General features: G+C 42.1%; 1 protein-coding gene and 1 long non-coding RNA gene across 4 annotated transcripts; both read left to right on the top strand.

Annotated features, from left to right (window-relative positions):
• Nucleotides 1-22,609: 22,609 nt before the first annotated feature.
• Nucleotides 22,610-116,452, top strand: abca5 (ATP-binding cassette, sub-family A (ABC1), member 5). 3 transcript variants are annotated; one of them, XM_029698994.1, is made up of 37 exons: nucleotides 22,610-22,781; nucleotides 28,159-28,340; nucleotides 41,907-42,096; nucleotides 42,432-42,605; nucleotides 42,920-43,017; nucleotides 47,610-47,839; nucleotides 49,747-49,888; nucleotides 61,572-61,760; nucleotides 62,218-62,365; nucleotides 62,527-62,704; nucleotides 67,617-67,675; nucleotides 67,937-68,223; nucleotides 69,957-70,076; nucleotides 74,371-74,509; nucleotides 74,731-74,821; nucleotides 75,027-75,166; nucleotides 75,377-75,496; nucleotides 92,484-92,685; nucleotides 93,007-93,173; nucleotides 93,634-93,761; nucleotides 94,285-94,422; nucleotides 94,670-94,783; nucleotides 95,433-95,603; nucleotides 97,742-97,855; nucleotides 98,075-98,281; nucleotides 98,485-98,576; nucleotides 103,565-103,712; nucleotides 103,863-103,980; nucleotides 104,851-104,942; nucleotides 107,986-108,161; nucleotides 111,581-111,656; nucleotides 112,574-112,668; nucleotides 114,178-114,297; nucleotides 115,143-115,295; nucleotides 115,376-115,455; nucleotides 115,576-115,631; nucleotides 115,769-116,452. In XM_029698994.1, the coding sequence occupies exons 1-37, from the start codon at nucleotides 22,769-22,771 to the stop codon at nucleotides 115,907-115,909; spliced, it is 5,088 nt and encodes a 1,695-aa protein (XP_029554854.1). In that variant the 5' UTR covers nucleotides 22,610-22,768; the 3' UTR covers nucleotides 115,910-116,452. The 3 variants fall into 3 exon arrangements, with proteins under 3 accessions (XP_029554854.1, XP_029554855.1, XP_029554856.1); XM_029698995.1 differs by having other exon boundaries at nucleotides 103,565-103,688; nucleotides 115,769-115,909; XM_029698996.1 differs by lacking the exons at nucleotides 115,143-115,295; nucleotides 115,376-115,455; nucleotides 115,576-115,631; nucleotides 115,769-116,452 and adding an exon at nucleotides 114,898-115,111.
• LOC115153501 (uncharacterized) lies at nucleotides 93,273-93,604 on the top strand. The gene is made up of 2 exons (XR_003867701.1): nucleotides 93,273-93,350; nucleotides 93,410-93,604. It is a non-coding gene; the product is annotated as an uncharacterized LOC115153501 (long non-coding RNA).
• Nucleotides 116,453-129,784: the final 13,332 nt, after the last annotated feature.

Below are 129,784 nucleotides of genomic sequence, written 5' to 3'. Positions count from 1 at the left end.
CTCCTCCGGTGCCCCTTGGCACGGCCCCCCCTACCTCCATAGGGGTAGGAGCGGGGGTGCACGGGGGTGGAACGGGCAGGACCCGAACGCCCGCGGGCAGCCAGCAAATTGTCGAGACTTATGGACATGTCTATAAGCTCGTCCAGGGACAGAGCTGTCGTTCCACCCCGCCCCAGCAGCCAAGGTCCTGAACTCCAGTGCGAAGTCCTGAGCACTCCTCGTTTCCTGCCTGAGGTGGAACAGCCGTTCACCCGCCGCTCTTCCTTCTGGAGGGTGGTCGAACACGGCCCGAAAGCGCCGGGTGAACTCTGGGTAGTGGTCCCTCGCCGAGTCTGGGCTGTTCCAGACCGCATTGGCCCATTCCAGAGCCCGGCCCGTCAGGCAGGAAACGAGGGCACTCACGCTCTCCTCTCCTGTGGGAGCAGGTCTGACGGTGGCCAGGTACACCTCCAGCTGGAGCAAAAACCCCTGGCACCCAGCCGCCGCCCCATCGTACTCCCTCGGGAGCGCCAAACGAAGCGCGCCAGAGCCAGACGTAGTAGGAGGCGAAGGTGGCTGTATCGGAGGAGGTGGAGGTGGAGAGAGGATTCCACTTCTCTCCCATCGGTCCATCCTCTCCATCATCTGGTCCATCGCCGATCCGGTGCGGTGTAGGACCGTAGTGTGGTGAAGCACACGTTCCTCCATCGAGGGAAGAGGAGTGCCCGCTGCTCCCGCTGATTCCATGCCTTTTTCAGTGGTGCGGGATTCTGTAATGGCTTCGGTAGTCGTGTAGGAGGAATGAGGCGCAGGAAGCAGCGAACACAGGGAGTGGTGTTTTTAAACAAAAGTTCCCAAACATAGGGAATAAATACAAATAGGCGACCAGGTAAAGCAGACGAACAACACGTCGTCAATGAACAAAATTAATCCCGCACAAACAACGGACGGGCCAGCTAAACTAAATACCCCCTCTAATAGCTAATTGGCCACAGGTGCCCAAAACCAAAAAAAGGGAAAACCAAAAAGGGGATCGGTAGTAGCTAATAGGCCGGTGACGACGACGGCCGAGCGCCACCTGAGCAGGAGGGGGCGCCACCGTTGGTGGGAATCGTGACAGGCATGCATTGTGAGAGGCTATATTTGCTGCTCCCATGAGTGAGAATCCTGTACCCCCACACAAATACTTATTTCCCTCATTAAAATGCAAATAATTTTATAACATTTTTGACATGCGTTTTCCTGGATTTTTTTGTTGTTATTCTGTCTCTCACTGTTCAAATAAACCTACCATTAAAATTATAGACTGATCATTTCTTTGTCAGTGGGCAAACGTACAAAATCAGCAGGGGATCAAATACTTTTTTCCCTCACTGTAGGGCACAGGTCAGAGTGGAAGTGGGTCTTAAACTTTTTACTGCTTAACCCGTTACCCATGTCCATTTGATCTGTTATGCTCTGTGATTACAACCAGTTAGGAAGCTTTTGTTTATGCCTTGTAACGTCCGTTGTCGGAATGAGAGCAAGGCGCAGCGTGGGTTGGGTTCATCATATTTTAATATAAACGGTGAACCAGCAAAAACCAAAACAAGAAGCAACACAATGAACGAACGGACGGACGGACAGTTTCGCAGGCTTCTCACAGCAATGCAAAAACAACTTCCCACACAGACAGGTGGAAAAAGGGCTACCTAAGTATGGCTCCCAATCAGCGACAACGATGTACAGCTGTCCCTGATTGAGAGCCATACCAGGCCAAAACACAGAAATACAAAACCTAGATAGGGAACATAGAATGCCCACCCCAACTCACGCCCTGACCAAACCAAACTAGAGACATAAAAAGGAACTCTAAGGTCAGGGCGTGACAGCCCTCTAGAAGTGCAAGCAATATACAACACCAAGTATGAATTAATATGCTGTAATGTGTAAATGACTGCAGCCAACCTGCTAGCTGTAATACCTTGTAATTACAGTAAAATACTGTAGAAATAATTTAGTTCGAACTTTAAAGTCAATTTTACTGTTCTGTGTGTTATTGCTCTGGCTTCAAATTACCATTAATATCTCAGTATATGATTGGATTGGATCTAGTCAGAGATACATCATAAGATATCTTGCTATAATTACAATTACATTGAAGACCAATGTATCCTTAACTATAACATTTTCAGTAACAGTTACAAAAACGTTTTACTTGTTATGACTGTGATATGTGTTATCTTTATCAACCTTGGTTGAATGCACTGACTGTAAGTTGATAAGTACAAGAGTGCTCGCTAAAGGGCCAAGATGTAAATCGAAAAATGAAAACTTGCAAAGAAGACTGGGTAATATGTCGCTGGGTCGGTAATTCCAGTAATATACTGTAAATTAAATAACAGCAATGGTTCCCAAACTTTTTATAGTCCTGTACCCCTTCAAACATTCAACCTCCAGTTGTGTACCCCATCTAGCACGAGGGTCAGCACATTCTCAAATGTTGTTTTTGCCATCATTGTTAACCTGCTACACACACACTATACGATACATTTACATAAAACTTTGTGTGAGTTTTTGTCACAAACTGGCTCATGGGAAGTGACAAAGAGCTCTTATAGGACCAGGGCATAAATAATAATATAATAATAATCATCATTTTGCTCTTTATTTAGCCATCTTACATATAAAACCTTATTTGTTCATCAAAAATTGTGAATAACTCACCACAGGTTAATGAGAAGGGTGTGCTTGAAAGGATGCACATAACTCTGCAATGTTGGGTTGTATTGGAGAGAGTTTCAGTCTTAAATCATTTCCACAGACAGTCTGTGCCTGTGTTTCGTTTTAATGCTAGTGAGGGCCGAGAATCCACTCTCACATAGGTACGTGGTTGCAAAGGGCATCAGTGTCTTAACAGCGTGATTTGCCAAGGCAGGATACTCTGAGCGCAGCCCTATCCAGAAATCTGGCAGTGACTTCTGATTAAATTCAATTTGCACAGAACCGCTTGTTGCAGTTTTGATGAGTCTCTCTTGTTCAGATATCGGTAAGTGGACTGGAGGCAGGGCATGAAAGGGATAACAAATCCAGTTGTTTGTGTTGTCCGTTTCGGGAAAGTACCTGTGTAATTGCGCACCCAGCTCACTCAGGTGCTTCACTATATCACATTTGACATTGTCCGTAAGCTTGAGTTCATTTGCACACAAAAAATCATACAATGATGGAAAGACCTGTCTGTTGTCCTTGTTAATGCAGAGAGAAAAGAGCTCCAACTTCTTAATCATAGCCTCAATTTTGTCCCACACAATGAATATAGTTGCGGAGAGTTCCTGTAATCCTAGATTCAGATCATTCAGGCGAGAAAAAAACATCACCCAGATAGGCCAGTAGTGTGAGAAACTCGTCATCACGCAAGCGGTCAAACAAGTGAAAATGATGATCAGTAAAGAAAACTTTAAGCTCGTCTCTCAATTTAAAAAAAAAACTTGTCAATACTTTGCCCCTTGATATCCAGCGCACTTCTGTATGTTGTAAAAGCGTTACATGGTCGCTGCCCACATCATTGCATAATGCAGAAATTACACAAGAGTTCAGGGGCCTTGCTTTACCAAAGTTAACCATTTTCACTGTAGTGTCCAAAACGTCTTTCAAGCTGTCAGGCATTCCCTTGGTAGCAAGAGCCTCTCAGTTGATGCTGCAGTGTACCCAAGTTGCATTGGGAGTAACTGCTTGCAGAGGTTGGAGTCATTAAACCTCGTTTTTCAACCCCTCCACAAATGTTTTGTTAACAAACTATGGTGTTGGCAAGTCAGTTAGGACATCTACTTTAAATAATTTTATTATTCCAACAATTGTTTACAGACAGATTATTTCACTTATAATTCACTGTATCACAATTCCAGTGGGTCAGAAGTTCACATACACTGTCACGACTTCTGCCGAAGTCGATGCCCCTCCTTGTTCGGGTTGTGCTCGGCGATCGACATCACCGGTCTTCTAGCCATCACTGATCCATTTTTAATTTTCCATTGGTTTTGTCTTGTTTACCTACCCACCTTTTTCCAATCCCATTCATTACATGTTGTGTATTTAACCCTCTGTTTTCCCTCATGACCTTGTCCGAGATTGTTTTGTTTGTTATTGATTTTTGTGTATTTTTTGTATTGGTGAGCTAGGGTATTTTTACCCATGTCATTTTATGTACGTTGGTTTTTGGAGTTCGTGTTAGTTTATTATTTATTAAACTACTCCAGTTATACCAAGTTGGTTTCTCCTGCGCCTGACTTCCTTGCCACCTACACACACGACGATGACATACACTAAGTTGACTGTGCCTTTAAACAACTTGGAAAATTCCAGAAAATGAGTCATGGCTTTAGATGCTTCTGATAGGCTAATTGACATAATTTGATTCAATTGGAGGTGTACTTGTGGATGTATTTCAAGGCCTACCTTCAAACTCAGTGCCTCTTTGCTTGACATCATGGGAAAATCAAAAGAAATCAGCCAAGACCTCAGAAAAAGAATTGTAGACCTCCGCAAGTCTGATTCATCCTTGGGAGGAATTTCCAAATGCCTGAAGGTACCACGTTCATCTATACAAACAATAGTACGCAAATATAAACACCATGGGACCATGCAGCCGTCATACCGCTCAGGAAGGAGACGCGTTCTGTCTCCTAGAGATAAATGTTCTTTGGTGCGAAAAGTGCAAATCAATCCCAGAACAACAGCAAAGGACCTTGTGAAGATGCTGGAGGAAACAGGTACAAAAGTATCTATATCCACAGTAAAACGAGTCCTATATCGACATAACCTAAAAGGCCGCTCAGCAAGGAAGAAGCCACTGCTCCAAAACCCCCCATAAAAACGCCAGACTACGGTTTGCAACTGCACATGGGGACAAAGATTGTACATTTTGGAGAAATGTCCTCTGGTCTGATGAAACAAAAATAAAACTGTTTGGCCATAATGACCATCGTTATGTTTGGAGGAAAAAGGGGGAGGCTTGCAAGCCAAAGAACACCATCCCAACCGTGAAGCGCGGGGGTGGCAGCATCATGTTGTGGGGGTGCTTTGCTGCAGGAGGGACTGGTGCACTTCACAAAATAGATGGCATCGTGAGGAAGGAAAAGTATGTGGATATATTGAAGCAACATATCAAGGCATCAGTCAGGAAGCTTGGTCGCAAATGGGTCTTCTAAATGGGCAATGACCCCAAACATACTTCCAAAGTTGTGGCAAAATGGCTTAAGGACAACAAAGTCAAGGTATTGGAGTGGCCATCACAAAGCCCTGACCTCAATCCCATAGAACATTTGTGGGCAGAATTGAAAAAGTGTGTGTGAGCAAGGAGGCCTACAAACCTGACTCAGTTACATCAGCTCTGTCAGGAGGAATGGGCCAAAATTCACCCAATTTATTGTGGGAACCTAGTGGAAGGCTACAAGAAATGTTTGACCCAAGTTGAACAATTTATAGGCAATGCTACCAAATACTAATTGAGTTTATGTAAACTTCTGACCCACTGGGAATGTGATGAAAGAAATAAAATAAATTGGTGGTCCTATCTGACCTAAGACAGGGAATTTTTACTAGGATTATATTGTGAAAAACTGAGTTTAATTTTAAATCTGGCAAGTCCATTGCATTCAAGAGATGTAAATCTATAATTCTTTGAATGACAATATAATATTTTACCAATGTTTTCTAATATTAATTAATTATTTTGTTGTCATGACTTGACTGCCGGTATTGGAGGGAAACGATTTCCTGAACATCAACGCCATAGTAAAACGCTGTTTTTAGATATAAATATGAACTTGATAGAACTAAAAATGCATGCATTGTCTAACATAATGTCCTAGGAGTGTCATCTGATGGAGATTGTAAAAGGTTAGTGCATAATTTTAGCTGATTTTATGGTTTTGGTGACGCCTGTCTTTGAATCGACAATACACTACACACAGCTATTGTCAATGTACTCTCCTAACATAACCTAACTTTATGCTTTCCCCGTAAAACCTTTTTGAAATCGGAAAACGTGGTTAGATTAAGGAGATGTTTATCTTTCAAAGGCTGTAAGTTAGTTGTATGTTTGAGAAATTTGAATTTTGACATTTATTTGGTTTCAAATTTGCCGCTCTTGAAATGCACCTGCTGTTGATAGGGTGCGCCACGGGTGGCACGCTAACGTCCCACATAGCCCCAAGAAGTTAAATGTATTTGGTTAAGGTGTATGTAAACTTCTGACTTGAACTGTATGTACATGTAGGTACAATTAAAGTGACTATGCATAGATGATTAACAGAGAGTAGCAGCAGCGTAAAAGAGTGGGTTGGTGGGTGCGGGGTGGCGGGACACAATGCAAATAGTCTGTGTAGCCATTGTGTGGAGGCACCGGTTCGTCGGGCTAATTGAGGTAATATGTATGTGAATGTATAGTTAAAGTGACTATGTATAGATGATAAACAGAGAGTAGCAGCAGCATAAAAGAGGGGTTGGCGGGGTGCTGGGACACAATGCAAATAGTCCGGGTAGCCATTTGATTACGTGTTCAGGGGTCTTATGGCTTGGGGGTAAAAGCTGTTGTGAAGCTCCAGTACCGCTTGCCATGTCATAGACACTAGACAATTTTTAGGGCCTTCCTCTGACTCCACCTGGTATAGAGGTCCTGGGTGGCAGGCAGCTTAGCCCCAGTGATGTACTACTACCCTCTGTAGCAGTACCAGGCAGTGATGCAACCTGTCAGGATCCTCTCGATGTTGCAGCTGTAGAACCTTTTGAGGACCATGACAAATCTTTTCAGTCTCCTGAGGGGGGAATAGGTTTTTTCATTCCCTCTTCACAACTGTCTTGGACCATGTTAGTTTGTTGGTGATGTGGACACCAAGGAAGCTTGAGAATGGGGGCATGCTCAGTCCTCCTTTAGTCCATGATCATCTCCTTTGTCTTGATAACATTGAGGGATAGGTTGTTATTCTGAGTTTATGGCTAGGTCTCTGACCTCCTCCCTATAGGCTGTCTCGTCATTGTCAGTGATATTGCCTCCCACTGTTGTGTCATCTGCAAACTTTATGATGGTGTTGGAGTTGTGCCTGGCCATGCAGTCATGGGTGAACAGGGAGTACTGAGCACACACCCCTGAGGGTCTCCAGTGTTGAGGATCAGCATGGCAGATGTGTTGCTACCTACCCTTACCACCTGGGGGCAGCCAGTCAGGAAGGCCAGGATCCAGAGGGAGGTGGTTAGTCACAGGATCCTTAGGTTAGTGATGAGCTTTGAGGGCACAATTTACATTTTAGTCATTTAGCAGACACTCTTATCCAGAGCAGCTTACAGTAGTGAATACATACATTTCACACATATTTATTTTTATTTTTTTTGTACTGTAACACCATGCTCTACCAACTGAGCCACAGGGAAGACACAATGGTGTTGAATGCTGAGCTGTAGTCAAGGAATAGCGTTCTTATGTAGGTGTTCCTTTTGTCCAGGTGGGAAAGGGCAGTGCAATAGAGATTGCATCATCTGTTTGAGCGGTATGCAAATTGGATAGTGCATTTCATGTACAAAAAAAATCTGTAAAATTGAAATCGAAAACCATGCTCATTTTTTTTAGAATCTTACTGAAACCGAACTGATTTCAAAAAGCACTAATTGCTCAGCATTAGGTACTGTAAAATGGATTACTGTCAAATGGATTACAGTAGCTGTGCTCTAAAATAAATTAAAGTAACTTACTGGCCAATTGCTGCCAGTAAGTTGCAAGAAATCTGACAGGTTTCTGACAATGTTTTTACAGTGTGAGGCCACAAAAGGTTTGATTGAGCACTGTGATGATAATAATAGTGCGATGTGAGAAGGATTTCAACAGGACTGATATTTAAATTTTCGACTTGGAAAGAAGCCAAAATAGTCAAGACGTTGTCAGTGAACAATACCGCCCATGCTGCTACATGTATACTAATTATACTGTAGGTAGAGGGGTGTTAAATTATGCTTACATATCAAACTAAAACCATGCCTTTCTGCTTACGTGCAAATGAAGTTGGAGTTGTCACACTCAAAACAACACCATGTGCAGTCTCCTGTTGGATGGAAATCCTAACTTCACTCACTTACCTTAAACCTAGACACACACACACACACACACACACACACACACACACACACACACACACACACACACACACACACACACACACACACACACACACACACACACACACATATATCTGTAACTAGCTCCTTAACGTGATGAAGGCCTGAATTCCTAAATGGAGGGAGCTGTAAAGCCTCAGTGATTTCTGTCAATCAACTCACTCCATTCTAAAGATTGAAGAGATGAACGATCGACAGATTGCTGCCCCATAGTGCTCTGGTCAAAAGTAGTGCACTATATATGCAATAGGGTGCCATTTGGGACACACCCAGAGACTAAAGCAGGGGTAGGCAACTAGATTCAACAGTGGGACGATTTTTGTTGGAGCAGATGGTCGGCGGCCAGAACATAACAAATAGACCACAAGAAATTGTATTTTCAAATACAATCATTTCATACCTTGATTGCACTACATTATTTTGTTTTGTCATTTAAAACAGGACTTTGTTATGAGAGGCATATCTAGACAGCCGCTGTTGTCACCAACTCTGTTTTGTGGTAGGCTAGTTGGCAAACATGGCTTTGATACTGGTGTTGAGTGGCAAAAACATTCCCTGAATCCCCAAGGCCCTACTAACTCTCTGACACACACACCTACCACCTATATTGGTCTATTTTCTGTAGATAAAGTTTGGATTAGCAGGTTCCCATACCTCTTTCACACTGAGGGCTTTTCTTTATGTCACAATGTTATTATCAGTTGGTTATAAAGTAAAGTAAAGAACCACAGGAAACGGAAGAGCCATGGCTAGAGCCTGGGAGACTAAATAGGGGTTAGCCATACAGAAATATGTATAGTGTGTGTGTGTGTGTGTGTGTGTGTGTGTGTGTGTGTGTGTGTGTGTGTGTGTGTGTGTGTGTGTGTGTGTGTGTGTGTGTGTGTGTGCGTGTGTGTGTAAGTGCACTACTGACAAACTGAAACTCGCCAAACTTGGTTCTGACATCATTTTTCTGACATTCACCCTACCTACTCAGATGATGAAGGAGTGAACTGCAGTGCTTACATACAGTAACAAACATGATCAAGATTAAATCAATTATATAAATAAAAGTTTATGCCATCATCTCACATCACGCCTATAGGAATGTCAGTCAAGACACAATCAAGTGAGACGACAAAAATACATAAAATCAAATCAAACGTTATTTGCCACATGTGCCGTGCACAAGAAGGTAGAGTGAATGAAGTGACACTGGGGAATAAAAAAATATTATTCAGCAGTACTAACAAATCACCAGTAGATTGCGGTCTTGTCCTATGTACAATTTATTTACATACTATCAACAGAACAGAGCCATGGAACAGGTAGGCCAACGAAACAAGGTGTGAGGCTGTGTGTGTGTCACAGGAGGTTGGGGGCACATTAATTGGGGAGGACAGCTCATGGTAATGGCTGGAGCGTTAGAGGTGGAATGGTATCAAATATATTAAAGACGTGGTTTCCATGAGTTTGATGCCATTCCATTTGCTCCATTACAGCCATTATTATGAGCCGTCCTCACCTCAGCAGCCTCCACTGCTGTGTGTGTGTGTGTGTGTGTGTGTGTGTGTGTGTGTGTGTGTGTGTGTGTGCGTGCGTGCGTGCGTGCGTGCGTGCATGTGTGTGTCAAATGGGGGCAATACAGGGCCAATGAAAAGAAGATCCACTTCAGACTTGAAATGCATTTTTTTGGTGCTACCCATCAAGCATTTGATGTCAGGCAATGTCTTCTTTTTTTATTTTGGGGGGTTGTGGTCTGAACCGGTCTTGATATGAACGTCTGCAGATGTAGATTTTCCAACCAATCATAGACATCCACAGATCTGAACCAGTCATAGACATCTATGTTGCACAAGTTTGGGCAGAACAGTACAGCACAATACAGTATAGTAGAGTACAGTACACAGTACAGTAAAGAAAAGTAGAGTACAGTAAAGTAAAGAAAAGTAAAGTATAGTGTAAAGTACTTTACTCTAATGTACTCTACTAAACTGTACTCTATTGAACTGAACTCTACTCTACTGAACTAAACTGTACTCTGCTCTACTCTACTGAATTAAACTCTATTGTACTTTTACTCTACTAAATTAAACTCTACTGTACTGTAGCGTACTGTACTCTACTTTATTGTACTTTACTGTACTCTACTCTAATGAATTAAACTCTACTGTACTGTTCTGTAATATACTGTACTCTACTGAATTAAACTCTACTGTCCTGTACCGTACCATATTGTACAGTACTCTTCTGTGTTCTACTGTACTAAACTGCCTTTCTGTACTGTGATGTTCAAACTTGTGAAACATAGCCTAAATGTCTATGATTCGTTCAGATTTGTATCTGGTCCACACCAACCAAATGTGTACTTATTTGTGTAAATGCATTTGATGTCAATGTCTGGAAAAGACGTCTAAAAAGTATATTTGTTACCATGACTAGCTAACTAGTAAGTGCTAAACAAAAGTCTAGCGTAGGTGATGGCTAAAAGCTAGGTAGATAGCTAGCAGTAACGTGCCCCAAACACTCCATCTAGTTCTTCAGTTATATCATCTGCATTAACTTCCAGCGCCACCCCAGAGATAACCCCCGTGATAGGTGCCCTGCTTTGAAGACCCACAAACTACATATTCCATTCAGATAACTGTTTAAAGGGCACAAAGCACAATTCTTCTGCTCCGCAGACACACAAAAAAGAGAAAAAACTTCTTGTTATTCTAACTGATGCCGCATTACTCAACGCATCCATGATTTTTATCGAGATTTCCTCCAACCCCCATGTTATCCACCTTGATGAGTAGGCCTTCCTTCCACATCATATCATAAGCCTACATCAAAGAAACCACCACCTCCTTATTTGCCCGTGCCTTCCGTTTGACTGACTCAAGGCACAGTACAGGATCCATTGTTCCCCTGCCTTTCCTGAACCCACTTTGATCTGGTGACATTAGTCCTCTACTCTCCAGAAAGTACGTCAGCCTTTCCGTTATCATTCTTTCCCTAAGTTTATATACATGAGATGTCAACGCTATCGGCCTACAGCTTGAAGGACGAGTAGGGTCTTTCCCTGGTTTCCATATTGGCACCACTACCGCCTGCCTCCAACTTCCAGGCAGTTTCCCTTCCTGCCCCACTTTATCGTAAAGGCCCAATACTTTCCCCATTGCAGTGTCACTGAGATGAGCCATCATGATGTAACACATCTCATCCATCCCAGGAGATGTTACCCCAGCTTTAGCTAATGCTCTCTTCATCTCTGCCAACGTAAAAGGGCCATTCAATGTATCCCCCACTTTCGCTCTCTGATCCAGGACCCTCGGATGTTTTCCTCTGACCCTCTCTCTCCCACTCTTCTGTCAGATCATTTGAGCTGTGCACCTCCACAAATGCCTGGGCTAACATCTCTGCCTTCTCCATATCTCTCACTGCAACAATCTCCCCACTTTTCAGCACAGGGAGATCCCAATCTATTCTGACCCCACTCATCCTCTTAATCATCCCCTATACAGTACCTTTCCACCAGAAGTGGTCCTGCCTATGTTTCCACAGAACCGGCACCAATACTCTCTCTTAACTGTCCTAATGATTGTTCTTACTACTGCTTGTTTATACTGAATCAGGTGCTGGAAATTATGGGACCTTTTCAACATTCTGAAAGCCCTGTTCCTACACTTCACTATTTCTCTACACTCTTCAATCCACATTTTATGATTTTTTTATCCCAGCCTTCAGCTACCTTTAACCCCTCCTATATATCTCTAAAAAACATCCAGTCTTGACTTCTACTTGCCATATATTTTTCACCGTGCTGTGATGTTTCACAAAAGTTCTGAACCTTTCTATTCTTATAGTTTCCACAGATTCTAAATTAAAGATGAACACCTTTATTAAAAGTACTATTATATTATTGTTCGACGGACCATGGCTTTTCAAGTCACCCGGCAGTGCTATTTGCAAAGATAGCTTTAAGTAAATGTTGCGATTTTACAGCCATTCCTGAACCTGCGACCAAAAACAAACTACATATGGGCAATACCAAATCAAGTGATCTAATGATTATTTATCTTTGCAGCAAAATATGCAGATCTGGGATGTTTGTATCCCCCATATACATAACATTGTATTGGAAAACAAACTGGATGATCTCCGTTGGATCAAGATTGTCCTACCAACGGGACATTAAAAACTGTAATATCTCATGTTAACAGAGTCGTGGCTGAACGACAACATGGATAATATAGAGCTGGCAGGGTTTTCCGTGCATCGGCAGGACAGAACAGCTACGTCTGGTAAGACTAGGGGTGGTGGGGGTGTGTGTCTATTTGTCAATAACAGGTGGTGCGCGATGTCTAATATTAAAGAAGTCTCGAGGTATTGCTTGCCTGAGGTAGAGTACATTATGATAAGCTGTAGACCACACAATCTACCAAGAGAGTTCTCATCTATATTATTTGTAGCCGTCTATTTACCACCAAAGAACGAAGCTGGCACTAAGACGGCACTCAACAAGCTGTATAAGACCATAAGCAAACAAGAAAATGCTCATCCAGAAGTGGCACTCCTAGTGGCCTGGGGACTTTAATGCAGGCAAACTGAAATCTGAGTTACCTCATTTCTACCAGCATGTCACACGTGTAACCAGAGGAAAAAAAACTCTGGACCACATTTACTCAACACACAGAGACGCATACAAAGCTCTCCCTCGCCCTTCATTTGGAAAATCTGACCATAAGTCTATCCTACTGATTCCTGCTTACAAGCAAAAACTAAAGCAGGAAATACCAGTTGACTCGCTCAATACGGAAGTGGTCAGATGATGTGGATGCTACGCCTCCTGTACTCCCTGTTCACTCATGAGTGCATGGCCAGGTACGACTCCAACACCATCATCAAGTTTGCCAATGACACAACAGTGGTAGGCCTGATCACCGACGATGATGAGACAGCCTACAGGGAGGAGGTCACAGACCTGGAGGTGTGGTGCCAGGACAACAACCTCTCCCTCAATGTGAGAAAGACAAAGGAGCTGATCGTGGACAACAGGAAAAGGAGGGCCAAACAGGCCATATTAACATTGACGGGGCTGTAGTGGAGCGAGTCGAGAGTTTCACGTTTTTTGGTGTCCACATCACCAACAAACAAGAATGGTCCAAACACACCAAGACAGTCATGAAGAGGGCACAACAACACCTTTTCCGCCTCAGGAGACTGAAAAGATTTGGCATGGGTCCCCAGATTCTAAAAAAGTTCTACAGGTGCTACCACCGAAGCCCACTCCTGGGCTACAATATCCGGATCCCTTCTACTGCCGGTACGGGGCACGGAACCCCGCCGATCCCCTACGACTGGAATACCGACATAATCTGCCCGAGGATTCTAACAGGCCCCTCATGCGCAACGACCGCTGAAGGCCCATTCTGCTAAACGGCCTGCTAGCTTTCTAGAGCTACTTGGAACCCAACTAATTCCACGACTGGTCTATCGACGTCACCGCATGAAGAGGCAAAAACAGAATTACCCCCATCGCGACGTCCTGCAAAGGCTAACTTGCTAGCCCCGGTCTGCTAACTGCTAGCTTGCCAGCCCCGGCATACTAACTGTTAGCTTGTTAGCATCGGACTGCTAACTGTCTGAATCGCCGTGTCCCCAGTCACTGGACCCATATGGACCCATATGTTCACCTGGCTACGCATGCCTCTCTCTAATATCAATATGCCTCGTCCATTACTGTCCTGGTTAGTGATTACTGTCTTATTTCACTGTAGAGCCTCTAGCCCTGCTCAATATGCCTTAACCAACCATGTTGTTCCACCTCCTACATATGCGATGACATCACCTGGTTTAAACGTCTCTAGAGACTATATCTCTCTCATCATTACTCAATGCCTAGGGTTACCTCCAATGTACTCACACCCTACCTTACCTTTGTCTGTACACTATGCCTTGAATCTATGCTATCGTGCCCAGAAACCTGCTCCTTTTACTCTCTGTTCCAAACGTGCTAGACGGCCAGTTTGTATAGCCTTTAGCCGTACCCTTAACCTACTCTGTTCCTCTGGTGATGTGGAGGTTAATCCAGGTCCTGCAGTGCCTAGCTCCACTCCCACTCCCCAGGTGCTGTCATTTGTTGACTTCTGTAACCGTAAAAGCCTTGGTTTCATGCATGTTAACATTAGAAGACTACTCCCTAAGTTTGTTTTACTCACTACTTTAGCACACTCTGCCAACCGGGATGTCTTAGCCGTGTCTGAATCCTGGCTCAGGAGAACTACCAAAAACCCTGAAATCTCCATCGTTAACTATAACATTTTCCGCCAAGATAGAACTGCCAAAGGGGACGGTGTTGCAATCTACTGTAAAGATAGTAATACAGAACTCTGCAGGCTATCCAAGCCTGTACCAAAACAATTCGAGCTTCTACTTCTAAAAATGCACCTTTCCAGAAACATGTCTCTCACTGTTGCCGCTTGCTATAGACCTCCCTCTGCCCCCAGCTGTGCCCTCAATACCATATGTGAATTGATTGCCCCCCATCTATCTTCTGAGCTCGTGCTACTAGGTGACCTAAACTGGGACATGCTTAACACCCTGGCTATCCTACAATCTAAGCTTGATGCCCTCAATCTCAGACAAATTATCAATGAACCTACCAGGTACAACCCCAAAACCATAAACACGGGCACCCTCATAGATGTCATCTTAACTAACTCGCCCTCCAAATACACCTCTGCTGTTTTCAATCAAGATCTCAGCAATCACTACCTCATTGCCTGCATCCGTAATGGGCCTGCGACCAAACGACCACCCCTCATCACTGTCAAACGCTCCCTAAAACACTTCTGTGAGCAGGCCTTTCTAATCGACTTGGCCGCGGTATCCTGGAATGACATTGAACTCACCCCATCAGTAGATGATGCCTGGCTATTCTTTAAAAGTGCCTTCCTCACCACCTTAAATAAGCATGCCCCACTCAAAATATTTAGAACTAGGAATAGATGTAGCCCTTGGTTCACTCCAGACCTGTCTGCCCTTGATCAGCACAAAAACATCCTGTGGCGTTCTGCATTAGCATCGAATAGCCCCCGTGATATGCAACTTTTCAGGGAAGTTACGAACAAATATACACAGGCAGTTAGAAATGCTAAGGCTAGTTTTTTCAAACAGAAATTTGCATCCTGTAGTACTAACTCAAAAAAGTTCTGGGACACTGTAAAGTCCATGGAGAATAAGAGCACCTCCTCCCAGCTGCCCACTGCTCTGAGGCTAGGAAACACTGTTACCACTGATAAATCCACTATAGTTGAGAATTTCAATAAGCATTTCTCTACGGTTGGCCATGCTTTCCACCTGGCTACCCCTACACCGGTCAACTGCCCTGCACCCTCCACAGTAACCTGCCAAAGCCCCCACCATTTCTCCTTCACCCAAATCCAGATAGCTGATGTTCTGAAAGAGCTGCAAAATCTGGACCCTCTCTTTCTAAAATTATCTGCTGAAATTGTTGCAACCCCTATTACTAGCCTGTTCAACCTCTCTTTCGTATCGTCTGAGATTCCCAAAGACTGGAACGCTGCCGCGGTCATCCCCCTCTTCAAAGGGGGTGACACTCTAGACCCAAACTGCTACAGACCTATATCTATCCTACCCTGTCTTTCTAAGGTCTTCGAAAGCCAAGTTAACAAACAGATTACCGACCATTTCGAATCCCACCGTACCTTCTCCGCTATGCAATCTGGTTTCAGAGCTGGTCATGGGTGCACCTCAGCCACGCTCAAGGTCCTAAACGACATCATTACCGCCATCGATAAGAGACATTACTGTGCAGTCGTATTCATCGACCTGGCCAAAACTTTCGACTCTGTCAATCACCACATTCTTATTGGCAGGCTCGAAAGCCTTGGTTTCTCAAATGATTGCCTCGCCTGGTTTACCAACTACTTCTCTGATAGAGTTCAGTGTGTCAAATCGGAGGGCCTGTTGTCCGGACCTCTGGCAGTCTCTATGGGTGTGCCACAGGGCTCAATTCTCGGGCCGACTCTCTTCTCTGTATACATCAATGATGGTACTCTTGCTGCTGGTGATTCTCTGATCCACCTCTACGCAGACGACACCATTCTGTATACTTCTGGCCCCTCTTTGGACACTGTGTTAACTAACCTCCAGACGAGCTTCTATGCCATACAACTCTCCTTCCGTGGCCTCCAACTGCTCTTAAACGCAGGTAAAACGAAATGCATGCTATTCAATCGATCACTGCCTGCACCTGCTCGCCCGTCCAGCATCACTACTCTGGACGGCTCTGACTTAGAATACGTGGACAACTACAAATACCTGGGTGTCTGGTTAGACTGTAAACTCTCCTTCCAGACTCACATTAAGCATCTCCAATCCAAAATTAAATCTAGAATCGGCTTCCTATATCGCAACAAAGCATCCTTCACTCATGCTGCTAAACACACCCTGGTAAAACTGACCATCCTACCGATCCTTGACTTCGGTGATGTCATCTATAAAATAGCCTCCAACACTCTACTCAACAAACTGGATGCAGTCTATCACAGTGCCATCTGTTTTTTCACCAAAGCCCCATACACTACCCACCATTGCGACCTGTACGCTCTCGTTGGTTGGCCCTCGCTTCATACACGTCGCCAAACCCACTGGCTACAGGTTATCTACAAGTCTCTGCTAGGTAAAGCCCCGCCTTATCTCAGCTCACTGGTCACCATAGCAGCTCCCACTCGTAGCACGCGCTCCAGCAGGTATATCTCACTGGTCACCCCCAAAGCCAATTCCTCCTTTGGTCGTCTTTCTTTCCAGTTCTCTGCTGCCAATGACTGGAACGAACTCCAAAAATCTCTGAAGCTGGAGACTCATATCTAGCTCATTAGCTTTAAGCACCAGCTGTCAGAGCAGCTCACAGATCACTGCACCTGTACATAGCCCACCTGTAAACAGCCCATCTATCTACCTCCCTCATCCCCATACTGTATTTATTTATTTATCTTGCTCCTTTGCACCCCAGTATCTCTACTTGCACATTCATCTTCTGCACATCTACCATTCCAGTGTTTAATTGCTATATTGTAGTTACTTCGCCACCATGGCCTATTTATTGCTTTAACTTACCTCATTTGCACTCACTGTATATAGATTTTTTTGTTTTATTTTGTTCTACTGTATGGTTGTTTATTCCATGTGAAACTCTGTGTTGTTGTATGTGTCAAATTGCTACGCTTTATCTTGGCCAGGTCGCAGTTGCAAATGAGAACTTGTTCTCAACTAGCCTACCTGGTTAAATAAAGGTGAAATAAAAAATAAAATAAAAATAAAAACGGTGCACCACCGAGAGCATCCTGACCGATTGCATCACCGCCTGGTATGGCAACTGCTCGGTATCCGACCGTAATGCGCTACAGAGGGTAGTGCGTACGTGCCAGTATATCACTGTGGCCAAGCTTTCTGTCATCAATTACATCTGCTGATAATTTCAAAATGCTGTACAGAAACCCAGCCTAAAACCCCAAACAGCAAGCAATGCGGGTGTAGAAGCACGGTGGCTAGGAAAAACTCCCTAGAAAGGCCAAAACCTAGGAAGAAACCTAGAGAGGGACCAAGCTATGAGGGGTGGCCAGTCCTCTTCTGGCTGTGCCGGGTGGAGATTATAACAGAACATGGCCAAGTTCAAATGTTCATAAATGACCAGCATGGTCAAATAATAATAATCACAGTGGTTGTCGAGGGTGCAACAGGTCAGCACCTCAGGAGTAAATGTCATTTGGCTTTTCATAGCCGATCATTGAGAGTATCTCTACCGCTTCTGCTGTCTCTAGAGAGTTGAAAACAGCAGGTCTGGGACAGGTAGCACGTCCGGTGAACAGGTCAGGGTTCCATAGCCGCAGGCAGAACAGTTGAAACTGGAGCAGCAGCATGGCCAGATGGACTGGGGACAACAAGGAGTCATCATGCCAGGTAGTCCTGATGCATGGTCCTAGGGCTCAGGTCCTCCGGGAGAGAGAGAGAAAGAAAGAAAGAAATAGAGAAAGAAAGAATTAGAGAGAGCATACTTGAATTAACACATGACACCTGATAAGACAGGAGAAATACTCCAGATATAACAGACTGACCCTAGCCCCCCGTCACATAAACTACTGCAGCATAAATATTGGAGGCTGAAACAGAAGGGGTCGGGAGACACTGTGGCCCCATCCGAAGATACCCCCGGACAGGGCCAAACAGGCAGGATATAACCCCACACCACTAGAGGGATAACTTCAACCACTAACTTACCATCCTGAGACAAGGCTGAGTATAGCCCACAAAGATCTCCGCCACGGCACAACCCAAGGGGGGGGGGCGTCAACCCAGACAGGAAGACCACATCAGTGACTCAACCAACTCAAGTGACGCACCCCTCCTAGGGACGACATGGAAGAGCACCAGTAAGCCAGTGACTCAGCCCCTGTAATAGGGTTAGAGGCAGAGAATCCCAGTGGAGAGAGGGGAACCGGCCAGGCAGAGACAGCAGGGGCGGTTCATTGCCCCAGTGCCTTTCCGTTCACCTTCACACTCCTGGGCCAGACTACACTCAATCATAGGACCTACTGAAGAGATGAGTCTTCAATAAAGACTTAAAGGTTGAGACCGAGTCTGCGTGTCTCACATGGGTAGGCAGATCATTCCATAAAAATTGAGCTCTATAGGAGAAAGCCCTGCCTCCAGCTGTTTGCTTAGAAATTCTAGGGACAATTAGGAGGCCTGCGTCTTGTGACCATAGCGTAAGTGTTGGTATGTACGGCAGGACCAAATCGGAAAGATAGGTAGGAGCAAGCCCATGAAATGCTTTGTAGGTTAGCAGTAAGCCAGTGTAGGGAGGTTAGCACTGGAGTAATATGATAAAATTTGGGGGTTCTAGTCAGGATTCAAGCAGCCGTATTTAGCACTAACTGAAGTTTATTTAGTGCTTTATCCAGGTAGCCGGAAAGTAGAGCATTGCAGTAGTCTAACCTAGAAGTGACAAAAGCATGGATTAATTTTTCTGCATCATTTTAGGACAGAAAATGTCAGATTTTTGCCATGTTACGTGGAAAAAAGCTGTCCTTGAAACAGTCTTGATATGTTCGTCAAAAGAGAGATCAGGGTCCAGAGTAACGCTGAGGTCCTTCAGTTTTATTTGAGACGACTGTACAACCATAAAGATTAATTGTCAGAGTCAACAGAAGATCTCTTTGTTTCTTGGGACCTAGAACTAGCATCTCTGTTTTGTCCGAGTTTAAAAGTAGAACATTTGCAGCCATCCAATTCCTTATGTCTGAAACACAGGCTTCCAGCGAGGGCAATTTTGGGGCTTCACCATGTTTCATCGAAATGTACAGCCTTGTGTCTTCCGCATAGCAGTGAAAGTTAACATTGTGTTTTCGAATGACTTCCTCAAGAGGTAAAATATATATAGAAAAAAATAGTGGTCCTAAAACGGAACCTTAAGGAACACCGAAATTTACAGTTGATTTATCAGAGGACAAACCATCCACAGAGACAAACTGATATCTTTCCGACAGATAAGATCTAAACCAGGCCAGAACTTGTCCTTGTTGATCAAATAGGGTTTCCAATCTCTCCAAAAGAATGTGGTGATCGATGGTATCAAAAGCAGCACTAAGGTCTAGGAGCACGAGGACAGATGCAGAGCCTCGGTCTGACGCCATTAAAAGGTCATTTACCACCTTCACAAGTGCAGTATCAGTGCTATGATGGGTCTAAAACCAGACTGAAGCGTTTCGTATACATTGTCTTCAGGAAGGCAGTGAGTTGCTGCGCAACAGCTTTTTCTAAAGTTTTTGAGAGGAATGGGAGATTCGATATAGGCCGATAGTTTTTTATATTTTCTGGGTCAAGGTTTGGCTTTTTCAAGAGAGGCTTTATTACTGCCACTTTTAGTGAGTTTGGTACACATCCGGTGGATAGAGAGCCATTTATGTTCAACATAGAAGGGCCAAGCACAGGAAGCAGCTCTTTCAGTAGTTTAGTTGGAATAGTGTCCAGTATGCAGCTTGAAGGTTTAGAGGTCATTACTATTTTCATCATTGTGTCAAGAGATATAATACTAAAACACTTGAGTGTCTCCCTTGATCCTAGCAGAGTTGTGCAGACTCAGGACAACTGAGCTTTGGAGGAATACGAAGATTTAAAGAGTCCGTAATTTGCTTTCTGATGATCATGATCTTTTCCTCAAAGAAGTTCATGAATTTATCACTGCTGAAGTGAAATCCATCCTCTCTTGGGGGAATGTTGCTTTTTAGTTAGCTTTGCGACAGTATCAATGTAAATTGTCCGGTGCGATTTTCATGAATTGTTCAGCAGTCCAATGGCATGGGGGTAGAAGCTGTTGAGGAGCCTTTTGGTCCTAGACTTTGCACTCTGGTACTGCTTGCCGTGCGGTAGCAGAGAAAACAGTCTATAATTTGGTTGACTGGAGTCTCTGACAATTTTATGGGCTTTCCTCTGACACCGCCTATTATATAGGTCCTGGATGGCAGGAAGCTTAGCCCCAGTGATGCACTGGGCCGTACGCATTACCCTCTGTAGCGCCTTACGGTCAGATGCCGAGCAGTTGCCATACCAGGTGGTGATGCAACCGGTCAGGATGCTCTCGATGCAGATATCAATATTGCGGAATTATTGTTGGATCTGATTTTACTAGCTAACATTTCCATGGCCATAATAAATAGATATGCTGATAGTGGACACACTTGTTTTACTCCTCTTTACAGTTTAATACTTTCTGAGATGTAGACATGATTTACTATTTTACATCTGGGGTTACTATACATACTGTAACTTTAACCCATTGTATAAGAGATTCTCCTAAATTAAAATAGTCCATTCATTTATATATAAATTCTAGTTGGACTTTATCAAAGGCCTATGAATAGCAGGCCTGGTTCTATTGTTTTCAGTTATAGTCTTATATTATCTCCAATGTATCTCCCATGTAAAAAATCTGATTAGGATGAATAATATTCGACAACACCTTTTTAATTCGAAGTGCTATACATTTTTCTAGAATTTTGGAATTACAACACTGAAGTGTAAGGGTTGTCCATTTTTATAGAAGTGGTTAAAACATGTTAATAATGGACCTTTGAGTACATCTAAAAATATTTGATATACCTCAACTGGTATGCCATCCAGCCTTGGAGTTTTGCTGGACTTAAAGGCTTTAATTACATCTAGAAATTCATCCTCTGTAATCGAGTTGAACAGTTAAACACAAGTCTTTCTGTACAGCTGTTCATTTTACACTACTAATAGAAAAAAAATCTTCACAATTAACTTGAGTTAGTAGAGATGGACTAGACTGAAATGAAAACATAAGCTTAAAGTACTTTGCTTCCTCTCAAAATATTGTTTCCTCTCAAAATAATCATGGATGACACTGTCATTTGTAACAAGTTTCTGTATATTAATTTTGGTAGCATTTCTATGTTGAAGATTAAAAAAGAATTTGGTGCATTTTTCCCAATATTTCATCCAGTTCGCTTTATTTTGTTAATATATTACACTTGATCTTTCTTGAATAAGCAACTCCATTTCTTTATGTTTTTCTTCTAACTTATTCTGTTCATGAAAACAAAAATGTGGTTTTGGTCTTAATTTAAGGTTAGGGTTATGCTTAGCAGTGTGTTTAAGGTTATTGTTAGGTTTAAAATGACATTTTAAGAAGATAAATTGTAGAAATAGGCGGGGTTTATAACGTTGTGTTTGTGGTAACTAGTGACGACCCTGAACTGGAACTGTTGACTTCTGTTGTCTTGCGCATGCGTAGATGCTGTTTTGGCGAAAGTTAGACGAAGAAAATGTTATTTTTGGTTAGCAGCTTTTTGACTTGTAATTTCAAACGTTGTCATTCCAGATATCAGCGGAATGAAATTCCACCAAAAACACATAAAGCTACATTAAGATGGTGAAGAATAACTTACTGGACCATATTATTGTCCACGGACTCAACATGCAATATTTTGTATTGTAGGTTTACCCAATGTGCGTTCAGAATTTTTGTCTACATAAAGAAACTTATTGAGGAGTAACTATAGAGCCATAGTGTTGCTGAAATTGCTACCCTATCCCTGCTGTCGGTCTTGGTTGGCACCGAGTTTTTATCTCAGACTATTTTCTTCTATAAAAGTTACAGTTGTGCCATACATTTACGAACGGACAATCTGACTACGTTCTGAATTTACCAACAGCCCAGAGCACACTACAGCTTCAATGACTCTTAATTGGTCAAAGGTCACACTCTGTGGTCCCGCATTCGATGGCAGAGACCGAAGTACGACAGAAAACACGATTTCTAGTAGTTACCATAGCCACAAAGTCAATTTGGACAATATCGGGAAAATTTCTGGGGAAAAAAAGAGCTTTTTGGTCTTAATTTAGGGTTATGCATAAGGTTAGCAGTGTGGTTACGGTTAGGCTTAAGGTTAGTGTTAGGTTTAAAATAACATTTTAAGAAGATAGATTGTAGAAATAGGCGGGGTGTATGACTTTGTGACTGTTGTAACTAGTGACGACTAGGAACGGCGATTTGGGTTTGTTTACATAAACGGACCTAAACCTAGAGCACAAGGGCCACAAAGGAACAAATTAGACAAAAAGACATGTCTTAATGTATTTCATACGTGAGTAGCTAAACCTTTTATATTTTATTTAATTGCAGAGCTATTTTTTGTGTTAGCATTCTTTCCTTTCTAAAATCGCTCCTTGTGCACTCAGTTAGCTAGTTAACGCGTATCGTAGTGAGCTAACGTTAGCTACATAAAAACCGACCAGAATATATATATTTTTAAATTGGGATATTTTTGTCTATCCACTACATAATATTTTGTCTTCTATCTAACATTCCCACTTAGCTAACATTAGCTAGCAATATTAGACATCTAACATGAACTGTAGTTAGTCGGTAACGTTAGTTAGCTAGGTAGCTAGCATCCTAGCAACTGTAGCTAGCTAGCTAACGTGTACAACAGGGTTATTTATTGATCCATGGCCACAGCTCGGTTGGCGATTTTCCTCATGTTGCATGCTATATAAATCATTGAACACATTGAACCCTGTGTTATACGAACGTTGTAGAATAATATGGCGATTCCACACCAGCGGGAGCGGAAAATATTTTTGGTATGCCATTGTTCTGGCAATTCTCATAAACTTCATTGTTCATGCTTTTTACATTTGTATCACAAACCATTTTTTAGAAAATCATGATTAAAGTGGTCCTTTTTAGACCTATATGCCTCCTGTAAGACTCTATAATCGGTGAACAATAACGCTCAGTGGCGGTCAGTGCCGTTTAAGATGAGGGAGGACGATGTTTTTTCATTAGCATGGCCTTATTTTTATTACAGCATATTGGATGACTGTCATTCATATTCCATTCACCCAGTTCAATGTGACAGCGATAGGTTTAGACTACTACATGATACTAAAATGTTCCCTATACCTATCATGAGGTTGCTACAACCTAGCCTATGAATGAAAGTTTACAACGTAGGTGCACACAGGTCTGGAGACAAATTTGAAGTGACAGACCATGACATTCAGTACCACCTTGCACACTCTTGCCTACATCTAGCTGATATAGGGTGTAATCATTAGTCCAACAGTTACAAACAAGAGTTGCTATTGGACAAATTCAGGTCTTTTTTTTATCCCTGTTTTGTTGCGTTTGCATCCGTTTAAGACACATTTTTCAATAGAATCATTCAGAATGAATATCAATTAAAATTTTATTAGACACATGTGCCGAATACAACAGTGAAATATTTACTTACGAGCCCCTAACCAACAATGCAGTTTAAAAGTATCAAGTAATTAAAGAGCAGCAGTAATCACAAGCAGTGATCACGTGTAAACACTGTTCACTTTCATAGCAGCCACATTGTATTCCTTCTTTTATCAATGCGCGCTCCTCCTCTCACCTCTTCGCTTGTGGATGCACAACATATCAGCTGTATGTGACCAGGCGAAAAAACCTTTCCAAGCCAAACCGCTACACACAGCCTACATTATTCTCACCATATTTGCTAAAGTAACGTCATAGTCAGCATAGCTAACAGAACTAACGAGTTAGTAAACCCGCTGCAATCATGCAGTTACATTAGTGTACAGTCAGTAAGTAGTTACACCGGCGGGCCCCAGTGGCAATAAATTAGTCAAACCAAAAGCTTACCTTGACTTGAAAGAGTTTCTGTGTTGTGTTGGATAGTCATAGCCAGCTAGCTAACATAGCATCCCTCTGTTTGAGCAGGCTAAACTAGCTAGCTGCATTTTCTAGCTAAGTGAAACTGAAAAGAATTACTCTCTTACTTCTCCTTCATTTTGGAAGAAATTAGTTTAACTGTTCAACTATTGTGTCTCTCTCTCTTTGAGTCAACTACTCACCTCATTTTATACACTGCAGTGCTAGCTAGCTAGCTGTAGCTTATGTTCAGTACTAAATTGATTATCTGATCCTTTGATTGGGTGGACAACATGTCAGTTCATGCTGCAAGAGCTCTGATAGGTTGGAGGACGTCCTCCGGAAGCTGTCATAATTACTGTGTAAGTCTATGGAAGGGAGTGAGAACCATGAGCCTCCTAGGTTTTGTATTGAAGTCAGTGTACCCAGAGGAAGACAGAAGATGGCTGTCCTCCAGCTATACCATGGTCCTACCCTACAGATGCTGTGGAGGCTACTGTAGACCTTTGCATTGTACGGATGGTCCTCCCCTTCCTCTGAGGTGCCTCCACTGATAACGTTACATGATAGACAGCGTTTTGGTGTCATTACATTATTGCTACTCCTTATAGTGTGCTCTAAAATGTGACGATCGACTCGATTCGGTCTTATGTAGCAACATTTGAAATTGTGTTTTTTACGTAGGATAAAAGTAGATTGAGGAACAATGGGAAAAGTAATTCTGCTTTGAAAGTTGATAAATTTGTAACACCACTTTTGAGAAAATGGCCCTTGATTGTTTTGGTACACCTACTGAAGAACTCTTCCTTGTCTACACCCATTCAGCATCATTCACACCCTCTTAAGCCTTAGCCCCACTCATCTCTTTAAGTATTCATATGTGAGGCCATGTGCTAAACAGAGTGAGTAGTTAAGTAAACATTAAAGATTTCAAGATTAAAAGTGGTAAAAAATAGTTGCCTACTATAAGGAAAAACTCCAGGTAAAAATACACTATCTAGTCCTTGGTGTATATCCTAATCTGACTTTGGTGCAGGTCATGTTGTTCTTCACATTACCGTCTCTGGTAAACGCACACTATATCAAATATAATCTAAGTTTGTCATATGCAGAGAATACAGAAGGTGTAAATGGTAAAGTGAAATGGTTACTTGCATAGTAACAATATCAAAAGGAGAACGTGTCCAGATTTAAAATGTTTAGTTATTTGATGGCGCTTTCCCAACACACTTGTTTAAATTTGATGGGTCATGTGAAGGAAATGCTAAAACCAACCCAAGCCACATCTAGCTAAGTGGATGGGTAACTATTGTCTAGACATGTACACATGTTCATGAAATACGATATATGGCCTTAATCACCCCTAGTCACACCTTGCTAACTTGATGGGTCATGTAATCATCTGGTGAAGTGCAGCCTTTTGTTTAGACATGTCCTTCTGACATTGCTCATACTAATATTGAGATATTTCTTAATTCCATTCTTTAACTTTTAGATTTGTGTGTATTGTTGTGAATTGTTAGATACTACGGCGCTGTTGGAGCTAGGAACACAAGCATTTCACTACACCCGCAATAACATCTGCTGTGACCAATGTGTGACCAATAAAATTTGATTTACATTGAGCTTGTCATAGCTGTAGTATGACTCTGCAGGTAGCTAAAGCTAACAACTAGGTTCAATGTTAGCTAGCTAACATTAGGCTATAACTAGCAATGTAAATGGAATTCTGGTTTGAATAATATTACTACACAGATAATACATAATGTTAGCCAGCAAGCTAATGTTCGCTAGCTAGCCAACAGTATGCTTTAAATTGCAATGAAAATTACTTTCTGACAAAATTAGAAACTTATATCTGAAAATGTAGCTAGACTCTTACCCGTATACATGGATGAATGCTTCACGGCAGACTGGAACCATTTAACTCCGTTTTGTTTGTAGCTACATCTTGTTTGGCCAGCGTTGTTAAGTCACTCCGGTTCACACTGACCGTAGCATGTGCAGAAAGTAGCCCATCACTTGTTCCAACTGGTCTGTCGATAGCGCCTGCTAAATTCAGGGTTTCAATGTTGTTGAGAAAAGTATCAACTTTTGTAGTTTTCGATGGCTAACATATCTTTAAAAAATGGTGCGGTAGAAAGGACTATCAACACATACTGAGCAGCTCACGTTTATAGACAGAAGATACTACAGCCCATCCATTATCTCTGCAAATCATGGCTAGCGGGAAGGTTCATGTCTTTTTCCGTGGCTTAACCAACTGGGCTTATTCATGTTTATGGATGGAATACAAGTTTGTTATTAAGGCACATGAAAGTTCACGTTTCAGAAGGCATTTCTGCCAAAAAACACATTTTTATTAAAAAAACAAATGTTTTTGTTCAAATGCCTCTCCTGTGAAATAGTGACAAATGTCAAAATAAAAAAATGCCTTCCAAAACAAACAAAAAAAGATTTTATATGAATGATGTAAGTACAGAAATTGTTTGCTCTGCAGGAAATGAATAACCAACTAGTCAGTGACAACTGTTTGTGACAAACTGCAGTATGAGTTTATTACAGTATTATAGACAGTATGTCCTGGTATTTTCAATTATCTTCTATGAAGAAGAACCCCTTCCAACTCTTATGACTCTTGTGTAGCTTGTGAGCGTCATAGAGCAAAACATGTTACACATGCGTGTTCATGAGTCTCAGATTTCCATCAAGCTTTTCATAGTTTGTATCTCTAATCATTCTGACTACAGACATTTTTATAAAAAAAAAGATCTGCACATTTTTATTAAACAGATCAGCACTTGTCTCACAAAGACTGCTCTAGCTCAGCCCCAATTAATTACACAGATGAATGGTTGGTACCAACACATGCAGAAGAAATAGACAAATCCTATGGTACAATAAGTCTATAGCACAAACACACTGTTTAAAATGGGTTAGAAGTCCTAAATCACACTGGCGAGACAGTTGGACTCATTGGGTTAAATAAAGCTTAAATATGTTTTCAAGAGTGGGCTGTCTGCTAATTCTGAAATGAGGATACCTTTTATGAGCACCACCAACACCGTGAATGGAAAAATGGATTCAGTGGGAACTCCCTCTGGTGACTTGCTGAATGTGCAATCCTAAAGAAGGGCTGTGATTGGTTGATGACCTATAATGTCCATTTCTATTTATAAAATGGGTCATATCATTAAAAGTACCAGAGGGAGAACTCTGGAAATTCAACGTGTTAGAAGAGTATAACTATTGCTGCAAACAATGTCTAACAATAATCAATCAAAAAGGGGTATATTAATATTTTTAAGGTTAATGAAATTAACATGAACATTTGTATTTCAGAATGTAGACATACTCCATATTTAAGAGAACACTATAAGGAGTATAATGACACCAAGATGGTTTCTGTATCATGTAAGGTTCACTGATCATAGGGTCTTACTGGAGGCATGTATAGGTCTTTATATGGCCTAAAATGGCTAATTTCATCATGATTTTCTACAAAATGATTTGTGATACAAATGTAAAAAACATGTTAAACATCCTTCCTCCCAATGAAGTTTCTATGTGAGAATTTCAAGAACAATCTGAGATGCCAAAAATATTTTCAGCTGCCGTGGAATCGTCCAATTAGCCTAGCTAGCTTAAATTATTGACCCATGCATTAATGTAGCTAGCCAGCCAGCTAGCTAGCTACTTCCCTTGAGATCCCTTCCATCATCAAATGAATGCCAACAATTTATCAATCTAGTAGTTAGTGAGACATCTAAAAAAAAGTTGCTCAAAACAAGGAGGATGCTTTATCTCTTGTTTTGCAGCTATTGCGCCCAGCTGTGGAGAACGTCCTCATTCATGCCCCAGACAGTTGAAGCATGCTGGTAGTAACGTTAGTATGCAGCCCAACATAATCAGAAGAGATGCCGGAGTATGGCATCAAACGAAAAGCCTGCTTTACAAGAATCTACTCATCAAATGGAGGACTAAACAACAGAGTCTGCAGGTGGGTTACTTGCTGCACCTTGTCTGCCTGATTTGAATCACTTTGGGACAGTTTCCCAGACACAGGTAAAGCCTAGTCCAGGACTAAAAAGCAATTTTAATTATGTTTTGCATCTGAGAAAAGTAGCTAGCTGTATAGCTAACTATATAACTCATCTGTATCTAACCCATGCTACCATCATAATTTCCTTCTGCCAGGAAAATGCTAGTACAAAAGTCTCATTCAATTCTATGATAATATTCACACCAAACTTTAAGCTGCCCCCATTTAGGACTATAAGGGTTAGTTAGGTAATAGTACTGCAGCCTGCTGAAGGCTGATTTGTATGTGGTGTCTATAGCCTACCTACACCATTCAATCAGGTTCATACTACCGTAAATTCCGGACTATAAGCCGCAACTTTTTTCCCAGCTTTGAACCTCGCGGCTTAAACAATGACACGGCTAATATATGAATTTTTCCCGCTTTCAATTAAAAAAAAAAAAAACACATTCTGTGACGTGCTCAGTTTTTTGCCGGCATGAAGCTTTCATTAGACCAATGAAATTGCCGAACGGGTTAAGGTCAAACAACTTTTTTGTTTACTGTTTAGATTAAATCGAGCGCTCTCAAACTTCCCATCATTCTGATTACGGTAGTCATTTTGTCACCCTCATCATGGCAAAGACACGGAGAAATGCATATGATGCAGCTTTCAAGTTGAAGGCGATTGATCTGGCTGTTGGAAAAGGAAATAGAGCTGCTGCACGGGAGCTTGGTCTTAATGAGTCGATGATAAGACGTTGGAAACAGCAGCGTGAGGAATTGACTCAGTGCAAAAAGACAACTAAAGCTTACTGCTAATTTTTTAATTTTTTGTTACAAGCCGTGTTTCGTTAAAGCCTGTGTAAAGTTAATTTGTTTCAATGTACCGGTAGGCACCTGCAGCTTATAGACATGTGCGGCTTATTTATGTTCAAAATAATGTATATTTTTTAATTCAGTGGGTCTGGCTTATATTCAGGTGCGCTTAATAGTCCTGAAATTACGGTACTCCTTTAGGGCTAGGAGTGCACTGCCATGGTCAGTCACATGTACCTTCCTTTCTCTTGTTTTACCTCCCAACCGCCCGCAAGCTTCTTTAAAGTTGTTGTGACTAGTGATGCACCGATATGACATTTTTGGCTGATACCGATATCTAATATTTCTTGTCCCCAAAAAAACGATACAGATAACCAATATTTAATATTTCAGTGGCCTTTTAAGCATTCTAGTACAGTTATAGTTAACACACACACACACACATGGACGCAGCTGTCTAAGGCACTGCATCTCAATGCAAGAGGTGTCACTACAGTCCCTGGTTCGAATCCAGGCTGTATCACATCCGGCTGTGATTGGGAGCCCCATAGGGCGGTGTACAATTGGCCCAGCGTCGTCTGGGTTTGGCCGGGGTAGGCCGTCATTGTAAATAATAATTTGTTCTTAACTGACATGCCTAGTTAAATAAAGGTTACACCCACCACACTGACCAAAAAGTTATTTTGTTGGCATTTACGTATGTCCCCATTACCAGTAAAACATAATCAAAACCTATTTCTTTCACTTACTTGCTGTGCTGTTTCGTTGTTCAGTCGTTTCATTCTAAACCAGGATTTCTATGGAACGCCGTTTGGGTCTTTGTGTGTCAAAAAAATATACTATTTAACGTGTTGACTAATCAGGACCTGAATATGACTGCTCGTCACATAATAATTTAACGCATTTACAAATGTTTGATGTAGTTATTACACATTGATTACACTCAATCATATTTCATATGTCACAACGATTCATCGATACGTATGCTATGATGCTGGTAAAGTTGTCTCGTGCACCTAAAGTGCTGGTCATAAAAAAAATGCTGGCTTGCTCATGGATGCAAACAATGTTCTTCCCCAAAAACATAGCAAAACGACATCTGTTTCAGTAGCTGTAGTTAGCAAGCTAACTATATAGCTAGGTGTCATCGTCTAAAATAACCAGTTCTTATTTGATTAATGGTTGTCGGACCCATGTTTGAAGCTAGCCACAATAGTAGGCTTTGCGGTTAGCCTTCAAAATAAAAGTATGGCATAATTCTACTATTTGTATTCAATTGCGTCACTGTCAATTACATGATTTTATTTTGAAGGCAAACCTACTATTGTGGCTAATCCTTATTGTGGCTAGCTTCACAACACATAACCCAGTCCGGTCGAGCGTCACTAGCCAGATGAAGCTAGTTGGTTGCTTATAACGTTAGCTTTGGCCAACAGGGTTAAGTAGCTGGCTAGCTATTTATTTTCATGAACTGAAGTTCAATTTCAATAGGTGAACAACAAGTGGCAACCTAGCTAATACTTGCAAGGATTCCTAAATCATTACTAAGAACAATGAAAATGACAGAAGTTTTTTACTGGTCATTGTTTTCAGGCTTCCCCAGAAGTTGTGGTCGAACAAATGATGCTTTATTACCAGTGCGGTATTGTAAACACATCATTCGTGGCCGGTGTTTGCTTGTTTGCTGACTTTTTTTTGTAAAGCTTTGACAGTGCTACTGTATATTTTTTGACACGCAAAGACCCAAACTGCGTTCCATAGTATGTATGTCGTGAAGCTAATAGCAGTGACGCTATTACTGTGTAACTCCGGTAGGGCAACATCGGAAAAATAGCGCACTTGGTAGTGTTACCCAGTGCTCGACCAGTCGGCGAATGCCAACATCACCCACGACAGCGAACGGTTGATTGTCAAGGGCAATGAATTCCATTATCTTGGATTTCGCCTTTGAGTTGTCTCGCTGAAACTTTGTTACTCTTTCAAATGACTGCTTGACTTGTTGTCTGCTCGATCCGCACAGCAGAGATGTGGGCTAATTTAGGAATGCTGTGTTGCACGTATAGCGCAACATTTTACGTGGCGCCATGTACCTTCGTTATATAGGTATGCACGTCAGCTTTGACATCGGTTTTGCACATCGGCCGTTAAACTCGACATCGGCCGTTACCGATGTTGGCATTTTTAGCTAATATCAGCAGATTCCGATATGTTCACCGATATATCTGCCTCACCTGGTTCACTAACTACTTCTCAGATAGAGTTCAGTGTGTCAAATCGGAGGGCTTGTTGTCCGGACCTCTTGCAGTCTTTGGGGGTGCCACAGGGTTCAGTTCTCGGGCCGACTCTTTTCTCTGTATATATCAATGATGTCGCTTTTGTTGCAGGGGATTCTTTGATCCACCTCTACGCAGACGATACCATTCTGTATACATCTAACCCTTCTTTGGACACTGTGTTAACAAATTTCCAAACGAGCTTCAATGCCATACAACTCTCCTTCCATGGCCTCCAACTGCTCTTAAATGCTAGTAAAACAAAATGCATGCTCTTCAAACGATCGCTGCCCGCACCCGCCCGCCCGAGTAGCATCACTACTCTGGACGGTTCTGACTTAGAGTATGTGGACAACTATAAATACCTAGGTATGTGTTTAGACTGTAAACTCTCCTTCCAGACTCACATTAAGCATCTCCAATCCAAAATTAAATCTAGAATCGGCTTCCTATTTCGCAACAAAGCCTCCTTCACTCATGCTGCCAAACATACCTTTGTAAAACTGACTATCCTACCGATCCTCGACTTCAGCGATGTCATTTACAAAATAGCCTCCAACACTCTACTCAGCAAATTGTCTGCAGTCTATCACATTTGCCATCCGTTTTGTCACCAAAGCCCCATACACTACCCACCACTGCGACCTGTATGCTCTCGTTGGCTGGTCTTCGCTACATATTCGTCGCCAAACCCCCTGGCTCCAGGTCATCTATAAGTCTTTGCTCGGTAAAGCTCCGCCTTATCTCAGCTTACTGGTCACCATAGCAACACCCACCTGTAGCATGCGCTCCAGCAGGTATATTTCACTGGTCAACCCCAAAGGCAACACCTCCTTCGGCCGTCTTTCCTTCCAGTTTTCTGCTGCAATGACTGGAACGAATTGCAAAAATCACTGAAGCTGGAGACTCATATCTCCCTCACTGACTTTAAGCATCAGCTGTTAGAGCAGTTTACCAAACACTGCAGCTGTACACAGCCCATCTATAAATAGTCCATCCAACCAACTACCTACCTCATCCCCATATTTGTTTTTCTGCTCTTTTGCACACCAGTATTTCTACTTGCACATCCTCATCTGCACACTCCAGTGTTAATTGCTAAATTGTAATTACTTCAACTATGGCCTATTTATTGCCTTACCTCCTTACTTCATTTGCACACACTGTATACAGATTTGTCTATTGTGTTATTGACTGTACGTTTGTTTATCCCATGTGTAACTCTGTGTTGTTTTTGTCGCACTGCTTTGCTTTATCTTGGCCAGGTCGCAGTTGTAAATGATAACTTGTTCTCAACTGGCCTACCTGGTTAAATAAAAACAAAATATCGTACATCCCTAGTTATGACCAGTGAAAATATGACTGCCTTCTGCTTCGCAACTCAGCTGGTCTCCACAACTTTGATTTGGAATTGAACAAAATAAGAAACTTTTTCCTCTTTTTTTTGGTGCATATTCCTTCTTTTGTATTATTTTATATATTTTAGTTTTTTTTTTAGGGGGTGGATCAGCTTTAATATTGTGGATTGTTGCTTCCATCAATGTAATTGTCTGCATCATTTCCAATCCCCCATATATTTTGGTGTGTGTGTGTACATAAACGTACATGCCTACACATACATGCATATACGCACTTTAAAAAATATATATCTTTATTATTTCCCTGCAAACCCTACCACCCCTCCCCCAATTGGAGTAAACTAATAAACAATAACACTGTGTATAAACTGAAGGTAGAAACCTATCTGTTTTAAAATAGTTATATTTTGTTTGTTTTTAGTCCTTCCTCTATTTTCCTTTGTAGGGCCATGTGTTTTTCATTTAGAGTTGCTAAATTGCTGTAATGCATTTCCCTGTTTCATATTTTCCGCCCGGGGTAGCCAGTGTTTGAGAGGGGCTTCCTGGAAATTAAGTCGCTGTATAAGGGAAGTCAGAAAGTGTTGAATAACTAGGGTTGCGTTCCAAATGGTACTATTGTCCCTTTGCACTATATCGGGACTCAGGCTGACACTTAGCATACAGTTCCTACTGCACCTGTGCTGTCAAAATGAAGTGGTCGACTCTGCATTTTAATCCTGCTAGCCACATCAACCGCTCGCTGAATGTCATAATCCGTCTTGGGCTGGCTGCAATCCTTTAAAAGGTTATTAAAATGCAACCAAATAAATTAAGCGTGTTATGTAACACTCCATGCCTCCGTGCCAAGCTTGTCTGGGAGGAAAGCACCAATGCCAGTTTAGCGCTAATGATTATCCTTTGACGAAGCTGTGTTTATCAAACGTGTTTTTTTTGTAATAGCCGTTCATTACAGATTTATAAACTAACGATAAGCAAGTAATTAATAGTTTATAAACAACTGAACTTGAACGTCATGGTAAAATGTAGATTTCTGCCTAAATAGACATACCCAAAAGTAAAAAAATGTTATGCGATGGCCATAAACAATTTGCCTGACGACTAGGGTTACAAAGGGTTGGAAACTTTCCGAGAAATTTCCGGAAATTTTCCATGGGAAGTTAAGCCCTGGAATTTGGGGGATTTTGCTTAAATTCATCAAAAAAGTTTACTTATAACAGTGAACCATTTTTTTGTGGGATTCACATAAGGCAATTCTAGGTCTTGGGGGATAGTTTAACCAAAATATGCCATTCAATGGAATTGCAACCCTCTGCATGCACAGTGCATTCTTCCATCACATGCACAGTGCACTCTTCCAACACATGTACAGCTGATTCTCAAGATCTTGCGCATTAATGAGATGCTATTGAGCCCACACTACTACACTGTCTGGGCCAAGGACTACATGCTTTCTGGTAAGTTTTGATTACAATACTTGGTGGGGTGAATATATTTTGTATGACATACATGATGTTTTGTTAACTGGTAAATAGTAGTCTACAGCAAAGTGTTTTTAAATCATTTCTAACTTGTTAACAATTTCTGCTAGTTAGTTTTCGCTACCATGTGATTTTTTAGCTTGCTTGAGCCTGCTAACTGAGTGGTAATTCACCTGTTTCCATACATGTTTCATTTGAAAACATTTATCTTACATAGGAGTTGTTTAATCTAACTGCTTAACTATTTATCTGTACATGGAATTGTATTATTTTTTTTTTTACAATTTTGTTTTCTTATCTTTACAGGAAAATGCCACGGGCACTATCTGATGTGTGGAGACATTTCACTGCAGCTAATGTAGAAGGAAAACTGTACATTTGCAAATACTGTGCCAAATCATATGTGAAGAATGCAACAAAGATGCAGAATAATCTGGCCAAGTACATAAAGTTCCCTCAGCGCTCATAACAAGCAACCTCTGACAAAAGTCCCTCTACTTCTATTCGAGGTGAAAATGATGAATCAGACACCTTATCGATAGCAACAGCTCATGGTCCTCCTGGAATCAGAAGTTTTGTTTTACTCAATGGAGGAACATAGTCAGAGAAATGCTGATGAATGTCTTGCTCGAGCTGTGTATGCAACTGGTTCACCTCTGATGCTCACAGGCAATGTGTATTGGAAGAGATTTCTGAATGTTCTTCGCCCAGCATACACCCCTCCAACCAGACATGCTTTATCTACTCATTTTATGGATGCAGAGTTCAAGTGAAGGTCAAGCAAATCATAGAGAAAGCGGACTGTATTGCAATCATCTCTGATGGGTGGTCGAATGTTCGTCGGCAGGGAATAATTAACTACATCTCCACCCCTCAACCAGTATTCTACAAGAGCACAGACACAATGGACAACAGACACACCGGTCTCTACATTGCAGATGAGCTGAATGCAGTCATCAATGACCTTGGACCACAGAATGATTTTGCATTGGTGACACACAATGCTGCGAACATGAAGACTGCTTGGTCTAAAGTGGAGTCCAACCCACACATCACACCCATTGGCTGTGCTGCTCATGCATTGAATCTGCTCCTCAAGGACATCATGGCACTGAAAACAATGGATGCACTCTACAAGAGAGCCAAGGAAATGGTTAGGTATGTGAAGGGTCATCAAGTTATAGCAGCAATCTACCTCACCAAGCAAAGTGAGAAGAATAAGAGCACCACATTGAAGCTTCCCAGCAACACCCGTTGGGGTGGTTGTCATCATGTTTGACAATCTCCTGGAGGGGAAGGAGTCTTTCCAAGAAATGGCCATATCACAGTCTGCCGATATGGACAGCCCCATCAAGAGGATCCTCCTGGAATATGTATTTGTGGAGAGAGTGGTAATCACCCTGAAACTCCTGAAACCTATAGTAAAAGCCATTGCATGGATTGAGGGGGACAATGCCATCCTGTCTGATGTTCAGACTCTGCTTACAGATGTAAGAGAAGAAACCCGCACTGCCCTGCCCACTTCACTGTTGCTCCAAGCAGAGGAAACTGCAGTACTGAAATACATCAAAAAGTGTAAAGACTTCTGCCTGAAATCCATGCACGCCGCAGCGTACATGTTGGACCCCAAGTATGCTGGCAAGAGCATCCTGTCTGGTGCAGAGATCAACAAGGCCTATGGTGTTATCACTACCATGTCTCGCCACCTTGGCCTGGATGAGGGCAAGGTTCTTGGCAGTTTGGCGAAGTACACTTCCAAGCAAGGGCTTTGGGATAGAGATGCAATATGGCAGTCGTGCCAACATATCTCATCAGCCACCTGGTGGAAGGGACTTTGTGCATCTGAGGCTCTTTCCCCTGTTGGCTCCATCATCCTCCAAATCCCACCAACATCAGCCGCCTCAGAGCACAACTGGTCCTTGTTTGGGAACACACACACACACACACACCAAAGAATGCAACAGGCTGACCAATACAAGGGTTGAAAAATTGGTGGCCATCCGGGCAAATGTGAGGCATTTTGAGCCTGACAACAGGCCACCCTCAGCAAGGTTGGAAAGTGACAGTGAAGATGAGGCCTCAGAGTCTGATGTTCAAGAGGTGGACATTGAGGAGTTCCAGGGAGAGGACATGAAAGCCTGAGAGGAAGACAACCAAAGCTTTAGTTTCTCCACTATCATTTTACAGATGTATGTTGAAAACGTTTTTGGGCGATGCGATGGATCATTCAATATTCTCTTTCTTTTTGTTAAGTGAAATTATCCCATGTGAAGAGTCAACTCATTTAATTAAAGTTCAATTCATAACTAAAATTTTTTTTTTATTTCTATTGGAAGAATTTAATCATTTGCAATTGTCTGCTTATGGTAAGGTAAAAGGTTTGTTTCTGTCACCATATCATATGGTAAATACAGTTGAAGTCGAAAGTTTACATACACTTAGGTTGGAGTCATTAAAACTTGTTTTTCAACCACTCCACAAATTTCTTAACAAACTATAGTTTTGGCAAGTCGGTTAGGACATCTGCTTTGTGCATGACACAAGTCATTTTTCCAACAATTGTTTACAGACAGATGATTTCACTTATAATTCACTGTATTACAATTCCAGTGGGTCAGAAGTTTACATACACTATGATGACTGTGCCTTTAAACAGCTTGGACAATTCCAGAAAATGAGTCATGGCTTTAGAAGCTTCTGATAGGCTAATTTACATCATTTGAGTCAATTGGAGGTGTACCTGTGGATGTATTTGAAGGCCTACCTTCAAACTCAGTGCCTCTGCTTGACATAATGGGGAAATCAAAATAAATCAGCCAAGACCTCAGAAAAAAACTGTAGACCTCCACAAGTATAGTTCATCCTTGGGAGCAATTTCCAAACGCCTGAAGGTACCACGTTCATCTGTACAAACAATAGTACGCAAGTATAAACACCGTGGGACCACGCAACCATCATACCGTTCAGGAAGGAGACGCGTTCTGTCTCCTAGAGATGAATGTACTTTGGTGCGAGAAGTGCAAATCAATCCCAGAACAACAGCAAAGGACCTTGTGAAGATGCTGGAGGAAACGGGTACAAAAGTATCTGTATCCACAGTTAAACGAGTCCTATATTGACATAACCTGAAAGGCCGCTCAGCAAGGAAGAAGCCACTGCTCCAAAACCGCCATAAAAAAGCCAGACTACGGTTTGCAAATGCACATGGGGACAAAAGATTGTACATTTTGGAGAAATGTCCTCGGGTCTGATGAAACAAAAATAGAACTGTTTGGCCATAATGACCATTATGATTGGAGGAAAAAGGGGGAGGCTTGCAAGCCGAAGAACACCATCCCAACCGTGAAGCACGGGGGTGCCAGCATCATGTGGTGTGCTTTGCTGCAGGAGGGACTGGTGCATTTCACAAAATAGATGGCATCATGAGGTAGGAAAATTACGTGGATATATTGAAGCAACATCTCAAGACATCAGTCAGGAAGTTACAGCTTGGTCGCAAATGGGTCTTCCAAATGACAATGACTCCAAGCATACTTCCAAAGTTGTGGCAAAATGGCTTAAGGACAGCAAAGTCAAGGTATTGGAGTGGCCATCACAAAGCCCTGACCTCAATCCTATAGAAAATTTGTGGGCAGAACTGAAAAAGCGTGTGCGAGCAAGGAGGCCTACAAACCTGACTCAGTTACACCAGCTATGTCAGGAGGAATGGGCCAAAATTCACCCAACTTATTGTGGAAAGCTTGTGGAAGGCTACCCAAAACATTTGACCCAAGTTAAATAATTTAAAGGCATTGCTACCAAATACTAATTGATTGTCTGTAAACTTCTGACCCACTGGGAATGTGATGAATGAAATAAGAGCTGAAATAAATCATTCTCTCTACTAATATTCTGACATTTCACATTCTTAAAATAAAGTGGTGATCCTAACTGACCTAAGACAGGGAAATTGTACTAGGATTAAATGTCAGCAATTGTGAAAAACTGAGTTTACATACACCTTGGCAAATACCTTCAACTGTATATCCAATGCATTAAACATCTACATTCAAATGGTGTCAATATTAGTTTGCATGTATATCTGTTAATTCCCACTGAAAGTTTCCACCTCTGAATCTTCCCCAAAATGTGCAACCCTAGTACCACCCCAACCTTGTCACAACACAACTGATTGGCTCAAACACATTAAGAAGGAAAGAAATTCCAGAAATTAACTTTTACCAAGGCACACCTGTTAATTGATATGCATTCCAGGTGACTGCCTGAGTTGGGAGAATGCCAAGAGTGTGCAAAGCTGTCATCAAGGCAAAGGGTGGCTACTTTGAAGTATCTCAAATATAAAATATATTTTGATTTGTTTCACACTTACTACATGATTCCATGTGTTATTTTATTGCTTTTATGTATTCACTATTATTATAGTAAAAATACAGAATAACCTTGGAATGAGTTGGTGTGTCAACTTTTGACTGGTACTATGTGTGTATAATGTGAAGAGTCAACTCATTTTATTCAAGTTCAATTCGTAACTATATATTTTTTCTATTGGAAGGATTTATTCATTTGTAATTGTCTACCTATGATAAGGTAAAATGTTTTTTTGTTCTGTCTCCATATGGTAATTCCCACAAAGTTCCCACCTCTGAATATTCCCTAAAATGTGCAACCCAACTGACGACTCAAACTGAGTTCTTCCGCTGCTCTATTGTTCGCTACATACAATACTTCAGTCTGAAACTGCCATCATTTAAGTAGTTTGTGGTGGAAATTAGGTCTGTTGTACAGAACGAAGTCATCAGTGATCATCTCTAACCAATCGGAGTATCAAAGACAATGGCGAATCGGTTTCTAGGACCAATCGGAACTGTTAGAATGTTTTTCCGTTTTAGAAATCGGCAGGGAGGTACTCCGATCCAGACTCATTGGTAGAACAAATGTCCGTGGGCGTAGCATTTGGCCGAAGCAAGGAGTTTGGATAGCCAGGTAAATTAAAAAATAACTGGTAAAGCTGCATACCTTTTTTGGTGTACTCACTTTTGAGGAAACAAGCTCAAGTACATTGTACAAATATTATAGAAATATTAATAATCGTCTACACTGAACAAAAATATAAACGCAAAAGGTAAGGTGTTGGTCCTATGTTTCATGAGCTGAAATAAATTATCCCAGAAATGTTCCGTATGAACAAAAGCTTATTTCTCTCAAACTGTGCAGAAATGTTTTTACATCCCTGTTAGGGAGCATTTCTCCTTTGCCAAGATAATCCATCCACCTGACAGGCCACTCTGAATGTGCAGTTTTGTCACACAACACAATGCCACAGATGTCTCAAGTTTTGAGGAAGTGTGCAGTTGGGAATGTCCACCAGAGCCGTTGCCAGATAATTTAATTTCTATACCATAAGCCGCCTTCAACTTAGTTTTAGAGAATTTGGCAGTACGTTCAACCGGCCTCACCACCGCAGACCATGTGTAACCACGACAGCCCAGGACCTGCCAGGACCTCCACAACTGATGAAAATGAGGAGTATGTCTGTCTGTAATAAAGCCCTTTTGTCGGGGATAAACTCATTCTGATTGGCTCCGCAAGTGGGTGGGCCTGGCTGCGCCAGTGGGTGATTTCCTTATATGAACTGTAACTCTGTAAAATTGTTGAAATGTTGCGTTCATATTTTTGTTCAGTATAATTATTTTTTTCTATTCAACAGAAGTGGGACAATAGGGCTTGAAATGACTGAAATACTTTCTAAATTAAGGAGGTGACAAATGGACAATTTTGCTTAATGTTTAAACTGCAATTGTTATTGACTTTCCGTTGAACGATAAGAAAAAAACGTAAAATTACACAGCAATTCACAATGCTGAATAATGGTCCTATTACGTATCTATGACTGCTAGAGCCGGGCAATGAAGTTCTAGCCTATCTACTGCAGTCATATATCCTTGAAAGTGCCTTGGCTAGGCCTATCTATCTGTAATCAAAAGCTGTATCTCGCAATGGAATGCTGAATTTCGCAATTTCTTGGCTTGCAATGCCTTGCAACTTCAGTAAAGCAGGGCCTATCATCAATGAATAGGCTAGGATATTCTACGTGCAACAGACCGAAGAGTGAACACCCACTTGCATCATTAGCAAAGAGAAAGCAGGCAAGCCAGTTGCACTGTGAGAAACATTTTGTGGGGGAAAAAGACAGAATTTCCCAGAGGGATTTTTCTTAATGTTAAAGATCCCAATTTTGTTTAAACATTTTAGCTTTTAAATGTTCACACCCCTATTTTAAATATAGTAACAATGAAATTATAAAATACTATAAGATTTCACCTTCTTATAACTGTAAAGTAAATATGATCATTGTAGTGACAGTACAATATTTGCACAATTTCATAAAACTGAGACTTTTCTGCCAGACGTCTTCTGAGGGAGATACCATTCAAATGTGTGCAGACTCGTTACAGCTTTAAGCACAAAGCAATTTAGTCAGTCTGTGACGAAGAGAAAGTGGTCTTGTTTCAATTCTACAAAATGATTTTGTATTTTTTCCTGTTGAGAGCTATAAATCCAGCTGAGAACTTCGCAGCGAGATGAAACTGCTATTGTTGCATCCGATAGACTCCCGTTTCATATGCAAGCTCAGCTATGAGGTTCACAGGCACAGGAAGTCCTTTGTTCGGGTAGGCCAGAAATTATGACGCGTTGCTCCCTATGCAAATGAACAATTTCCTGTGTTTGTGAACCTCACAGCTGCGCTTGCAATATGAATCGGGACAACCAGCGCTTTTAGAGAGTGTAGAGCAATTGATGTGCTGTTCACAGGGTACGCTGTACACAGAAATATTGGTTAGAACCGATCCAGAACCGCTCTAAGTTTGGTAAATAAGGGACTAAACGTTTAAGCGGTTTTAATACCCCCTTCATAATGTGTTTTTTGCTCCAGAAAACCAACCCACAGTTTGTTTAGTTGGACTTAATCAGCATAGGAGTAGCTAACACATCTTTTTATCCATGGCTGTTTGAAGATACACCAGCCTCCAGCTCAGGGCATGACACTCCAATTAAGTGTTTCAATTAATCTCACTGCTCCCCAATAGCACTGTTTGTCGCCAACCTTGATGGTAGTGAGAGTTTGAGACCTTGGAAAAGCTGCAGACAGTGGGCTTGTTCTACATTGTAGCCGACAGTGTAAGCAACTGCCGACTGACTGACAAATCACTTTCCATCATTAATAACTACTCAGTCATTATTATTTGTAGATCAGTCAGTCAATCACAATGCGTCACAGATTTGATCTGCTCAAACACGGCCATAGAGTGGTTATGGGGGAGGAGTAGTGTTTACGGTAGTAGGATGTTTACGGTAGTGTCACTGTGCTGTTTATTAGAATGACATGCTGATATGTTAATTTAACCTCAGTCTTGTGTCCTTCCATCTAGGCCGGGTTACTGTCAAGCACTTTGATAAATGCTGATATAAAAGGGGTTTATCAATACATTTGTTTTATTGAATTATTGATTAATTGATGCCCTTTATAAATCAATTTGATTTATAGAGGTAGTGAGTGGTTTATTTAATGCCCTTTCCCTCCAGGAGATGATTTGATTGGTGCCTTTTCTCCTCTAGGAGTTGATCCTGCCACTGCTGCTGCTGTGCCTGCTGATTCTGATCAGCACCCTGAACCCACATGTCTACTACGGAGGCATCAGTACCATGGAGCTGGAGAGGGAGGACTACCACTTACTCAAAGGCCTGGGATACACCCCCATTAACAATGCCACCAATCACATCATGGAAGAGGTGGCCCAGGAAATGCGTAAGTAGGAGGATGGACATGAAGTGCGCAAAATGCTAATATAGGGGATATTGACTTGCTTTGGATTTGTCGCACAAATGCTAAAACGTTAGCATTTGGCGACTGACCAGGTTAACAAAAGAAACCAAGGTATGGATTAAGCCCTCCCTGTCCCGGCATGGATTTAGCCTGAAAGCATTGCCTTGGTGTAGGCTAAGCATTGATTGTAGCCTGGAGGGAATTTATATGGGCCCTTGTCAAAAGTTGTGCACTATAACAGGAATACTGTGCTATTGGGGACGAGACACTGTATTTATGTCTGCCTTATTTCTTGTGATTTCCTGATTGCACTGTAGACTTGCAGGATCGCCTGGAGATGTTCTCTAGTGAAGAGGATCTGGAGAATGCCAGTCTTTATGAGCCCTCAGGCTACGTTGGGGTGGTCTTCATGGGCAGCACACCCACCTCTTACAAGTTGCGCTTCCCTTACAACCATCTGCCCCTTCCCAGCGACTACACTGAGTCTATTGGTGAGAGATGATTTTAATTTTGCTATAGATAAATAAAGTATTTATTTTTTAATTGTGAGCGAGAGTTGAGCCTATTCCTTCCTAATGTCCATTAGTGAGAGAGACAGAGTTTGACCCTACCCTCTTTGTACAAGCAGAACATCCCCAGTACAATAGAAAGCCTTCCGCTTGGAGATGTATTGTTTGCATACTGCTAGATGATTATAAACTCCAAGATAATTCAAAGGATTGGTCACTAGTCCATGTACAGATGTGAGTTATGAAGGCAATAATGGAGTGTGTCTCTCTGTGTCTATTTGTTTGTCCTCCCTCAGCCAACTGTTTTGCCAGCTCAGTGAACTGCAGAGCAGCTAATTACTGGTACTCTGGCTTCATCCGCCTGCAGACTCTCATCGACGCCGCCATCATACAGGTGAGATCAAATGTTATTTGTCACATGCGCCGAATACAACAGGTGTAGACCTTACAGTGAAATGCTTACTTACAAGCCCTTAACCAACAATGCAGTTTTAAGAAAATACCTTTAAAAAAAGTATGAGATAAGAATAACAAATAATTAAAGTGCAGCAGTAAATAACAATAGCGGGGCTATATACGCGGGGGTACCTGTACAGGGTCAATGTGCGGGGGGCACCGGTGTCGAGGTAATTATGTACATGTAGTTAGAGCTATTAAAGTGGCTATGCATAGATATTAACAGAGTAGCAGCGGGGGGGGGGGGGGGGGGGGGGGGGGGGCAATGCAAATAGTGTGGGTAGCCATTTGATTAGCTGTTCAGGGTAGAGGTCGACCGATTATGATTTTTCAACGTCGATACCGATTGTTGGAGATCCAAAAAAAGCCGATGCCAATTTTTATATATACATTTGTAATAATGACAATTACAACAATACTGAATGAACACTTTTAACACCTGCGGCTTATAGACGTGCGGCTTATTTATGTTCAAAATAATATATTTTTTTAAATTCAGTGGGTGCGGCTTATATTCAGGTGCGCTTAATAGTCCGGAAATTACGGTAATACATAAATAAAATAAATGTAGTCTCAAATAAATAATGGCACATGTTCTATTTGGTTTAAAGAATGCAAAAACAAAGTATTGGAGAAGAAAGTAAAAGTGCAATATGTGCCATGTAAAAAAGCTCAAATTTAAGTTCCTTGCTCAGAGCATAAGAACATATGAAAGCTGGTGGTTCCTTTTAACATGAGTCTTCAATATTCCCAGTTAAGAAGTTGTAGTTATTATAGGAATTATAGGACTATTTCTGTCTATACCATTTGTATTTCATATACCTTTGACTATTGGATGTTCTTATAGGAACTATAGTATTGCCAGCCTAATCTCGGGAGTTGATAGGCTTAAAGTCATAAACAGCGCTGTGCTTCAAGCATTGCGAAGAGCTGCTGGCAAACGCAGGAAAGTGCTGTTTGAATGAATGCTTACGAGCCTGCTGCTGCCTACCACCGCTCAGTCAGACTGCTCTATCAAATATCAAATCATAGACTTAATTTTAAGATAATAACACAGAAATACGAGCCTTAGGTCATTAATATGGTCAAATCATTTAGAAAACAAAACGTTTATTCTTTCAGTGAAATACGGAACTGTTCTGTATTTTACAGAACAGGTGGCATCCAGGAATCGGGAGGATAGAGTTATGGTCAGATTTTCCAAATTGAGGGCGAGGGAGAGCTTTGCACACGTCTCTGTTTGTGGAGTAAAGGTGCTTATAGAAATGAGGTAAAACTGATTTAAGTTTTCCTGCATTAATTAAGGTCCCCGGCCACTAGGAGCGCCACCTCTGGATGAGCGTTTTCCAGTTTGCTTATGGCGGAATACAGCTCATTGAGTGCGGTTTTTGTGCCAGTCTGTCTGTGGTGGTATGGAGACAGCTACGAAAAATACAGATTAACTCTCTAGGTAGATAGTGTGGTCTACAGCTTATCATGAGATACTCTACCTCAGGCGAGCAAAACCTTGAGACTTCCTTAGATATCGTGCACCAGCTATTGTTTATAAATATGCATTGGCCCTCGCCCTGTTTCTTACCAGAGGCTGCTGTTCTGTCCAGCCGATGGAGTGTATAACCCACCAGCTGTTTGTTCTTAATGTCGTCGTTCAGCCACGACTCTGTGAAACACAAGATATTACAGTTTTTAATGTCCCGTTGGTAGGATATACGTGCTTTCAGTTCGTCCCATTTATTTTCCAACGACTGAACGTTAGCTAGCAGAACGGAAGGCAAGGGCAGATTAGCCACTCGTCGCCTGATCCTCACAAGGCATCCTGATCTCTTTTCGCGAAACCTACGTTTCCTATTCCAGCGAATCACGGGGATCTGGGCCTGGTCGGGTGTCTGTAGTATATCCCTCGCGTCCGACTCATTGAAGAACTCCTTGTCCAATTTGAGGTGAGTAATGCCAGTTCTCATGTCCAGAAGCTCTATTCGGTCATAAGAGACTGTAGTAGCAACATTATGTACAAAACAAGTTACGGACAACGCGAAAAAACAAACAAAATAGCGTGGTTGGTGAAGAGCCGATAAGACGGCAGCCCTCCCCCGGCCCCATGTTTAACAGGTCAAAGGTTGTTGTAGAGATCTCTTCAGGATGTTCAACGTCAATCTTACTTGACCTCCTGCTTGGATGATTGATCTTTGAACCTGTGAAGGGGTCCCAAATGACCCCTTATTCCCTATGTAGTGCACTACTTTTGAGGGCCCATAGGGCCCTATGGAACCGTTTCGTATTTTATCGAACGAGCGGCAACCCTAAGTCTAAATATTGCTGTTACATTGCACAACCTTCAATGTTTGGTCATAATTATGTAAAATTCTGGCAAATTAGTTCGCAACGAGCCAAGCGGCCCAAACTGTTGTATATACCCTCACTCTGCGTGCAATGAACGCAAGAAGTGACACAATTTCCCTAGTTAATATTGCCTGCTAACATGAATTTATTTTAACTAAATATGCAGGTTTTAAAAAATATACTTCTGTGTATTGATTTTAAGAAAGGCATTGATGTTTATGGTTAGGTACATTCGCGCAACGATTGTGCTTATTTCGCGAATGCGTTTTTGTTAAATCATCCCCTATTTGGCGATGTAGGCTGTGATTCAATGATAAATTAACAGGCACCGCATTGATTATATGCAACACAGGACAAGCTAGTTAACCTAGTAATATCATCAACCATGTGTAGTTAACTAGTGATTATGTTAAGATTGGTTGTTTTTTATAAGATGAGTTTAATCCTAGCTAGCAACTTGGTGAACCACCACCGTCGGCGTTGTAGCCATGTTGTGAACAACAATAAAAACGACCGTGAGGAACAAACGTGCTCTTGTCTGTATCATGTTTAGATGTTTGTTCATACCAGATCCCTCACCCCCTAACAGTAACAAGTTGGTCATTCCATACTTTGAATCAGGTAGCATTTATGTTAAAAAAAGGTGACCCATTTTTCCCGTGTCCAAGGGCATTGAAATATTTGATATTGATTTATACACTTTGTTCTGTTGGAATTTTGCTGCACTCGCGTAACAGGTGGTCAGCCTGCCTCGCAGTTCCCTCGTGGAATGCAATGTAATCGGCCATAATCGGCGCCCCAAAATGCAGATTACCGTTTGTTATGAAAACTTGAAATCGGCCCTAATTAATCGGCCGACCTCGAATATATTTGATCAGGCTGTTCATTGTGGCCTGTGGAATTTTGTCCCACTGTACTTCAATGGCTGTGGGAAGTTTCTGGATATTGGCAGGGACTGGAACATGCTGTCGTACATGTGGATCCAGAGCATCCCAAACATGCTCAATGGGTGACATGTCTGGTGAGTATGCAGGCCATGGAAGAACTGGTACATTTTCAACTTCCAGGAACTGTGTACAGATCCTTGCGACATGGGGCCGGGCATAATCATGCTGAAACATGAGGCGATTGCTGTGGATGAATGACACGACAATGGGTCTCAGTATCTCGTCACGGTATCTCTGTGCATTCAAATTGCCATTGTTAAAATGCAATTGTATTCATTGTCCGTAGCTTATTCCTGCCCATACCATAAAAAAATAATAATAACCCCACCGACACAATGGAGCACTTTGTTCACAACACTGACATCAGCATACCACTCAACCACACCATACACGCTGTCAGCCACCTGCCCGGTACAGTTGAAACTGGGATTTATTCGTGAAGAGCACACTTCTCCAGTGTGCCAGTGGCATTCGGAGGTGAGCATTTGCTTGCTAAAGTTGGTTACAACGCCGAACTGCAGTCAGGTCAAGATCCTAGTGAGGATGATGAGCACACAGATGAGCTTCCCTGAGATGGTTTGACAGTTTTTGCCGAAATTCTTCGGTTGTGCAAACCCATAGATTCATCAACTGTCCGGGTGAGAGGCCCAGCCAATCAGTGAGTTTTTCCCCACAAAAAGGCTTTATTACAGACAGCAATACTCCTCAGTTTCATCAGCTATCCGGGTGGCTGGTCTCAGACGATCTCACCGGTGAAGAAGGTGGATGTACTGCCAAATTCTCTAAAATGACGTTGGAGGCGGCTTATGGTAGAGAAATTAACATTCAATTCTCTGGCAACAGCTCTGGTGGACATTCCTGCAGTCAGCATGCCAATTGTATGCTCCCTCAACTTGAGACATCTGTGGAATTGTGTTGTGTGACAAAACTGCACATGTTAGTGTCTTTTTATTGTCCCCAGCACAAGGTGCACCTGTGTAATGGTCATGCTGTTTAATCAGCTTCTTGATATGCCACACCTGTCAGGTGGATGGATTATGTTGGCAAATGAGAAATGCTCACCAACAGGGATGTAAACAAATTTGTACCCACAATTTTAGAGAAATAAGCATTTTGTGTGTGTGGAATTTCTGGGATCTTTTATTTCAGCTCATGAAACATGGGACCAACACTTTACATGTTGCATTTATATTTTTGTTCAGTGTATATTAATGCTTGATCCCTGCCTGTGTCCTGTGTTCAGATGCAGACCAAGCGGTCAGTGTGGAGTGAGATGGACCACCTGCGTGTGGTGATGATGGGCCAGCCAGGGTCAGTGGAGGTCCAAAAATTCCCCCACGCTCTCATCTCCATCTACCTGGTGCTGGCTTTCACACCCTTCATCACCTTCCTCATCGTCAACGTGGCAGCAGAGAAGGAACACAGGCTCAAAGACACAATGACCATGATGGGCCTCTACGACTCTGCCTTCTGGTCAGTAGGATGATTTGTGTTTGTTAAAGTAACTGCTGTATACATTAATACTATATTGCCATAAAGAACCTCCAACAGTTAACCTCTCTTGGGGAGGTGGGACGCTAGCGGTTCCCACCCACGGTTCACACTATTCAACAGCCAGTGAAAAATCAGAGTGCCAAATTCAAAACCACAAAATGTCATAATTCAAAGTTCTCAAACATACGACTATTTTACACCATTTTAAAAAAGGTACACTTCTCCTTAATGTAACCACATTGTCCGATTTCAAAAAGGCTTTACGGCGAAAGCATAAAGTTAGATTATGTTAGGACAGGTACAACACAAGAAAAACCACACAGCCATTTTCCAAGCAGGAGAGGGGTCACAAATACCAGAAATTCAGATAAAATTAAGCACTAACCTTTGACGATCTTCATCAGATGACACTCCTAGGACTCAATGTTAGACAATACATGTATGTTCTGTTCGATAAAGTTCATATTTATATCCAAAAACAGCATTTTACATTGGCGCGTGATGTTCAGAAAATATTTTGCCTCCAATACTCCCGGTGAATCAGCACAACAATTTACAAAAATACTCATCATAAACATTGATAAAATATTAAACTGTTATTCAAAGACTTATAGATGAACATCCCCTCTATGCAACCGCTGTGACAGATTTCAAAAAAGCTTCACGGGGAAAGCACACTTTGCAATAACCTGAGTACTGCGCTCAGAAAAAGACGTCAAGCAATACAGATACCTGCCATTTTGGAGTCATCTAAAATCATAAATAGCATTAGAAATATTCACTTACCTTTGATCTTCATCAGAAGGCACTTCCAGGAATCCCAGGTCCACAATAAATGTTGTTTTGTTCGATAAAGTCCATAATTTATGTCAAAATAGCTCCTTGTTGTTTGCGCATTCAGTAAGCTACTCCAAGTGTAGGAAGCGCGGCCAAAATTTCACGACAAAAAGTTATATTTACGTTCGTTCAAACATGTCAAACGTTGTATAGCATCAATCTTTAGGGCCTTTTTAACTTAGAACTTCAATAATATTCCAACCGGACGATTCCAATGTCTTGAAAAACGTTTTGGAACACAGCTACCCCTCACGTGAATGCGCGCCAATGAACTCATGTGCTTTCCTGAGTCAACAACTTCCAACTTCCTCTGTTCGCTTTCTGTTCACCATCGACACCTCAAACAACTTTCTAAAGACTGTTGACATCTAGTGGAAGTCTTAGGAAGTGCAAAATGAACCCTAAGTCACTGTGTGTTCGATAGGCAATGACTTGAAAGGACTACAAGCACCAGATTTCCCACTTCCTGGTTAGATTTTTCTCAGGTTTTTGAGTTCTGTTATACTCTCAGACATCATTCAAACAGTTTTAGAAACTTCAGAGTGTTTTCTGTCCAAATCTAAAAATATGCATATTCTAGTTCCTCGGTCCGAGTAGTAGGCCGTTTAATTTGGGTACGTTTTTCGTCCGGCCGTGAAAATACTGCCCCCTACCCAAGAGAGGTTAACTGACTCAATGATGGAGGCTGGCGTACCATGTGCCAAGCTATGTTGTTAAATAAATAACATTATTAAGGCTTTTTACATCACCCCACATAAGGGTGGCAGGTAGCCTAGTGGTTAGAGCATTGGATTAGTAACCGAAAGGTTGCAAGATCGAATCCCCGAGCTGACAAGGTAAAAATCTGTCGTTCTGCCCCTGAACAAGGCAGTTATCCCACTGTTCCTAGGCCGTCATTGAAAATAAGAATTTGTTCTTAACTGACTTGCCTAGTTAAATAAAGGTAAACATTTTTTTAAAAGAGTCTGAGGGGAGGATTTTTACATAATTTATGTTATGATATCTGCTTTTTTTTCTCTACAAAGGTGTGTGTGTTGATGTTTCAACAGGCTATCGTGGGGCCTGCTGTATGCAGCTCTGGTCACCACCATGTCCATCCTCATGTCCATCATCGCTACCTATACAGCCCTCTTCCCCAACAGTGACTTCATCGTCATCTTCCTTCTCATCTTCCTCTACGGCATCTCCTCTGTGAGTACCTCTAATGAGCCCTGGTTGGTTCATGACATGCCATTTACTGTGTGTTCAATTAAATCCCTGAAACAGAAGAACAGAGTTGAAGTTGACTGTTCTAAAAGATAGTATACAGTACCAGGCAAAAGTTTGGACACACCTACTCATTTCAGGGTTTATCTTTATTTTTACTATTTTCTACATTACAGAATTATAGTGAAGACATCAAAACTATGAAATAACACACATGGAATCATGTAGTAACCAAAAAAGTGTTAAACAAATCAAAATATATTTATTGCTTCAATGCCAGGTATGGCAACTGCTCGGCCTCCGACCGCAAGGCACTACAGAGGGTAGTGCGTACGACCCAGTACATCACTGGGGCCAAGCTTCCTGCCTTCCAGGACCTCTATACACGAGCAATGGACCGTAGACCGGTGGAAATGTTTTCTTTGGTCCGAGTCCAAATTTGGGATTTTTGGTTCCAACCGCTGTGTCTTTGTGAGACGCAGAGTAGGTGAATGGATGGTCTCCGCATATGTGGTTCCCACCGTGAAGCATGGAGGAGGAGGTGTGGGGGTGTTCCGGTACTCCTTTTGGGTGTCGGTACTGTTTATATTTAGGTGCAGGAGCTACACTATACTTTTGAGCTAATATTCTATAAGAGGAACAGGAGCTCAAGCAGTAGAACATTTTAAGTTCCAGTATTCCGTTCCGGAGAGCTCCTGCCCAAGTCAAGCACTGCTGCTATAGAAGTGAAAAGTATTTGCGTGTGATCAGGGGTGTATTCATGCCGCCGATTCTGTTGAGAAAAATATCTTAACCTGAAGCAAACGGAACACAACAGGAATAAACTTACCTGAATTTGTGCAATAGAAACTCACATTTGCAACTGTTGAACTAATGATTACACCCTAGATCAGGTAGATGCATGCAATAGTGTGCAAGGCGTTTATGAATGTGTCACTGTCTGTTGCCTTGATTTCTCAAAATTCTTTCAACCTGTGAACATACGTTGTGAACTTTAATTCATAGTCTAGGTTGTAGCAACCTCATGATGGGTTCAGGGAAAATTTGAGTATCATGTAGTAGCCTAAAGCTATCGACATTACATACGTTTAGGCTACTACATGATCACTAGCTGGCTACCACCTGGTTACTCAACCCTGCACCTTAGAGGCTGCTGCCCTATATACATAGACATGGAATCACTGGCCACTTTAATAATGGAACACTAGTCACTTTAATAATGTTTATATATTGCTTTACTCATTTCATATGTATATACACTGTATTTTTGTCAATTCCACTATGGCATTGCTCGTCCTAATATTTATATTTCCTAATTCCATTATTTTATTTTTAGATTTGTGTGTGTTGTTGTGAATTGTTAGATATTACTGCACTGTTGGAGCTAGGAACACAAGCATTTCTCTACACTCGCAATAACATCTGCTAAATATGTGTATGTAACCAATTTGATTTAATTTACATTTAACTGGGTGAATGGAATATGAATGACAGTCATCCAATATGCTGTAATAGAAATAAGGCCATGTTCATGAAAAAATAGAGTTGAAGTCGAAAGTTGACATTCACTTAGGTTGGAGTCATTTAAATTCGTTTTTCAACCACTCCACCAATTTCTTGTTAACAAACTATAGTTTTGGCAGGTCGGTTAGGACATCTACTTTGTTCATGACACAAGTAATTTTTCCAACAATAGTGTACAGACAGATTATTTTATTATATTATTTAACTTATAATTCACTGTATCACAATTCCAGTGGGTCAGAAGTTTACAAACACTAAGTTGACTGTGCTTTTAAACAACTTGGAAAATTCCAGAAAATGATGTCATGGCTTTAGAAGCTTCTGATAGGTTAATTGACATAATTTGATTCAATTGGAGGTGTACCTGTGGATGTATTTCAAGGCATACCTTCAAACTCAGTGCCTCTTTGCTTGACATCATGGGAAAATCAAAAGAAATCAGCCAAGACCTCAGAAAAAAAATTGTAGACCTCCACAAGTCTGATTCATCCTTGGGAGCAATTTCCAAATGCCTGAAGGTACCACGTTCATCTATACAAACAATAGTACGCAAGTATAAACACCATGGGACCACGCAGCCGTCATACCGCTCAGGAAGGAGACGCGTTCTGTCTCCTAGAGATGAACGTACTTTGGTGCGAAAAGTGCAAATCAATCCCAGAACAACAGCAAAGGACCTTGTGAAGATGCTGGAGGAAACAGGTACAAAAGTATCTATATCCAAAGTAAAACGAATCCTATATCGACATAACCTGAAAGGCCGCTCAGCAAGGAAGAAGATACTGCTCCAAAACCCGCCATAAAAACGCCAGACTACGGTTTGCAACTGCACATGGGGACAAAGATGGTACTTTTTGGAGAAATGTCCTCAGGTCTGATGAAACAAAAATATAACTTTTTGGCCATAATGACCATCGTTATGTTTGGAGGAAAAAGGGGGAGGCTTGCAAGCCAAAGAACAACATCCCAACCGTGAAGCGTGGGGGTGGCAGCATCATGTTGTGGGGGTGCTTTGCTGCAGGAGGGACTGGTACACTTCACAAAATAGATGGCATCGTGAGGAAGGAAAAGTATGTGGATATATTGAAGCAACATCTCAAGACATCAGTCAGGAAGTTAAAGCTTGGTCGCAAATGGGTCTTCCAAATGGACAATGACCTCAAGCATACTTCCAAAGTTGTGGCAAAATGGCTTAAGGACAACAAAGTCAAGGTATTGGAGTGGCCATCACAAAGCCCTGACCTCAATCCCATAGAACATTTCTGGGCAGAATTGAAAAAGTGTGTGTGAGCAAGGAGGCCTACCAACCTGACTCAGTTACACCAGCTCTGTCAGGAGGAATGGGCCGAAATTCACCCAATTTATAGTGGAAAGTTTGTGGAAGGTTACAAGAAATGTTTGACCCAAGTTGAACAATTTAAAAGGCAATGCTACCAAATACTAATTGAGTTTATGTAAACTTCTGACCCACTGGGAATGTGATGCAAGAAATACAAGCTGAAATAAATAATTCTCTCTACTATTATTGTGACGTTTCACATTCTTAAAATAAAGTGGTGATCCTAACTGACCTAAGACATGGCATTTTTTACTAGGATTAAATGTCAGGAATTGTGAAAACTGATGCAAATGTATTTGGTTAAGGTGTATGTAAACTTCCGACTTCAACTGTATAATCTTTCCTCATCTTAAACGGGACAGACCGCCACTGGTGTGGGTGTGTGTATGTGTGACACCGACTGGCTCAATTCTGTCCTTTGTAGCAAAATTTGAAATTGTGATTTTTACATTGGATAAAAGTAGAGACTCATAGCTGGATAATGGTATATCATACACTGCAGTTATGCTTTGAAAGTTGATAAACTTGTAACTCCACTTATGAGAAAATGGCCCTTGAATGTTTGGGTACACCTACTGGAGAGCTCTTCTTTGTCTATACCCATTCATCATTGTTTACACCCTTTTAAGCCTTAGCCCCACCCATCTTTTTAAGGATTCACATGTGAGGCCATGTACTAAACATAGTGAGTAGTTTTGTAAACAACCAAAGATTGAAATACTAAAAGTGGTAAGTAGTAGCAAAAATACACTTTATCTAGTCCATGGCCTATATCCTAATCTGACTTTTGGGCAGGTCATGTTCTTCACCTTACCATCTCTGGTAAACACACACCATATCAAACAAAATCTAAGTTTATTTGTCACATGCACAGGATGCAAAAGGTGTAAATGATACAGTGAAATGGTTACTTGCATATTTGAATAGTAGCAATATCAAAAATATAAAGTGTCCATGTAAATATTTTATATTTATTAGATGATTCCTACCCAGACACAATTGTCTAAATTGATGGGTCATGTGAAAGAAGTGCTGTAACCACCCCCCAGCCACATCTAGTTAAGTGTATGGGTCACTATTGTCTAAGCATGTTCATGAAGTACAATAGATGACCATAATCACACCTGGATAACTTGGTGGATCATGTAATCATCTGGCGAAGTAGAGTCTTTTGTTTCGACATGTAGCTAGATAAACAATGAACCTAAGGTTGCTTTCAAGACAACTGGGAACTTGGAAAAATACGAGGTCAAATCATGACATCAGTGCTCTTCAGGTCGGAAAGTGGGGACTCTATAAAGAGGCCCGAGGTTCCGAGTTGAATGGCTGCAACAACAAAAAAAATCTCAGTCGGAGCTATTTTTTTTCTTCCTGAGTTCCCAGTTGTTTTGAATGCGGCAATAATCCCAACCATAACTACTGGCAATACAAACGGATTGTCATAGCTAGCTACTATGCATGAATCTGCAGGTAGCTAAAGCTAACTAACTAGGTTCAATGTTAGCTAGCTGGCTAACATTAGGCTATGACTAGCAATGCAAATGGCTTTCTGAGATAAAAATAATATTACTACACAGATCATACAAGTAACGCTAGCTAGCGAGCCAGCCAGCTAACATTAGCTAGCAAATGTTATCTAACAGTACTCTTTAACTTGCAATGAAAACAACTTTCTGACAAAATTAGAAATTTATAATATTTGAAAATGTAGCTAGCTAGACTATATTACCCGTATACATGGATGAACGCTTCTCCCTCTGTCATGGATGCCATGGTTGCCCCTAAATTGAAGCTGTAATCCGGAGACAGGTGTTTTATACAACAGCCTTCTGTGTGTTCTCTTTTCGACTCACTCTGCATATTTGAAATCAAAAGCCAGAATTTTCTCCCATATCCTTAGCTAGCCTACTCTGCTTTCACTGGGCATTCCACTGATTTCAAAACTCTGTCAACTTCTTCCGTGACAACGACAATGTTGATTACCATTTGAGAAGACTCCACAATGTCTGGTTCAATGAAAATCTTTTAACTTAAATCAGGGATTTCCTTATAGTCTGATTCATTTTCAAAGTCCGAGAGAGTCAGCATGGCACAATCGTACTCCAGAAAGTGGAGAGCAGTACAGTAGCAACACTTTTGCAGTTCTTCATGCTATCTTTCAAAAAAGACACAGTAGTAAGGATTACCAACACATACTGAGCAGCTCATGTTAAAGACAAGCATGCTACATGGCAGACCAATCCTCTCCTCTCTCAGCATGTCCAGATCATCCATTATCTTAGCCAATCATGGCTAGCGGGAAAGTTCCTGTCTTTTTCTGTGGCTAAACCAACTAGGCCTGTAATTGTATTTATTTATTCAAATTTACGGATGGCATAAAAGTTAGTTATTAAGGCACATGAAAGTTCACATGTTCCAGAAGGCATTTCTGCAAAAAAAAACGCATTTTGATGAATAAAAAAAAATAAAAAATGCCTCTTGTGAAGTAGTGATGTGCGACATATGCCTAGTTTTGGACACACGTACTCATTCCAGAGTTTTTATTTATTTTGACTATTTTCTACGTTGTAAAATAATCAAAATATATTTTGGATTCTTCAAAGTAGCTACCCTTTGCATGATGACAGCTTTGCACACTCTTGGCATTCTCTCAACCAGCTTCACCTGGAATGCTTTTCCAACCGTCTTGAAGGATTTCCCACATATGCTGAGCATTTGTTGGCTGCTTTTCCTTCACTCTGCAGTCCAACTCATCCCAAACCATCTCAATTGGGGTGAGGTCGGGTGATTTGAGAAGGCCAGGTCATCTGATGCAGCACTCTATCACTCTCCTTGGTCAAATAGCCCGTACACAGCCTGGAGGTGTGTTGGGTCATTGTCCTGTTGAAAAACAAATGATAGTACCACTAAGCGCCAACCACATGGGATGGCGTATTGCTGTGGTAGCCATGCTGGTTAAGAGTGCCTTGAAATGTAAATAAATCATCAACAGTGTCACCAGCAAAGCACCATCACACCTCCTCCTCCATGCTTCACGGTGGGATCCACACATGCGGAGATCATCCGTTCACCTACTCTGCGTCTCACAAAGACACGGTGGTTATAAAAAAAATCATGTCCATTGCTCGTGTTTCTTGGACAAGCAAATGTCTTTATTATTGCCGTCCTTTAGTAGTGGTATCTTTGCTGTAATTTGACCATGAAGGCATGATTCACGCAGTCTCCTCTGAACAGTTGATGTTGAGTTGTCTGTTCTTGAACTCTGTGAAGCATTTATTTTGGCTGAAATTTCTGAGGCTTGTAACTCCTCTGCAGCAGAGGCAAATATGGGTCTTCCATTCCTGTGGCGGTCCTCATGAGCCAGTTTCATCATAGTGCTTGATGGTTTTTGCGACTGCACTTGAAAAAACTTTCAAAGTTCTTGACATTTTCCAGATTGACTGACTTTCATGTCTTAAAGTAATGATGCCCTTTCTCTTTGCTTATTTGAGCTGTTCTTGCCAGAATATGGACTTGGTCTTTTACCAAATAGCCCTATCTTCTATATACCACCCCTACCTTGTCACAACACAACTGATTGTCTCAAAGGCATTAAGAAGGAAAGAAATTCCAGAAATTAACTTTTACCAAGGCACACCTGTTAATTGAAATGCATTCCAGGTGACTGCCTGAGTTGAGAGAATGCGAAGAGCGTGCAAAGCTGTTGTCAAGGCAAAGGGTGGCTACTTTGAAGAATCTCAAATATAAAATATATTTTGATTTGTTTAACACTTTTTACTACATGATTCCGTGTGTGTTATTTCATAGCTTTGATGTATTCACTATTATTATAATAAAAATACAGAAAGAAAACCTGCAATAAGTAGGTGTGTCCAAACTTTTGACTGGTTGTGTGTGTGTGTGTGTGTGTGTGTGTGTGTGTGTGTGTGTGTGTGTGTGTGTGTGTGTTGTGCCTTCGGAAACTTTTCCCACATTTTGTGACGTTACAGCCTTATTCTTAAAAGGATTCGATCAACAAAAAAATCTCAGCCATCTGCACACAATACCCCATAATGACAAAGTTAAAATAGGTTTTAGAAATGTTAGCAAGTATATTAAAAACAGAAATACCTTATTTACATAAGTGTTCAGACCCTTTGCTATGAGACTCAAAATTGAGCTCAGGTGCATCCTGTTTCCATTGATCATCTTTGAGCTGTTTGTACAGCTTTATTGGAGTCCACCTGTGGTAAATTTCAATTGATTGGACATGATTTGGAAATGCACACACCTGTCTATATAAGGTCCCACTGTTGACAGTGCATGTCAGAGAAAAAAACAAGCTATGGGGTTTGGAATTGTCCGTAGAGCTCTGAGACAGGATTGTGTTGAGGCACAGATCTGGGGAAAGGTATAAATTCATTTCTGCAGCATTGAGGGTCCCCAAGAACACAGTGGCCTCCATCATTTTTAAATGGAAGAAGTTTGAAACCACCCAGACTCTTCCTAGAGCTGGCTGCCTGGCCAAACTGAGCAGTCGGGGAGAAGGGCCTTGGTCAGGGAGGTGACCAAGAACCCGATGGTCAATCTGACAGAGCTCCAGAGACCCTGTGTGGAGATGGGAGAGAGATGGGAGAGCCTTCTAGAACATGGGTGGGCAACTCCAGTCCTCGAGGGCCTGATTGGTGTCACACTTTTTCTCCATCCCTAGCAAACACAGCTGATTTAATAAAATTTCATTCTAAACTGATGATCATGATTAGGTGATTATTGGAGCCAGGTGTGTTAGCTGGGGCTGGGGCCAAACTGTGACACCAATCAGGACTGGAATTGCCAAACCCTGTTCTAGAAGGACAACTGTTTTTGAAGCACTCCACTAATCAGGCCTTTATGGTAGAGTGGCTAGATGGATGCCACTCCTCAGTAAAAGTACAAGACAGCCCTCTTGGATTTTGCCAAAAGGCACTTAAAGACTCTCATAGAAGCAAGATTCTCTGGCCTGATGAAACCAAGATTTAACTCTTTTGCCTGTATGCCAAGCGTCACGTGTGGAGGAAACCTGGCACCATCCCTACTGTGAAGCATTTCTTTCACCCGTCTCTCCTTCATTCCTTTCTCCGGTGCGCAGCGAGAGAGTCTGACAACAGTTTAATTAAATATGTTTTGTTGTGAAAACATCATACTATTAATGTTCTCAAACTGATTTCACTTGGTTTCCCAAATTAAACACTGGGTAGCTGAAGGAACAGGGTTGGAGAGTCCATGGCACACACAGTTTAGGCGGAATATCACCTGTGGAGTAGCCTACCCGACATGAGTGAAACGAACTGGCGGGAAACTGGCCGCCATTTGCTAATCGAATGCATACGGATGATGTCTTTTTTTCTCTTACAACTGTTCCTGCCCATTTGATAATGGGCCATTCTAAATCTAAACTAATTTGACATGTTAGTAAAGACAATGTTTAAATTGAGAATAGCCTGATGGGTGAAAATATGATCCATATTTTGTTGTTACCGCTTGAATTTAAAATTTATTAAATTGAGATTGTGTGTCACTGGCCTACACACAATACCCCATAATGTCAAAGTGTAGTTATGTTTTTATAAATGTTCAAATTAATTAAAAATGAAGAGCTGAATTGTCATGTGTCAATAAGTATTCAAACCCTTTTGTTATGGCAAGGCTAAATAAGTTCAGGAGTAGAATTGTGCTTAACAAGTCATGTAGTAAGTTGCATGGACTCACTGTAAGGCAATAATTATGTTTCACATGATTTTTGAATGACTACCTCGTCTCTGTAGCACGTACATACAATTATTTACAAGGTCCCTCAGTCGAGCAGTACATTTCAAACACAGATTCAACCACAAAGACCAACTTGGTTTTCCAATGCCTCGCAAAGAAGGGCACCTATTGGTAGATGGGTAAAAAAAAAAGAGGAAAAAAAAGACATTGGCTCTCCCCTTGAGCATGGTGAAGTTGTTATTAATTACACTTTGGGTGGTGTATCAATACACCCAGTCACTACAAAGATACAGGCGTCCTTCCTAACTCAGTTGCCGGAGAGGATGGAAACCGCTCAGGGATTTCACCATGAGGCCAATGGTGACTTTAAAACAGTTAGAGTTTAATGGCTGTGATAGGAGGAATCAACTGAGGATGGCTCAACAACATTGTAGTTACCCCACAATGCTAACCTAAATGACAGAGTGAAAAGAAGGAAGCCTACAGAATAAAAATATTCCTAAACATGCATCCTGTTTGCAGCAAGGCACTAAAGTAAAACTGCAAAAAAAAATGCTACGAATTTAACTTGTCTTGAATACAAAGTTTATGTTTGGGGAAAATCAAACACATCACTGAGTACCACTCATCACATTTTCAAGTATGGTGGTGACTGCATCATGTTGTTATGGGTGTGCTTGTCATCGGAAATGACTAGGGAGTTTATAAAAAATAAATGGAATAGAGCTAAGCACAGGCAAAATCCTAGAGGAAACCCTGGTGCAGTCTGCTTTCTAACAGACACTGGGAGACATTCTCCTTTCAGCAGGAAAATAACCTAAAACACAGGGCCAAATATACACTGGAGTTGCATACCAATACGACATTGAATGTTCTTGAGTGGCTTAGTTACAGTTTTGATTTAAATCGGCGTGAAAATCCATGGCAAGATTGAAGATGGCTGTCTAGCAATGATCAACAAACATCTTGACAGAGCTTGAAGAACATCTGTTATCACTTTTCAAAGGTGATTCTAGCATGTATTGACTAAGGGGCGTGAATACTTACGTAAATTAGTTTAATTTTCAATAAATGTGCAAATAAAAAATAATCATGTCACTGTCATCATGGGGTATTGTGTGTAGATGGGTGAGGAAAAAAAACAATTGAAGCCATTTTGAATTCAGGCTGTAACACAACAAAATACCTCAAGGGGTATAAATACTTTCTGAAAGCAATGTATATAAACTCAGCAAAAAAAGAAACGTCCTCTCACTGTCAACTATGTTTATTTTCAGCATATTAACATGTGTAGATATTTGTATGAACATAACAAGATTCAACAACTGAGATATAAACTGAACAAGTTCCACAGACATGACTAACAGAAATGGAATATTGTGTCCCTGATCAAAGGGGGGGGTCAAAATTAACAGTCAGTGTCTGGTGTGGCCACCAGCTGCATTAAGTACTGCAGTGCATCTCCTTCTCATGACTGCACCAGATTTGCCAGTTCTTGCTGTGAGATGTTACCCCACTCTTCTACCAAGGCACCTGCAAGTTCCCAGACATTTCTGGGGAGGAATGGCCCTAGCCCTCACCCTCCGATCCAACAGGTCCCAGACGTGCTAAATGGGATTGAGATCCGGGCTCATCGCTGGCCATGGCAGAACACTGACACGCTGGCCATGGCAGAACACTGACATTCCTGTCTTGCAGGAAATCACGCACAGAACGAGCAGTATGGCTGGTGGCATTGTCATGCTGGAGGGTCATGTCAGGATGAGCCTGCAGGAAGGGTATCACATGATGGAGGAGGATGTCTTCCCTGTAACGCACAGCGTTGAGATTGCCTGCAATGACAACAAGCACAGTCCGATAATGCTGTGACACACCGCCCCAGACCATGACGGACCCTCAACCTCCAAATCGATCCCGCTCCAGAGTACAGGCCTCGGTGTAACGCTCATTCCTTCGACAACAATCGCGAACCCGGCCATCACCCCTGGTGAGACAAAACCACGAATCGTCAGTGAAGAGCACTTGTTGCCAGTCCTGTCTGGTCCAGCGACAGTGGGTTTGTGCCCATAGGCGACGTTGTTGCCGGTGATGTCTGGTGAGGACCTGCCTTACAACAGGCCTACAAGCCCTCAGTCCAGTCTCTCTCAGCCTATTGCGGACAGTCTGAGCACTGATGGAGGGATTGTGCATTCCTGGTGTAACTCGGGCAGTTGTTGTTGCCATCCTGTACCTGTCCCGCAGGTGTGATGTTTGGATGTTCCGATCCTGTGCAGGTGTTGTTGCACGTGGTCTGCCACTGCGAGAACGATCAGCTGTCTGTCCTGTCTCCATGTAGCGCTGTCTTAGGCGTCTCACAGTACGGACATTGCAATTTATTGTCCTGGCCAAATCTGCAGTCCTCATGCCTCCTTGCAGCATGCCTAAGGCACGTTCATACAGATGAGCAGCGATCCTGGGGATCTTTCTTTTGGTGTTTTTCAGAGTCAATAGAAAGGACTCCCTAGTGTCCTAAGTTTTCTTAACTGTGACCTTGATTGCCTACCGTCTATAAGCTGTTAGTGTCTTAACGACCGTTCCACAGGTGCATGCTCATTAATTGTTTATGGTTCATTGAACAACCATGGGAAACAGTGTTTAAAGCCTTCACAATGAAGATCTGTGAAGTTATTTGGATTTTTACGAGTTATCTTTGAGAGGGTCCTGAAAAAGGGCCGATTTTCTTTTTTCGCTGAGTTTATTTATATTTAGCAGACGCTTTGATGTGCGTGTCAGAGGAAAGATGTCTGAAAAGGTTTAAGGCCAAGATTTCTATTTAATGTGCCATGTGTGTCACAGATTTGACCTGAAATTAACTTCTTAATTTCAGTTACCATTGGATGCTGTTAGCTTTTAACTCCCCTCTACCAATAGATTTGACGCTGCATTTGGTTGACTTGCATTGGTTGTGACAGGCCATAACAAAGGGATTGTTCACTTTTTTTTAAGTGTAGATTATTATTTACTTACCTAGAATGTTCCATCCGATTTCAAACCTCAGTGAACTACCTCTTTAAACTCTTGTATTTTGTCCTTCCCCAGATCTTCTTCTCCTTCATGCTGACCCCTCTGTTTAAGAAGCCAAAGTTTGCCAGTACGGTGGGCTCAATGCTGACTGTGGTGTTTGGCTGCCTGTCCCTGTTCACTGTCCTGATGAAGGACTTCCCCCAGCCGCTGGTCTGGGTTCTCTGTCTGCTGTCCCCCAGCGCGTTCTCCATCGGCATTGCCCAGGTAACCAACCTAGGCAACGCCCGTGTCGTGTTCATTAAGCACCAAACGGGATTAAACAGACCGAAACAGGGAGCGACTAACTGGACTTGGCCAATAGAAGCGCATATTTTCTGTGGTGAAACGGTGCAAAGTTTGGTAACAGAATCACAGAACAAACAGCACAAACCGTCATTCTGTTACCAAACTTTGCATCTGCAAATCTGTTCAAGTAAATGTGTTTTTGTAAAATGTTCTGTGGAAATTGTTAAGTTATTCTTGTACATAAAGTTGGAAACTTTGCAATCATTGGTTTTTGTTTGACGTACATTTTAAAATAAAAACACGGACTCACAGCATCAGCCTGTTACCATGGAATTGCCCAACATTTTATTGTCAAGGTTGTCCAGAACAGTGTGCAATGTTTACGGAGTCCACCCCCCATGTAATAAAGCTATTCTGTTCTATTCTCTGTGTGTAGGTGGTGTACCTGGAGGCCCAGGGGGACGGAGCTGTGTTCACTACCTTGGCCAACGGCCCCCATCCCCTCTACGCCCCCCTTCTCATGCTCGTCCTGGACTGTATACTCTACCTGCTGCTGGCTGTCTACCTGGACCAGGTCCTACCAGGTACTGTTTTGACTTCTCCTCTCTTCTCAACACATGAAGGAAGTATTGATTTCATTCAACCTTTACTCATACAGTTTGGTCTTAATTGCGTACATTTATTTTAAGAGCGACCTGTCTATTTATCTCAAATGACCTTCCGTATTCCTGTATCCTTTGTGCAGGTGAGTTTGGCATGAGGCGCTCCCTGGTATACTTCATGAAGCCATCCTATTGGTCCAAGCGCAGTAAGCGCTACGTCGAGGTGAGCTCTGTGTACGAGACGGAGGTGAACGGGGCCCCAGGAGTGGATGAGTCTGTGGAGCCCGTCTCTCCGGAATTCAGGGGGAAAGAGGCCATCCGGTAAGAGCCTCCCCTTTATACATTTACATTTGACATTTTAGTCATTTAGCAGACGATCTTATCCAGAGCGACTTACAGTAGTGAATGCATACATTTCATACAATTTTATGCATTAAAAAAAACAAAAAACATTTTGTAATGGCCCCCCGTGGGAATCGAACCCACAACCCTGGCGTTGCACACACCATGCTGGCGTTGCAAACACCATGCTCTACCAACTGAGCCACAGGGAAGACTTATACCCTTTCCACACTACTGATCTAAGCCAAGCTGTACTGGGCTGGCCTGGTTATGCATCCACCATAGTTGCTGGAGGCGTCCCGTACGATGGGTGTAGTTCAGTGGAGGCTCCTCAAAGGAGGAAGGGGTTGACCATCCTCCTCAGTGAATTTCATAAGAACAAAAATGGTAAAACATTGAAGTTATCTTTTTTAGATAAAACTATACAAAATATTATCAAACGTTATTTGTCACATTTGCCGAATACAACAGGTGTAGACCTTACAGTGAAATGCTTACTTACAAGCCCTTGACCCTGGGACGAAACACCTCCCTCTGCAACTGGATCCTGGACTTCCTGACAGGTGGTAAGGGTAGGTAACAACACATCCGCCACGCGGATCCTCAACACGGGGGCCCCTCGGGTGTGTGCTCAGTCCCCTCCTGTACTCCCTGTTCACTCATGACTGCATGGCCAGGCAACACCATCATCAAGTTTGCCGATGACACAACTGTGGTAGGCCTGATCACCGACAACGATGGTGCCAGGACAACAACCCCCCCCCCCCCCTCAATGTGAGCAAGACAAAGGAGCTGATTTCTGGACTACAGGAAAACGAGGACCGAGCACGCCCCATTCTCATTGATGGGTCTGTAGTGGAGCAGGTTGAGAGCTTCAAGTTTCTTGGTGTCCACATCACCAACAAAATATCCTTGTCCAAACACACTAATAAGACAGTCGTGAAGAGGGGATGACAAAGCCTGTTCCCCCTCAGGAGACTGAAAAGATTTGACATGGGTCCACAGATCCTCAAAAGGTTTTACAGCTGCACCATTGAGAGCATCCTGACTGGTTGCATCACTGCCTGGTATGGCAACTGCTCGGCCTCCGACCGCAAGGCACTACAGAGGGTAGTGCGTACGGCCCAGTACATCACCAGGCAGTGTCAGAGGAAGGCCCTAAAAATTGTCAAAGACTCCAGCCACCCTAGTCATAGACTGTTCTCTCTGCTATCGCACGGCAAGCTGTACCGGAGTGCCAAGTCTAGGTCCAAAAGGCTTCTTAACAGCTTCTAACCCCAAACCATAAGACTCCTGAACTGCTAATCAAAGGGCTACCCAGACCCCTCTTTTACGCTGCTGCTACTCTGTTTATTATCTATGCATGGTCACTTTAACTCTGCCTACATGTAGATATTACCTCCACTAACCGGTGCCCCTGCACATTGGCTCTGTACCGGTACGCCCTATATATAGCCTCGCTATTGTTATTTTACTGCTGCTGTTTAATTATTTGTTACTTTTCTTTTTCTATTTTTTACAGATTTTTTTTACTTAACCAAAAATGCAGTTTTAAGAACAATAAGTGTTAAGGGCTTGTAAGTAAGCATTTCACTGTAAGGTCTACACTTGTTGTATTCGGCGCATGTGACAAACAAAATATGATTTGATTTGAAGAGAAACTTTTAATGAGCAGGCTTTCTTTCATGATTATTTTATTTTGACTGTAACAAGATTGAGCTTTTTCCTGATGTGGAAACTGCCTGGAAATTCTTGCATGATTGTTTTTTCCAAATAGTAAAAAACATGCCCCATTCCGCAGGTTCAGAGTTAAAGGGCGGGATAATCCATGGTTTTCTTCTGAGCTGTCTTGTATTATTCACAACCGTAATCTAGCCTGGGCTAAAGCAAATAAATCATCTTCTGATGCTGATTGGCTTCTTTTTACGCAGCTATGAAACAAGTGTTCTTCTCTTTTCAGGAAGGCCAAGTCTGAATATTTTATGTCTGTTACTACTGATAACCTGAATGACCCTAGGAAGTTTTGGAGGGCTATTAAATCTGTCTGGTAACAGAATTACCTTCATGTTTGTTGAAGGACTCTGTTGCTGTTCATGACGAAACTGAAATGCTGAATTGTTTCAATGAACACTTTGTGTCATCTGATAGGCTGTTTGATTTAGTATCTTCTGTCTCTATACAGCCCTGTGTGGATGAACCGGTGAGAGCTGGTCAAACGTTTAGCGTTTTGCCATTCTCAGTGCAGGAGGTACATAAAGCCCTGAAATCCATGAAGTTTTTAAATTATATCACTGAAGCCCTTGACTAAAAACAGCACTGTCTCACTTTTTTATTGATCTCTCTAAGGCTTTTGATACAGTTGATCATGCTGTACTGAGGCAGAGATTATCGAGTATACAGTGAGGGAAAAAAGTATTTGATCCCCTGCTGATTTTGTACGTTTGCCCACTGACAAAGAAATGATCAGTCTATAATTTTAATGGTAGGTTTATTTGAACAGTGAGACAGAATAACAACAACAAGAAATCCAGAAAAACGCATGTCAAAAATGTTATAAAATTATTTGCATTTTAATGAGGGAAATAAGTATTTGACCCCTCTGCAAAACATGACTTAATACTTGGTGGCAAAACCCTTGTTGGCAATCACAGAGGTCAGACGTTTCATGTAGTTGGCCACCAGGTTTGCACACATCTCAGAAGGGATTTTGTCCCACTCCTCTTTGCAGATCTTCTCCAAGTCATTAAGGTTTCGAGGCTGACGTTTGGCAACTCGAACCTTCAGCTCCCTTCACAGATTTTCTATTGGATTAAGGTCTGGAGACTGGCTAGGCCACTCCAGGACCTTAATGTGCTTCTTCTTGAGCCACTCCTTTGTTGCCTTGGCCGTGTGTTTTGGGTCATTGTCATGCTGGAATACCCATCCACGACCCGTTTTCAATGCCCTGGCTGAGGGAAGGAGGTTCTCACCCAAGATTTGACGGTACATGGCCCGTCCATCGTCCCTTTGATGCGGTGAAGTTGTCCTGTCCCCTTAGCAGAAAAACACCCCCAAAGCATAATGTTTCCACCTCCATGTTTGACGGTGGGGATGGTGTTCTTGGGGTCATAGGCAGCATTCCTCCTCCTCCAAACACAGCGAGTTGAGTTGATGCCAAAGAGCTCCATTTTGGTCTCATCTGACCATAACACTTTCACCCAGTTGTCCTCTGAATCATTCAGATATTCATTGGCAAACTTCAGACGGGCATGTATATGTGCTTTCTTCAGCAGGGGGACCTTGCGGGCGCTGCAGGATTTCAGTCCTTCACGGCGTAGTGTGTAACCAATTGTTTTCTTGGTGACTATGGTCCCAGATGCCTTGAGATCATTGACCAAGATCCTCCCGTGTAGTTCTGGGCTGATTCCTCACCGTTCTCATGATCATTGCAACTCCACGAGATGAGATCTTGCATGGAGCCCCAGGCTGAGGGAGATTGACAGTTCTTTTGTGTTTTTTCCATTTGCGAATAATCGCACCAACTGCTGTCACCTTCTCACCAAGCTGCTTGGCGATGGTCTTGTAGCCCATTCCAGCCTTGTGTAGGTCTACAATCTTGTCCCTGACATCCTTTGAGAGCTCTTTGGTCTTGGCCATGGTGGAGAATTTGGAATCTGATTGATTGATTGCTTCTGTGGACAGATGTCTTTTATATAGGTAACAAACTGAGATTAGGAGCACTCCCTTTAAGAGTGTGCTCCTAATCTCAGCTCGTTACCTGTATAAAAAGACACCTGGGAGCCAGAAATCTTTCTGATTGAGAGGGGGTCAAATACTTATTTCCCTCATTAAAATGCAAATCAATTTATAACATTTTTGACATGCGTTTTTCTGGATTTTTGTTGTTGTTATTCTGTCTTTTACTGTTCAAATAAACCTACCATTTAAAATTATAGACTGATTATTTCTTTGTCAGTGGGCAAACGTACAAAATCAGCAGGGGATCAAATACTTTTTTCCCTCACTGTAGGTCTTTCCGAGCATGTAGTTGCATGGTTTGCTAACGATCTGTCTGATAGAACTCGGTGCACTCAATTTGATGTGCTCATGTCTGCTAAATTGTCTGTCTGTAATGGTGTGCCCCAGGGCTCGGGACTTGGTCCCCTCTTATTCACTATTTTATAAATAATTAAGACAAATGTGCAAAATGCACAACTTCACTTTTATGCTGATTATACTGTTGTTTATTGTTGTCTCCTCAATGCTGACTAAACTAATTGTGTTTTCTAAAGCAAGAAATAGACCTCTGAACCTTTCACCTATTACTACCTGTCAGGGCAATGAGATTGAGGCTGTAACCTCATAAATATCTTGGAATCTTTAATTGCATATTCAACAATTTACAAAAAACTTGAAGCCGAAGTTGAGATTAAATTTTAGGAATAAGGCCTGTTTTTCTTTTGAAGCCAGAAGGAGTGTGAATCAGCAACTTTCCATTGACGTCAGTTCTGATGGTGCATGATATGAAACATTTTGGTGCAGATCTTTCTTTCTTTTCATAATGCTCCTGTCCCTGGCTGGAAGAGAACACTTGTGTCTCTCTGGAACAAGTGGCTTTGAAAATAGACTGTGGCTGCCTCAGCTCGACAGGTCCGGATCAGGCTGATATCCTCTTACATTATTGAGAAACCTGGCCCCATTATTGACTTTCCAGGACACAAATACAGGCTTTTTAGTCCAGGGGAAACGATAACCTCAGCCGAGCTGTATCGATATAGATGAGCTCCTGATAGGAACCAACTGGCTTGGTCTGCTGCCAGCCTGCAAACTTCCATTAGCTTTGACCCAGAAAGAATGAGTGTCAGATTGAAACCTGTTGTTTACCCTCGTCTCTGTCTCCCCACCCTGGCAGCATTAACAACATCCGCAAGGTGTACAAAGAGAAGGACAGCATCGTGGAAGCTCTGAGGGGTGAGGCTCATTCCTCTACGTATTTCTCTTGTCACTCTTGTGTCTGTGTCTGTGGGGAGCCTCTTTTCTAGTTGCCGTATCTAACAGACAAATTGGAAATCGGCAGTTCCGAACTTCCTTAACAGATCCTGACGTTGTCTTACCTTTCTCTGTTTATCCTCATCCATGATTAGGCTTAATCTGTGTCCGAGAAACCGCCCCATATGAGGCTCTTCGTAGACCCTAATGTCTTCATGTCCCGCCCCCTTCCCTTCTATTCAGGCTTGACCTTTGACATCTACGAAGGTCAGATCACAGCCCTCCTGGGCCACAGCGGAGCGGGGAAGTCCACTCTGATGAACATCCTGTGTGGGATCTGCCCTCCGACCGACGGCCACGCCTCCATCTACGGCTCCCCTGTGGCAGAGATCGCTGAGGGGGCAGAGATGAGGCAGCTGGTGGGCATCTGCCCTCAGTTCAACATCATCTTTGACGTGCTGACTGTAGAAGAGCACCTGAGGATATTCGCTGCCATTAAAGGGATTCTCCCCTCTGACATTGACAATGAGGTGAGGGGATTTTTATTACCAGCGGCTATTTTCAAGAAGGGTTTACTTGTGATGTTGTGATACTGAATGCTGTTTCAAATCGCTCTGGATAAGAGCGTCTGCTAAATTAGTAAAATGTAAGTGTAAAATGCATCATATATGATCACTCGGTCACTCTAGCATGGCTGGTTGTTAACCTCACTAGGGGGTGTGGGGGCCAACATCCAGTGAAATTGCAGAGCGCCAAATTCAAAAACAGAAATACTCATTATAAAAATTCATGAAACATACAAGTGTTATACATGGGTTTAAAGTAAAATTCTGGTTAATCCAACCACGGTGTCAGATTTCAAAAAGGCTTTACTGCGAAAGCATACCATGCGATTATCTGAGGACAGCGCCCAGCAGACAAATCATTACAAACAGTAACAAGCCAAGTAGAGGAGTAACACAAGTCAGAAATAGTGATAAAATTAATCACTTACCTTTGATGATCTTCATATGTTTGCACTCACAAGGCTCCCATTTACTCAATAAATGTTCGTTTTGTTCGATAAAGTCCATGTTTATATCCAAAAACATCAGTTTTGTTAGCGCGTTTTGTTCAATAATCCCCTGTCTCAAACAACATCCGGTGAAATTGCAGAGCGTGAAACAACAAAACAGAAATTCTCATAATAAACATACATAAAAGATACAAATGTTATACACCAGCTTAAAGATAAACTTCGTGTTAATCCAACCGCTGTGTCAGATTTCAAAAAGGCTTTATGGCGAAAGCAAACCATGCGACTATCTGAGAACAGCGCCCAGCAGACAAATCATTACTAACAGTTAGCAGCCAAGAAGAGGGGTAACAAAAGTCAGAAATAGCGATAAAATGTATCACTTACCTTTGATGATCTTCATATGATTGCACTCCGAAGACTCCATGTTACACAATAAATGTTTTGTTCGATAATGTCCCTCTTTATGTCCAAAAACCTCTGTTTTGTTGGTGCGTTTTGTTCAGCAATCCATTGGAACAAAGCGCGGTCACAACAGACAGACGAAAAATCAAAAAAGTACAATAAAAGTTTGTAGAAACATGTCAAACGATGTTTAAAATCAATTCTCAGGTTGTTTTTGTCATAAATAATCTAATATTTCAACCGGACAAAAGCTTCGTCAATAGAAAAGGAGAAACAAGAAAGGCGCGCTCCCGATCGCGCGCTGGACTCATGTCTGGAAATGTCCACTCATTGAAAGTGCTTTATCTCCCTCATTTTTCAGAGTAAAAGCCTGAAGCAATGCCTAAAGACTAGCCACATGTAGAAGAAGCCATAGAGATCGTGAACTCGGTCCTAAGTCTTTGTATGGTGGATAGGCTTTCAATGGAAAAACAGCCTTTCAAAATAATAGTACTTCCTGGATGGATTTTCCTCAGGTTTTCGCCTGCCATATCAGTTCTGTTATACTCACAGACATTATTGTAACCATTTTGGAAACTTTAGAGTGTTTTCTATCCAAATCTACCAATTATATGCATATCCTAGCTTCTGGAACTGAGTAGCAGGCAGTTTACTTTGGGCACGCTTTTCATCCAAAATTCCGAATGCTGCCCCCTACCCTAGTGAAGTTAACTGGTGGGCCTCTATGTTGCTTTCGTATTTCTGAATTCAGCTTCAACTCACAAGATGGATTAATATTGAGTCAGTGTTTGGGATCACATCCTTTTCTCTCCCTCCCTCCTGTGTGTTGGATCTGTCCGTTAGGTGTCCAAGGTGCTGAAGGATCTAGACCTGGAGAAGATCATGGACGCCCAGGCTAAGAACCTGAGTGGAGGCCAGAAGAGGAAATTGTCTGTGGGCATAGCCATCCTGGGAGACCCCAAGGTAGCTGGATCCTTGATCATCCACCCTCACAACACAACAGAAATGTCTCTCTCTCTCTCTCTCTCTCACTCACTCACTCACTCACTCACTCACTCACTCACTCACTCACTCACTCACTCTCTCATTCAAAAAATGATAAACTTGGATTAGCTAACACAACGTGCCATTGGAACACAGGAGTGATGGTTGCTGATAATGGGCCTCTGTACACCTATGTAGATATTCCATTAAAAATCTGCCGTTTCCAACTACAATAGTCATTTACAACATTAACAATGTCTACACTGTGTTTTTGATCAATTTGATGTTATTTTAATGGACAAAAAATGTGGTTTTCTTTCCAAAACAAGGACACAACTTTTGAATGTGTGTGTGAAGATATACAGTTGAAGTCGGAAGTTTCAGTCATTAAACTCGTTTTACAACCACTCCAGAAATTTCTTGTTAACAAACTATACTTTTGGCAAGTCGGTTAGGACATCTACTTTGTGCATGACACAAGTCATTTTTCCAACAAGTGTTTACAGACAGATTATTTCACTTATAATTCACTTGATCACAATTCTCGTGGGTCAGAAGTTTACATACACTAAGTTGACTGTACCTTTAAATGGCTTGGAAAATTCCTGAAAATGATGTCATGGCTTTAGAAGCTTCTGATAGACTAATTTACATCATTTGAGTCAATTGGAGGTGTACCTGTGGATGTATTTCAAGGCCAACCTTCAAACTCAGTGCCTCTGCTTGACATAATGGGAAAATCTAAAGAAATCAGCAATGACCTCAGAAAAAAATTGTGGACCTCCACAAGTCTGGTTCATCCTTGGGAGCAATTTTCAAACAATAATACTCAAGTATAAACACCATGGGACCAGACAGCCGTCATACCGCTCAGGAAGGAGACGCGTTCTGTTTCCTAGAGATGAACGTACTTTGGTGCGAAAAGTGCAAATCAATCCCAGAACAACAGCAAAGGACCTTGTGAAGATGCTGGAGGAAACGGGTACAAAAGTATCTATATCCACAGTAAAACAAGTCCTATATCAATGTAATCTGAAAAGCCGCTCAGCAAGGAAGAAGCCACTACTCCAAAACCGTCATAAAAAAGCCAGACTACGGTTTGCAACTGCACATGGGGACAAAGATCGTACTTTTTGTAGAAATGTCCTCTGGTCTGATGAAACAAAAATATAACTGTTTGGCCATAATGACTATCGTTATGTTTGGAGGACAAAGGGGGAGGCTTGCAACCCGAAGAACACCATCCCAACCGTGATGCACGGGGGTGGCAGCATCATGTTATGGGGGTGCTTTGCTGCAGGAGGGACTGGTGCACTTCACAAAATAGATGGCATCATGAGGATAGAAAATTGTGGATATATTGTAGCAACATCTCAAGACATCAGTCATGAAGTTACAGCTTGGTTGCAAATGGGTCTTCCAAATGGACAATGACCTCAAGCATACTTCCAAATTTGTGACAAAATGGCTTAAGGACAACAAAGTCAAGGTATTGGAGTGGCCATCACAAAGCCCTGACCTCAATCCTATAGAAAATGTGTGGGCAGAACTGAAAAAGCGTGTGTGTGAGCAAGGAGGCCTACAATCCTGACTCAGTTATACCAGCTCTGTCACGAGGAATGGGCCGAAATTCACCCAACTTATTGTGGGAAGCTTGTGGAAGGCTACCCGAAACGTTTGACCCAAGTTAAACAATTTAAAAGGCAATGATACCAAATACTATTTGAGTGCATGTAAACTTCTGACCCACTGGGAATGTGATGAAAGAAATACAAACTGAAATAAATCATTCTCTCTACTATTATTCTGCCATTTCACATTCTTAAAATAAAGTGGTGGTCCTAACTGAGCTAAGACAGGGGATTTTTACTAAGATTAAATGTCAAGAATTGTGAAAAATTTAGTATAAATGTACTTGGCTTAGGTGTATGTTTACACACATACATACACACACTACCGTTCAAAAGTTTGGGGTCCCTTAGAAATGTCCTTGTTTTGAAAGAAAAGCACATTTTTGGACTGTTTGCAGGGTTTTTCTTTATTTTTGCTATTTTCTACATTGTAGAATAAAAGTGACGACATATACTATGAAATGACACAAATGGAATCATGTTCAGTCGTGGCCAAAAGTTTTGAGAATGACACAAATATTAATTTCCACAAAGTCTGCTGCCTCCGTTTGTATGATAGCAATTTGCATATACTCCAGAATGTTATAAAGAGTGATCAGATGAATTGCAATTAACTGCAAAGTCCCTCTTTGCCATGCAAATGAACTGAATCCTAAAAAAAAACATTTACACTGCATTTCAGCCATGCCACAAAAGGACCAGCTGACATCATGTCAGTGATTCTCTCGTTAACACAGGTGTGTGTTGACGAGGACAAGGCTGGAGATCACTCTGTCATGCTGATTGAGTTCGAATAACAGACTGGAAGCTTCAAAAGGAGGGTGGTGCTTGGAATCATTGTTCTTCCTCTGTCAACAATGGTTACCTGCAAGGAAACATGTGCCGTCATCATTGCTTTGCACAAAAAGGGCTTCACAGGCAAGGATATTGCTGCCAGTAAGATTGCACCTAAATCAACCATTTATCAGATCATCATGAACTTCAAGGAGAGCGGTTCAATTGTTGTGAAGAAGGCTTCAGGGCGCCTAAGAAAGTCCAGCAAGCGCCAGGACCGTCTCCTAAAGTTGATTCAGCCGCGGGATCGGGGCACCACCAGTACAGAGCTTGCTCAGGAATGACAGCAGGCAGGTGTGAGTTCATCTGCACGCACAGTGAGGCGAAGACTTTTGGAGGATGGCCTGGTGTCAGGAAGGGCAGCAAAGAAGCCACTTCTCTCCAGGAAAAACATCAGTGACAGACTGATATTCTGCAAAAGGTACAGGGATTGGACTGCTGAGGACTGGGATAAAGACATTTTCTCTGATGAATCCCCTTTCCGATTATTTGGGGAATCCGGAAAAAAGCTTGTACGGAGAAGACGAGGTGAGCGCTACCATCAGCCCTGTGTCATGCCAACAGTAAAGCATCCTGAGACCATTCATGTGTGGGGTTGCTTCTCAGCCAAGGGAGTGGGCTCACTCACAATTTTGCCTAAGAACACAGACATGAATAAAGAATGGTACCAACACATCCTCCGAGAGCAACTTCTCCCAACCATCTAGGAACAGTTGGGTGACGTACAATGCCTTTTCCAGCATGATGGAGCACCTTGCCATAAGGCAAAAGTGATAACTAAGTGGCTCAGGGAACAAAACATCAATATTTTGGGTCCATGGCCAGGAAACTCCTGTTAAAGGAATTTTATATCTTTGATGATAATAATCAATAATCAATTCGCCTTGACTAATGCCCAAGGTTTGTAAGACAATGGGTTAAAATAATTAGGCAAGGACTCAGCTTTCTGCAAAAGGTATCTGTAGCTTTATTCATGAGAACGTTCTGAGGTCAGGATAACAAAACAGTCATTATATAGTTCTTGCTTTCTTACGCACATGCATTTACACACAAACTGTTGGTGACCTGCATCCCCCATAGACTTCTCCACGCAAACTTATAAAGACAGGCCTCCAGGCTGTGTAAGGGTTATTTGACCAAGAAGGAGAGTGATGGAGTGCTGCATCAGATGAGCTGGCCTCCACAATCCCCTGACTTCAACCCAACTGAGATGGTTTGGGATGAGTTGGACCGCAGAGTGAAGGAGAAGCCAACAAGTGCTCAGCATATGTGGGAACTCTTTCAAGACTGTTGGAAAAGCATTCCCGGTGAAGCTGGTTGAAAGAATGCCAAGAGTGTGCAAAGCTGTGATCAAGGCAAATGGTGGCTGCTTTGAAGAATCTAAAATATTAAATACACTTTTTTGGTTACTGCATGATTCCATATGTTATTTCATAGTTTTGATGTCTTCAATATTATTCTACAATGTAGAAAATAGTAAAAAAGAAATAAAAACCCTTGAATGAGTAGGTGTGTCCAAACTTTTGACTGACTGGTACTGTACATATTTACCCCAATTACCTCGTGCACATCGACTCGGTACTTGTACCCCTTGTACAGTGTATATATCCAAGTTATTGCTACTCATTGTGTATCTATTGTTTCTTTTATTATTACATGTTTTACTTTTCTATTATTTCTCTATTTTCTTTCTCTCTGCATTTTTGGAAAGGTCCTATAAGTAAGTATTTCACTGTTAGTCCACATCTGTTTACGAAGCATGTGACAAATAACATTTGATTAGATTTTGTGTTTGTGTATATGTTTAGATCCTGCTCCTGGATGAGCCTACTGCTGGTATGGACCCCTGTTCCAGACACCAGGTGTGGTCTCTGCTGAAGAGTCGCAGAGCAGGCAGAGTCACGGTGCTCAGCACACATTACATGGACGAGGCAGACATACTCGCTGGTACACCCATCTCTTCCCTCTCTATCTCTAACAATGTGTTCATCTGTAGCAGGGTTCTCTTTATCCCTCAATGCCCTTACGTCTTTCACTCACCATCTCAATTTCTCTCTCTCTCTCTCTCTCTCTCTCTCTCTCTCTCTCTCTCTCTCTCTCTCTCTCTCTCTCTCTCTCTCTCTCTCTCTCTCTCTCTCTCTCGCTTTCATTTTCCTGTTCCCTTCTAGACCGCAAAGCTGTGATCTCTCAGGGCCAACTTAAGTGTGTTGGTTCTTCCCTATATCTCAAGACCAAGTGTGGAGTAGGATACCACCTCAGGTAAGTTCGGCAGACAGCTCTCCAAATGTCACTAAAAAATACACGTTAAAACATATCTTAACCTAAAGCGTTTTGACCTATTTAAGCCATCCAGCACATTGGTTCTTCAAAAATCATGTTTCTTCATAAATCATGTTGTTTTTATGACAGTAAGACTGATGCATACATACCACAGCTAAATAATGTTTTTTTCCCCTTCCTATAGAATGTCTATTGGTGAACGGTGTGAGGTGGATGGTGTCACATCATTGGTCAAGCACCACGTCCTCAAGGCTCAGTTGTCACGGCAACAAGAGGCTGAGCTGACATTCACCCTCCCTTTCGAAAGCATGGACACCTTTTCAGGTCAGAAACTAATCTCTGTACTACGGCTCAGTTGATTGCTCCTATCATAGAAATATAATTCCTATTGAGTGTGCCCATGACGGGGAAGTCAAATTGCTATAGTCCGAGGGGCTATTCACTTTCGAGGAATTATATTTCTATTCATATATAGCAGGTAGAGTTTTAGATATGTGGTTCTTTACTTACTGTACCTTGACTTCACTCTCTCAGGATTGTTCTCAGAACTAGACTGCAGGCCAGACCTGGGCATCATCAACTACGGGGTGTCCATGACAACGCTGGAGGACGTGTTTCTTCGTCTGGAGGCTGAGGCTGAGGTGGACCAGGCTGGTGAGCCTTCCTTCTTTTCTCTCCTTCTGTACTAAGCAGGGCTCTACATTCACATGCACAAAGTTAGGAGCACCACATTAGATTTTGGAGCACCAGAAAACATTATACATTTTATTTATTGAGATACGGCCTATATGAATTCTAGCTACTTTTGCAGCACATGTTGTGCCCTAGAAACAAATATGTAACACTGTAAAGACATGAATTTATTATAAAAGCTAAAATGTTGATCCAAATACTTATCTTTTAAATTACAAACTAATTTGTGGAATATTAGGTTTCTACATTGTGTAAAAACACTATTTTCCTATTGAAAGTTGTACCATGTCTCTTTAAAAATGTCAGGTTTTTGATGACGACATGCAAGAGATCTTTCATTCATTGCTATGATCATTGATCTCCTGAAGAAGACATTCCTTTTCCTTTCTTTCTGTGCCCCCAAATGTTTGGATATACTGGTCACGTTACCAGGTTGTTAGCTAGCTAGCCAATGAGGTAACATGATTGAACAAATTATTTAACCACGCTCAAGTAGTTTTAGAACAACCAACGACATGGTTTATGAATGTAAAATGGGGTCCTAGCGATCCACTATAGGAAGATAAAAATGTTGAGGTAATATGGGTCAGATCATTTGACCTGGTTGGGCTAGAAGCAAGACGTTTTCACTTTTTTCTCTAGGGTACTCGGAAACATCATTACAACAATTATTATCTGGGAGATTTCTTTCATAATCGCACAGGTTTCCCATTATAAAACTCCTTGGTCCCACTTTAACGCCCTGCCCTTTATAGAAAAACCACATGATTTCACATGTGATATTTTCACATGTTTTCACATGTGAAACCATGTGTTTTTGGAACACGTCACATGTGATGATCTGGATTTTCACATGTGAAACCATGTGTTCTTAGAACACTTCGCATATGATATTTCACGTGGATTTTCACGTGATCGCATATGCTCAAGAAAAACTATTATATTTATCATAGTGATTCAGGAGTACCATTAAAATAGAATAATAACTGTACAGAAAACCCTGACATTTCTGAAATAAGTCAATTTAAATAAATAATGAGAGAATAGTCAGAATAACTGACAACTAAAATAGCAGTGCAGCTGGCAGTCTTTTGTTAAGTGCAGAGATGTATTATAGGTAATGAATGTGTAGGGGAATGCTACAGACTTTGTGGCACAGCAGAAAGGTCAGTGTACCTCAAATCCAGAGGTTGTGCAATCAAATCCCAGGTTGGGTCATACTTTTGCTGAACAGCAATAACACATGCAATTCCACATGTGAAGTTTCAAATTGAAGTTTTGGAAAAACACGTTTTCACATAATTTCACGTGTTCCAAAAACACGTTTTGACATGTATTGAAATCATGTGGTTCAACATGTGATAATTTGAAATTACACTGTTAGCCATTGCTGATAATTTTGAGGTCGATTTTTGTCATTTTACTCTACATTTCTACAGTAATAGTGTTTTGCTATATTTACTGTGAATAACAATGCACTTTTTGTCCTGCAAATTAACTTGGCACGCTTCACTTGCAATTGCATTTAAACTTATAGGATACTTGTTTAGATGTGCTTATGACACACACATTTTTTTTATTTTTTATTCTGTAAGTTACCAGCTACTGAGTTATGGTGAAAATAGTGCAAACAAGTTTTAATGTATTTCTACGCCTGAACTGTATTTCTACAGTAAATCTACTGTGAAACGGCTAACTGTATTCAGAAGGTACACAGAAATTCCAATTCTAATGAGTTATTTTCAATACCGAAAAATGTGGAATTGGTATTTGGTTCACTTTCTGAATTGACTGGAACTTGAATGGAATTGACCTCAACATTGGTTAGCACACTTGGGACGCAACCACACCTAGGATTTGAACTGGATGCCAGCAACCTGAATTTCCTTATTTCGTGATCTGATAGAATCTAGCCCTAAGTGCATAAATGCTCTCTGGATTTAAACTGGAGTGCCACAAGATTCGACATAAAAACATTGTCAGCAGCAGTCCTGTGGGGGAAAACAGCTTGTTACCAAGAACATACACTCACCGGACAGTTTGAGGTACACCACCCCTTTCACAACGATGTATCACTCCTACAGACAGTCACATGGCCCTGGCTTGTTATATAAAGCAGGCATCGAGGCATTCAGTTTCTGTTCGATTGAACGTTGGAATGGGCAATATGAGTGACCTAAGCGACTGAGCTTGGTATGATCGTCAGTGCCAGGTGTGCCGGATCCAGTATCTCAGAAACAGCCACACTCCTGGGCTTTTGACAACAGTTTCTAGGGTTCAGGGCATAACATTTTATTTTTGGTCCACCAGCCTCTGTGGCAGGTAGATTTAAAAATCTACCAGACACTCAGATTTTTTTTACCACAGAAGAATATTCTTGGGTGCTCAAATTATACCAACAAAACACAAAAATGCATGAGCATGCTTTGTAATGTTTCTAAAACAAATGTATTACTTTTAAGAAGTAATGTGGTATATTGTTTAAGACTATTTTAACCAAAATATCACGAGACAAATTCACCTGCCCCTTTTACATCAAATCAAATGTATTTATAAAGCCCTTTTTACACCAGCAGATGTCACAAAGTGCTTATACAGAAACCCAGCCTAAAACCCCAAACAGCAGGCAATGCAGATGTAGAAGCACAGTGGCTCGGAAAAACTCCCTAGAAAGGCAGGAAACTAGGAAGAAACCTAATGGAACCAGGCTCTGAGGGGTGGCCAGGTGGAGATTATTAGAGTACATGACCATTAACCTCTCTGGGGTATGTGGGACGCTAGCGTCCCACCTGCGGGACACACCATTCAACAGCCAGTGAAATAGCAGGGCGGCAAATTCAAAACAACAAAAATCTTATAATTCAAATTTCTCAAACATACAACTATTATATCACATTTTAAAGATACACTTCTCGTTAATCCAACTACATTGTCCGATTTCAAAAAGGCTTTACGGCGAAAGCATAACATTAGATTATGTTAGGACAGCACCTAAACAAGAAAAACCACACAGCCATTTTCCAAGCAAGGAGAGGCGTCACAAAAACCAGAAATACAGCTAAAATTAATCACTAACCTTTGATGATCTTCATCAGATGGCACTCATAGGACTTCATGTTACATAATACATGTATGTTTTGCTCGATAAAGTTCATATTTTTATCCAAAAACCCCATTTTACATTGGCATGTAATGTTCAGAAATGTTTTGCCTCCCAAAACCTCCGGTGAATGAGCACATCAATTTACAGAAATACTCATCATAAATGTTGATAAAATATACAACTGTTATTCAAAGATTTATAGATACACTTCTCCTTAATGTAACCGCTGTGTCAGATTTCAAAAAAGCTTTACGGCGAAAGCAAATTTTGCAATAATCTGAATACAGCGCTAACAAGCCATTCAGATACCCGCCATTTTGGAGTCAACAGAAATGACAAAAATTACATTATAAATATTCACTTACCTTTGATGATCTTCATCAGAATTCACTCCCAGGAATCCCAGTTCCAGAATAAATGTTTGTTTTGTTCGATAAAGTCCATCATTTATGTCCAAAAACCTCCTTTTTGTTCGCGCGTTTAGTCCACTACTCCAAATGCAGGAAGCGCGCGCAAAATGTCACGACGAAAAGTCAAAAAAGTTATATTTACGTTCGTAGAAACATGTCAAACGATGTATAGCATCAATCTTTAGGATGTTTTTATCCTAAATCTTAAGTAATATTCCAACCTGACAATTCCAATGTCTTCAAAAAAAAAAGGAACACAGCTAACTCACACGTGAGCTTGCGCCACTGAACTCATGTCATTTTCTCAGTCGTCTGACTCCATATGCTCTTACTCTCTCCCCAGTAGAAGCATGAAACAACGTTCTAAAGACTGTTGACATCTAGTGGAAGCCTTAGGAAGTGCAAAATGAACCCTAAGTCACTGTATAGGCAATCACTTGAAAAACTACAAAACTCAGATTTCCACACTTCCTGGTTGGATTTTTCTCAGGTTTTTGCCTGCCATATGAGTTCTGTTATACTCACAGACATCATTCAAACAGTTTTAGAAACTTCAGAGTGTTTTCTATCCAAATCTACTAATAATATGCATATCCTCCCTTCTGAGCCTGGGTAGCAGGCAGTGTACTACGGGCACGCCTTTCATCCGGACGTCAAAATACTGTCCCCTACCCTAGAGAAGTTAAGGCCAGATCGTTCAAGATGGCGGGAGGTTACTATGGTAGTGCGCCTGTGAGATTGAGTCTGACTAGGAGAAGGGTTGTCTTCTCTTCCCTAGCCGTTGAAACTCAAACATAGAAAAACAAAGTAAATAGCCAAGAAAGACTAGGACAGAGTCTCACTACAGTAGACTTTAGTTTTAAGTAAATTAGACAAATTTTTATGCCTGTGTGCAGCGCTTCTAAAAATGAATTTTTGTGCGTACAGCCCCCAGCAAGGCAGTGTTGCAGCACGAGGTGGAATAGGCTATTTACGATTCGTAGTTCTTTGACTTTGTGCGATTTAATTTACCAGCTATGAAACAAAACAGCAGAAATACTTTGAAAACCGCTACTGCAGCATTTATTATACTTTAAATGTGATCATACTTTACTATTTATTCACACATGCCAGTGAAATGCTCGCACTGTGGAGCCCTGACCACCTGCCAATGTGGCTGGTGAAATAGACATTTTACCCGCCAATGCCAAAATCTACCTGCATTTGGCAGGGGGTGTGTGTTAACTTTAGGCCCTGTTAGGGTTTACCGAGAATGGTGCGACAAACAAAAACATCCAGTCAGCAGCAGTCCTTTGGGCTAAAACGGCTTGTTGATGAGAGAGGTAAAAGGAGAATGGCAAGAGTCATGCACGCTAACAGGCAGGCCACAAACAGACAAATAATGGAGCAGTACAACAGTGGTGTGCAGAACGGCATCTCGGAACACTCAACTCGTCGGGGTCCTTGTCATGGATGGGCTATTGCAGCAGACGACCACAGCGGGCTCCACTCCTAACAGCTAAAATAATAAGTGGCTCCAATGGGCAAGCGATCACCACCACTGGACAATTGAGGAGTGGAAAAAGATCACCTGGAACATGACAGCAAGTTAAATTTACTTGAATGGCCTGGTCAGTCCCCAGACCTCAACCCAATAGAGCATCTTTGGAATGAGCTGGAACAGGCTGTTCGCAGCATGAATGTACCACTGTCCATCGCGTGATGCCATCGTGTCAGCATGGAACAAAACGTTTCCAACACCTTGTAGAATGCCCCATAGAATTCTGGCTGTTCTGGATGCAAAGGGGGGTCTGACCCGGTACTAGATGGGTGTACCTAATAAACTGACCGGTGAGTGTATAGGCACACACTCAGATATAAGAGTATGGTTACGATACAGTGTTGTTCCCTGGTGTACTAAAAGGCAAAGGTACACATAAGGTACCTTCAGAGGTACACATAGGAACTCACATGGTACTGGTTGGTACCTTTTAGGGTACATGTGCAGATAATCTACTACAACGGTACATTTTTCTACCCAATATATTCAATATAATGCTGCGTTCATAACCATGTGGGAGGTGGGAATTTACTAGTTGTGAAGTTGGACGCATTCATGTGCTTTGAACTTGTTGAGAAACGCCAATTGGCTAATAGCCAACAAGCTGCATCAACCATAAACTGTAAGTACAGCTATCACGCTTGTAAACAAATGATAGAGTTCAAAACAATATTAATAGATAGCTTTTTATAAATAATGTTTTGTTACATTTAACTGCTGAAAAATGCTCTTATCGAGGTAATTTCCTTAGTAGGTTAGGTCAGCATGTGGGTGAAGTCAGAGCTCTGGGATGATGGATGCATTTCCCACTAGTACTTACCAGATGGAGGGCCTTTCAAGTTCATTTTTCACAGTCATGTGGTAAATTCCCACTTCCCACTTGATTACGAATGCAGGATTAGGTACTGCACTTGTACTGAGATGTAGAGGTGAGGTGCATTAGCATATTTGAGGGCATGGTCAAAAATATGTTTCAGTGGAAATGTTGTACCAGTTTTATCTTTTGACAATGTCAGTTCTGCAATCTTTGTAAGAACTTGTGCTTAATGTGCTTCTTCCTAACTTAATGGCAGCTGGTTCACAGGAAGTTAATCTTTAATGTTCAGTAACTTACTATCAACTAGTTGCAAGTGGGTTATAATAACTTACTGTAGCTGGTAGGTAAGTGAGTATTATAATATGGTAACTAGCTATGCATGAAATACCATATGGCTCTTTGGTATCACATGTACTTATGTCAGCAAAGGCTGCAGAACAAGCTGAATGTTTATTAACTGGGATGACATTCCCTCTCATGGGAGACCAACAAGAGCTAGCTGAAGTCACGCCTCGAATAAGCCACTCCTGCAATTTTCTGACAGGCTGCCCTGCTACAAGTATGCTGCCAATCAGCAAGTGATGTACAGTTGAAGTCGGAAGTTTACATACACCTTAGCCAAATACATTTTAACTCTGTTTTTCACAATTCCTGACATTTAATCCTAGTAAAAATACCCTGTCTTAGGTCAGTTAGGATCACCACTTTATTTTAAGAATGTGAAATGTCAGAATAATAGAGAGAATTATTTATTTCAGTTTTTATTTCTTTCATCACATTCCCAGTGGGTCAGAAGTTTACATAGACTCAATTAGTATTTGGTAGCATTGCCTTTAAATTGTTTCACTTGGGTCAAGCGTTTCGGGTAGTCTTCCACAAGCTTCCCACAATAAATTGGGTGAATTTTGGCTCATTCCTCCTGACAGAGCTGGAGTAATTGAGTCAGGTTTGTAGGCCTCCTTGCTTGCACATGCTTTTTCAGTTCTGCCCACAAATTTTCTATGGGATTGAGGTCAGGGCTTTGTGATGGCAACTCCAATACCTTGACTTTGTTGTCCTTAAGCCATTTTGCCACACCTTTGGAAGTATGCTTGAGGTCATTGTGCATTTGGAAGACCCATTTGTGACCAAGCTTTAACTTCCTGACTGATGTCTTGAGATGTTGCTTCAAAATATCCACAGTTTTCCTACCTCATGATGCCATCTATTTTGTGAAGTGCACCAGTCCCTCCTGCAGCAAAGCACCCCCACAACATGATGCTGCCACCCCTGTGCTTCACGGTTGGGATGGTATTCTTCAGCTTGCAAGCCTCTCCCTTTTTCCTCCAAACATAATGATGGTCATTATGGCCAAACAGTTCTATTTTTGTTTCATCAGACCAGAGGACATTTCTCCAAAAAGTATGATCTTTGTCCCCATATGCAGTTGCAAACTGTAGTCTGGCTTTTTTATGCCGGGTTTTGGAGCAGTGGCTTCTTCCTTGCTGAGAAAGCAGCCTTTCAGGTTATGACGATATAGGACTCATTTTACTGTGGATATAGATACTTTTGTACCTGTTTCCTCCAGCATCTTCACAAGGTCCTTTGCTGTTGTTCTGGGATTGATTTGCACTTTTCGCACCAAAGTACATTCATCTCTAGGAGACAGAACGTGTCTCCTTCCTGAGCGGTATGATGGCTGTGTGGTCCCATGGTGTTTATACTTGCATACTATTGTTTGTACAGATGAACGTGGTACCTTCAGGCATTTGGAAATTGCTCCCAAGGATGAACCAGACTTGTGGAGGTCTACACATTTTTTTCTGAGGTCTTGGTTGATTTCTTTTGATTTTCCCATGATGTGAAGCAAAGAGGCACTGAGTTTGAAGGTAGGCCTTGAAATACATCCACAGGTACACCTCCAATTGACTCAAATGATGTAAATTAGCCTATCAGAAGCTTCTAAAGCCATGACATCATTTTCTGGAATTTTCCAAGCTGTTTAAAAGCACAGTCAACTTAGTGTTTGTAAACTTCTGACCCATTTGAATTGTGATCAAGTGAATTATAAGTGAAATAATCTCTGTAAACAATTGTTGGAAAAATTACTTGTGTCATGCACAAAGTAGATGTCCTAACCGACTTGCCAAAACTATAGTTTGTTAACAAGAAATTTGTGGAGTGGTTGAAAAACGAGTTTTAATGACTCCAACCTAAGTGCATGTAAACTTCCGACTTCAACTGTACATGATGTCAACAGAAACGTCAGTGAAGACACAGTAGTTTACTGACAATACTTGCTAGTGGCAGCAAGTGTCCTATAAGTTATTGTGACTTTTACATAACCTACTGACAAATAGTTTCCAGTTAAGAAATTACAAATTCACAGTATTTTATGCCATTAAGTTACCATTAAGTTACTGGAAAATGCACAATAACCTCTTTACAGTGCATCTCATTACTGACTGATATGTTATCTTGCTAAGTTTGCAGAACAGTGTCAAAGGAGTTGCTGAACTTGCATCGTCATAACCATCAAACACTTTACTTCTTATGGGCAGGTGGGACGTCCCACCTGGCCAACATCCGGTGAAATTGCAGAGCGCGAAATTCTAAAATACCAAATTCAAATATTTAACATTCTTGAAAATATGTGTTATACATCAAAATAAAGCTTAACTTCTTGTTAATCCAGCCGCTGTGTCAGATTTCAAAAAGGCTTTACGGCTAAATTAAACCATGCGATTATCTGAGGACAGCGCCCCGCTTACAAACACATGAAAATCATATTTCAACCAGGCAGGTGCGCCACAAAAGTCAGAAATAGTGATATAATTCATGCCCTACCTTTGAAGATCTTCTGTTGGCACTCCAAAATGTCCCAGAAACATCACAAATGGTACTTTTGTTTGATATATGTCCCAAAAAGGTCCATTTATTTGGCGCGTTTGATTCAGAAATACACCGATTTCAACTCACCCAATAAGTTACCTGTAAACTTGGTCCAAACATTTCAAACAACGTTCCTAATCCAACCTCAGGTACCCTAGAAACGTAAATAATCTATAAAATTTAAGACGGAATAAGCTGTCTCCAATACCGGATAAAAACAACCTGAAGCGTGCTCCAGTTGACACACATCAAAACAGTAGAGTCCACCTGGAGTGACACTTACAATGAATAGCACTACTTCTTAATTTCTCAAAAGAAAAACATCGAACAATTTCTAAAGACTGTTGACATCTAGTGGAAGCCATAGGAACTGCAACCAGGTTCCTAATAATAAGGGTATCCCATAGAAAACAAATGGAAAATTCTATGACCTCAATTATTTTCCCCCTGGATGGTTTGTCCCCGGGGTTTCGCCTGCCATATCAGTTCTGTTATACTCACAGACAATATTTTAACAGTTTTAGAAACTTTAGAGTGTTTTCTATCCAAATCTAATTATATGCACATCCTAGCTTCTGGGCCTGAGTAACAGGCAGTTTACTTTTGGGCACGCTTTATCTCGGGGGGAAAATACTGCCCCCTACCCAAGAGAGGTTAAACTGCTCCAACACTTCGACTGACGGTTTGCACAAATACACATATACACTATATATACAATAGTATGTGGATATCCCTTTAAATTAGTGGATTTGGCTATTTCAGCCACTCTTGTTGCTGACAGGTGTATAAAATCGAGCACAGCGCCATGCAATCTCCATAGACAAACATTGGCAGTAGAAGGACCTTACTGAGAGCTCCGTGACTTTCAACATCGCACCGTCATAGGATGCCACCTTTCCAACAAGTCAGTTTGTAAAATTTCTGCTCTTCTAGAGCTGCCGTGGTCAACTGTAATTGCTGTTATTGTGAAGTGGAAATGTCTAGGAGCAACAATGGCTCAGATGCGAAATGGTAGGCCACACAAGCTCTCAGAACGGGTTTACCAAGTGCTGAAGCGCGCAATGCTTAAAATACTGTGTCCTTGGTTGCAACACTCACTACCGAGTTCCAAACTGCCTCTGGAAGCAACGTCGGCACAATAACTGTTCCTTCGGGAGCTTCATGAAATGGGTTTCCATAGCTGAGCAGCCGCACACAAGCGCAATGCCAAGCGTCGGCTGGAGTGGTTTAAAGCTCGCCACCATTGGACTTTGGAGCAGTGTAAACGTGAACTAACGGGACTTCCCCGGGAGAGCTCCTGACAAACATTCAGATGTATGGTGCATCAAGTTTGTTGGAACCTCTCCAGGGCGCTGACAAATACATTTTAAATATTTACATTTTAGTCAATTAGCAGACGCTCTTATCCAGAGCGACTTACAGTAGTGAATGCATACATTTCATTTCATACATTATTATTATTTTTTTCCTACTGGCCCCCCGTGGGAATCGAACCCACAACCCTGGCGTTGCAAACACCATGCTCTACCAACTGAGCCACAGGGAAGGCGTGGTGTCAGCGAGCTGGAGAGGTTCCAACAAACTTGATGCACCATACGTCTGAACGTCTGTCAGGAGCTCTCCCGGGGCAGTCCCGTTAGTTCTCTTATGTACTGCAGACAAGTCAACTTATTCATAATTCATTAATCACTAACGTTTGCTTCATTCATGTAACCGACCAATACTGGGTCATGCATGTGACAGACCAATACCTCACAAGGCTTCTTCTCTCTAAGCTGAGACCTTGAAACTGAGATGTTGTTCTCAAAACAAGGGTCTAGGTGTACTGCCAAATTGCCGATAGTGATGTGATTTAGATTTTAGCTTCTATATCAAAATATTCTATACTCCTATTAAAGTAAGGGAAATCAACACAGAAAAAACAGACACTTCATTATTTCAAACCCTTCATTCTAGTTTGTACAATCCAAATAGTATGGTAAGACTATAATCCTAATAAAGTTATACATCTATTAATGGGAGTGAATTAATAAAAAATACACACATACACAGCATGGCAAATGACACAATGTAGACAAACTATGAAGAAGAAAAAAAACACACGCTGCAGCCCATTTGGCAATTTGGGATCCCCAACTTCCAAACAGGGATTCCAACTAAGTTGCAAGCATCCCCTCTGGTTGTGGGGAATTATTCTTAGCAACAGTGGCAATGTATACAGCGAGATCAGTCATATCAGAAGAATGATCTGGGACAAAAGTACAACATTCATCACCAATGATTGCACAAGTGTTCCCTTGACCTGCCAAAACATCGCTAGGAGCCTCTCTGTTACACAATTCTTTTAGCATTTCCAATGTTTTCTACATCTCTGGAGATCTCCCAAATTTGGTCTAGGGCACATGCAATCCAAGATGGCGTACCAGTCAGACATCTTTGTCCTGTCGTGTCCCTTGTATATATCTTTTTATATCTTTATCTTCGCATAAAAAAAAATATTTTCCTAAACCTCAACTTCTAAATACTCTCCTGCATCCCGCCTCACCCAATGTGGCGTGGATCAGTTTTTTTTTTCTAAAGTATTTTTATTTACTTCGGATCCGGTATCCCTCAACTGAAGCTAGCCAGCTAACTACCTACCAGCTATCAGTCAGCAAACCACTGCTAGCGGTCATCAGCTAACCTTTAGCTCAGAAAGCTCTCGCCAGTTCGTGCAACGTGACTCAAACCAGAGCATAACGGACCTATTTTTTCTCTCCATATCCCCGGATTCCTACCGCAAGCTCTGAACATTTTCATCTGGATCTTCGCAACTAGCTAACCGCAATCCCGGGTGACTACTCCTGGCTAGCTTTTCCATCCTGGAGCAAGCACCAATTAGCCTGAAGCTAGCCCGGCTTGGGCTCCTGGGCTTCCACCGAAGCCCACTACTGGGCTACAATATCCGGACCCCTTCTACTGCCGGTACGGGGCACGGAACCACACTCTACGACTGGAATACCGACATCATCTGCCTGAGGATTTCAACAGGCCCCTCAGGCGCGATGTCCGCTGAAGGTCCATTCTGCTAACCACGACCTGCTAACTACCTAGAGCTACTTGGAACCCTACTAATCCACGACTGGTCTGTCGACGTCACCACACAAAGAGGCAAAACCAGACTTGCCTACATCACGACATCCCCCAAAGGCCCTTCCGCTAGCTTGCTAACCCCGGTCTACTAACTGCTAGCTTGCTAACCCCGGTCTGCTAACTGCTAGCTTGCTAACCCCGGTCTGCTAACTGCTAGCTTGCTAGACCCGGTCTGCTAACTGCTAGCTTGCTAGACCCGGTCTGCTAACTGCTAGCTTGCTAGCCCCAGTCTGCTAACTGCTAGCTTGCTTTCCCCGGTCTGCTAACTGCAAGCTTGCTTTCCCCGGTCTGCTAACTGCAAGCTTGCTTTCCCCGGTCTGCTAACTGCAAGCTTGCTTTCCCCGGTCTGCTAACTGCAAGCTTGCTTTCCCCGGTCTGCTAACTGCTTGCTTGCTAACCCGGTCTGCTAACTGCTTGCTTGCTAACACGGTCTGCTAACTGCTTGCTTGCTAACCCGGTCTGCTAACTGCTTGCATGCTAACCCGGTCTGCTAACTGCTAGCGTGTTAGCCCCGGCCTACTAACTGCTAGCTTGTTAGCACCGGCCTGCTAACTGTCTGAATCGCCGTGTCCCCAGCCAGCCCAACCACTCACTGGACCCATATGTTAATTTGGCTACGCATGCCTCTCTTTAATATCAATATGCCTCGTCCATTACTGTCCTGGTTAGTGATTACTGTCTTATTTCACTGTAGAGCCTCTAGCCCTGCTCAATATGCCTTAACCAACCATGTTGTTCCACCTCCTATATATGCGATGACATCACCTGGTTTAAACATCTCTAGAGACTATATCTCTCTCATCATTACTCAATGCCTAGGTTTACCTCCAATGTACTCACATCCTACCTTACCTTGGTCTGTACACTATGCCTTGAATCTATGCTATCGTTCCCAGAAACCTGCTCCTTTTACTCTCTGTTCCGAACATGCTAGACGGCCAGTTCGTATAGCCTTTAGCCGAAAAAGCCTTGGTTTCATGCATGTTAACATTAGAAGCCTCCTCCCTAAGTTTGTTTTACTCACTGCTTTAGCACACTCTGCCAACCCGGATGTCTTAGCCGTGTCTGAATCCTGTCTTAGGAAAACCACCAAAAGCCCTGAAATCTCCATCACGAACTATAAACTTTTCCGCCAAGATAGAACTTCCTAAGGGGGCGGTGTTGCAATCTACTGCAGAGATAGCCTGCAGAGTTCTGTCTTACTATCCAGGTCTGTACCCAAACAATTTAAGCTTCTACTTCTAAAAATGCACCTTTCCAGAAACATGTCTCTCACTGTTGCCGCTTGCTATAGACCACCGTTTGCCCCCAGCTGTGCCCTCGACACCATATGTGAATTGATTGCCCTCCATCTATCTTCTGAGCTCGTGCTACTAGGTGACCTAAACTGGGACATGCTTAACTTCTCTAGGGTAGGGGGCAGTATTTTCACGGCCGGATGAAAAATGTACCCAAATTAAACGGTCTACTACTCTGGCCCAGGAACTAGAATATGCATATTAGATTTGGATAGAAAACACTCTGAAGTTTCTAAAACTGTTTGAAAGATGTCTGTGAGTATAACAGAACTCATATGGCAGGCAAAAACCTGAGAGAAATCTAACCAGGAAGTGGGAAATCTGGTGCTTGTAGTCTTTTCAAGTCATTGCCTATCCAACACACAGTGACTTAGGGTTCATTTTGCACTTCCTAAGGCTTCCACTAGATGTCAACAGTCTTTAGAACCTAGTTTCATGCTTTTGCAGTGAACAGAGAGCGAACAAGAAGGCCAGAAAGTTGGTGACTCAGGAAAGGACATGAGTTCATTGGCGCGCATTTACGTGAGTGGTGGCTGTGTTCCAAAACGTTTTTCAAGACATTGGAATCGTCCGGTTGGAATATTTTTGAAGTTTTATGTTAAAAAGGCCTTAAAGATTGATGCTATACAACGTTTGACGTTTCAACGAACGTAAATATAACTTTTTGTCGTGAAATTTTGGGCGCGCTTCCTACATTTGGAGTAGCTTACTGAACACGCAAACGACAAGGAGGTATTTGGACATAAATTATGGACTTTATCGAACAAAACAACATTTATTGTGGACCTGGGATTTCTGGAAGTGCCTTCTGATGAAGATCATCAAAGGTAAGTGAATATTTCTAATGCTATTTATGATTTTAGATGACTCCAAAATGGCGGGTATCTGTATTGCCTGGTGTATTTTTCTGAGCGCAGTACTCAGATTATTGCAGTGTGCTTTCCCCGTGAAGCTTTTTTGAAATCTGTCACAGCAGTTGCATAAAGGAGATGGTTATCTAAATTCTTTGAATAACAGTTTCATATTTTCTCAACGTTTATGTTGAGTATTTTTGTAAATTGTGCTGATTCACCGGCAGTATTGGAGGCAAAATATTTTCTGAACATCACGCGCCAATGTAAAATGCTGTTTTTGGATATAAATATGAACTTTATCGAACAGAACATACATGTATTGTCTAACATTGAGTCCTAGGAGTGTCATCTGATGAAGATCGTCAAAGGTTAGTGCTTAATTTTATCTGAATTTCTGGTATTTGTGACCCCTCTCCTGCTTGGAAAATGGCTGTGTGGTTTTTCTTGTGTTGTACCTGTCCTAACATAATCTAACTTTATGCTTTCGCCGTAAAGCCTTTTTGAAATCGGACAATGTGGTTACATTAAGGAGAAGTGTACCTTTTTTAAAATGGTGTAAAATAGTCGTATGTTTGAGAACTTTGAATTATGACATTTTGTTGTTTTGAATTTGGCACTCTGATTTTTCACTGGCTGTTGAATAGTGTGTTAGCGAATAGTGTGCTAGCGTCCCACCTTCCCAAGAGAGGTTAACACCCCGGCCATCCTACAATCTAAGCTCTGGCAGTCTCTTTGGGGGTGCCACAGGGTTCAATTCTCGGGCCGACTCTCTTCTCTGTATACTTCAATGATGTCGCTCTTGCTGCTGGTGATTTTCTGATCCACCTCTACGCAGACGACACCATTCTGTATACTTCTGGCCCCTCTTTGGACACTGTGTTAACTAACCTCCAGACGAGCTTCAATGCCATGCAAGTCTCCTTCCGTGGCCTCCAACTGCTCTTAAATGCATGCTATTCAATCGATCACTGCCCGCACCTGCCCGCCCGTCCAGCATCACTACTCTGGACGGCTCTGACTTAGAATACGTGGACAACTACAAATACCTAAATTAAATCTAGAATCGGCTTCCTATATCGCAACAAAGCATCCTTCACTCATGCTGCCAAACATACCCTCGTAAAACTGACCATCCTACCGATCCGAAGTCGAGGATCGGTAGGATGTCATCTATAAAATAGCCTCCAACACTCTACTCAACAAATTGGATGCAGTCTATCACAGTGCCATCCATTTTGTCACCACAGCCCCATACACTAACCACCACTGCGACCTGTGCGCTCTCGTTGGTTGGCCCTTGCTTCATACTCGTCGCCAAACCTACTGGCTACAGGTTATTTACAAGTCTCTGCTAGGTAAAGCCCCGCCTTTTCTCAGCTCACTGGTCACCATAGCAGCTCCCACTCGTAGCACGCGCTCCAGCAGGTATATCTCACTGGTCACCCCCAAAGCCAATTTCTCGTTTGGTCGCTTTTCCTTCCAGTTCTCTGCTGCCAATGACTGGAAGAACTTGACTGGCCTGCACACTTTTGGGATGAATCGGAACCCAACGACTGCGAGCCAGGCCTAATCGCCCAACATTGTGTCCCACCTCACTAATGCTTTTGTGATTGAATGTAAGCAAGTCCCCACAGCAATGTTCCAACATCTAGTGGAAAGCCTTCCCAGAAGAGTGGAGGCTGTTATTGCAGCAAAGGGGGGACCAGCTCCATATTAATGACCATGATTTTGGAATGATATGTTCGACGAGCAGGTGTCCACATACTATTGGTCATGTATTGTATTTAACTTTGCCCCCAAATATGCAAATGAGACCCAACCAGTACATTGCCCCCACCTATATTTTAAAGTGCAGTGATGATCATACCTTATGTTCAAAATATTGTGTAGAAAAATCTCACATACCTATGAGGTACACCGAACTGTTCCATGTGAGTTTATACAGTATGTATAGCTGTGAAGAGTATCTTTGACCTTTTTGTAGCCCAGGGAACAACACTACACTAACCATACCCTTGTTTTTTGAGTGTGTTAATATACTGTATGTTCCGAGCAATAAGTATGAACCTGGTGGCACTGCAGAAATATTGTTGCACTCCCAAGAAAGGGGTTGCAAGTTCAAATCCTCAAATAATTGTTGTATATTCTCTCAAGTGTCATGGAGCACTGCTAGTTTTACATTTTACGTTACTTGATTTTGTGCAGATTTTTAGCAAAGTGCAGAAATTGCCAATTATTGCCAATAAGTCTGTAGAACGCATTGTTCACAGTACAAAATTCTCTTTTACAGTAATTGAAATCAGAATATAGCATGTTTATTGAAATAATAAGTTGTAAGTTTTTACTTTATTTTTACTGCAACTTTAGACACATTGCAAACGTATTCTTGGCAATAAATATATAGCTAATCTCCATTATGTCCATCGATCTGGTGGTGCAGCAGCAACATCAGGTAGCTAGCAACCAAGATGTTGTGAGTTCAAATCCCAAGTGAGGTTGAGTCCCAAGTAATCAGCATATAGCAGCATACTGTCCATTAACATCAACTATTACTTTTTAAGTAGTATTCTAAATGATATTGGACATCTCAGCTTTCACATTTCATGTTCTCACGTTTACATTTTGAATCCCATGTTGTCACATTAATTTCACATGTTGTCACGTGTAGTTTTATGTTATCACATTAACTTCACATGTGATCATAAGGTGCAATCTACTGACAACTATGTTACCTAGGTCGTATTCATTAGGCACCAAACTGAAGAAAACTGACAAACAGGGAGATGACTACCTGAACTTGTCCAATTAGAAATATAATTTTTCGTTTTCTGTTCAAAAACATTTTCTACAGTGAGCCCTAAAAGTACGAACCTGTTGAGTAGCCTAATAACATATTCCTCTCTCCCACCCCTCCCGTCTCCAGACTACAGTGTGTTCAACCAGGAGCAGGTTGAGGATGAGGGTGATGCATCCTCTCTGGACGACACTGACCAAAGACTACTGACCTTCTCTGACAGCAAGCCAGAGGCGGTCCAGGGCCATGCTCTGTGGAGGCAGCAGTTCAGCACCGTGGCCTGGCTACACATGCTCAACATGCAGAGAGAGAGGAAGGCCTTTGTCTACACGTGAGTCTGGGGAGGGAACTGCTTACCTCTCTATTACGACGTTATTGACCTTATACACTGTGTTGTTGTACTAAGGCTATAAGCAAGGTAATAGGGAGGTAAGCAGTTCCCTCCCCACATGCTCAACATGTAGAGGGAGAGGAAGGCCTTTGGCTACACGGGCTAGTCTGGGTTGAGAAGGACAGGGAACTGTTCAGGGCTGGGTCTGGGTGTGAACCCCAACACAGTGTCAGTGTGGGTCAAAGGTCCATTTGATACTTATGGTGGCAGAGGAGACAGTTACTCAGTGTATTTGTGTGTCTCTCTCCCTCCCCCTCTCAGTCTGGCATTGTTCCTGGTCTTCCTAGCTGCTGTGCTAGTATTGTCTCTGGCTACGGGGAACATCCAGATCCACGCTCCAGAACGGCAGTTTGTCCCCATCTACCTGCTGAGACCGAACCAGGCCCCCCGGAAATACACCACCAGTCTACTGGTCCAGAACTCATCAGGTACGTCAGCCAATCAGTCAGGAAATACACCACCAGTCTACTGGTCCAGAACTCATCAGGTACGTCAGCCAATCAGTCAGGAAATACACCACCAGTCTACTGGTCCAGAACTCATCAGGTACGTCAGCCAATCAGTCAGGAAATACACCACCAGTCTACTGGTCCAGAACTCATCAGGTACGTCAGCCAATCAGTCAGGAAATACACCACCAGTCTACTGGTCCAGAACTCATCAGGTTAGTCCATACTCTCTTCTATACTGTCAACTGATACTCTTGAATACTGTGTTATCCTCCCTTCACTACAGCTCTGAAATACTTTATGTTCTCTATCTAGCTCCTTCCAAGCAGTAGAGTTCCTAGCAGCATCTGTTCACAGAATATGAGTGGCTGAATACGAGAGTAGAAACACTCTGGTTAGAAACACACACAAAAAAACTGTGGTCTGTTTCTCTGCGCAGGCTCGGATATCTCCGACTTCATCCGTAACCTAGAATCTCAGGACATCAAGGTGGAGATGATGAAGAACACAGACTACATGTCCTGTGCTCCTCACAGCGCAGCCATCAGCGTCACCGGATCCAACAAGGTGAAAAATAATAACCCCTCTTATACAGGAGAAGGGCGACATTCTTTCTTTCTCTCTCTGTGTGTGTGGGTGGTTTACCCTCTGATTATATGCATGATGTGGATGGTTCTAAATTGAGTGCTAAATGGAGTGCTCTTAGGCTGAGGCTAGTTATGTAGCAAGTGCCCTAATTGGTAGTAGGGTGCTTCAGTAGAGTGGTTGGTTCACGTTTACCCTGGTTGTCTGTCTATGGCGAAGAGCCACATAGGATGTGTCTACACAGGCAGCCCAATTCTGATTTTCCCCCCTTGGACTATTTTGACCAATCAAAATCAAATTAGCTCTTTTGCCAATAATTGGGTTATAAGATCAGAAGGCATAGAGAGGCCACTAATGCCGCTTTAAATGCCCAGTCCTTGATTGACTCTTCTTCTGTCTGGTTATAGGGTTTCAGTTAAGCATAGCTTTGCGCAAGCAAGCCCACCCACACACACACACAGACAACCATTGACAACAGACACTTTTTTCTTTCTCTGGTATGCAGGGTTTCCGATACAGTGTAGCGTTCAACAGTACTACCGTCCACTCTTTGCCCATGACAGTCAACGTCCTCAGTAACGCCATCCTACGAGGCCTCAACGGCACACAACACATCCACACCTGGACCAAGCCCTTCGACTATGTAAGTCAAGTCCAATAAGACTAATGATTGGAATAACACCGTGATGGTTTAGTTAGAATAGTACGTACAGCAATAGTCTAGAAAAATGAAGTTATATTCTATCTAAAACTTGTTACAGACATACACAAGCAATAAAGTATCTTTATCCATGTATCTATCTAATCTTTCTATCAAATTAACAAAAGGTGGCTGAAAGAGTGAGCGTCATGCTACAATAATTTTACGTTTCCTCTGTTCTTCTCCTTAGCAAATTCCCGACGCCACATCATATGCTCTGGTCTACATTGAGGCTATCATACTGGGGATGCTAGCTGCAGGCATGCCTGCCTACTTCGCCATGGACCACACCCGAGACAGAGAGGTAAGCACTAAGCGGTTGATTCACCCGAGTCGGAGAGGGTAAGCACTGAGCAGTCGATTCACCCGAGACGGAGAGGGTAAGCACTGAGCAGTCGATTCACCCGAGACGGAGAGGGTAAGCACTGAGCAGTCGATTCACCCGAGACGGAGAGGGTAAGCACTGAGCAGTCGATTCACCCGAGACGGAGAGGGTAAGCACTGAGCAGTCGATTCACCCGAGACGGAGAGGGTAAGCACTGAGCAGTCGATTCACCCGAGACGGAGAGGGTAAGCACTGAGCAGTCGATTCACCCGAGACGGAGAGGGTAAGCACTGAGCAGTCGATTCACCCGAGACGGAGAGGGTAAGCACTGAGCAGTCGATTCACCCGAGACGGAGAGGGTAAGCACTGAGCAGTCGATTCACAGAATAGCAGACATTCCATGAATACTGTCTGGGACTGCTCGAATGCAGGACTGTCTGGAGCTTTCAGTTTTCTCCCAATTCAGAAATGACCTCATTGGTGATTGATTGAACAACAATAGCGGTGAAACTGAAAGCCTACAATACAACACAAAAGGCACTCCTTTTGTGATCTACATTCAAAAGCATTAATTTAGAATGCTTTCCATATTGACTGATAAATCTTTCCTTTCTCTTCTCAATCCTAGATAAAGTGCCGTTCAACGCTGCGTATCTCTGGCCTGGTCCCGTCTGCGTACTGGTGTGGTCAGGCTGCAGTGGACATCCCCTTCTACTACCTCATACTGACCACCATGACCAGCATCCTCTTCTCCTTCCATACTGCCAACCTGCTTACCACTGGCAACGTCACCGCAGTGGTCAGTTAGACTCACGTGTCTAGTACAGTACACACGCACACATCCGTGGTCAGTCAGAAACATCATACACATACAGTGGAAAGAAAAAGTATGTGAACCCTTTGGAATTCTGCATAAATTGGTCATAAAATTTGATCTGATCTTAATCTAAGTCACAGCAATGGACAAACACTGTGCTTGAACTAATAACACACAAGTTGTTGTATTTTTCTTGTCTATATTGAATACAGTGATTAAACATTCACAGTGTAGGTTGGAAAAAGTATGTGAACCCCTAGGCTAATCACTTCTCCAAAAGCTAATTGGTGTCAGGAGTCAGCTACCCTGGAGTCCAATCAATGAGACGAGATTGGAGATGTTGGTTAGAGCTGTCCTGCCCTATTAAAAACACTCACAAAATTTGAGTTTGCTATTCACAAGAAGCATTGTCTGATGTGAACCATGCCTCGAACAAAAGAGATCTCAGAAGACCTAAGATTAGGAATTGTTGACTTGCATAAAGCTTGAAAGGGTTACAAAAGTATCTCTAAAAGCCTTGATGTCTCCACGTTAAGACAAGTTGTCTATAAATGGAGAAAGTTCAGCACTGTTGCTACTCTCCCTAGGAGTGGCTGCCTGTAAAGATGACTGCAAGAGCACAGCGCAGAATGCTCAATGAGGTTAAGAAGAATCCTAGAGTGTCAGCTAAAGACATACAGAAATCTCTGGAACATTCCAACATCTCTACGATGCGTAAAACACTAAACAAGAATGGTGTTTGTGGGTGGACACCACGGAAGAAGCCACTGCTGTCCAAAAAAATCATTGCTGCACGTCTGAAGTTTGCAAAAGAGCACCTGGATGTTCCACAGCGCTACTGGCAAAATATGCTGTGAACAGATGAAACTACAGTTGAGTTGTTTGGAAGGAACATACAACACTATGTGGAGAAAAAAAAGGCTCACCAACATCAAAACCTCATCCCAACCCTAAAGTATGGTGGAGGGAGCATCATCTGTTTTGCTGCCTCAGGGCCTGGACAGCTTGCTATCATCAACAGGAAAAATGAATTCCCAAGTTTATCAAGACATTTTGCAGGAGAATGTAAGGCTATCTGTCCACCAATTGAAGCTCAACAGAAGTTGGGTGATGCAACAGGACAATGACCCAAAACACAGAAGTAGATCAACAGAATGGCTTCAACAGAAGAAAATACGCCTTCTGGAGTGGCCCAGTCAGAGTCCTGACCTCAACCCGATTGAGATGCTGTGACATGACCTCTAGAGCAGTTCACACCAGACATCCCAAGAATATTGCTGAACTGAAAACGTTTTGTAAAGAGGAATGGTCCAAAATTCCTCCTGACCGTTGTGCAGGTGTGATCCGCAACGACAGACACTTTTGGTTGAGGTTATTGCTGCTATAAGAATATTTTGAAGATAAATACACAACGCAGAGGACAAGAGTACTAGAGTATTAATGGTCAATAGCAAATTGTAAATAGGAGTTGGGTTTCAATTCAACATCTGTTTAGAATTTGTAGAATGTCACTCCTGAACTCAGAGCGACGTGTGCCACGGTTTCATTAGTCTACATTGAGTCGGGGGCAGGATACTTGTTACTTGGCCATTGGCCAAGTTGTACTGCAATGATTTCTGATTAGTCAACCCCAGGTTAGGGTGGGGGGGTTATCAATGGCAGCCTGTTCCTTTGTTCAATGGAGAAAAGCTGAGGAGAGGGGAGGCTGAACATCTGAACATCTACCTCCCAGCATAACATCCTGATTTGTCCTTCTCAAATAAACCAATTTTTCTCCCCCTGATTTGCTTTGGCGTTTGTGTTATTGAAGAATAACATAAATTGCTAACACTGCCAAAGGTGGGTCAACCAGTTATAAAATCAAAGGGCTCACATACTTTTTCCCACCTTGCACTGTGAATGTTTACACACTGTGTTCAATAAAGGCATGAAAACTTATAATTGTGTGTTATTAGTTTAAGCAGACTATGTTTGTCTATTGTTGTGACTTAGATGAAGAGCAGATCAAATTTTATGACCAATTTATGCAGAAATCCAGGTAATTCCATAGGGTTCACATACTTTTTCATGCCACTGTACACTCCCTCAGACTGACTCTCTCTCCATCTTATTTTCTATAGATCCTGTGTCTGATAGGTTTTGGCCCAGCTATGATCCTGTTTGCCTACGTGGTGTCTTTCATGTTCACACGCGTCCAGAGTAACAGAGACTTCTTCTCTGTGGTCTCCATGATGGTGAGAACAACAACCTTCCCTCCCTCCCTATCACACAACATTTATATAACATTCACACAACATTCTTACAATATTAATAAAACCATGATTTGTTTTTATTATGAAGTTCTCTATAGTGAAAAAATATATAAGTAGATGAATGATTTGTGTCAATGTGGGAGCAGCTATATTACTTTGTGTTTGGTTATTGTGTGTGTGTGTCGTTCTGTTGCATACTAGGTGTGTGTGGTGTCTGCCTCCATCGTCCAGCTGTCATTTGTGAACGACAACCCCGGGCTGACGAGGATCCTCCACAATACACTATGTTTCTTCAACCCTCTCTACCCCTTAATGGGCTGCCTTAACTCTATCACCAAGGCCACCTTCCTGCCCTCCCTCTATGAAGAGGACTTCCTCTGGAAGAACCTGCTCATTGCTGTCCTATCTGTAAGTAGCAGGAAATGCCCTGGACATTATAGTAGGAATTGGAGTCAGAGTACGGAGATGTTGAGGTGTAACATGGATTGGGTTTGTTGTTGTTGGTTACTTTGTGTCTGGTAGGAAATTATTTCTGTTTCATACAGCATGCTAGCATATCAATATTTTTGTAGACAGACATATAGCACATCACACACATTGTTTCTCCCCAGCCATATCTGCAGTGCATCCTGCTACTGTTCATGCTGCGCTGGTTGGAGATCCGCTACGGAGGGAGGACCATGAAGAATGACCAGTTCTGCAGGTAAGGGATGAGAGAAGAAGAAGAGGGGCAGAGCTACTCAGAGGGGAGAGGTGGGGGTCAATGGATAGGGGGAGTATGTTGATAAAAATATCACACAACTAAAGTCATAGTTAAAGTCCCAGTGCAGTCGAAAAGGACCATTTGTACAAACTAGCTGAAATGATTAACACAACCGGTCACAAAGGTTTACTTGGAAGGGATATAAATACAGCGCTAATTTTGCTTTTATTAAAAAAAAGATAAAGACCCCACCCAGTGCTCTCACTATCACCCTCTATCTTTGATAAAAACAGATATTAAACAATTCTTTTAAATCCTGTCGCCCCGTCTCAAAACCTACTTAACCAAATTGGTACATCCTCAGATAGCCGCTGTCGTCTATTACTTACAGTATCTTACATGCTTCATCAGAAACCAAAGCTCATTAGGCAGTTATATCTCTCGATGCAGAAAAAACCTTTTGATAGACTAAATGGTCATATCTTTGGTCGGTTTTGGAAAATATTATTAAAATACTATATGCCAATACCTCAGCCATAGTAATAACAGGCAATACCTGCTCTGTTCTGTTCAGAATAACTAGAAGTAGCAGGGAAGGTGATCCCATCTCACCTCAGCTATTTTTATTGTCTATGGAGGCCCTGGCCCAGGGACTTCAACAATCAAAAGAAATTACAATAATATCTCTCAATTCTACGGATCATGCCATCTCATTATACTCAGATAATATCTAACTTTACCTAGACAATGTACACTACCGGTTAAAAGTTTGGACACACCTACTCATTCAAGGGTTGTTCTTTATTATTACTATTTTCTACGTTGTCGAATAATAGTGAAGACATCAAAACTATGAAATAACACATATGGAATCATGTAGTAACCAAAAGTGTGTTATGTTAAACAAATCAACATATATTTTATATTTGAGATATTTAAAATAGCCACACTTTGCCTTGATGAGTTCTGGAGCGTGGATCTGGATGTTCCCCGTAGCCAGAGACAATACTAGCACAGCAGCTAGGAAGACCAGGAACAATGCCAGACTGAGAGGGGGAGGGAGAGAGAGACACACGCATACATTGAGTAACTGTCTCCTCTGCCACCACAAGTATCTAATGGACCTTTGACCCACACCAACACTGTGGTGGAGTTCACACCCAGACCAGAACAGTTCCCTGTCCTTCTCAACCCAGACTAGGGGGAAGGGAGAAAAAGAAAGAGGGAGAGAGAAGAGAGAAAGAAAGAAAGGGAGAGTGCATGGGAGAGATCATTTGAATTTCCGCGAGAGACAAATGCATAGAGTAATTGTCTCTGACACAATGTCGAAAGCTCCTCTGCCACCACGAGTATCAAATGGACCTTTGACCAAAACAGTTCTTTAGAACACCCACAGGCCTCACAAGACTCATCTGAAGGTCCCCTGGTGCCAGTTGAAAAAAATGAATGGAAGTATATATGGAGACTGTTTAACCTCTCTAGGGCAGGTGGCACCAAATCGCGATTTTCAAATACCTTAGAAATGCTATTACTTCAATTTCTCAAACATATGACTATTTTACAGCTATTTAAAGACAAGACTCTCGTTAATCTAACCACACTGTCCGATTTCAAAAAGGCTTTACAACGAAAGCAAAACATTAGATTATGTCAGCAGAGTACCCAGCCAGAAATAATCAGACACCCATTTTTCAAGCTAGCATATAATGTCACAAAAACCCAGAAGACAGCTAAATGCAGCACTAACCTTTGATGATCTTCATCAGATGACACACCTAGGACATTATGTTATACAATACATGCATGTTTTGTTCAATCAAGTTCATATTTATATCAAAAACCAGCTTTTTACATTAGCATGTGATGTTCAGAACTAGCATACCCCCCGCAAACTTCCGGGGAATTTACTAACAATTTACTAAATTACTCACGATAAACGTTCACAAAAAGCATATCAATTATTTTAAGAATGATAGATACAGAACTCCTCTATGCACTCGATATGTCCGATTTTAAAATAGCTTTTTGGTGAAAGCACATTTTGCAATATTCTAAGTACATAGCCCAGCCATCACGGGCTAGCTATTTAGACACCCAGCAAGTTTAGCCTTCACCAAAATCAGATTTACTATAACAAAAATGTTATTACCTTTGCTGTTCTTCGTCAGAATGCACTCCCAGGACTTCTACTTCAATAACAAATGTTGGTTTGGTCCCAAATAATCCATCGTTATATCCAAACAGCGGTGTTTTGTTTGTGCGTTCACGACACTATCCGAAATGGTAAATAAGGGTCACGAGCATGGCGCATTTCGTGACAAAAAAATTCTAAATATTCCATTACCGTACTTCGAAGCATGTCAACCGCTGTTTAAAATCAATTTTTTATGCAATTTATCTCGTAAAAAAAAACAATAATATTCCGACCGCGAATATGCGTTTAGCTAAATAGAGGGAAAAAAAGAAAGACGGGGGCGACCAGTGCACGCGCCTAATGCCCATTGTCTACTGATCGGCCACTTGACAAAGGCGATAATGTGTTTCAGCCTGGGGCTGCAATGACGACATTCAGCTTTTTCCCGGGCTCTGAGAGCCTATGGGAGCCGTGGGAAGTGTCACGTTACCGCAGAGATCCTTTGTTTTGGAAAGAGATGTCAAAGAAAGCCAATAAATGGTCAGACAGGCCACTTCCTGTAAAGGAATCTCTCAGGTTTTTGCCTGCCATATGAGTTCTGTTATACTCACAGACACCATTCAAACAGTTTTAGAAACTTTAGGGTGTTTTCTATCCATATCTAATAAGTATATGCATATTTTAGTTACTGGGTAGGAGTAGTAACCAGATTAAATCGGGTACGTTTTTTATCCGGCCGTGTAAATACTGCCCCCTAGCCCTAACAGGTTAATGAAAAAAAAAAGGTTTTAAATACATGTTAAAAAAAATATGATAAATGTTTCCTGATCTTTCTTATATCTCTAGATATAAGTGTCTCTCTAGAGACAGTTCAGAACAAACTTCCTTTTTATATTTTTGGGGGACTGTCTATGTAGATAATCTGTTATTCAATGCATTTGTATTGTAGAATAATAGTGAATACATCAAAACGATGAAATAACACATATGGAATCATGTAGTAACCAAAAAAGTGTTAAACAAATCAAAATATATTTGGTGTCAGGTTTCCTCCAGACATGACGCTTGGCATTCAGGCCAGAAAGTTCAATCTTAGTTTCATCAGACCAGAGAATCTTGTTTCTCCTGCTCTGAGGGTGCCTTTTGGCAAACTCCAAGCGGGTCGTCATGTGCCTTTTACTGAGGAGTGGCTTCCGTCTGGCCACTCCACCATAAAGGCCTGATTGGTGGAGTGCTGCAGAGATGGTTGTCCTTCTGGAAGGTTTTCCCATCTCCACAGAGGAACTCTGGAACTCTGTCAGAGTGACTATTGGGTTCCTGGTCACCTCCTTGACCAAGGCGCTTCTCCCCCGATTGCTCAGTTAGGCGGCGTGGCCAGCTCTAGGAAGAGTCTTGACGGTTTCAAACTTATTCAATTTAAGAATGATGGAGGCCACTTTGTTCTTGGGGACCTTCAATGCTGCAGAAATGTTTTCCCAGATCTGTGCCTCGACACAATCCTGTCTCGGAGCTCTACGGACAATTCCTTCGACCTCATGGCTTTGTTTTTTCTCTGACATGCACTGTCAACTGTGGGACCTTATATAGACAGGTGTGTGCCTTTCCAAATCATGTCCAATCAATTTAATTTACCACAGGTTGCACCTGAGCTCAATTTCGAGTCTCATATCAAAGGGTCTGAATACTTATGTAAAGGTTTCTAAAAACCTGTTTTCGCTTTGTCATTATTGGGTATTATGTGTAGATTGCTGAGGAATTGTTTTTATTTCATCCGTTTTAGAATAGGGCTGTAACGTAACAAAATGTGGGAAAAGTAAAGGGGTCTGAATACTTTCTGAAGGCACTGTATTTAGCAAACTCCATGACAGTAGCTCATGCAAGGGCATAAATAGACTACAAATGCATGCTGGGGCGGGCATGTCCAGAGCTCGTGAAGTGAGCGCTATTGAAGCGAAGTTTGGAGCGGGCGAGAAGGCCGGCGCTCTAGCCTTTAGGAATCTTTCTCCACTCTCCAGTCAAATTGGGCACGCTCAGCTCCAGCTCTGCTCCGCTAACATACTCTTGACGCAAATGAGCTTCCCTGAGATAATTTCTGCACAACCTGTCAGAAACCATTTGGTTTTGCAAACCCACAGTTTCATCAACTGTCTGGATGGCTGGTCTCAGACGATCCCGCTGGTGAAGAAGCCGGATGTGGAGGTCTTGGGCTGGTGTGCTTACACGTGGTCTGCGGTGTTGGACGTACTGCCAAATTCTCTAAAATGATTTTGGAGGTGGCTTATGCTAAAGAAATGAACACTAAATTCTCTGCCAACAGCTCTGGTGGACATTCCTGCAGTCAGCATGCCAATTGCACGCTCCCTAAAAACTTGAGACATCTGTAGGCCCACTTCTTTTTTGTTTGTCTTTTCTTTACCTACCAATTTTATTACAGAATGCGGTGTGGTTTATATAATATATATATAATATAATATATTTTCTTTTTCTGTAGAGGGGCAACTTTCGGTACATGTAGTATAAACTAAAAGTGTGTAAATGCACATGAATATTGTACCTGTAACCCCCCCCAACCAAAAAATGACACATTTTTAAAAAACGTTAAAAAAATAAATGAAAAGAAACTACTGTAAAAAAAATAATTGTTTTTGTTTCTTTCTGACCTTTTCAATTTAAAATAATCACAGTATGGTACTTGATGATTTGATGTTGAGATAACAATGGCTGCATTGGATCTTTAAGTCGTCATAATACTCCACCTAGCTTTGATTCCAAGGTTCCTTGATTTGAATGAGACTTGAAAGTATGGTAACGTGAGACTATGAAACTGAATATTACCATTGTCTTTCTCCTGAAGGATCTCTTCCAAGACTAAGGATAAAGTGGAGCGTAACCCAGAGGAGGGGATCAACGAGGATGAAGATGTTCAGATGGAAAAGGCTCGGGTGAAGGAGGCCCTCACCTGCCAGTGCTGTGAGGAGGTGTGTGTGTGTGGCCATTACGAGGTGTGTGTGTTAAGTGCTTTTTTATTCACACCTTGATCTCTGTGGAAGACGAGTCCCATCTTTGAAAGGGGATTTGCCATGTTTTGACGATTTCCTCAGATCTATTAACTGTCATCTAATAATATTTCTTGTGTGCCCCCCCCCCTTCAGAAACCAGTAGTGGTGGTGAGTAACTTGAGGAAGCAGTATAAATGTCCAAGGGAAGGAATCTCTCTCAAGAAGAGGAGGACGGTAGCCACCAAGAACGTCTCCTTCTGTGTACGCAAAGGTCAGCTGAGCTTACAATCTCCAACTGTAAAGTGTACATTTGATCAGTCAAACACTAAACAATCAAACACTAAACAATCACATGAAGTTATGAATGCAATGATCTTGAGAGTGTATGACTTATGTCCAGGGCGATGGAGGCTGCTGAGGGGAGGACGGCTCGTAGTAATGGATGGAACGGAATTAAACACATGGTTTCCATGTACTTCATTCCAGCCATTATTATAAGTCGTCCTCCCCTCAGCAGCCTCGACTGGATTTAAATGGGGCTTAGGTGGTGGGCGTGGTAAGGGATGTGGCAGGGGCGCAGTTGTTCTGCCGGCGCAGTAAAACAATACAATTAGTGGCCCCAATCTTGGCGGTGTCAAGAAATTATAGACAAGCCAATTTCCCCCAATTCTACACTTTTTTTCCATGCAGCTGCTATTATTATTTTTGTTTTAAAGCAGATTTCTTGCAATTCTATGCATTTTGCCATGGCTAATGCTGTGTTCTTTTGCCCAAACATATACTGCTAAATGAATTGTTTTTGTATTTTCCCTGACTGTCTATATTTTATTTTGGTGGTTGTTAGTTCAAAGATTATATTCAAAAAAAATATTTAGGTCCATTATCTTTTCTACATACTTTCTGTTTTTAGTCATTTAAGTTTACACTGAAAACATTTTTCTATTGCGAAATGTATGAAAAAATTAAATATATATTTTACACTGTTTGTACTTAAGCGACCCCAAAAAAAAACATAGGCGGCCCGTCCAAGGATATTAATAGCAGAGAAATCCCTGTGGTCTGCACTGTGAGGCTTGGGTTTTTGAACAATGTCAATGGTCTCATAACAGATAACCAGTATATCAACTGTATGTGTGTTCAGGTGAGGTGCTTGGACTGCTGGGGCCCAACGGAGCAGGGAAAAGCACCATCATGCATATGTTGTCTGGAGACACAGTCCCAACCGCTGGACAGGTACATACCATTCACCCTCCGTCTTTTGACTGGACCCTATATGGAATTTTTAGGGCCAGTTTCCTGGACTTAAGTCATTTAAATTGAAAATGCCTTTTAAGATGGGTGTACGTTACACGATTTTGGTCCCGATTTAGCTGTCCCAGACAAGTTTGAGATCAGAGACAAAATTCCCATGTCGTTGCCTACTTGGGGTGCGCGGCAGTAACCGACACTTGTTTAATGGGAGTGGGTCAGAGACTCGATCTGAGGTCTTTGAGCAGTCCCAGACGTCACAATATTTTCAAACAATTCTCGTTGTGTGAGATGTGCAATAAGTTTTGAGAACGGTGATGAGCAATAGCCAATGAGAGCACGTTGTTTCGCGTCACCCATAATGTGTAGACTCGAGAAGGAGCGATGACTACTGCTAGTATGCATTTGTACTTGCCTTTAAATCAGAGCCAAAGTGTCAAATTGTTACAGCTCTGAAGTTCACAATCAATGTTATTCATTTCAAATTGTTGGCTAGATATTTCAACTCTGAATAGCAAGCGTGAATGTCTGACTGAAAACATTTAGGGCTGCTTTGAGCCACAGCTTGTTGTAGCTACATTAAATCTAATCCCATCATTGTTTTCGTGCGACACCGTGGTATTGGCAATCCTCAAGACCAAGTGAAGAATCTTGTAGTGTGACCCCCGTCTGTGCCACCATCGTTTAGTGTGCTCACAACGACAGGAAAGATGGTTGTTTAATGTGAGGTTTAGCCTTAAAGGCCCAGTGCAGTCAAAAACTTGATTTTCCTTAAGACCGTTGACTTTTTCCACATTTTGTTACGTTAGCCTTATTCTACATTATTATACCCCATGACAAAGAAAATAAATATTAATGCATTATTACAAATAAAACTTTTACATTTACATAAGTATTCAGACCCTTTACTCAGTACTTTGTTGAAGCAGTTACAGCCTTGATTCTTCTTGGTTATGATGCTACAAGCTTGGCACACCTGTATTTGGGGACTTTCTCCCATTCTTCTCTGCAGATCCTCTCAGGTTCGATGGGGAGGGTCGCTGCACAGCTATTTTCAGGTCTTTCCAAAGATGTTCGATCTGGTTCAAGTCTGGGCTCTGGCTGGGCCACTCAGACTTGTCCCGAAGCCACTCCTGTGTTGTCTTGGCTGTGTGCTTAGGGTCTTGATGCTGCCACCACCATGTAGGGCTGGGCAACATGGTTAAAATCTCATATCCCGATATAGTAAATTCAATTAATAAATAGTTTATATAAAATGACCACATGTAAAGACCTATTCCTTATTACATTTTGAATTATATTCAACAAATAAAAAGGTATTTACTCATTTGATTATTTTATTCAATTAAGCATGTAACAAAATATAAACGGTAAATGGAAAACTATAGTTGCAAACAAAATAAATATAGGCCAAAAAAAAATTGTGGGCTTGCCAGTTTTGCATGTTACTTTGGCATTAATACGTGTCACATCAATTTGTATTTGGTACCTTGTGTCGAGTGTTAGCACCAACTCACGAAACCCCCGTTTCTCGACCGTGTAAATTGGGGCCATGTCTTCTTTTCAACGGCAGCTGTTAACTCCTTCCATCTTCGTGGGCAAAAGCCTCTTGCAACGTCTGAGTCAGGGGTTTGTTTTGAGCACTCGGCTGTACTTTTTCACACGATTCTTGCGTTGGTGGTAAGAGGTTAGTGGTGTTTGAGCTCGTTGTCGAGACCGGCCTACGGCATATTTTGCAGAGGGCGGTTTTCTGGTCCGTGTCAGACTTTTCATACCCAAACCGCGTCCATGTGACCGAAGTAGCCCTTTTAGGTACGAGCTCCGTGTCTCCGTACTTTGTCACGTTTCATCTCCTCCATGTTTGTGTGTTGCAAATTTCCCCGTGTGGAAGAATGCTAAGCGTTGTCCAATTGACTAAAAATATTGCCGTAAAGAGTGATTTGCGACAACGAAATAAACGATAGACGTTTTTCTATTATGCTCTATCGTCGCACGATCTATATCGTTATATCGCCCAGCCCTACCAGCATGCTTCACCGTAGGGATGGTGCCAGGTTTCCTCCAGATGTGACACTTTGCTTTCAGGCCAAAGAGTTAAATCTTGGTTTCTCATGGTCTGAGTCCTTCAGGTGCCTTTTGGCAAACTCCAAGCGCCCTTTTACTGAGGAGTGGCTTTCATCTGGCCATTCTACCATAAAGGCCTGATTGGTGGAGTACTGCAGAGATGGAAGAACCTTCCAGAAGGACAACCATCTCAACAGAGGAACACTGGGGTTCTTGGTCAAGGCCCTTCTCCCCCGATTGCGCAGTTTAATTATGATGAGTCTAGGTGGTTCCAAACTTCTTCCATTTAAGAATGGAGGCCACTGTGTTCTTGGGCAACTTCATTGCTGCAGAAATGTTTTGGTGCCTTGACACAATCCTGTCTCGGAGCTCTACGGACAATTCCTTCAAACTCAATGCTTGGTTTTTGCTCTGACATGCATCATCAACTGTGGAACCTTGTATAGTAACTTTCCAAATCATGTCCAATGAATTGACCACAGGTGGACTTCAATCAAGTTGTAGAAACAAAGGATATGATCAATGGAACAGGATACGTCTGAGCTCAATTTCAAGTCGTGGCAATATGTTTATTTCCAAACAATTCTACAAACCCGTTTTTGCTTTGTCATTAAGGGGTATCGTGCAGATTGAGATTTTCAGTGTAACAAAAGGGGTCTGAATACTTTGCATGTACTGTTTCCACTTAGGTTAGTAATACTGTCAACATTAAAATGCCCTTTTATTTGTTTGAAAAGACCGCTCGTTTGCAGTTGTCCACTCCCAGACAGTCCTAACTCAATTCTTGCTTGAGAAATTGCCCTTTGCTAAGGTTTGTTTTCAATCAAAATTGTAAAAAAGAATCACAATAAAAGTACTTAATTATTGCCCAGAAATGGTTTAATATTGAGACAAAAAGACAGCTGCATTTAAGGTCCAATCTGATCCTATGATTAAATTTGACGGTCTGTTTTTCTTGCCTCAGGTCCTGATGGGGGACTACAGTACAGAGTTCCGTCCAGTAGACAACCCCCTGGAGCATATAGGCTACTGTCCCCAGGTCAGCCCTTTGTGGCCCCGCATCACCCTAGAAGAACACCTGGAGATCTATGCTGCCATCAAGGGCCTCCGCGGACAGGACGTCCCTGGCATCATCACACGGTAACTATCCACTATCATAAAACAGTTAACACTTGTCATTTAGCAGGTGCTCTTTTCCAGTGTGACTGTATTCATGTTAAGATAACTAAGAAGGAGAACCACATCCCAGGCAACAAAAGTGTGGTGGGTGGGGGCAGTTGCTGTTCCGTAGGTAAGCATCATGGTCTTGTAGTGGATGGGAGCTTCGACTGGAAGCCAGTGGAGCGTGAGGAGGAGAGATGACATGGTAGAACTTAACAGGCAGGCGGCAGCGTTCTGGATAAGTTGTAGGGGTTTGATGGCACAAGCGGGGAACCCAGCCAACAGCAAGTTGCAGTAGTCCAGACGGGAGATGACAAGTCCTGGATTAGGACCTTCACCACTTCCTGTGCATTATAGGGTCGTACTCTACGGATGTTGTAGAGCATGAACCTGTAAGAGCGGGGTCACTGCTTTGATGTTTGCAGAGAACGATAGTGTTGTCCGGTGTCACGCCAAGGTTCTTTGCACTCTGGGAGGGTGACACTGGAGTTGTCAACCATGATGGAGAGGTCTTTGAGCGAGCAGGCCTTCCCCCAGGGGAAGAGCAGTTATGTCTTATTGGGCTTGAGGTGGTGGGCCGGGCACCTGGGTGTCAGAAGGGAAGGAGAAAAGTAGTTGCGTGTCATCTGCAGAGCAATGATGGGAGACCATGTGAGGATATGGTGACTTGGTGTATAGAGGCCCTAGAACCGAGCGCTGGGGGACACCAGTAAATCTTCGTCCGACACAGATCCTCTCCATGTCATCTGGTAGGAGCGGCCTGCCAGGTAGGATGCAATCCAAGAGTGTGCAGAGCCCGAGATGACCAGCCCTGAGAGGGCGGAGAGGAGGATCTGATGGTTCATGGTGTCAAAGGCAGTGGACAGATCTAGGAGGATGAAAACAGAGGAGATAGTCAGCTTTGGCAGTGCAGAGAGCCTCTGACACAGAAGAGCAGTCTCGGTTGGGTGACCCATCTTGAAGCCTGACTAGTTAAGGTCTTTGAGAGCCATAACGATAGAGTTGATCATAGACAGCATACTCAAGTGTTTTGGAAAGAAAAGGCTACAGGTCTATAGTTTGACGTCAGATGAGTCGAGTGTTGGTTTCTTGAGGGGAGCAACTCTGGCCATTTTGAAGTTAGAGGGGACGCAGCCAGTGGTCAGGGATGAGTTGATAGGGGAAGGTCTCCAGAGATGGTCTGGGGTCGAGCGGGCAGGTTGTCCAGTGGCCAGACGTCATCTGGAAGAGGGGAGAAAGAGGTCAAGGCTTAGGGTAGTTCTGAGACAAGTGTACTCAATAGGCTGAGTGAATGAGTAGCGGATGTCGTCAACCTTTTTTTCCCCCAAAGTTGTTGACAAAGTCGTCCACAGAGAGGGAGGAGGGGGTAGAGGATTAAGGAGGGAGAAGGTGGAAGAGTTTCCTAGGGTTAGAGGCAGAAGCATGAAATGTAGTGGTTGAAAGTGGCTTTTACAGCAGATACAGAGGGAGTGAAAGGATGATAGGTTCTCCGGAAGTTTAGTGTTCCTCCATTTTTCACTCAGCTGCTCGCAGCCCTGTTCTGTAAACTCACAATGAGCCACGGAGCAGGAGGGGAGGGCCAAGCCGGCCGGGAGGAAAGGGGACTGTGCAGGTCATAGGATGCGGGAGGGGAGTAGAGACGAAGAGGCCGCGTCGGGAGAAGTATTTAGCAGAAGGGAGAGATGGACAGGTGAGAATAGAAAATCGCCACTTAGGAGAAATTAGTAGACCTGTGTCACCACCAAAGACCAGGTGCTCTCAGACTGAGAGAAAGTCAGATGTAGAGCAGCAGTGTTCTCTGGGGTGATACATGTCTTCGTCAGGGCCAAAAAGTCAAGGGACTGAAGGGCAGCATAGGCAGCTCCAAATGCTGCCAGAGACCAGGAATTCCACATGGATTGTGCATGCAGGGTACACTAAAGTAGGAGGGTTGCAACCAAGTTGTGGGGAACATCTGTAAATACTACAGGGAGAGGTGCAAACAGGTATAGAAAACACACAGGGTTGACAAAGCTGCAAAATCAGAAAGTAAATAACTAGGTAAGATATACTCAAGTGAAAGTGTGGAGCCTTCCTCCAACAACTCCGAAGAACCGTCTTTGTTTCGGCGTTGGTCTTAGTTATGAGACCAGAATTGACACGAGCACCGCTTACAGCTACCGCTGAGAAACCAGGGGAGACTGAAGAACTAACACTAATTGCTAATTGCTTATCAGAGGTGGAGAGCACGCCTCCCTGTACTAATTGCTGATTGCCTAGGAGAAGTGAAAGCACTCCCCCTCCAATATAGCCACTGATTACCAAAAGAAGTCACAAATTGCCCTGTACCTTCATCCTGATTGATGTCTCATGAACTATCTGCAAATTATGAACAGTCAGCAGACACCAAGTAGGTCACTGTGAAGACAGGGAGCGCTTAAAGTAGATGGCCCTAGCTAGCAGAAAGACAGTACTAGACATCAACAGATAAAGACAAATAAATGATACTATCAGGAGTCCTCTAGCTATAGAATGAAGCACACTGAGATGGCGCCTGAGAAGCTGGTTATATGCAGTACACTCAGAAAAGAGATGTTAACCACTGTGCCACAAAGTGGGACTTAGGTTAATTACAATTGGCTCAGAACAGGGCAGCACGGCTGGCCCTTTAAAGTAAACGGAGAGCTAACAATGATATGCATGTTAATCTCTCATGGCTCAAAGTGGAAGAGAGATTGATTTAATCACTACTTGTATTTGTAAGAAGTGTTGACATGCTGAATGCTCCGAGGTGTCTGTTTAAACTACTAGCACATAGCTCACACACCCATGCATACCCCACAAGACACGTCACCAGAGGTCTCTTCACAATGCCCAAGTCCAAATTTGAAAAAACAGGTAAAAATACACCTTATGGAACAGCGGGGACTGTGAAGAGACATACACAAAGGTGCAGACACAAGCATACGCACACAAGCTCTAGCACACACACTCTACACACACTTAAATTGTAATATTGTTGTATGGTGGTTTTATACAGTTTGTATTGTAGATATGTAGTGGTGTAAATGTTATGATGTACTGTTTTCTCTTTTGTTGTAAATGTAATGTAAGTGCTTTAATGTGTTTGGACCCCATAATAGATATAAATACCCTCATGACAACTGTCTTGTGGTAGTAACAGGTGATGCCTGATGAAGTCATAGATGTGCTGTTGACAACTAAGCATTGATTGGATTGTTTATCTGGAGTTCATTTTAATCCTAAAAACTGAATAATGTATCTAACGTTTGCATCTTATCTAACCTGCCTTTTAGACTTGGCCCTCTTTATTTTTCTGTTATGTACCTTTTTGCTGTGGTCTCCTGTGGAATGGACCTTGTGTGAACTCTGTGTTTGTCTCTCTGTGTTCCTATCAGTGTGGTGAATGCTCTGGAGCTGAAGGGCCACCTCCACAAGCAGGCCAAAAACCTCTCAGCTGGGATCAAGAGGAAGGTGAGACAGAAAGAGGGAGAGCAAGAGCGAGTTCCACTTTACACTCTGTCTACTCTCCACACACCTTCACATAACACTGTGGAAAGGGAGACTTTTAGTTTGAAACTGCCTGCCAGGGAGACATTTGGAGAGCTGAAATGGGGTTGCTTCAGAGATTCAGTTTGGGCCTAGCAGTACCATCCATCATTTAATGTGGTGTTTGATAATAGAGAGAGGAAATGAGGTGAGTATTTCCTCCCTCTGCCAGCTCAAACCACCCTACAATGTTAGCTGGGAATCAGTGTGTGTAAAATAACCACCAAGCTTAGCCCATACACATTTACCAAATCCTAAACCCTTACTTTGCTCACTTGTTAAATTTGTACATCTGTGTCACAGTGTGTTGACTGCTGTCTCGATCTCTGAATGCTCAGCTATGAGAAGCCAATTGACGTTTACTCATGAGGTGCTGACCTGTTGTACCCTCTACAACCGCTGTGATTATTATTTGACCCTGCTGGTCATCTATGAACGTTTGAACATCTTGAAGAACTATCTGGCCTTAATGGACAATCTTATAATCTCCACCTGGGAAAGCCAGAAGAGGACTGTCAACCCCTCAGAGGCTGGTTCCTTTCTAGGTTTCTTCCTGACTTTCTAGGGAGTTTTTCCTAGCCAACCTTGCTTCTACATCTACATTGCTTGCTGTTTAGAGTTTTAGGTTGGGTTTCTGTATAAGCACTTTGGGACATCTGCTGGTGTAAAAAGTGCTTTATAAATACATTTGATTTGATTGTTGCGTTTTCTTTGTGTGTTTCAGCCTAGCCAAAACATTCAAATCCTATTGCCCTCACTAATTCTCATTTGCCTGTTTCATTTGTATCTGTGCCACACGTTGTTGACTGTGTTCCTTTGTGTTTCCTGTTTATGTGTTTCAGTTGTGCTTTGCTCTCAGCATGTTGGGGAACCCTCAGATAGTTCTGCTGGATGAGCCTTCTACAGGGATGGACCCCAAGTCCAAACAACGCATGTGGTGAGACCCATGCTCCTCTCCCTGGGACAGGCACAATCAGACCAAAACAATGTTGTTGACAAGAAATAGTTGTGCGGTACAAGGCTGAGAAATTACAGCAAAATCACACTGCAATCAATAGAAACCAGAATGTATCGTGTATCATTATGTCATTTGTATTTGTACACTATATATACAAAAGCATGTGGACACACCTTCAAATTAGTGGATTCAGCTATTTCAGCCACACCCATTGCTGACAGGTGTATACAATTGAGCACACAGCCATGCAATCTCCATAGGAAAACATTGGCAGTAGAATGGCCTTACTGAAGAGCTCAGTGACTTTCAAAGTGGCACCGTCATAGGATGCCACCTTTCCAACAAGTCAGTTTGTCAAACTTCTGCCCTGCTAGAGCTGTCCTGGTCAACTGTAAGTGCTGTTATTGTGAAGTGGAAACGTCTAGGAGCATCAACGGCTCAGCTGCAAAGTGGTAGGCCACACAAGCTCACAGAATGGGACCACCGAGTGCTGAAGCGTGTAGCGCATAAAAATCGTCTGTCCTCGGTTGCAAGACTCACTAACAAGTTCCTAACTGCCTCTGGAAGCAACGTCAGCACAAGAACTGTTCGTCGGGAGATTCATGAAATGTTTTTCCATGGCCGAGCAGCCGCACACAAGCCTAAGATCACCATGCACAATGCCAAGCGTCGGCTGGAGTGATGTAAAGCTCGCCGCCATTGGACTCTGGAGCAGTGGAAACGCTTTCTCTGGAGTGATGAATCACGCTTCATTATCTGGCAGTCCGAAGGACAAATCTGGGTTTGGCAGATGCCAGGAGAACGCTACCTTCCCGAATGCAAAGTGCCAACTGTAAAGTTTGGTGGAGGAGGAATTAATGGTCTGGAGCTGTTTTCCATGGTTCGGGCTTGGCCACTTAGTTCCAGTGAAGGGAAATCTTAACGCTACAGCATACAATTATATTCTAGATGATTCTGTGCTTCCAACTTTGTGGCAACAGTTTGAGAAAGGCCCATTCCAGTTTCAGCATGACAATGCCCCCGTGCACAGAGTGAGGTTCATATAGAAAATGTTTGTCAAGATCAGTGTGGAAGAACTTGACTGGCCTGCACAAAGCCCTGACCTCAACCCCATCGAACACCTTTGGAATGAATTGGAAGGCCTAATAGCCCAACATCAGTGTCCCACCTCACTAATGCTCTTGTGTCTGAATGGAAGTAAGTCCCCGCAGCAATGTTCTAACATCTAGTGGAAAGCCTTCCCAGAAGAGTGGAGGCTGTTATAGCAGCAAAGGGGGAGCAACTCCATATTAATGCCCATGATTTTGGAATGAGATGGTCGACAAACAGGTGTCCATACACTACATAACCAAAAGAAATGTCAACTTCAGTTTCAAAGGTTTTCAGTTTGTTTTTTAGTTTTAGATTTTTGTTGTTCTACTCTGTTAAGTAGCCAGTAAAGTGCTAAGGCTTTGGTCCTTTTGTCCCTCTGGTTCGTCCTGTCTCCAGGAGGGCTATCCGGGCAGCGTTTAAGAACCGCCAGCGTGGGGCCATTCTGACCACTCACTACATGGAGGAGGCTGAGGCTGTGTGTGACCGCGTGGCCATCATGGTGTCAGGGCAGCTCAGGTGAGTGTATCAGAGTAGGGGTGAAGATGGGTGGAACATAGTGTTGGATAGAGAATGCACTTGCCACAATGGCTGTTTGTGGTCTGCCCTCTATCCAACTCAATGAGGGGCACAGGGGGACGTCCAGAAGCTCTGACATTGGGGCTGGCATTGGGGAAAAGGTGTGATATGTTGCAATTACATTGCTATAGCTAATAATCTATGTCACAGTAACTAGGTTATAAATAACTTTGTTACAATAACTTTGTCTTATCATTCTGTAGGTACGTTTTTAGTGTTTAGATATTTTGTTTGGTGTTGAGATCAGGTGGTGTATTGGGGAGTTGATTTGTGGTAGTTGGGATTAGGATGATGGTGATGATGACGAGGATGTGTTAGACCCAATCCACCTGAGACACATCATCATCATCATCATCATCACAACTAGATAGACCCAATCCACCTGAGAGATATATCTAGTTGTGATGATGATGATGATGATGATGATGATGTGTCTCAGGTGGATTGGGTCTATCTAGTTGTGGTGATGATGATGATGTGTCTCAGGTGGATTGGGTCTATCCTGTTGTGATGATGATGATGATGATGATGATGTGTCAGGTGTATTGGGTCTATCCTGTTGTGATGATGATGATGATGATGATGTGTCAGGTGTATTGGGTCTATCCTGTTGTGATGATGATGATGATGATGTGTCTCAGGTGGATTGGGTCTATCCTGTTGTGATGATGATGATGATGTGTCAGGTGTATTGGGTCTATCCTGTTGTGGTGATGATGATGATGTGTCTCAGGTGGATTGGGTCTATCTAGTTGTGATGATGATGATGTGTCTCTGTCTCTCAGGTGTATTGGGTCTATCCAACACCTGAAGGGGAAGTATGGGCGTGGCTACAGCCTGGAAGTGAAGCTGAGAGAGGAGCTGACGGGGCTCCAACAAGTGGCACTCCTCCACAAGGAGATCCGTCGAATCTTCCCTCACGCTGCAAGACAGGAGAGGTGATTCAGAGCAGAGGTGTGTGTGTGTGTGTGTGTGTGTGTGTAATGACATGCTAAAACCTGCTGCCTCTGTCTTGCAGCTTTGCCACCCTGATGGTTTACAAGATCCCCATGGAGGATGTCAAGTCACTGGCCAAGTCCTTCTCTCAGCTAGAGAGTGGTGAGTGTGTGTGTGTGTTTGTGATCACTCTCTGACCATCTGCCTCATGTTTCATTGATCAGTTACAATTTAGGCAAAATGCATTGTGTTCTAATGTCCTCTGCTCTCCCCTGCCTCCAGCTAAGCAAGCCTTCAACTTTGAAGAGTACAACTTTTCACAATCAACCTTAGAGCAGGTAAGTACTCATTTGTGAACCTTACCTTGAATATCATGTGATGATGTTACATCAACTGCAATGCAAACTCCATCCACTTCCTGACTATTTGTCTTAGCTAGTCTCTCTCTTGCTCTCTCTCACACTCCATCTCTCAGGTCTTCATGGAGTTTGCTAAGGAGCAGGAGAACGAGGAGGAAGAGGTGGGTTCCCTCAGCACCACGTTCCAGTGGCAGCGGCTCCGCCAGGACGGCCCTGTGCCTGTCAACCACACAGACAGCATTGTGCACCAGCTCTGAGCTCCACTGGGGGGGGCTGTCTGTGGCCGGCACAGTCTCTGGGCTCCCATTCTCCCTGCCTACGTGGCACTAACCTCGTCCCCAGCCTAAAGAGGCTGGAAACGAGTTTACTATGGCACAGGCAATGCCAGCCCTAGCAATGCACTCACCCCTCACCTCACGGCTCACACCACCACCCACCACCAGCCCAAACTAATAGGACAAAATGGGTGTCACAGGACGGATGGATGCCCCTATGGACATGGCCCTGGAGGGCTAGCAACTATACACTCACACCAGAACTGTGTGTGTTTGGCATGGGAAGTCTCTCTGGGGCTGAGATGTGTGAGTTGTCCGAACTACTGTGTGTTTTCTGACCTTTGCACTGACTAACCAAGGGGCCTGCTCCACTCCACCCAACCAGAATCTCTCTCCTCTGATGACGCACTGATACGACTAATACCTACTCCGTTTTTTTAATAGGTTTTATTTTATTTTTTATCTGAATTCACAGCGAGTTGGTATATATGGATATATATATTTAAGCAATAAGGCCCGAGGAGGTGTAGTATATGGCCAATATACCACGGCTAAGGGCTATTCTTATGCATGACTCATCGCGGAGTGCCTGGACACAGCCCTTAGCCATGGTATATTTGCCATATACCACAAAACCCGAGGCGCCTTATTGCTATTATAAACTGGTTACCAACATAATTAGAGCAGTAAAAATAAATGTTTTGTCATACCTGTGGTATACGGTCTGATATACCACGGCTGTCAGCCAGTCAGCATTCAGGGCTTGAACCACCCAGTTTATTTATATATATATATATATAAACACTACAGTTCAAAAGTTGTGGGTCACTTAGAAATGTCCTTGTTTTTGAAAGAAAACCTAGGCAGAGTTCCTCTGTCCGGTGTCTGTGTTCTTTTGCCCATCTTAATCTTTTCTTGTTATTGGCCAGTCTGAGATATGGCTTTTTCTTTGCAACTCTGCCTAGAAGGCCAGCATCCCGGGGTCGCCTATTCACTGTTGACGTTGAGACTGGTGTTTTGCGGGTACTATTTAATGAAGCTGCCAGTTGAGGACTTGTGAGGCGTCTGTTTCTCAAACTAGACACTCTAATGTACTTGTCCTCTTGCTCAGTTGTGCACCGGGGCCTCCCACTCCTCTTTCTATTCTTGTTAGAGCCAGTTTGCGCTGTTCTGTGAAGGGAGTAGTACACAGCGTTGTACGAGATCTTCAGTTTTTTTACAATTTCTCGCATGAAATAGCCTTCTTTTCTCAGAACGAGAATAGACTGATGAATTTCAGAAGTTATTTGTTTCTGGCCATTTTGAGCCTGTAATCGAACCCACAAATGCTGATGCTCCAGATACTCAAATAGTCTAAAGAAGGCCGGTTTTATTGCTTCTTTAATCAGAACAACAGTTTTCAGCTGTGCTAAAATAATTGCAACAAGGGTTTTCTAATGATCAATTAGCCTTTTAAAATGATAAACTTGGATTAGCTAACACAACGTGCCATTGGAACACAGGAGTGATGGTTGCTGATAAAATGGTCCTCTGTACGCCTATGTAGATATTCCATTAAAAATGAGGTGTTTCCAGCTACAATACTCATTTACAACATTAACAATGTCTACACTGTATTTCTGATCAATTTTATGTTATTTTAATGGACAAAAAAAATAGCTTTTCTTTCAAAAACAAGGACATTTCTAAGTGACCCTAAACTTTTGAACTGTTATTTATATAAATAGTATTTATTGATTCCTTTTACTTTCCATCCATTTCCCTACCTGGGGTAACCTCGTCCCTAGGCAAATTGGAAGTGTCAAGTGAACAAGATTATCCATGGGGAATCAGTGCAGTGCAGTAAGTGTGTTTGCTCGTGTCTTCCACTGTGTTTGTGAAACTTTGTGTGTTTTATAACAACACCAGTCCAGTTCTGGCTCTAGAGCAGTACATCCCTATTTACTCACACACTCCTTACCGAACACGTTGACACTAAGGTGCTTTTAGCGTCTGTAGCATGATGTGGACTCTTTGTGTCGTAGTTGTGTAGGTTGCTTGTTCTGGACGTGTGAGTACAGATAAACTACTGACAGATCAACTGACAGATCTCCAGTACAGATCAACTACTGACAGATCAACCGACAGATCTCCAGTACAGACAGAGTTACTGGCAGATGGAGTGGCCTTTTTTTGTTGCAAAAGAGGAAACCCAGCAGAACTGGAGCTCCAGTCCCTCTCCTCCCCTGCATCGCCCTCTGGTGGATGTGAAGAAAATCACATCTCACTCTGCCTCTGCCTCTTCTGCACTAAGGGTTTGCTGCTGTTACTGTGTTTGTCTTTGGCTGCATCTAAAATGGCACAATATTCACTACTTGCTCTGGTCAAAAGTAGTGCACTATATAGGGAATAGGGTGCCATTTCCTCTGTGTTTCTATGGGGCACTGTGAGTACTGTGTCTCCTCTACACCAGCATGCATTTTAGTGTTGTATACTATAAACACAGCTCTCCCCAGTTCTCATAGACAAGGAGAAAGAGGCCTGCTTTTGAGTGAATTAACATGCTTGTCTGAGAGGAAGAATTATGGATAAATAAGGGGAAGATGGTCAGTATTGTAGTGACGTTATAAAAGGCACAAGTGTAAGGTTTAGTATGGAGGGTTTAGGGTGGAGCGTTTAGGACATGTGCTCACACTGCCCAGTGGCCTTCCACTCCTACAATACTTTAGTGTCTGAATAGGAATGATAGCTTGGTAATGTAGTATCTTAAATGCACATCAGTACATGTAGCACTCTGGCTTCATCAAACATTTGGTATGGGAACCAAGTCACCAACCCTAGAGAATCAGTCAATTGGAAGAATATTGTTTGGAAGAGTAGGTCTTGTTTTTATTTTATTATTATGAAATATTTTGATTATTTTATCTTGGCCAGATGTGCTCAAATTGGTATTTTGTGACAAAGTGTTGAATTTTGAATGTCTCCAAAAAGAGGCTTCTTATTTTATCTAGGTGACTTAGAGTTTTTGAAGTTCTGTTGGACTGAAAGGAGCTCAGTTTTCACTCTGTGTCACTCTGGTGCCGCTTTTAACCACAGATATATTTTATTATTTGTATTGTATTTTGTGTGTGCGTGCGTGACTCATGTTTGGCTACTGTTATAAGACTGCTACAGTACTCATATAACCCTCTCCAGGGAAGCACACTAAGTGTTGGTGCAATACTTAAACAATTGTAACAGTAAAAATGTTAACTTTTTCTTGTGACATTCAGGTGAGCTTTGAAAGAGCAAATAAGAGATGAACAGAAGGGAGTTCAGAAGAGAATTCTTAGTATGTGAGGATGGTGGAACTGAGAGAAGATGTTGGTTTCCAAATTGAGAGTCCATGGAATGGAACTAATGTTTTCAGATGGTTACTTTTGACCCTATTTGTGATGCGGGCGTATGCTCGGCATGGTAGATTCTTGATTGCTTGAAACGCATGATCCCTCTGGCCTCTTGCTTGATGAAGTTGCATCACATACTTACAAAGATGCAAACACAATTTCAGGATTCCCTAAAAAGTGTCTACAATACCTAACTGTCTATATATCTCACTAAAGGTAAATATATTGTACAGTGTGGCATAATATTATGTCTAATTTGATATATTTTCCTGTAGCATAAATCACGAGTGCTTGTATTTTCTACAGACGTGTGTGTTCTTCATCGTTCCGTAGAAGAAGTGTCATAATAAAAATATCATCCTGCCGTAGAAAATGTGTCATAGTAGAGAATATCATCCTGCTGTAGAAGACGTGTCGTAGTAGAGAATATCATCCTGCCGTAGAAGATGTGTCATAGTAGAGAATATCATCCTGCCGTAGAAGACGTGTCGTAGTAGAGAATATCATCCTGCCGTAGAAGACGTGTCGTAGTAGAGAATATCATCCTGCCGACGAAGACGTGTCGTAGTAGAGAATATGACAGTGAGTCAGATTTGTTGATGTCTCGCCAGCCTCTCTCTGATACTGAGACTTAATATCAGTCTGTTGGCCATGAGTCTGAATTAAGAAACATTCACAGAGAACAGGAGGTCTTCACTTATTGTTTACGGGTGGTGTGGCCATAGAAATATACTGTTCCAGGTGGTCAAAAGACCATGGCCTGAGGGGCTTTGTCCCTTCTAGCGATTATATTTCTGAGTGTAGCGCCTATTTTGGGCAGTGATAATCATTGAGCAAAATGCCTCTTGTCCCTTTTTGCCTTCTACCATAAACCCACCTCCCCTCCCTCTCTGTGAACTAGATATTTTCTCACGTCTCATCTCTCCAACCTGGGCTGCAGAAGCTTTATAGTCGTCATCTCAATTTATTAAGGGAGATGTTTTATTATAACATTGTTTATTTTAATGGGGAGCTGTGTGACATAGTTTTGTAATGTGGTGTTTGGGTTATTGAGGTGTTGTTGGATAATGTTGGCGCAAGTTACTTGAAGTGGTTGTTCATAGCTTCCTTTGTCTCTACCATGTCATGTGTGTGGTTAAGTTTATCATTATGCTTATTGTGTTGTCTTTAAAACTGATGAAAAGTCATTAAAGAAGCGGTTGAAGCCCAAGAAATAGGATGCAGTAGCATCTCAGAGGCCTGTTTTGCCACCATTGACCTTCATTTGATGGAATATATGTTTTGTGTTTTCTTTTCATATATTTTTTTTAAGGAAGTGATCTGAAAATGTCTGTTGGTATAGGACCGGTCTGTTGGGTTTCTGTTCATTTGCCCTCTGAAGTTAATTACAATTGGTTTTATTTTAAATTTGTAAAGGATGTTTTCTAATTTACTCTCTCGCTCTCAAAGAGTATTTGCTACTGAGCATTGTTGGTGAAAATTCAGTGTATGGTTCTGTGATTCCTGGTATTTTTATGATGATATGGTACAACCTCTCACAGGCAGCATTTGTTGTCTGATAATCCTTCTTTCTAGAATACCCCACTGACTGTGTATGCTTAAAGATATTGCTTTGTTCTGTTGACATACTCTAACACTATCGTGTGAGTGGAGAGAGCATTTTTATTTTTAACTCTGAACATTATTTTTGCACACATGTAGCCTTGTGCTATCGTCACCACTATAATAGAGCGAAAATAGAATGTCTGTTATGTTTCATTCTGTATGAGTTGTGTATGGGGTGAGATGGACTACATTCACTGAATTCTTATCTATTTTAAAGTAACTGCCCAGATGTTCAGAGATCTATGAAGGTTGACCTATAATTACTTACAATATGAGTGAAGTGGTTTTCCTTCCAATTATTATTTTTAAATTACCTTAAAAATCTGCTTTCCTGTGTCGGAATGGTGTGGGTGTACAACAACAACAACAACAAAATGGTGTGGGCGTATACCGGTCAAAATTTTCTTGCAAGTCGACCGCTGGTATGCCAGCTCAGCCTCCTCTAGACATCTGATTGGCCAGCTCATCCTCAGGGAGATGACATGTTCTATGAGGAAATGGCAAGCATTTTTGAAAAGGTCTGTTTGAGTTGGGGTTGTTGGTTTTTTTTTCTCCAATGTATGCTCCGGCCACAAACGAGTATAGGACGAGTCAACATTAGTTGGATTCGAGTTAACTAAATATGAACTTTTAAGTGACATTTTCACTTGGCAGTTACTTTAAGATGTTTTTCCCAAGTGCAATATTTAGATGTGTGTTGTCACAATCGTTCTATTATAAAGGCTATCATGATTAACTAAAATATCAATGCATCCTTTATTCTGTGGACTTTAGTGTCACTTGCAGTAAAATGTTAATAACATTAGATTGCTTTTTTTTTTTGCTCTTTTTTGGTGCCCATTCCCTGAGCAGGTAAGCATTTTGTTTTTACTCCCTTCCATATGTATTTGGACAGCAAAGTGAAAACATTTTGTCTCTATACTCCAGCATTTTACATTTGAGCCAGAATGTCAGATTTTATTTGAGGGTATTTTCATACATATCTGTTTTACCATTTAGACATCAAATAACTTTATGTATCTAGTCCCCACATTTGAAGAAGTCATAAGTATTTGGACAAATTCACTTAGTGTATCAAAGTAGTCAAACGTTAAGTATTTGGTCCCATATTCCTTGAACGCAATGACTACATGAAGTTTGTGACTCTACAAACTTGTTGGATGCATTTGTGGTTTGTTTTGCATGTGTTCTGGTTTGTTTTGCCCAATAGGGACTGAATAGAAAGAGTCACGTCATCAAAAAACTCTGCAGCTGGAATGACCCGCAGCAAACTCAGTCTGCCTAGTAATGCCATGACTGCCGATCTAGCCTGCTACAGTAGCAGGGCAAATGTATATTTTATTAGAATTTAAATGACAATACAAATAAACATAGGATATCAATACAAATATATGTTCAATATATGAACATTTTGGAAAGATATAGAAGGTACTCAACCAATGTGAGTAGAGGTGCAACCTAAAAATGTGTTGACATCATTGGACAGGAAAATGCGCAGCGCTCACTCACCATATTTCTCTTCATTTTTTTTATTAGACAAGTTTAAACCATTTCATCCTTCATTGCCCTTCTTCAGAATCAATAATAAATCTGAAGGCCGAAACGTCAATCTTTTAAACTTGTCTAATAAAAACGACACATTTTTCCTGTCCAACAATATATGACAAATAAAACGGTCACACTTTTATTTGGATAGTCCCATATACAAATACAATCAATAAACAGGGGATATCAACACATCTTTTCAACATGGTTAGAGAGTAACTGATAACATCTAATCAGTTACATGTAAACTGATTATAAAACTGTAACTGCAATCAGTTACCAGCAAAATATTTTTAACTTCTTGGATTACTTTTAAATTCAGAAAGGATGTTCGCAAAAAAAACATGACACCTTTCTGTTTTCTCAATGACATTCAATTCAGCATTGAAAATAGGAGCAAGTTTAAGTTTGTTCCACCTGAGCAGAGTATTTGAGCGGAGTTGAGCGGTCGGAAATCGCTCTCATTGGTCATGGAGCAGCTCCAGCGCTCCACATCCTTTCCAACGGCTCCACCAAAAACCACTCTGCGCTCACAGATAATAAAGCTGCTGCTCACAATTTAACCAAACCATATGATTTGAATGAAATGTATTTGAATAAACAGGAAAAGGTCTTGGTGGAGCACTGGAAAGGATGTGGAGCGCTGGAGCTGCTCCAATAACAATGAGCGCGATTTCCGACCGCTCAACTCCGCTCACATACTCTGCTCAGGTGGAACAAACTTAAACTTGCTCCTAAGTAGCACTCATCATTTGAAATAGTTTACATGTCGTATTAAACGGCATATAAACACTCTAAATAGGTCAGGAGCCAGACAGGGAGCCTAAGAAGGAATGATAATGAATTATTCCGGCTATTTATTTCAATTATTTCAAGGCTATAGCCTACAAAGAAATACATTGTGAAGCATTTGCGAGGGAGACACTAGGCTGGTAGGGACATAAAGCGCTCAGCAATAAACAACATTTCGTTGTATTAAATCATAGTCTATAAATTGCGCATATAGGCTGGGACTTACTTAGAATTAAATACAAATGAAAGAAAACATGCCTTATTAGGCTCAGTCTACAGTGCCTTTTAATTCATATTTAGAAACACGAGTTTGGCCAGATTCTGTGGCTTCAGGCTCATGTGATGGTGCCTGGAGAGCAGGCCAGCAGTGGAGACTATCCTGTCCATTCTTGCAGAGCCACTGGAGAAGCTAAACACCCATAGAGCTAATCTTGCCAGGCTGGGCAGAGATGCAGATTTTTTAATGTATTTTTTTATTTACAGTGCATTCAGAAAGCATTCAGACCCCTTGACTTTTTCCACATTTTGTTACAGCCTTATTCTAAAATGTATTAAATCGTTTTTTCCCTCATCAATCTACTCACAATACCCTATAATGACAAAGAAAAAGCAGGTTTTTAGAAATTGTTGGAAATGTATAAAAAAAATGCTATAACATTTACATACTGGTCAAAAGTTTTAGAACACCTACTCATTCAAGAGTTTTTCATTATTTTTACTATTTTCTACATTGTAGAATAATGGGGAAGACATCAAAACACATATGGAATAATGTAGTATCCAAAAAGGTGTTAAGCAAATCAAAATATATTTTAGATTCTTTAAAGTAGCCACCCTTTGCCTTGATGACACCTTTGCACGCTCTTGGCATTCTCTCAACCAGCTTCCTGGAATGCTTTTCCAACAGTCTTGAAGGAGTTCTCACATATGCTGAGCACTTGTTGGCTGCTTTTCCGTCACTCTACGGTCCGACTCATCCCAAACCATCTCAATTTGGTTGAGGTCGGGTAATTGTGGAGGCCAGGTCGTCTGATGCAGCACTCCATCACTCTCCTTGCTAAAATAGCCCTTACACAGCCTGGAGGTGTGTTGGGTCATTGTCCTGTTGAAAAACAAATTATAGTCCCACTAAGCCCAAACCAGATGGGATGGCGTTTTGCTGCAGAATGCTGTGGTAGCAATGCTGGTTAAGTGTGCCTTGAATTCTAAATATATCACAGACAGTGTCACCAGCAAGGCACCCCCACACCATAGCACCTCCTCCTCCATGCTTTACAGTGGGGAATACACTTATGGAAGATCATCCATTCACCCACACCGCGTCTCACAAAGACAGCGGTTGGAACCAAAAATCACCTGTTTGGACTCTAGACCAAAGGACAAATTTCCACCGGTCTAATGTTCATTGCTCGTGTTTCTTGGCCCAAGCAAGCCTCTTCTTCTTATTGGTGTCCTTTAGCAGTGGTTTCTTTGCAACAATTCGACCATGAAGGTCTGATTCACTCCTCTGAACAGTTGATGTTGAGATGTGTCTGTTACTTGAACTCTGAAGCATTTATTTGGGCTGCAATTTCGGAGGCTGGTAACTCTAATGAACGTATCCTCTGCAGCAGAGGTAACTCTGGGTCTTCCTTTCCTGTGGCGGTCCTCATGAGAGCCAGTTTCATCATAGCGCTTGATGGTTTTTGCGACTGCACTTGAAGACACTTTCAAAGTTCTTAATGTTCCATATTGACTGACCTTCATGTCTTAAAGTAATGATGGACTGTTGTTTCTCTTTGCTTATTTGAGCTGTTCTTGCCATAATATGGACTTGGTTTTTACCAAATAGGGCTATCTTCTGTATACCTCCCCTACCTTGTCACAATACAGCTGATGGCTCAAACACATTTAGAAGGAAAGAAATTCCACAAATTAACTTTTTAAGAAGGCACACCTGTTTGTTGAAATGCATTCCAGGGGACTACCTCATGAAGCTGGTTGAGAGAATGCCAAGAGTGTGCAAAGCTGTCATCAAGGCAAAGGGTCGCTATTTGAAGAATCTCAAAAATAAAATATATTTGTTTTGTTTAACTTTTTTGGTTACTACATGATTCCATATGTTATTTCATAGTTTTGATGTCTTTGATATTATTCTACAATGTAGAAAATAGTAAAAAAAAAAAAAAAACTTTGAATGAGTAGGTTTTCTAAAACTTTTGACCGGTAGTATTCAGACCCTTTACTTTGTTGAAGAACCTTTTGGCTGTGATTACAGCCTCGAGTCTTCTTGGGTGTGATGCTTCAAGCTTGTCCCACCTGTAATTGGGTAGGTTCTCCCATTCTTCTCTGTAGATCCTCTCAATCTCTGTCAGGTTGGATGGGGTGGGTCGCTGCACAGCTATTTTCAGGTTCCTCCAGAGATGTTTAATCGGGTTCAAGTCCGGGCTCTGGCTGGGCCACTCAAGGACATTCAGAGACTTGTCCCGAAGCCACTCCTGGGTTGTCTTGGCTGTGTGCTTAGGGTTGTTGTCCTGTTGGAGATGAACCTTCACCCCAGTCAGGTACTGAGTGCTCTGGAGCAGGTTTTGTCAAGGATCTCTCTGTACTTTTCCACTGTTCATCTTTCCCTCCATCCTGACTAGTGTCCCAGTCCCTGCCGCTGAAAAACATCCCCACAGCATGATGCTGCCACCACCATGCTTCACCGTAGGAATGGTGCCAGGTTTCCTCCAGATGTGACGCTTGGCATTCAAGACAAAGAGTTCAATCTTGGTTTCATCAGACCAGGGAATCTTGTTTCTCATGGTCTGAGAGTCCTTTAGGTGCCTTTTGGGAAAACTCCAAGCGGGCTGTTATGTGCCTTTTACGGAGAAGTGGCTTCTGTCTGGTCACTCTACCGTAAAGGCCTGTAAGGTGGAGTTCTGCAGAGATGGTTGTCCTAGAAGTTTCTCCCATCTCCACAGAGGAACTCTGGAGCTCTGTCAGATTGACAATTGAGTTCTTGGTCACCTCCTTGACCAAGGCCCTTCTCCCCCGATTGCTCCGTTTGGCTGGGTGACCAGCTCTCGGAAGAGTATTGATGGTTCCAAACTTCTATCATTTAAGAATGATGGAGGCCACTGTGTTTTTGGGAACCTTCAATGCTGCAGACATTTTTTGGTTCCCTTTCCCAGATTGTGACTCAACACAATCCTGTCTCGGCGCTCTACAGACAATTCCTTCGACCTCATGGCTTGGTTTTTCCTCTGACATGCACTGTCAACTGTGCGACCTTATATAAACAGGTGTGTGCCTTTCCAAATCATGTCCAATCAATTGAATTTACCACAGGTGGACTCAAATCAAGTTGTAGAAACATCTCAAGGATGATCAATGGAAACAGGATGCACATGAGCTCAATTTCGAGTCTCATAGCAAAGGGTCTGAATACTCATGTAATTAAGGTATTTCTGTTTATTTTTAATACATTTTCAAAAATGTATAAAAACCTGTTTTTGCTTTGTTATTATGGGGTATTTTGTGTAGATTGACGAGGGGAAAATATGTATTTAATCTATTTTAAAATAAGGCTGTAATAAAACAATATGGAAAAAGTCAAGGGGTCTGAATACTTTCCGAATGCACTGTATCTACTACTGTGAAGTGGGTCCAATTTAAAGGAGAGATGAGACGATTGGTATCCTTGTTGTAGGCCTATGCTACCTCGTGGGTATGAAACATCACAGAAAAGGTGAGGAATTTATTATGCAATGATCATGTAAATTAAATAAATAATAGCCTAGGAAATAGATGCCTATTTCTAATTATTTTAAAATGCAAAGATAAACTAAATAGATTTTCTCTCTTATCACTATTGGCAAATGCCAGCAGCATACCATCCTGTCAGGAGCATACGACCTATCCCACTGTTGACTTGCCACTGACTCTAAGCAGGGTTGGTCCTTGTCATCCCTGGATGGGAGACCAGATGCTGCTGGAAGTGGTGTTGGAGGGCCAGTAGCAAGCTCTTTCCTCTGTTCTAAAAAAAAAAAAGACCCCAATGCCCCAGGGCAGTGATTGGGGACATTGCCCTCTGTAGGGTACGTCTTTTGGATGGGATGTTAAACAGGTGTCCTGACTCTGGTCACTAAAGATCCCATGGCACTTATCGTAAGAGTAGGGGTTTTAACTCCAATGTCCTGGCTAAATTCCCAATCTGGCCATCATACCATCATAGCCACCTAATCATCCCCAGCTTCCAATTGGCTCATTAATCTCCCTCCTCTCCCCTGTAACTATTCCCCAGGTCATTGCTGTAAATGGGAATTGTTCTCAGTCAATACCTAGTAAAACTGGGGATACAAAAAAAAAAGATTGCATCTTGTTATTAATCTGTTTATTGTTACGAATAAGCTTGTCCATCAGATCCCCCCCATGTGCACAAATGACTAATCTACTTGCCTGCTTGCAATGCAATACTTCAACCACTAGAAGATGTGCGTACACATGGTCTAAAGTTTACGGGAAGGTGAGCACATTTTCACGTCAAGTCCAGTTTTTGTGAATGCCTACTTTTGCGTGAAAACTGGCACACGCATGTTTTGGGGTCTATTTTTGTACTTATGCACAATTTATTAATGAGGCCCCTTCTGCCAGGAGAATGATACTTCTACTAGCCCTGACCATGGTTTTGAAACCTGTTCAGAAGTCTTGCTCCCATAAATGTGCTGTGTCAAAGGCATACCCGGCTCCACAAGGGGGTAAAAGGGTGCTTAGCCCCCTAACTTGAACCCTCTGCCCCCTCAGTTTCAGTTTTATGTCCCAATATAAAAATAGCAAAAAAGTAAGAAAATGAGTGACAGGTTGGCTCCAAATCTGTATCTCCGCTGCGCTGTGTCAGTACAATGGACAGAGCGTGCGTGCCAGGGCATGTGAAGGGGGGCTATGGAAAACCACTGGGGCTGTTGGCTCCTTTGGTCTTCCATAAAAAGCGGGGGGAAAACAGTTCTCTGTGGTAGGCGAAGTGAATAACAACATACGCCTCTGCCTGTAATATTTGATTTTGGGCTGTAATATTTGATTTTGGGCGGGGTCAATTTTACCATTAGAGCTGCTTCAATCAACTCTGCCTCACGCCCCACACCACTACAGAGCTAGCTTCTTAGCTAGCAGTAAAAAGCGTTAGTGTTATTAGCCTTAGACTATTTAGCTAGCAGGAACCAGCTAATCTGCCACTGCCATGATGGATATCAGAAACTGGCATCGCCAAAGTACCCAAACAAAGCCAAAGGAGTGTATTGAATAGCAGCAGGATCAAACCACTGAGGCTGTCACAAAGCCCGCTAGCTCCGCGTGCAGAGCCTTCAACCTCTTCCACAAGTGCTGCCAGGATAATGGCTGCACAGCCCCCTCCACCTATGGCTGTTCCTTATGATCTTGGAACAGAGGAGTCAGCCTCTAGAATCCTACCCTAGTCCCAGGTTTCCTGCCCAAAAACGTTCATTTAACAGCAATTGGTCTCATAGGAAGAGAGTGGCTGGAGTACTCGGTTACTGCAAATGCTGCATTTTGTATCCCATGTCGAAACACTTTTTAATGATGGGTAGCTGGCAAGAAATCACATGTATGTGTCGGCGATTGTGGACATTGAGTTACTTGTTTCAAACCAGCAACCACTGAGGGGGACTTTGGACGTGATAGAGTCAATGGGGGAGGGGGGAAGTGGACTTCTTCTGTATGGTGGAATACACCTTCCAAAAAGACAAGGAACTTGCCAAGGGGTTTAGCACCATATCCCACAGTGCCACATACATGTCACACGATATTCAAAATGAAATCATAGGGCTCATTGGTGAGATTGTCACTGAGGAAGCTACATGCGAAACTCATTTTCCACTTTGACAAACGTGTTTCAGTCAGCACAGAAGCATGCTACACCCGAGGATAGCTCAACTAATCCAACTGGCATTTGAGGGGGTCCTTACAAGAAGATTTGGGGGAGAATGGAATGATCGATTACCTAGGAAGTTCCACAGAGCATCAAGGAGGCTTCAACTGTTCTGAAGGGTAAGAAACAATTACATTTACATTTACATTACATTTAAGTCATTTAGCAGACGCTCTTATCCAGAGCGACTTAACAATCTAGCTGGTTGTTTTTCATAAAGAATCTCGCTTTAGTGTGTAGGGCGCTGTCCATGGTGCTGATAGAGCATCGCAAAGATTTCGCGCCAACTTGTAACTTTTTGGTCAAAAGCATTTGAACTTTTATGTTTGTGGTATAGCGTGATATATGCAGAATTCAATATAATTCCAATGCAAGAACCCAAATGATGCCCCTGGACATAGCTACAGTACATATCGGTAAGTTTCATCATAATATAATGCCCCAGGGCAGTGATTGGGGACATTGGGTGCCGTCTTTCGGATGGGACGTTAAACGGGTGTCCTGACTCTCTGGTCACTAAAGATCCCCTGGCACTTATTGTAAGAGTAGAGTGTTAACCCTGGTGTCCTGGCTAAATTTCCCAATCTGGCCCTCCATACCATCGTGGCCACCTAATCATCCCCAGTTTACAATTGGCTCATT

This window comes from Salmo trutta, chromosome 18, assembly GCF_901001165.1.
Source record: "Salmo trutta chromosome 18, fSalTru1.1, whole genome shotgun sequence".
Lineage (NCBI taxonomy): Eukaryota > Metazoa > Chordata > Actinopteri > Salmoniformes > Salmonidae > Salmo > Salmo trutta.
Note: the sequence above shows the minus strand (reverse complement) of the source record. Positions and strands in the feature narration are given on the sequence as shown.

Coding starts and splice junctions, on each gene's coding strand:
- abca5 (XM_029698994.1), top strand. Junction 74,822..75,026: donor GGAGTAGGATACCACCTCAG/GTAAGTTCGGCA, acceptor CCCTTCCTATAG/AATGTCTATTGGTGAACGGT. Junction 108,162..111,580: donor GTCCCTGGCATCATCACACG/GTAACTATCCAC, acceptor TGTTCCTATCAG/TGTGGTGAATGCTCTGGAGC.